Source organism: Anser brachyrhynchus, assembly GCF_964034855.1.
Source record: "Anser brachyrhynchus genome assembly, chromosome: 1".
Taxonomy (NCBI): Eukaryota; Metazoa; Chordata; class Aves; order Anseriformes; family Anatidae; genus Anser; species Anser brachyrhynchus.
In genome coordinates, this window is record NC_137694.1 from 85,463,426 (window position 1) to 85,603,338 (window position 139,913).

Consider the following 139,913-nt stretch of genomic DNA (forward strand, 5'->3'; position numbering starts at 1 on the left):
GCTATGGTTACTGATCTCAGGGAAGTACACAGATCGAATCTGAGTTTTTCAAAAGCATAAGATTTTTCCATAAGACTACATGGTAGCCTCTAAATCCTCTTACTGAGCTATTGTGCTTCAGCTCAATGGATAGTTTAAAGGCTTTACAAACTACCTTTTCTTTTCAATAATTTATTTTCCTTGCTGTCATTTCAGTTTTGCCAAATGAAGGTCAGCACACATTGCAGGGACCACTAAAAAGCACTAGATTAAGATGTTTGTATTGGTTAAACAAGTGAAAGAAGACTCTCTGAAATGGTCTGTTCTGAGAATACTTAATCAAGCAGAACAGATGTTTATTATATAATTAGGGAACGCTTTGCCATCAGTATGAACAAATCATGAAATCAAATTGCTCCATAATACTTTCCATTATTTCACAGACACTTGCTGTGAAGAATTGCGGGTAAGCAAAAAAGCCAGATACTCTGTTATTCTCCAGCCCAAGGCGCTATTTGATTACCCAGCAGGGAAAACCACACTGCCTGTTAGCATAAAGCCAGAAGAGCTAGTGCCTGCTTTGGCTGCCAGTCTAGTACAGCAGACTTGCGGAGAAGTGAGGGACGTAAGAGGTGTGGCGCAGCCCTGCTACATCACGCCCACCTCTTAGGAATACAAGGTGAGAAGGTAACTCACCACAAAACCAGGGCAGAGCTTTTTGAGCAGGTTTGAGCTGATGAATTCTGTTCTAGTATCACCAATGAATTCCAGATAAATTTTGACACGGATATTCATACAGAGGCATGATATCCTACTTAGACATCAAGAAGGCTTCATCCACACACAGTTTTGACAGTCAGACCTGTCCCTTGGGCATCTCTAAGCAGGAAAGCCTTATCTATGTCAGTAAGCAGAATGTTGCTAGGGCAGGGACCTCTACCCCAGCAAGTAACTGTCTATGTTATTAAGTTATTGGTATCTGGTGGCCCAAGGCAGCAAAGATTCTCCCCAGCAGAGCTCAAGCATGGTTCAGATGTTAGCACAGAGCAGTGGCTGCTCTTTCTAGGCAGCTCAGAAGTGGTCCCTCTGTTTGAAGAAGACAGCATTTATCTTTTTGGACGTAACAGCAGTTGTGCCACTCTGTGTTTTATCACTAGTTTTGATACATACATTTCTGCTTCCCAAATTCTGAAATAGGTATTCCAGCTCGGAAAATCTTTAGAGAGAAAAGACACTGCAATACGAAAAATTTAAGGCAGAGAGAAGACAGTTGATCTCCAGTTGATCTCTGGTTTGTAGCTACCAATGGTAATTTGGAGCTGGAATAGCTTTGTACATGACAAAGTCCATACTGTTTATGTCTGTGATTCTTTTTCTGTATTCTTGCTAAACCTCACAGATATGACGCGATAACGTGACTGGTCTGTTCCTCTTTTTCCTTATTTTAATACTCAGCAGAGTTCGCTTACACATGACAACAGCTACAATCAAAGCACTGCAATAGTGAACAAACAACTAAAAATCTATGCAAATAATGCTTTACATTTAATTAGGTTAACCCCAGCAAACTAATATCTTCAGTATTATTCAGCATTTACAATATGTAATATCCAAATAAAGATTCTCAGCATGTTAGCTTCTGCCAAAAATTCCTAATACAAGGTCAAATCATATGGTGACTATAAACTGTCACAATCAGTGACTGATCAACGTATCAGTAAAATCAGTATTATATTCATTTTCAGTTCACCATATGGTTATTGTTTTCCTGCAACACAATACTACCTTCACTCAATGTGAATCACAGTCCAACAGCCATACAGTCACAAACCCCGGCATGGAGAAGGAATCAAAAATAAAGGGTAAGAAACCTAATATAACTCTAGCTTTGGTGTAGTCAGACTTCTGGTATTTGAAAATATTTATTCTTCTACTTGGCACTAAAGTGAATTTCTCTGATATCCTTTTACACTCCCATGAAATTAAACTCCCCCCCCCCCCCCTCCAAATCTAGTCTCTGTGTAACCTACAGCAGCATACACATCTTTCAGATATTATTTATTTCTTTTACTTCGTCTTTTGTTTATACTCAGGCTGGTCCAGTTTATATCTCTGGGAGAAATGGAGAGACTCCCCTAGGTACTACAGCATAGTCTGTCCATAAAGAAAGGGAAGAAAAAATACTTTTATTGCAGGTGGCAGAACAAATGTTGAGAACTAAGGCTGAGAAGGGAATGACCAGGGCTGTTAATTTTTGGGGGGAATCTAAGGCAGATATATGCTGCTTTGACAAACACTGGCGCTGTGGAAAAGGAACTGATACTGAATAGCCGAGAAAGGGATTTAGAGAATTGCATCACAGTTCTGTGACAGCCCTGCCCTAAGAGGCGGGTCAAGAAGAAATGTTAATCAACGAAGAGCTCCTTCACTTGCAAGTTCTGAGGTCCACAACCGAACCTCCTGGTGGCCGTCAGAAGTGCCATTTTTTGCTCAGCTTCCTTGAGGGAGCTCTGAGGAGAGAGGTTGTAAAAACAACAAACAAAACCATTTGTAGCAGTAACTGTAAACCACTTTCTACCTACTTTGCCTTCCATTCAGTGAGCCTCTCCACAAGGAGGCTCCTCTAGCTCTGTGCTCAACTCCTATACTGCAGACCTTCCCTGTTTCCTAGCCCTCCCACTATATAAAATTATTTTGAAAACAGATCAATCTTGACTGTACTCAGTGTATTCAGTTAAATGCCAGATGGTAAGGCAGGGTATCTGGCCTTATAAATAAATCATTTCCATTGGATCTCTGAGATTATGGCTACAGTCCCTTTCTGCAATTGCTGCCTTTTGAAATTGGGATGCAGAATGGAAGTCAATAAGGTCACATTCATCACATAGCATTTGGCACGCAGCTGTATGATGTTAGGTTTCTCTCAACAGCTACTTCGACCAAGACAAGTATTATCAAACAAAATGTTTTGAAACATTTTTCCCTGCCCCCAACCCTATCACATAAAAGCTTCTGTTTGAAATAGTTCCTGACAAATGTAAACCAACAAAGAGACAATATCACTGCATCCCAAACATAATGAAATTTGATACAGTTACAAGTTTTGGAAGATTCACATTTAATCCAGCCGTATTAATATTCATTATTTGCAATGGTTGAGACTTGCTATTGGGCCAATTATGACTTTTTTTTTTTTTACCAATACCACTGGAAGCTGATCATATCTTTTGCCATAAAGGATCATCAATCAAGTTTTAGTCTGAGTCTAGGTGCTCATGAAATCAAAGTTGGGACATGCCAGCCATAAGCACACAGAAAGGAGCAGTCCAGCTGCTCTTCCCAGAGTGGTACATGCTGACAAGGCAGTAAATGTAAATACTGTTGTGTTAATGTAAAAAAAGACATGGTTTTAAAGTGAGAAGCTGAACCAGAATGTTTGAGTTTCAAGAGAAATACCTCATTGCTCTTCCTCTAAAATCCTGTCACCTTGGTCACAGCTGTCAACAAACTTAGCAACAGCATTTCTTTGCCTGGGAGATACGCATCTGTCCCAGAGCTCTGCCACACAACCTCTACTATCTTTGCATTCCTTTTGATAACAAACCTTCCAAAAAACCTCACAATTCAATAGCCAAAGCTGAAGGCAGCCTAATAGTCACCAAGACTGCACAGCAGTCAAGTATCAGCACGCTGGGTTCTGCCCTCCAGACCAGGGACACTCTCTGTGAAGCCAGAGGTCTGCAGGTACATAAGAAGGAAGCAGGGAAGTCTGCAACCACTGAATGCCCCGTGATGCCACTAACTACATGAATGCAGTTCTAATGCTGAGGAAGAAAACATCCTGATTCTGAAGTGAACAGTCACTGCCATTTCCTGAGCTGAAATAAACAAATGGTTTTACAGACTCTTTTCAAGTTAACATCTTCCCATTGAAATATTTTATTTGAGGACTATATCTCACCATTCTTAACTGCAAGGTGGCGAACAAGCATCTCCAGAGGACTGCTACCGCCACTGTGATGGATGACATGGACCAAAAAGCAAAAAGACAGAAAGCCTGCAGACTTTTTCAAGATAAAACAGACACAAAGTCGTATGCCCCACGGATAGGTGGCATACAACTGGTCAACTCAGGAACAGAATTCAGGTCACCTGAACCCCTGGTGCTGAACAAAGCTTCTGCCTTCAGCTTTTAATTGCCTTTCTGAAAATGTGCAATAATAAATTGTATTTTAGAAAAACAAAGCAGCCTCCTGGACTGGGAAAAAACAACAACAAAAAAGCCATGCCCCATTTACTTTTGAAGAAAAAGGGCAGTGAGGATTTTTGGTTTCATCTGAGTTGATATTACAACAAGCATAAAAGCTCAGCAGTAATTGCACAGTTTTTTGTATTCTCTGTGTGCACTGTGCATGGATTCTTTTTTATTTTATTTCATATATAATTTATAACCTGCTGCACAGAATCTACTGAGTTAATGCATATGTTTAACACAAATAAAAGAGGAAGTTTTAGTTAAAAGGAAAGCTATTTCCCCCTCAGTTGAATAGGTGCTATCCAGTGCATGGCTGGTCACTTTTTCCAGCAAGCTAGCATTTACTTTCCTACCATAAATCTCATCCACAAGGGGGGGGAAACAGAGTATACCATTATACATTATATATATACATATCCTTTCTTTTCTTTATTTTGTGATTGAAAATCTACCCTATTGGGACTCTGAAGATATATTAGAAGTAGAATTCATTTTTTTTCACTGTACTGCTAGCATCTCTTGTAATAAATAAATACGTTACCACAAACTGAAAAAGAATTAAAATTAAAGACTTATGCATAGGTCACCTTTCCCAGTACATGCTGGATTTGATTGCCGTTACAGCTTTTCATAAAGCCACTCCTGCAGCTGGTGGCTGGCGCAATGACTTGCAGCAAAGAAATTAATTTAGGGACATATTCTTTCAAGTCATTTATACAACCTACAGGGAGGTACCACAGCACCTTTGAGTTACTAACAGATTTTCCTTCACCCGCCTGCGGGTGGCTGAGCTCCTGCCACGTAGCTGCCAGATGGCTGAGGATCAGCAGACCGCCGATCTTGCCCATGGAGACACAGGAGCTAGGAAGCTGCCGTGTGGGCCCCCAAACACTGCCCCTTTGCATACAAATTGGGGACTTTTCACACTACAGAGTGTGAAACAGCCAGACTAGACTTTGTGGGTAACTTGACAGGTTGCAACACGTAGGTGACCTTCAGGTTTGGTTCCAGCTGGGGCATATTTAAGGCCCCAGCAAGGGAAGTCCAAGAGCTAGACTGCGAGAAAAAACATTGGGATTTGATCAGAGAACACTGCAATAAGAAAGCATATGCATAGATAATGATAATATCTTATCTAAGAGGCATTCTTCCGTGCAAGAATAAACATGCTAAGAAGTTTAAGACACTAGAATATCGTGAGTTTTCCATATATGGGATTGGTCAAATCATTTTTCCGAGGTTTCACAGGAAGAAGGTAGCAAAATTAACAACGTAGGCCAAGTTGCTCTACTCTCCTGGCAAGAAAGCCATCTTTTCTTTCCTAAGTGGCAGCTGATTTACTCACAGAGTAGCATTTTATGGGTAAGTCCTTTTGAAGTCCAAGTGAGTACAGACATTAGACTCTGGCTCTTAAATAGCCTCTATAATACATTTAGTCCACAGCGCGTCTCATCTTGCAAGATACCATCACAACATTATTATTACAGTGTTTCACATAATTCCCTTTTTTGTACGCATTATCCCTGTGGGAAACCTTATTTTGCCAGCCCACTGATAGCAGCCAGAAGTCTTTAACAAAGCTCCATTTTCAAAAATGTCAGTGATAATGAAAAAATAAAATGAGGAGTGACCACAGTCATTCCTTTGGGGTTATTACACACATTATTCCATTTTTTCCAGCTCCAATTCCTTGTCTAGGAGAGAAAGGACATGTAACATCCACCACGGATTTACTCATCTCTGCTATGTCATCATTACTTTGACAACAACACGTTATCACTATCATTCTGAGCCATAGGATAGCACAACACTAAACAGCTTAAGGACTTGGGAGAAAATAAAGTCAGGGTGTAAGCTTTGCTAAGGAGAAAAAACAGGAGAAGTGACAACTTACTGATTCTGAAATTTCTTGGCTTGGGACAAAACTGTCATTAAAAGAACAAAAATTGCTAGACCACATCTTAATGTGACTCCAGCAATACCCTGCTTTTTATTATCTGAAATTCCAGCCAGCCTTAGATTACACACTATATAGTATCAAAGCTGGCAGCAAACAGGAAAGGATGAGCCTTTAACATGCAAGGACCATTCCCACAACCTGACACCAGAACACCAAACAAAAGCATTACAGTGACCTTGTCCAATGCTTCCATTCAAGTGATTCTTGCATTATGTCTCCTTTTACAGGTGGGAAGGGGATACGTGGATTCATATGCAGAAACTGAAGTGTATCACACCTTTGAATCCAGTCTATTCATCTATACTTTTCTGTGCTGTATTTCTGTAGAGGTATTTCTAAGGGTTGTTTTCCTTGTTTCAGGTTTTGCCCCCAGACTCTGGTGCAATCTCCAGCAGACACAGGCCTATAAACCTTGCCTCAAACAGGAGCACATCCTCAGCTGGGGAAGTGGCATCGAGGGGCTGCGGTGTGTGAATGTGACCATGGCAGTCTGGATCCTGTGGCCTGTGTTACTCCTGCTGGGAAGAGACACCCCACTAGACCTCAGAGAGGTTGGGAAACAGAAAGGAAACATTTCCTGAGGACTCAGAGAGCACTGCATAGACTTCACTGGCACTCATAATTACCTTACCATAATTCCCAGACTGAGCAGAAACCTTAAGAAGAGTATCTGCTGCCAGGACGCAGTGAGCAGGGAGAAAAAAATTGTATTAATAAACCTGTTTATTTCTGTTCCTCTCACCTTCCATTCTCTCTTTGGAAAGTTCTGCCTTTATAATTTTAGTTTAGTTTATTAACTCAGTAACATTTTAGTTTATTATTGACTCAGTATTTTCCCTGTCTCAGGGACCCATTACCTACCTTCAGATGGATTCCTTTAAATGGTAGACAGAAACAGTACCAACACTGACAAGAAGGAAAAAAAAAAAAAAAAGTCCTAGTAAGTGTAACGGTGTAGTTCAGGATTGCCTCAATGGCAAACTATTGTAAAATGTTACTTCATGGGTCCAAAATTCAGACCAAATACGCATCGCAGTCCTGGCCTCACACTTCGTTTACACTAAGGGACATGCTGAAACACACTAAAAACTCTTCATACCTACCCTTCCACTGGAAAATTGGGCTTGAGGGAGGATCAGGGAACACTGGGATGAGACCTTAGGCACCAGGAGGTGCCCAAGATACACAATAGATCCAGGTGCACTCACAATCCTGGGAGTCCCAGTTTAACTCTATCTAAAGTTAATGCTGTTACAGACAACCATCATCTTATCAGAGAGCACAGATTATCACGTCTGCAGAGAGGCAGTGAGTATAAAATTTCTTCCTAGCGCTATTATCAAAGCATCCAAAATCTTTGTAGATCTATAAGAATGTAAAAATTTCACACTATCGAGGTGAGGATGTGTATACTTTATTTAAAAGAATAATAATAAAAACCACAAGCAACAACAAAAACAGCGATCTTTGGTTCCACAGGAACTTACCAGCATCCATTACCACATATCTCAACTGGGTAAGCTCTATCTACTGGACTATGTAAGCATGAATTCAACAGAAAACAAAAACAAAAACCAGCTTAGTGCTTAGATAATAAAATGCTTTTCATGTCTGTATTTTTCGTGTGAAAATACAAGCATCTGAAAATATAAACAGCTGTACACAAAAAAAACACACAAAGAGCCTGTTGGATGTAGTTTAAGAAACACATTGCTCTCAATGAATAACACAGAGATTGGGCCCAGGGGGAACAAGGACATAAGAAAATGTTTGTTACTCTGACTCCCTGGTACCTGCCTTGGCTAGCTGGAGTTGCATTATAACTTCTTTCATCAGCAGAAGTAGTTATACGGAGATTTGGTTAAAAAATAAGTCTTTCTGCTTCATGAAAATTTTGTCCTGATGTGAAATTCTCAAATATCACAATATTGCAAATTTTAGATGTTGGAGTCTAAACAATATTTTGATTAATGTATTCTGAAATATTTATTATGAGTTTAAATTGTTCATACTAAGAATAAGGTTATTAAACAAAAAAAACACATTGTTCTGTGAAAATTAAAGACTTTTATAAATAAAATATTGAAACAGACTAATTTATTGAAAACATTCAAGCTGTTTTTAGTTCCATTGCTTTTCTGACATTCATTGAAAGCATTTCCCAATCTGTCTTCTACAAAGGTTCTCATTTGGTATTTTTTCCTGGTTGTTACTACTGCAGATCTGTGTGGGTAGCTGCAGGAAACTGCCCAACTTTACACCATAAAAACAGGGGGAGACTGCTTTTATTCAGGGAAGAATAATTAGCTGGACATATAACATGCAGGACTTGGTTACCCTCTACCACCACTGGTATGGTATTAACGTAGACAGACAGTACTATATTGATATACTCGGTGTGCAAAAACTTCTGGTAACTGACAGTAACTAGCACTCACACAGTGCTTGCCTACTCCCTCAGATATTCCATCTCAGGCTAAAAAAAAACAAAACCACCACCTATTTCTCAATCTGTCTGCCTCTGTCATACAGCCCCATGCCACCACTGCTACCACTGCTTCTGTTGCCCTTTCCCCAACTGACTGCAAGCGAGGCTGGGAGCACCCTAGACTAGGGCACATTTCTCATGGCAAAGTGACATCCCCTTACATGCCCTGAATAGCTGCTTCCTGCGGCTCTGCTGATCCTTTTCTAGACAGGCATCCAATTCTTAGTAGAGCATCACAAAACCCCGTATCTTCATGAATTTTTACCTTTTCAGAAGAGGTGCACCAGTACAAATTAATCTCCAAACCTCTTATTTCAACAACAGTATGAATGGAAGAAATTTGAAGGAGAAAAAAAAAAAAAACTTTAGCAGAAAAGCATTTCCATGGTTATATGCCAAATAAGCGATATATAAATTGGAAAGAAGAGCGTTCAAGCCTCTGGAAATGTCAGAAATACAACTAAAATAGAACACAAATTAGAGAAGCTACAAAGTTGAAGAATATACAGTATTTACATACTTCACAAAGAGAACAGTAATCGCCATTCTGTGACAAAGAATAGAGCAAATAATGTGAGCTATAAGGGCTTAAAACATAAAAGGAAAATACCTTGAAATCACCTGTGTTCTCTTTCCTCCTTTATCATATAAAAAATTATGTTGCCTTTTCTGTCCCCCTCCCATCTGAAGAGTTATTTTTAAATAAGATTAGTAAATTGAATTAGCATATTCATTCTATAAAAAAAAAGAGCTAGAGAAATCCCACTTTCTCAGGTTTGTCTCTTCAATTGCAATGTAGAATAGAATTGCTGAAACTACCAAGCTTCCCACTACTTTTAATCACATTACCAACAACACTACTACTGCCCTGAAACCTCAAATCACCAAGTTTTTTTCATTCGATTTTTGTGCTTTGGAAGTTCTGGGAAGCATCAAAGCCTTCAGAGTAAATAATTATCAGACATACTTCATTTTCTTGTTTTTAACTTCCTGAAAGAAAATTCTAGAATCCTCTTGCAGATTTTCCTTTCAAATACTATTCACAAGGCAACCTAAATCCAGCAGAAAATCTCCACCAAACAACCCTTTAAATGTCAAACAACAGTTTTAATGTTGTATGACTAAAACATTTTAGTTTTCCTAATGTCAATGTTCTTCCATGGAAGAGATTTAGATTCAGCTATCTGATATCTACCTTGGATACTCAGAAAACTCTCTCGAGTAAGCAAGAGAGGTTGTCAGTAGATCAGGTAATCAAGGGAAGAATCTAATAGAAATCACACAGATCAGTTCCCAGTGCTTGGTTTCTGCCTAATATGACAGAAGGAAGAAGAACCACTTGAGTGAAGAGCTAGGAAAGATTACTTGGCCAAGATTGAAATGGTGCCCTTCAAACTGTGTGTGCTCTATGTGGTAGCAGGGTGAAAAACCCTTAGGTATGTTTTGTTTTTTTTTTTTTTTTTCCCCTATAGAAGTTTAGATTAATTCACAGTACTCATTGAACTCATTGAAGTGGAAGGTAATAAAGACCAGCCATATGAACAAGTAAGACAAAGACACTTGAAAAACAATGGATACACTTTGTATAACAACTATCTGGTACCACATTTGAATGAATCAAGTACCTTTTGACATCTCTTCACTGTATACAAATAAAGATAAAATATATGTAAAATACAGAGGACATATTACGTGGATCTGAGTCTAAGAAAAAAAGGTTTACATAGATAAGTCACACAATAATAACTTGAACTTTGGAATGTATCTTGTAGAAGCACACTTACAAAAAAAAGGAAAAAAAGAAAAAAGAAATTAAATTATTTCACCTGTTTGTTGTAGTAAGGGACACATTCTCTCCCACTATAACCAAGAAAAATTCTGAAGTCAGTTCTTCCGAAGTGACCAAAAGTCTATCTTGTTAGGCATTGGAATAGGCTGCCCAGGGAAGTGGTTGAATCACCATCCCTGGATGTCTTTAAAAGACGTTTAGATGTAGAGCTTAGTGATATGGTTTAGTGGAGGGCTTGTTAGTGTTAGGTCAGAGGTTGGACTAGGTGATCTTGGAGGTTCCTTCCAACCTAGATGATTCTGTGACTAACAGACACCATTGCATCACTGAAGTGCTTTCTGTATGACCACAGAATCACTCCAAATGAATCATCAGCAGGTTTCCCAGACATGGTAAATACTGGAAAGTAGCACCCTTTCTGTTTGACCTGAAATAAGGACATTCTGCAAATGGAAAATGTCAGGTTGGGTTTGAGTACCAAGGGTGCAATGCTACTTCCATTAAAGTTGACTTTGCTGTTGTATGCCAGTCAGGCAGTACTGTGTGAATTTACGGGATATACAGAAATGCTTTGTGTTTGATATTCATCACAACTCCTGTTATGATATTGCCTTCCACTGCTGATATGCTTTATACTGCATTACCAAACACAGTATCTAGAATGTTTTCTTTTCTTTCCTTCTTTTCCTCCTCACTTTTTGGGTCTCAGGTATGCTTGTACTGACACGTACCCCACAGTCACAAGACATAACAGCTTGAATTGTCCTTCTTGTAAAGCTATAAACACACAGCAGCTAGTTTTTGGCACTTAACTTTATTCATTTTTTAAGAATAACAGTTTATGAGAGAATTAGGCAGACATTTTTCTGTGTGCATTGTTACAAAGCTCTGTGCAGTCTGATAATTCTTTCTTCTCTCCACTGTATCTGCTTAGTACTAGGTTTTGTCCTCAAGTTTCCTGTGATACAATGCAGAAGGCGCATAAACAATGATACTAAATTCTACTACTTGCCCAGATAGCAACTGCTTAACTATCTACTCTTTGGGTCAGTTTTACTCCTGTTATGTGGTCTTAGGAATAATAGGGAGACAAGGTATGAGTTACCAGCAGAGCAGCAACAATTGAACAACTCAAAAAGAGAAACATGGTTCTAAAAAGACTCATAACACACTTGAAATCAAACTTTATCCTGAGTTGCCAAAGACACAGCTTCCAGTGTGCCCACAGAAGAACTTTTGGGGAGAGCCTCAGTGCTGGGCTGGATATAACCTCCTTAATCTGATGGGTAACCACTTTTGCTTCTGTATTTACATTAAACACAATATCTTATAATTCTGTATTTCATGTAAATACATTATGTACTCTCTACATTGGTAGGGACTTTTAATTAGACACTTGGCATATACTGTAAATATATACAGAAAGTATATACACATTCTTATTACCTTCTAGGACACAATGACTACTTTTTAACCACTTACAGTATTCCCACTGTTTCCACACTGGAATTATTCCTATCCACAATTATTTAAAGAAATGACACAAAAAGTTCTCTGAAGTAAAAAGCACTGTTTCTCTTACACTTAAAAACTGGAAAAATACATTAAATGCGTTTTTCAAGTGTAATGCAATTATGATTGCAAAGTCTCCTTAAAATCAACGTAATTCGTGACTTTATCATCAGGTGCAAGTCAATAAACCGAACATTTGGCAACTGCACCAGGCAATACGGAGGACACTAGTAAGAGCGAAGGCAGTATTAGAAACGCTAGGGCCAAAGGAAGCTTATTACACTGCACAAGTTTTGAGGTTACTGCAGCACCTATGTAGTTGGAGTTTTTGTCACCAGCCCAGAGCAAAGCATAAATACTCTGTCTGCTTAACATAAATGAGATATAGGACAACCACAGCAACTTATTTTGACCTCATGTGTCAGCCTAAACTCCCTTTTTACTGGAAATTTGGACATTCCTTGTGGCTTGTCTGGGAAAATAAAATCTTCAACTGTCTTTTTGTATTATGTACACATTATTAGGTTTGCCCATACTCATGTGTGAGCTGAAAATTTAATTTGCTTAGCATCACAAGGTTAAATGTCCATTGTTTTCTTGGGAATGCACAAGCCCTCCTGGAAAGCATAAATTGCCTCTGTTCTGCAATACAACCAGTTGATGGACTGACAACAAACCAAGCATGAACCTTAGCCTCCGAGGCAGTTAGTAACTAGCGCAGTACAATGAAGAACAGCTTGTTAAACCATTGCTCAGCTGTAACTGGGAATGTTTACCTTCTGCCAGTGCTGAAAGTGACTTACATTTCATCTCACGCTGAGATGCACTAGGGTTACTGATCAGCAGTTATATCAGTGAGGTACTAGGAAGCTGCTTCTTCACAGCCTTTCATCTGCTAGCTGCTGCCTACTAGCCAAGATGTGGTTATTGGCCTTGTGAAAGCCCCTTGAGAGTGTGAGATTTTACAGATTAGTTTCGGTAAACCTCAGTGAAGTTTAACTTTCCACTGGAATGGAGAGCAGAGCACCCATCCACTCACAAAGTCTCATCTGACAGACTGATATAATCAAACGCTTAAGATATCAAGTAGTATCTCAAGAAGAGTAAGTTCTTTTATAGATACACTAACTGAAGAGCGCTTTATGCTAGAGGAAAGGCTTAGGAGCAGACCTGCCACGGGCTCTGTGGACATGCACACCGCTCACCTCACACCAACACTCAGGCAACCGACTGCTATTCCTGCATGCCCCCAGTCTTTGGACGCTCCCAGCACACGATGTTTCACTTGTTGCCATTCTGCCAGTAATTGGTCTCTGCTCACCACAGCCTTACTAAGAGTACTCTTCAGCTTGAATACGTATCATAAACTTCAGAAAAACAGATGAGCATGGAGAAAATGTGTGCAAATACACAACCAAATAACTGAGACAGGAGTTCTCCGTTCTGACATAAGGGAGCATTGAGGTCACAGAGAGCAGTAACAGCTACCTTCCCTAGCTGTAGTTCTTCACATAAACTGAGCAATATGTCTTCTGTGGTAGCTTATTTGTTGCCTCTGCAGAACAATGTCCGCTGGTCAATTCACAGGGCAGAACGGCGAATTCCTTACCGAACTCACCAGTCCCGTGAGAGTTGCACAGCTGAGGTGCCTGAGAACAAGACCAAGCCCTGTAGCAGGGAACCTTTTCAGCCCTCCCACAATTTTCTCTGCTTGGGCAAGTTCCAGGTCTGCGCCATCTGCCTTGCATTTCTTCCACAAGGCTGCCAATGACTATGAAGCATGAGGAGGAGACAGACAAACAAAGAGAACATCCCCCCCACCACCAAATCCTCTGCAGCATGAACCCTGTCAGTCACAGACATTTTTTTATTACCTTTCGGAGAGGCTACCTGGCCTAATTCAAACCAAGTTACCTCACCCGCAGATACCCTGACAGCAGTCAATGCAGCCTCTTAGGTCTGGTGTTTTAATACCTGCCTATCTCTAGCTAATAATGCTTGTTGGCAAGTTTTAATTTCATTAGAGATATCACTGTAGTTCATGCTAAATGAACACCACCAAAAAGTAGCAAGAGAGTGCAAGAAGTCATTAAATTATTACTCCCAAAGTCTCATGATGATTATTGTTAATAGGGCAATCAAATCCTGCTGTATTGTTCCCTAACTACATGCCTGCTTAGTGGGTGGCATACATTTCCATTAAATAAAGACTTATGGTTAGAAGAAGAATGTAATCAACATTAATGACCTGAAGAGTAATTGAAAATACAGTCTCAGTCACCACCCCACCCAGCTATTAAAAAGGACAATCATTAAAAAAACTTCTAAACTAATTCCATTTTGTCTCTCTGCATGTTTGTAGAATATCATTCACATTTTCCTGGCACTGTTATCTCTTCTTCCATTCAAATTAATTTAATGTAATTATAATAAAATACATTGTACATGAAAATAAAATTTTGGCATTGACTACTTCCGATAACAAGTACTGCAAGGAAGAACATTATACTTGCAACATACATTCATTACAAGTCACCGTTTGTGCTAACTCAGTCACTTTGGGTGAAACATTTAACCACGGTGTACAACAATTAACACCCCACATACACCAGTTTTTACCAATTCTGTAAATTAGGCAAAAAATGTAGTTTATGTTTAAACAAAAAAAATCTGAGGCAAACAACCACAGTTGCTTCTCTCAAACTCACAAATTACAACATTCTCTTCTGCAATTACACATTTTTTCTTCTTTTTGCTGCTTATTTTACAAGAACTCAGTATAAGTGAGTTGTTTTTATGCAATCATAACCCCCCCCCCACGCAAAACAAAACAGAAAAAAGCTGAACACAATCGAGGGGTCATTTTAATTTCCCCACGAGACAAACGACTAGAGCCTCATGTGTTTCCTCAGTAGTCTATCAGCGGTTTGAAAGATCAACAATTCTGAAATACTTCAAGACTGGGGACCGACACAGCAAGGATTTAAAATACCCAGTAATTTCTCCACATAATGACATCTGAGAAATAGTGTCAATCCACTAATCAACTACTCCTTCTGCATTTCTTTTTCACTATGGGAAAACATTGTTTTTTTAGGGAAGAGCTTCAACACAGTTGCCTTCTTCCCCTGACTCTTATCTGTAAGCAGGCAGATGTTCCTGAATTAATGTGAGTCATTGACCATTTATTCTTTAGTACCGAATGAAATACATTTTGTAGCATTAAGTAAAAGTATTAGCTGAAACGTATAAAACAGTTTAATGATTTTTGTGAAACTGGAAAAGAAAAAGATTTCTATAACTACGCATTTTTCAAATTGGCTTTGTTTTAATGTAGATGGCATTAGTATCAATTCTTCAAAACTTTTCTCTTTTACGTAACTCTACTCGCACTTCAAGGGAGTATTGAAGATAAGAATGAAACATACATAATACAAGCAAAACTCATTCACTCGATTTAAGAAATAAATATACTGATATACCCAACAATCTTAATGATGATCCAGAACAACTTGAACTCAAAACATTAACCTTGCATTAAAAGGATCTAGTCTCATTCCAAAAATCAATGTAATTTTTGTTTTTTTTCCAGTGGTTAAGGATTAAGAATTAAGTGAAGCACTAGTTGAAGATAAATATCTGTGAAGGAAAGGACACCAGGAAAATACTATTTTATTCTGAACTTAACAGGTATGCTCCACTTTTGGAAGAATGTGATTTTTTTTTTTCTTTAACCTTCCTTTATTTAAAATACGCAAATTTAGAAGTGGTATTCGTGCACTGAAAAATGTGAAAATTGCTCTTAGTTATACAGTATATCTGTCCTGTATAAAATATATTGGTATGTTATTCCACTGATTTTTTAAAAGAGGAAACGATTGCCAAAGCCCCTGAAAGATGCTGATGGCACAATACAGCCTACATTCAAGATTACAAAAAGCATAAACACAGTGATGGTAAGGTAAATTTGTAAAAGTTACATGTTGAATAAAAATCCCTTTTGCTATCTGCCTGCACTCAAGAATGGCACTGCTGTGAAATATTCCCATGTCATTCAGAAATCTGGCATCGTATCCAAGCCTTCATCAGCCTTTCTCTGCAGTTGTACTTTTCTGCTGTTCTTTGTGGCTAATGGGACTGAGTATTTGCTCTTTTTTATTATAATCCAGGCAATTCTGTGCAGTAGATTCATTGTTTAGGCTCCTGTCCAGGGCTAGGCTATTTACAGCAAAAAAACAAGAGTTCCCACACAGATCCCCTGCTGTGATTCCTAAAGGAAACTGTCACAGGATAAGTGATGAATGTATCAGTATCTCTTCTTTGCGACATAAGTGAGTGTTACCAATGGAATTTGCTTTCCAGCATCTGGAAGCACAAGGAACAGGTTATTGTATGTGTGTATCTAAAGAAGGGCAACACAAGCCACATCAAAGCAAGCAGAGATATGGATTTATAGCATCTACTCGACTTCAAAGGAGTCATCCATACGTGCACTTGTATATATACAACAGCAACAATTGCGTTTATGAAAGTGGAAAAGAGAGGTCAGTCAAACAACTACCATGGCCTAACTAATGCTGAGTCAGTTCAGACACCGGCTTACCTTACAGTAAGACGTGTGCATAGCTCTGGTCTCAAAATGTCTCTCTATCCGTTACATCCACTGTCTGGGCATCACAGCACCAGGACTGGGCTGGAAGCTGGTGTTGGCTGCTCGCTTCACACCAGGAGAAGTGCCATCCTGCCCACATAGAGCCCAATGCTGCTGTGTACCACGCTAACACCAAGCTGGCAAAACCACGCAAATTGAGATCCAACACCTGCCCCACGCGCCGTGACATGCAACAAAAAGGTTGTCTTAGCTCCTGTGAAGGGATAGATTGAGCCTTGAGTACAATTAGCAGGTTTCCTCTAGAACTCACTGAAGTCCTATGAGCACGGAATCCAACAAAGACATTTTAATAGCATGCTTTGAAGTGTGAGTGCACTTCACAGGCCTGTTTTATTTGATCATACACTTGCTTTTATGGTTCAGATCAAGCATATACAGCAGGCTTAATATTTGCCATGCTGTCTCTGGGGAGCCCATCACATAAGCACATAACAGAATTTTTCAGTCTTCAGTCATCACCAGCAGAACTTGCAATTGCTAGAGATGGTAAGAATATATCACTGAAAACCTGAGATTTTTTCAAAAAAGTAAATTATTTCTGAACACTTACTGCTTTTCAAAAGTACTCAGTGGAAATATGACAAGAAGATATATATACCTATAGCTTGCTTATTTTTCTCTAAAAACAATCCCCAGTACCTGCACCTTTCATTTTTCTCACCCCAACTTCTGACTGGTCAGCTCTGCCATACACAGCTTGGATCCCTGCACCCCACCCTGGTTAAAAATCTTTTGTTTTAAAAGCTCCCATTTGAAATAAAATATTTGAAAACATTACTGTCATTATTAAACAATGAAAAGTGACACATCATTTCCCCCTGTGCTTGTCAGGGAATGATGAAGTTGAACGGATACTTGTAGGAACTTAATGAAAGCTTAAATTAGCGCTTCTTTGCTGCTGTTACTAATATGATCTGACCTGCTGTACCAAAGGCCCATACATAAAGATATATTATAGCTATATAACATATAAATATTTCTGAGATAGCCAAGGGTACTCAGATTCTGTGGTAAGCCATTTTTCCTCCACTAATATTACGTACTGAATAAAAATAATACAAAGGAAAGTCTCTGACAAATTTTCTTTCCAAACGTCTAATTGGATTTCAGACATAGTAATCATAATTATGTACTTATATTAACAGAAGAAATGCATACACAACCCTTAACTGCCACATATTCTATTTTACTATATCCTCAGTACATGCTCATCAAAAATATCCATTTCTTTCCCTTCTCACTTACCATTATAGTTCATCTTATTATTTCTCTTTTAATTCTCTTGCATGTGTCAATTTATGAGACCAATCATGAGTGCTGACAGTATGTAAATTAGATTCAGGAGAATATAAGGAGAGATTTCTCATTTCTCTGTGAGATTTAACAGGGATAAGGAAGAGAGTGAAAAGATCCTTCTGGGTATCTGCAGAACTAAGATAACTTTTATTATGGTTAAAACAGTTTAACCTCTTAATACCAGATGTGTTTTATTGCTCACACAGCTGTTCTAACAGATTGTTTTCCTGAACCAAAGAGGAAAGTAGGTAAGATCCAGATATTTTAAGTGAAATTCCATTTTAATTATTTCTTAATTAAGAGGACATTTTTCAATTAAACAAAATTACACTGTAAAAAAATGGGATCAACTGGCTAAAGAGATCAAAACACAGCACTAAAATGGCTTTTAGAAGGATATGCCAATAAATAGAGTGCACTGAAAGAGTTGTAAAGAGGACAAGACAGAAGACACTTTTTCTCAGGTAGAAAAGTAGTCATTTTGGTTTACTGCTGTTCTGATATTAACTCTAAATGGCAGTTCTGCTCTCAGCCAAGTAATGTACTTTCACCAAGTTAGAGCACGCTACCCGTTATCCAACTCTTTCATCACAATTTTGCTTTGCAAGACGACAACACAAAGAAGGAACAAACAGAAAACACATAAAACCTTCATCTATAATTCCAGATCAACCATATCAGTTTTTGTGAGCTTATTGAATTTTTACCTGTGTTTTTTTTTTTTTTATAATTTTATCATTAAAACTATGTGAAAGTTTGTGAAAATAGCACAAGAATGTTGATTATTGTTTTTTATTTAGTCAAGTGAGAAATACTTGAATTTTGCAAGGAAGTCTATGGTTCTGACTGATTTTCACACGCAGAAAAGTTATGCAAAGTTCATTAGAACCTTACACTGGAAAGCAAACTTCTCTGAACCAAAGCTCTTAATTACTCCTGCATCTCTGGGAAAACGAACAGTGAAGTGAAATCACCCAGCATTTGGGAAAGTGATCGAAGTGCCATTGATCTCAATGAGATTTAGCATTGTCTCAGTCCAACTTACGGAAATCTATTGAGGAAATCAGTTGCTTCTGAGGACTTAATATCCTGACTATATATATATATGTACTTACCTCAAATTAGCTCTAGTCTTGTCCTGTTGACTGAATGCCTGCCAGTGGCCAGTGAATGCTCTTGGAGTGCACCTTCCAATTTATTTTCACCTGACAAATGTGGTCTGCCTACTCCAAGACCACAACATGGGGAAATGATTTTGAGAGATTCACTGCTAACACACATTTCTGATCTGAACCAACGTGCCAATGAAGATATTTTCTGCGTATCCCAGTTGGTACTTAAAAAAGAACGTTAACTATGCTTTGTTGATCCTACTCATAAAATGTACTGGCTTACATTCCAGGCTGTATACGGATGCAAATATGGGCCATGGATATTTGCCCACAATCAAACATACACAAAAAAACAACACACACACAAAACTGAAAGATTCGGCAGAAAAGACAGCTGGTCCCATGAGAAAGGAGACTCAAATTACTGAGTATGTTGAAATAATCAAAATTAAGTCATGGAGTTAAATAAGAGGCTTGTGCCTCTGAGGGGAGCAGGAGAGGTTAGCTGTTAATTGTGAAAAGGGAAAACCATGTGGCAGTTGATTTTGAAAATGAAGTTCAGTGGATTTTACTGTACAGGGACTGGTTCATTGCTAGTTACCCCCTGTGGACAGAACCATGGGATTCAATTCATGAGACTTCTCACCAAGTGTTCCTGTAGCTACAGTCACCATACTGTGAAATCCAATGTAGAAAATGCAACTATTCTGATTAAAAATGCAAAGACTGGTCCAGAAAGTTAATTATTTTGCCACTGTATTCTTGCAATTAAATTAAGGACACATATTGTTTAACGTGCAGTAAGGACTTGGAAAGGGAATTAGTGCAGTATAGTGAATAAATAGAATTGTGAAATGATTTCTACAGCTCTAACAGCAAAGCCTCAGTGGAAAGACAGGATTGCAGAGCCCCTTCCATAACAAAAAAGCATTTCAAAACCTGGCTCTAATCCTGCATTGTGGGTGGTGTCCAGTACAGTGATATTCTGCTCAGTGGAAAGCAGAAGGGAAAAAATCTATTTTTCTGCAGCTTTAATTCTTCCTCCTCCATCCCTTCTTTTCAAAGTGCATTAAAAGTGTTAGCTACAACTTTACACAGATTATTGTAGGCAAGTCATTTCAAACCTGTCATGCCTGGACAACAAGTCCACAGGGCCCCTTTTTGCTCGCAGACATCAGGCTGCCAGCGATGGGGGACAGTGGTATGGGCGTGCAACCTACTCACTGCAGCGGGCAAGCGCAAAGGAATGGAGAATAAGGCGTGGGAGAGGCCTAAAACACTGCCAGAGTTACTGGGACAACACCAGTTAAACACACTGCTCCACCAGGTACTCACTCCAAGGGAAGGCTTTTAGTTCTTTATTGCACTGCGCAAACCAACACCACTCAAACACATATTCCTGTCTCAAGTGTAGGAGAAATGTATTCCATATCCTACAGTGTATTCTCCCGTCATTCTTCATTGTTGGCAGCAAAAAAAACAAAAGCAAATCCCCCACGTGTTTTAATTCTAATGTCTCACTTTTTACTGTTTTTAGATTGCTTGCATGCACTTACTGTCCTTATGTACAGGGGCTCAGAGACTTAAAAATGCTACATGTGAAAATCATCTAAGAACATTTTTTTTAGACTATAACTCTTCCTAGGTCTTTGAAAGGCCCTTCAATCCAAGCCTCAGGGAATGTATTTAAGGATAAGTGGATACCAAAGAGTGGAAAGAAGTGTACACTGGGGTTTGCACGAGGTCTTGAGCATACTATGTGAAATTAACCACGTTACAGTATCACAGATTTCTAGGTTGGAAGAGACCTCAAGATCATTGAGTCCAACCTCCGACCTAACACTAAGTACTCCACTAAACCATATCGCTAAGCTCTACATCTAAACGTCTTTTAAAGACCTCCAGGGATGGTGACTCCACCACCTCCCTGGGCAGCCCGTTCCAATGCTTAATAACCCTTTCGGTAAAGAAGTACTTCCTAACATCCAACCTAAAACTCCCCTGTCACAACTTTACCCCATTCCCCCTCCTCCTGTCACCAGGCACGTAGGAGAACAGACCAACCCCCACCTCTCTACAGTCTCCTTTAAGGTAACTGTAGAGAGCGATAAGGTTGCCCCTGAGCCTCCTCTTCTCCAGGCTGAACAAGCCCAGCTCCCTCAGCCGCTCCTCGTAAGACTTGTTCTCCAGACCCCTCACCAGCTTGGTCGCCCTTCTCTGGACTCGCTCGAGCACGTCCATGTCCTTCCTGTAGCGAGGGGCCCAAAACTGAACACAGTACTCAAGGTGCGGCCTCACCAGAGCCGAGTACAGGGGCACAATCACTTCCCTAGACCTGCTGGCCACACTGCTTCTTATACAGGCCAGGATGCTGATGGCCTTCTTGGCCACCTGGGCACACTGCTGGCTCATATTCAGCCGACTATCCACCAATACTCCCAGGTCCTTCTCGGCCAGGCAGCTTTCCAGCCACTCATCTCACAGCCTGTAGCTCTGCTTGGGGTTGTTGCGCCCCAGGTGCAGGACCCGGCACTTGGCCTTGTTGAACTTCATACAGTTGACCTCAGACCATCGGTCCAGCCTATCCAGATCCTCCTGCAGAGCCTTCCTGCCCTCGAGCAGATCGACACACGCACTTAGCTTGGTGTCATCTGCAAACTTACTGAGGGTGCACTGGACGCCCTCATCCAGATCATCAATAAAGATATTAAAGAGGGCCGGCCCCAGTACCGAGCCCTGGGGGACACCACTAGTGACCGGCCTCCAACCAGATTTGACTCCATTCACCACAACTCTCTGGGCCCGGCCATCCAGCCAGTTTCTAACCCAGCGAAGCGTACGCCAGTCCAAGCCCCGAGCAGCCAGTTTCTTGAGGAGAATGTTGTGGGGAACTGTGTCAAAAGCCTTACTGAGGTCAAGGTAAACCACATCCACAGCCTTTCCCTCATCCACCAAGCGCGTCACTTGGTCATAGAAGGAGATCAGGTTCGTCAGGCAGGACCTGCCTTTCATAAACCCATGCTGACTGGGCCTGATCGCCTGCTTGCCCTGCAAGTGCCGCGTGATGACCCTCAAGATAATCTGCTCCATGAGCTTTCCTGGCACTGAGGTCAAACTGACAGGCCTATAGTTCCCCGGGTCTGCCCTGCAGCCCTTCTTATAGATGGGCGTCACATTGGCTAGCCGCCAGTCAACTGGGACCTCCCCCGATAGCCAGGACAGCCGATAAATGATGGAAAACGTTATACAACTACACATTTTGCTGATTCGATCTACACACTCAAGGCGAGAAATATTTATGTATTTACATACCATAGATGCCAACATTGGTGTCTCAGTGAGCATTCAAGGTGCAGGTACCCGGGCGTCTGGGGGCCGTTGCATGCAGCGATGCGGGGGCTGCCCTGTGCCAGCCCCAGCTGGCCCCAATGGCCCCACCGCAGGGCACAGCCAGGCCCCGCAGCCAAGATGGCGGCGCCTCACCTCAGGGGCAGCCTGGAGAAGGGAGGGCAAACACCACACAGCAGGGGGCGGTGATGGGAATGGTGCAAGGAGCAGCCCTGAGGACGCCCAAGGAGAGGAGGAGGAGGGTGAGGAAGTAGGTGCTCCGGGTGCCAGGGCAAAGATTGTCCTGCAGCCCCTGGAGTGGCCACGGCTGAGGAGGGGGAAAGAGCGAGAGGAAGGAGCGGAGGGGAGGAGCCACCGTCCCCGGTCTGGGCTGAAGGGGTTCTCAGCAGCCATCTCTGAGGAGACAGCAGCTCTACCTGCCCCTTTTCCGAGGGTTTTGATGTGCTTACCCAGCGAAGGCAGAGGCTGGACAGGGCCTCTGAGCCTGATGTGGAGCCGTGCAAAAACTAGCACATCATGTACACAACAATTAGGAAACCAAATAAAAGCTAGACGTACATGCATTTGAACTCATCACAAAACACAACCAGCAAACAAACAAGGTTCCTAAAATACATGCCAAAAGTCCGTTCCAAAAGCAGAGGTAACTAGTTGGCAGAACGCATTATATGTTGCATCACATTATCAGTGTGTTATGAAGTCTAAAAATTGCAGTTAATTAATATGGCATTCAAAAAAAAAAAAAGGCTTCCTGGTTTTAAATAAAGTTCACACGTGAAAGACGTACATTAATTTTAAATATAGGCAAACCATTTATGGCAGTGATAACAGCTTTAAAAGGCCAGTATGGACTAAATTGCTTTTCAGTGAGAAGAAGTTGTACAGTGAACTGGAAAATCCATGAGCTTTTAACACAACTTTTTACCATTTGATTTGAGAAAATTTCATCTATTTATGGCACCCGGGGCCTCTACGTGATGGAGCAGAATGCAGCTGCTTCAGCTTTTCCTGCTACTGTTATCAGAGCACTGACACAAGGAATTTTGACCTTTTATCCTTCTTCCAGGTAGGGTAAATAGCATGCCTAAATAATGCGTTCATTTCAGGAGGAATAGTACATCATTACTCATGTGGATATATATTTTGCAGAACCTGGTGAATAAGATAGCACCATGAAAATGCCGTTATGCTGCCTTGTTTCTCTGCCAGAATTAGTGCTTCTTGATGTGCCTGGGAATGTTTACAAAACCAAAGCGTCATATTCTAAAGGCTTGCAATAAATCAACGGACCATAATAGTTTTCAACCAGAACATTTAATTATTTAGGCATAGGCGATTCATTCAGTGGGTTTTAAATGATGTTCTAGTGGGTAGAGTGGGTAGAGAACAGATTACGATTGTGAGTGCAGTTAAACGATGCCAGTCTGTCATAAGTTCTTGTGTTACTGCAGACAAATCATTTAGGATTATATTTTCAAAAGTTCTTTGGCACCCAAAGATGCAGTTAAGCACACAGGAGAATTTTCTTCAACTATTGGAACAGTAACAATGAAGTCTCATGGATTTTAACAGATGCTGCAGAAAACACTATTGGCAACCTTTTTGTCAATAAAAGTTCAAGTATCTTAGAAAATAAAGCTCTTCCAACTATGAACATGTAGAAACTATTTTTTTCCAGTGATTTTGCAGCACAATCGCACAGCATAATGGTCAGTCAGTGTGTCAGAGCCCCACAATGAAGTTTTTGAGTGGTTTTACTTCAAAGTTAAAAAAACAAGCAAACAAAAAAAAACTATTTTCTCATCCAACCTACATTTTATTTTATATTGATTAATTACTAGGTCTCAAAAGCCTCCACATTCTATAAACAATATAATATTATACCTCAGAAACAATCTAGCAAAAAAAAAAATACAGTTATAGTAAAACAATACCCTCTAGCTCTTGTCTAATTTCATAATTATATAAAGTTGCAAAAGTCATCTGTCCTGTGGGGCCACCCATAGTGGTAGCAACTATTTCTACAGCTCGTGGCTTGACTGAATTCTCCCGAAACTGATAATTAATTTAGAAAAGAGGAAAGAAATAACAGATTTTGATTTTAGCAACTCCACACACTTTTAATAATCCTGATTTGAGCTCTAATCTTTAATGGGAACTGCTCAAGCTACCCCTCTCTTCCTGACTTTGCACATTTTTCACAGCAGCCCCAGCATTCAGACCAAGACTCTGTTTTGGTCTTCCCGTGGAGTGGAGGAATGGAAAAAAAGAGAGACAGACAGTGATCATTTGGTCATAACCATTTCACTTGGAAAGAGACTCAAGTTTCAGCAAATGAGGTATTTCCCAAAGCCTGATCCTTGCGTTCTCCGGAGCAGTCCACATGTTCTCTTCCTTCCTCTTGGGGTCTACAGAACATAGTCTACATGGGTACACTCTTTGCTCTTCACTCCCAGACCTATGACAGTAGCCACTATCTTTTTTCACAATCCTTTTGCCTTTTGGAGAGCTAAAAGTTAAACCACACTCCTTAGGATTTTGAACAAAATAATTGCTTTGTTCAGCAGCAGTTAGGGCCTGCCACCGCCCAGCTCCATACACAGTAGAACCACAAGAAGGACTTGGTGCATAGCTAATAAGATCTCTTTCTGTGTCTTCTTAAGTTTTCTTTACACTAATGGAAATTTGGCTACTTAATTTAAGAAAACTTTTTGAGGTTTTTGTCTTTCAGCAGGGACAAATTGTGAACTAGGATCTGATTACTGAAGTATAACTGCTATTTTTGACTGACAGAGGAACAGCTAAATTATCATTTTAGGAGTTTATCTCAGCTGCAGCATTATAAATTTGAAAATGTTATGGCTTTTCTTTTAGCTTAGTATGATAAAAATGTGAATATCTCCATGTATTAAATGTTATCTTCTACAGAGCATTATTGCTTAATATTTCATCATACTTCATAAATTAAAGCAGAAATGTTAAAGTTAACTTCTTTTTCCTGAAACAAAGCTACCAGTGGACTTTATTAATATACAGTTGCTGTACTCTGCTGGGACTATGTTTTCCTTTTATCAGAGTAATATGTTCTGCTTATGCTTTTGCAGCCACATAGATTTATACATTTTGCATTTTAAGATAATATATGGAACTTAATATTGTTATGCAAAATGTGTGCTTAAAGTAAAGTAACTCTTATTCCAGACTCCAAGAGTAAAATGCACTGAATTTGCATAACATTTAGCAAAGTTAAATTTAGGAGTATCTCTGCATAGCATAGGTGTATGTGGGGAAAAAAACCCACAAACATGCATCTCCAAGCCTCATTTTAAGTTTAAGTAGGTCACAAACCAGGAAATAAAATTATCCACCAAGTTATTCTGCACAGGTCTAATAGTAAGCTGTGCCCGGATATGCATGCTGCTAGAACAGAAGTCTTAAAGTGATTTGGCAGAAAATGCATGTAAAAAATGCGTGCTGCATAAAGAACATTAAAAAATGTTAGCGTCTCACATGGCAAGTGTTTTGCTTTCCATGCCTGCAAACAGATACCATGTTTGCTGGGCTACTTACAGAGACCCCAGCACACTCTGGGCACTGTACAGATTTTTTTGCTACATGGTAGATTTGCACTTGTAGCAAAGACTATGGTGAATGTACACAGAAAAAAAAAATAAGTAGCAAGCCCCAAAAACATAGAGTGAGTCTCTGTAAATACACTATGAGCTTTCTTCTTTTGTGCTCATCTTCCCTTATGTAGCTTTGCATAATTCTGTCCCTATTAAGTAGATGCACTTCTCTCTGCAAATTGTCTTGCTACGTTGCCAGCAGTGCCATCCAAGTTGAGGCCCATTCATCTGTTTCTATTATTTCTTTCCCATCACTTCTATAATTGTTATCTATGAAAGAACAGGCCAGACATAAACATCAGTGATAGTATCAGTACGGTTCTTGTGAATATCTTCGCAGAAGGAGTGAGAAGTGAAAAGATGATAGCTACTAACTTGTCTTTATCCTGGAGATGCCCAAAAATTTATCCCTAAATATCTTTCCCAATGTAAAAAATGAAATTCATTTTTTTCTTTATCTTCATTTTTAGAAATGTGTCAAACAAAATTGTTTAAATACATAAAAGTCCCCAATACTTACAGTAAAGAAAGATTTTCCCAATTGCTTGAAATACCTAAAGACATTTAATCTCTTGTCCAATCTCTTTAAGTCAGCCAATGACTTTGTAAATTAGTATAATCAGATACGCAGGCTACACTTTTGAAACAAGCTTCAGGCCAAAAAGAAAACATAAAAATTGAGAAGTAGAGAATACACTGGACACAAGTGAAATTCCTCTAAATTCAGCAAGTATTTCAAGCACTTCTGGGAGGGGATGGGGAAACAAGAAAGAGAACGAATTAAGTAACTTATAGATACAAGGAAGAGTAAGAAAACTGTGAATTACAAAAAAACGAAAGCTTCCATTAGTAAATGACTAGCAGTCATTTACTAATGCAGGTTTACAACCTAACACCCTCACCGATCAAGTTTTGTCAGGCTCAAAGCAACATGTGGATACTATTCAGCCACCATATCACCATCCAGGAGAATCTGTGCTTTGTTTCACTGAAACATAGTTTCCTTGCTTGTGGATGGAACATGTATGCCTTTAGCCACCTACACCGTTAGGAATTCTTTATGGCATCATACAATCAAACTGCCCTGGTGCAGGCTTTGCAGTGTTCATATTAAAGTAGGAAACCATATTGTATCTGTATTGGAATCCTGTGGGACTAAGGGGGATAACATATGATAGGTGCAATACTATGTTCAAATTTTTGATGTTATCCATCATCCTTTGTTTTCAGCTCACTTACAGCAGCAAAGGTACCAAGTACTGTGTTTTGTGAATAAGTATGTATGTTACTGTTTCAGTCTGACAAGGCAGGTTTTGTCAGTACCTTTCAGGACTGCAGATATGTGTGAATTAAGCTTTTTGTATCACTGTAACAAAGCCAATGTGTATACCTGTACATCAGAGTTCCAGTGAGCATTTATGAGCATCTTCAAATTAAAATTTTATAGATTTTTATTTACATATACCATACAGATAGTTAACCTGCAATGAAAAACACAGTGGTAGGAGTAAAGAATGTAATAAATTCAGGTGCCCTACTTCTACATTGCAGGTGGATTTCTTGGTGCTTTTGTTTGTATGTTTGTTTTTGTTGTTGTTGTTTTGTTTCCTGGAATGATAAAAAAAAAAAAAACCAGCATCAGTGCATTGTTAAACAAATGCACACAGCTGTACCTTCCTGATTGTCATTAACATCAACAAAGTTCGAAAATTTACCACAACATGTCCAGATAACACAATGAAACTGAGAACACATGCAAAATTGCATACCAAAATAAATTAAAAAGTAATTGATAGGCTACTTTGCCTGAATTTACAAATTCTTGTTCAGGTAATCAGGTCTTTGAGTTTGAGACATTGTCTTAACTGCAGTCTTTATCGTGATGGATCCTACTACCTCTTTTATTGTTTTTCTTTCTCATTAATCATGGCTGAATCTAGATGTAATCCTTTCTTGGTAGTCTCTGACATAATGGGTCAAATACGCAGTGTTAACTACATTCATCATTTGTTTCTTCAGAAATCACTTAGAAGTGCTAAAAGCATCTTAAAAAAAAATCGCTTTACTAAGGAAGCTAAAACAATCCACGGTTACAACCTTTTGCTGAGGATTTTACATAGCTTCAGTTACCTGTTACATATCATAGTCCTGTTTGATCTCTATTCAGGATCACAGGTTCTTTGAGTGACATAATCAGCCTATTTTCACTGATGTAAATGATACTGGTCTCTGATTTGAAGTCAGAGGAGTGTTTTTCAGATCTGCTGCAAATCTGAGCTATATCAAGTTTCTCACTGTTACACTGACTTCATAAAAACTTATTAAAACTATTCTGCCTATAACTTGTCTCAGGAGGATAAAAGTAGTTTCAAGTAAGCAAATATTATTGAAGAAATACCAAAACCTAACGTAATGTTTTGGGGTCTTCTTGGAGGATGTAAACATGTAAAAAGCCCTAAACCCATAGGTTTTCTGGATTGTTCTTTTCCCATTTGTGAAAATATCCTACAAAACAAAATAAAACACAGACATGCAAAGAAAGCCAGCTATGTTCTAGCTCACTATTCCCCTTTCCATAGACAGGTTCTGACAGAAAAGGGTTTATGCTGTTATGAGATCTTCATAATTACTTGACCACTCCGAGATGCACTGATAGTGATGGCTGGCTAATCTGTCCTCTCCTCCACTGACCTCTCCTCACAATAAGAATCAACGACAACCATCATGCCCTACTTTTTACTGTCACTCAGCTGCTTATTTCCAGCTCTAGCTGGCTGGATAAATGCCACTTGACCACAGGATAAACGCTCCCAGGAGAATTCAGGGTTACCGATAGAGCAGAAGGAGAACCTATTTTTACTGTTCCACCCACCCTTTTCTTCTACTGTTCAACTCATAGTAGCAGCTAGCATACAATAAAAAGTCAGATTTAGCTACTTTGGACTTGTGTCTTTCCAGCAGAAGCCTGGGCTGCTAGTTCATATTACAGTGAGCACTTCCACCAGTCCGTAATGCACTCAGCCAAGACTAGAGAAGAGTAAGGTACACTGCTCTGAACTTCAGCCGCTGTTGTTTCCTCCTTTACTGACAGTCCCAAGGCTTGCACAGGGGAAACAGAATGATTCTAAGGAGAAAGGTGTAAGGAGGAGCCACTTCTACAGAAAGTGCACACGGCATGCCAAACCTTGTCATCTCTTGGTCCAGCCAAGTAGTCATCATGCGTTGGTCCAGCAAGCCATAGGAACGAGTGTGCCACTGAACGCACTGCTCAGCAAAAATCCCTGGTCAGACTCAGACAGAGCGGGGAAACAACTGCCATTGCATCTCAGGAGCGATACTTCCTCTGGAAGAAAAACAAAAATCAAAATAAAACACAGACAAACAAAAAACTTTAGGTTTAAGACCTTGAAAATGTTTATTTCAGACAATGATATGAAAAACTTCGGGCAGTTTTTGTTTTGCCTGATCAGCTTCACCTCATTCTAATGAAAACGTGGAGCATTGCTGTGAGTTTAATTATAAGGAAAAGCTAGAAAATGAATGATTCAGTTTTAGAAACAGATTTTTTTTTTTACATCCAGCTACTATTTTCAAAATAAATAAATAAATAAAAATAAAAATTCACTAATCTTGTATGTAGTTCGTGATGCATATTCATGGTTGTAAAATACTCAACGATATTTGAGCCCCTAAGTACTCATTAGTGCTTATTAAGCCAGTCTGCTTTTGCAAAAGCCCAAAATGTAAACTTTCATTCCTTAACTTATTATTTTCAATTTACAGTGCCATTAGTTATGCAATTTGGCATGTCTTCATTTATTATTTGATAGGTTAGCACCTGCCTGTATTTGTTTTTTTTAAGCCAACATTAGCAAAGTGACGGAGAATAAACTCTATGGGAACTGTCATGGTCTACCAGCACAATGTAGAAGTAAAAACTATTTTTTATTTTTTTTTTTCAGTAAAATTAAATTTAGTCTGTTCAGTACAAAATATTGTTCTTTAAACATTTTTTTTTTCTTCTGAAGTTTTACTGCAATCTGTTTTTGTTTATTTAACTGGATTTTAGCCAAAGATTCTATTAGAGGATTTATTCTTCCTGTCTCAAATACAGATGTACCTTCTGAATTGTGACTATACCTCACCTTTCTGCATGGTTGCTGCTATGGAAAAGATTCTCAAGAGATGGCATAATACTAGTGCAGACTGCTCAGTTAGAGAAAAACAGTCCTATGTTATAACAAACTTGTAAAAATATTCCTCACAGATGAGCAGATTGCTTATGTAAGGACAGTCTGTATTATTAGCCTTGTAAGTACTTTGAAGCCTAGCTAATCTTAGCTAAAAAACAAAGATTTTGCAGTAGGTAAAATTACTAATGCAATGCATATCATAAAAGCTTGAATGACAGACAGAGGATGGATTATTTTCACAGTTTTGCCTATTTTTATCTAAATGAGTGAAGAAAAAGTAAAAAGAAAAGATTGATCAAGTCAGGGAAAAAAGGGAAAAAATGAAATTATATAACAATAAATAATTACTTTTAAACCTTGGCACACTGCAAAGGACACTTTATTATTTCAAAGCTAAACTTTCTTTGTTTGCAATGTATCATTTTAGGAATACTTTGCTACACAGAAATACAGAGAAAAAACAAAACTCACTTTTTTTCCCTCCCCTCTAATTTGATACTTAAATACAGTGGTACGAACTTAAAGGAACAACTTGAATTGTTAGACTTCAGGACACTTTGCTGGAATTTTGAACTCAATGCAGTGGTATAATTTGAGTCCAGTTTTGATAAGGTCTGTCAGGGGAAGAGTCAAGTGGGAGATGAAACTGGAAATGTAAAAACTTTCAAATAGCGAGCTTATTAACTAGGCTGTTTCTACTGTTCATTTCAGTAAATGTTACCGTTTAGGGATTTGCAACCACATCCTGTTATCTTCCATTTTAAAAAGGATGAAAGGAAAGTGTGGTCCCAGGCATGGACGACAGCACCTCAAAGGTGACCTCCATTTGTACCTACTGCAAGCACTCTCGTGCACTCCCTATGCCCAACACTCATTTGGTTTGAACTGCAGTGTTATGGTACCATATGCTAATATGGTAACTTTGTGTTGAAAACAGCATAATGGAAAAATGAACTTGCTAAATTCATGCTTGATTACTGCACAGTTTAGACTGTGATTGGGAGGCATTGCAATTTTAATTCTACTACACTACAGATGAGCATTAATAATATACTTATGTAATTGGATGTGTTCCCTTAATCAGAGCCAGGAAAATGGATAGTTCAGTAAATCAGTTTTGGTGTTAGATCTTTTAGAATTGAATATTTCTACATATTATTATAGAACTACCCTGACTTAAGAGGCATTAAAATACAAAACGAAAACACCAGCCACTTAAAATTTCACTCCCTAGGAACCAGATTCTGGCTCCAGATTCAGGTTCATTGGATTTTGAACAATCAATTCCTGTCCCATGAGTAAAACCATTAAAAAATAAATATCTCGACTGTATCCATTGCCCTGGGTAAAAGCTAAGGCAGTCACCGAGTCACTGGAACAGTTCCTGTGTTACTGCAACTCAGACCCCATGCACGAATAGGGCACCTCAATGACCTGGCAAACCCTAAGCTATTAGAGGGTGAATAGTCCAGAGTCCCAAAGTTACCCCGATTAAGCTGTTTGCTTGGATGCTTGCAGAGTGTGCCAGGAAGAATAAACAGAGGAACAAACTGCTTCTCTCCATCCACTGATACCCCGTGCAGTTGTCCAGACATGGTATGAGACAGTGTGTTCATGCAGCAGCTAGAATTAAGCTGTTATGAAGAGGTTTCCTGAGCCACACAGTAATGCTTGCTCTGTAACTTTTTTTTTCCCTGATGCTGAGTCCTTTTCTCAAATAGAATAAAATTGGGCTGCATCATGAAGCTTTTCCAGCTACTTTTGTGGTCCACAGCACAGTACTTTCCTAGTATGACACTGTATCTTTTTTTTTTTTTTTTAAACCAAGCATTATCTCCTTAAGCCTAGATAACTTAGGCAAAGCTTAATATCTATTTACAAATGCAGCTATAGGTAAAACTGATTCATTTTCAAAATAACTTTTAAATACACTTTTAATTTAAATGTGTATGAAATTTCTTGTGTGTGCCAGCTAGATTTCAACTGACCATTAAGAACATAATTATTGTGAATTACTCATAGCATACAAATGTGTGTTTTTAATAATCTTCTTTCACATTTCACTATAAATAAGTTTTTGAACAAAACAAAACACACACAAAAACAGTATTTAATGAGGACAGAGTATTTTTCTATTTAGCCTGCATTTTAATGTGTTCTGTATTTAAATATGCAAAAGATATATTCTTTCCTCCCCCCAAGTAACAACTGAAATAATGGCAAGACAAAAAAATGTAAGTTATATAACATTACCTTTGTCCTTCACAATGCCTATCCTGCTTTTCAGTCACACAGTTTTGACACCCAGTGAAAACGTTATTGTGCACTGAAGCACTTTGCAGTGGTTACACTTAAAATACACTTTAAAAGTGAACGCGCTTCACCTGGAGACTAGACTCGCTATCGATTCCCTCAGTGGCTTTCTAACCAAAGCTTGGAAATGAAGTAATTATCTACTGTGTGTGGAAATGAACTGCAAACCACCATGGTTCACCAGCTTCCCGAATTACTATAGCTCCCTATATCTCCAGCAACAGTACTTCCATCCAGCGTATTTTTTTTATTTCAGTGTTCATTTTAACAAGATTAAGGTTGGTTACCGTAACACCTATCTCAGGCGTTATTGATTGCGAATCCTACTTTCCTCCTCTGGAATTGAGGATTATTGTAGGCATTGCTGAGCTTGAAAGTGTCTCTGCCTTACCCCAAGCTGCAAGCATTCTTTGTGCCAACTGGAACGAAATAAAGCGCCCCATCTGCTCAGCAACGTGGCTTACTGCGAACACACTGTCCCCATGCTCGGATCCCTGCAATCACTACCCACTGGCAGCAGAGTTCAAGTCATGGTCTCTGCTTTGCAGCTGCAGGCTCTAATGGGAGCTGGGTGGGATTGCTCTGCTAAAAGGTAGCATATGTATATACTCGCTAAAGCCACAGTCTTAAAGGGAAAAACTTCAGGCATTCATGGTGGACCAACATTTTTTTTTTTTGAGGCTTTTCTGTTCTTTCTCCAATTTCTTTCCCAGCCTGACATCACTAATGCAGAATAGAGCAGCAGAGTTCAGACATTTATGTATGAGACAAATTTCTGTTAAATTTCTGCTCAGAGCTTTAAAATGATGGCTAGTGGAAGCTGCCTAGTGGAGTGCCCTGAAGTCTTCTGCTGATCTAAACATGCTGGGTTTTTCTTCTTAGAAACACCAGTTTTGATTTCTTAGGAACTCTGTTCATTTGCAACCATGATTCTGTTTTGTTTTGTTTTCCAATGGGGAAAAAGAATCCAAAAAAAACCTGCGAATCTTGTAATTTATACTAATGTCAGAAAAGAATGAGGTCCTCTGGATACAGGAATTAAAAGCTGTGCTCCCATATGAGCTATTCCTGATTAGCACTGAATGCAGCCTGATTATGAAGAATTTTTGCATTGCTGCTCCATACAAATTTGTAACTAGTGCTTTTTGGAGGCACCTTTCCTTTTCTCTTCTCTGAAGTACAAAATAATTGCATTGGCAAAATCCAACAAAAAAAAAAAAAAGCTAGTTAGATTTTCTTATAGCTATAGCTATGTAATAATACAAAAGTAACACAGGTTGTATTAGGTAGGTAAAACTAGCGTGATACACGTGCACATTAATAATAATAGAAATTATTTTCTTTTCTGTGAGACACTTTAATATTAAGGAAAAATGTGATGTGGCATTAAAATATTTATAGAAGAATATCATAGTCACTTGTCTTCTAAATACTCTTAAAATATTAACATTTTTGCTGCATTGGACTCCTAACAATGTGAAATGCCTAAGAACTTCTTAATTATTAGCATAAATCTATGGCTGGATTGGGATTTAGTCTTACTAGGTTAAAGCGTTATTATTGCTGAAATGTTAATAGTTTGAGTTAAGGAAAGACAGTCTCAGCTGCTTACATATGATTATATGGTTTGCATAAGTAAAATATGATAATTATGCTTAATTATAAAAAAAAAACTAGAAGCTTATTCCTCTGTTAAGTTAGGATCCAGACCAAAGTTTAATTAATTCACAGACTGTCTAGGACTTCTTCACAGACAATTTCTAAGACGCTTGTTGTAAGACTGCATGGAATCATGAAATAAGACAAAACGTTATCCTCTTTATTTTAATTTAAACTGTGAAGAAGTTCTTGAAAATATGACCAGATGGCCTTTTGAACCAGTGGACTGTCTTTAGGGGGAGCATTTGCCCCTTTTATCTGAAATGTAGGGCCTGCCGCTGGGTCATGGAGCCTCTTTTCCCACTGCTCCGTCTGCCCGTGGTGGGAGAAGAGCTCTTGTGCCTGACCAGCCCAGCGATGTGGCCTCACACCACCAGGGGGAGGGCCAGGTTTCCTCCGCTGTAGCCCCAGCTGTTTCTGGAAGGGTAATTGTTCTCTCTCTTTCCTAGGGGAGAAGCTTTTCACTTTTTTCAACTCAATTTTGCAGAACTATACTTGCCTAAGCAATTAATAACAGCAACAATAGGCAAAAAAAAAATAAAAATAAAAAATCAATGAAAATGAAAGAAAATGAAAATATTATTGTAGAGGAAACAGGATGTTGAACATAGTGTTCAGACAACATTCAAACACCTCTCATTTTAAAAGTGCAGTGCTATTTTCCCTTAAAGAGCTAGTGAGGCAAATCATCTTGTAAAAATCCTATAAAATTTAGTACCCCAAACAGGGAAAGACCCCGTTGAAAATCAGTGTATGTGCAATGCAAGAAAAAGGAAGGTGACTGTAAAGCATATCAGATTCAAAAGGGTTTAGTGAAAAAAAAAAAAAAGGAGCAAACTTCACAAAAGTTGAACCATGGTTACTTAAGGAAAATGTGTTGGCACCAGCGTATTCCCAAACCAGCTCAAATAATAACTGTTTTTGTGAGATAAAGTGAGAATACTAAAGAAGGAAATGTGTGCACACACACAAAATCCCACTCTGCGTCTCTAGGTAGCTCACAGTATTCCCCTAAGTTTCTGTTCCACATATGTCCCATGTAGATGTAGCCCTGATCCTTCACCTTTCTGCAGCAAAACAAATTCATTACTGTTTAGTATTGCTTTGAGCTGTTCAGCCACCTATTGAGTCGATTCCTGCTGTTCCAGCTATGCAAGAACAGATTGTCTTTAATCTGCAGTTTTCAGAGGCGCTGACTGGCCATAAACTGAATGGGTACAATGACCACTGATGTTGGTAGAAATCTTCCCTCTCTCAATTCTCAAGAAAAGCTGGACCACCAAAACAGCCAGAGCTGGCAAATTGATAATTAAAAAAAAATGCATGAAGAATGTACTAGAAATTTGACAAGGAATATTTTGAATAATTTATCTGATGAATACCATTTGACTGTCTACTGAGCTCTTCAGGTAATGAGGAAAGCTATTTCAGAGCCGTTACTGGAAACGTTCACAGATGTCATTGGCAAGTATAAGACACCCTGTTGTAGAGGATTGCATTTTCAAATTTAGGTCAGACTTCTAAATTCACAATTAGGCTCTTAAACCACAGCAGCCTTATTTTCAGATATCCTTAGCAGCATTAGTGTCCACTGAAACTCTAAGTTGTGACTAAGTGTGCAGTGTCTGCAAACTGAATGCAGGTTAGCTGATTTTCGCTTTGGCAGTCCCATTTAGCTTAGAAGTCCAAGCCATACAGGGCAATTCCTGTGTCCCCTGAATCATTTCTTCTCCTCCTCCTCCTCCTCCTCCTCCTCCTCCTCCTCCTCTTCCTCCTCCTCCTCCTTCTCCTTCTTCTTTTTTTTTTTTTCCTTCTATTTAGCTGTGTCTTCTTAATTTCCCTCTTTAAAAGCAATAAACCTTGTATGATTCTCCTAAACTACATTTTGCATCGACATCCAAACTGCTTTGCCATACAGACTGCCCAGTCCCTGGCACAACTTCTGGCATCATAAGCTTTCATGGATAGTGGGAGAGAAAGCTGGGCCGTGCCACCCAAGCCCTCCCCGCCACTCCCCACATCCCACCTTACAGAGCACACAGCCAGGCGCGCCGTGATCGCTCGCAGTGCCATGCAGCTATCTCGCACTTCCCAGTGTTCAGCAGAGGCCTCATCCCAAGCTCCTTCCAGCATGCCTTCACATCACAAGCAGCAATGAACTTACAGCATAAGTGACTACCTGCATCTCAGAACCGGCGTTGTGGACACAGGGTATGAACCATGTTTCAGCTTTCTGGTGCCTCTGGATCCAACAATGTAGGCACAGCTAGATACATCCAATTGTGCTCCTTTCATCAGTGTTAGTTTGTAAGCTTGCATATCCACATCCACACATCCTGCAGCAATGCCTGCATCTCCCACCGAGACGCTCTTCCTTGGCCATCGTAATCCAGCGGGGGGAGCAATAAAAGAGGAGGCAGCAGCGATGAGTTTAACGCGGCCCACATCTGATTCCTGAAACCGAAAGGCACAGCTGAAGGAAAATTTCTTCAGCCTTCCCACAGCTCAGCCAGATGTGAGAGATCCCTCTGAGGTGCAGAAATGTGTGACGGGACTGCTGAGGTGTGACAGTGACATGAGATGTGTCGCGTTTGCCACCTGGAGACCCTAGCAGGCTGAGCGGCATCTAATTAGCTCCCAGCTGGGAGCACCTTGCCAAACACCCCTACTGCCGGCTGGGAATTAACCTCCTTCAGACCAGGCCATTTTCTGGATCAGCAGATCCTCCTTCTAGGTTTATTACTTATGTTGGGCTGGCAAAGTTTCATATCTCCTGCAGAACGCAGTATAATCCCTGTACATACTTTTCACCCTCAGAAAACAGAAGTATTTCACAAGAGTACTTGCAAAGTACACCTGCTAAAAGTGATTCTTCACACATTTACCACAGGACAACAGTATTAGATACCTACAGGCTGAATGAGGAACAGAATTGTATGTTCTCTTTCTCAAACTCTGAGTAACTTTCAGGCTATAAAAAAGGGAAACCAAATTCAAACCCTGCTTGATTCATGTCGTATTTTAGTCTGATATTAATTACAAGCACAATGAGAAGATCAGGCAGCAACGAACTTGGCTATAGTGGTAAAAGCTGGGTTAAAATACATGTTTAGCGACCAAAGGTTATAAATTGTCTCATTTGTTCACTAAATGGATGTGGCCACTCAGCTGGTTGAATAATGAAAATAAAATTATACAAGCATTAATCCAATCCCCAGCAAGCCTTGCAGCTCAGCTCATCTGTTCCTTACCATGTGCGATTCCGTTATGTGGTTAGCACGTGCAATGCTGGGTACTGATGGCAGATGTTGCTAACAGTGCTTCGACTTAGATACTCATGGCTAAGATTGGCACAAGAATTTGTGGAAGTCAAGAATGATGCCAGAATCACAGGGCAGTAAGTCTAATGATGTGAATAACCGTCCTCAGGCAGTCATTTACAGCCCTTTTTTTTTTTTTTTTTTTTTTTCGGTTGGGGGGTTTCAACCTCAAATGCAATTGCTTCCTCCAAGCCTTTGCTAATATTTGCTGCAGGCTCACCACCTGGGTGTCTCAGCAACCCTCCACTAGGACTATGAAGCAAGCAGGGAAGCAGGAGGCTGCGAAATTTTAATTCTTAGGCTCAGTGCACTGTGGCAGTCCAGGCCCCTGGTGCTTCCAGCACTCCTGAGCTGGAGACAGCAGCTTCGGCAGCTCTGCTCCCTCACAAAGAAGGTTCCAAAAGCATTTGTTTTTTCCTGCCAAGAGAGAACCAAATGACCTTCAAAGGAGCCAGAGCCTCTCCAGAGTGGAATATCTATGTCCACCAGCAGTGATGAGCTGCTCTACTTCATCATGAATTAAGTACATTTTTTTTCAGCGCTTTGCAAAATGCCTTGCATTCACACAAAGTCTTACTGAGTTCAGTATAAAGATATCCAGAAACAGCTGGAGATTATATTCATATTCTATTTCATGCCTACTTTGACTTACCTCAACATATTTAGTATGCAAAGTCAATTACTCTGTAGTCTAAACCTTTGTTCAAATCTAGTATTCCATTAACTAAAGCTGACAATAATAAACAGCCATATTTGCACAGTGAAGGCAAGTGTTGATGTGAGTACTTCTGGGGGGCATGTGGGTCACATAGGAAACTTCCCCCGAGAGCTACAATGACAACATCAATTGAAATAAAAATAATAATAATAATAATAAACCAAAAAGCTTTTAAACTAAAATAGTAAATTCTGTTAGAAACACAAAGTATGTGTCTGCTTAATAGCAGGGAATAAGAGGACCCACTAAAGAGAATATATACTACTGTCATATACTACTGTCCAGGAAAGTTTATTTCTCAAGCTGCTATTGCAAATAATAGACATCAGCAGCTTGGAGAATGCTCAATAGTGTCCTTTATAGCCTTCAAGAAGAAGAAATGATGGAAGTCAAGCTTGAAGCCCAGCCTGGCAAACAAGGTTTGACTTACCTCATTGCATGACATTAATTAATTGAATCTCATGCCACTGAGAAACATCTAAAATATATGAGCTAAAGGGAAGAAAAAAGCCTACAGCTTTTATTGAAATTGTAATCTTCATGACTCTGTACACATTAGAAATTAGACTTTTAATGAAGCATTATACATAGGCAGGCTAGATATCAGCTGGGTGTAAATACCCTAAAGGACTTGAAAATTTCTTCCTTTCCCTCCCTAAAAAACAATAACTCTATGTTTGCTGGAAATGAAGGCCTTACCTCTCAATTCTTTCTCTCTGCTTGAAGCAGTGAGAGGCATCTGTGTAGTATTTCTGTATTTTCCTTCAGGAACTCAGACTCTACAAAGTAGAAATAACCACATTCTCTAGACCCAGCTCATTCCCTTCACCCTGTTATCCACTCTCACCCTGACACATCCTTTACATTGTGAGAGGTCCTAAAGAAGATATCTTCACAGTCAAAAATTCCATATGATCCAAGTCTGTTTCTCTGGAAGCAGTTTGTTACCCCATTAATGCCTATTTGCACAGGATACATGGTATAAAGGAGTGTTAATGTACTTCAGAATTTGTCTCCTTCAGTTTTTGTCTGTATGATAACTATTTTGTTCTTAAGACTTAATTAAATATACAAAGTTATTTCTCTTTGTAGCAAGTTTGAACTTTTTTTTTTACAGATTTTTTTCCTTGAGTTTTAAATGAGATACACAGATAACAAAACTCTACCAGAGTGCTAAGGGAGTTTGCTGGACAGCAACCAGTTTTCTGAGGATTTAGCTGAACAGCTCCTGAGAAGACAGATCGACTGTTCCTGAGACTTTAGTATTTCATGGCTCTGGGGAAAACCACCAGGTGGACTGCTTCTGAGCCAGTGACAGAGGGCTCCCAGAGTCCACATTTCCATTTTCTTTCACAGAGAATTAAAAAGATAGATTTTTTTATACCGAATGAAGAAAAGAAATCCAAACCATAAATGTTGAAATTATCTGCAAAATTAAATTACCTTTTTTTTTTTTCCCTACTTTCAGTTTTAGTCTGTTCCCTTTTCATTTATTATCTACATAGTGGAAATAAAAGTATTTTTTTCAAGAAAAATAAATAAATTCGTAAGGTACTTCATAGCTTTTTAACAGTCATTTTTATTTCTATCCTCAGAGAATGATTGTCAGGAAAAAAATATGGGAATAGAATAATAGGATTCTTTACAGATACTTCTGTATGCAAATAAACAGAGTAACACCAGCCATTTCTCTAAATGGATTCTGCCATCAGCATTCACCTGCAGATAGACACTCCCCTGGGATTTAGGTAATGCAATGTACAACATGGATGACTGGGTTTGTCGACAGTAGTCATTTCTCTCTGAAGCTTATCATCATGCAGTGCAGTATCTTGAAAGGCAGAAACCAAGGTGAGCAGAGAAGCTCCCTACAGATATATGGTGGGGAGTTTTTACACAGTAAATCACTAAGAGGGAGGTAAACAGAAGATATATGATTATTGGAAATTACATCCTAGGAAGTGACATCCTATCAATTTCTCGGTCAGGGTGTTACAGTAGTCTGGAGCCACATATTCCACCTCACATATGTTGTAGCTTGAATCTTTTGTGAGTTATTATGAGAAGAAGTGGAAATAGCAAGGTGCAAGCAGGAGTCTCCAAGCCTCCCCCTCCCATCTAACATTTGGAAATGCAGTGAGCCCTAACCATGGCATCGGAGAAGCAGAAGAAGGGCTCTGCAAATGCCACATGCCATCAGCATTGCAACTGAAAAGGGTGATCAGTTTAGAGTCAGGTGATGTGAGTTCTGCCCATTGCTTTCCCTAGACACATTGTGTGACTCTGCATAATAAACCTCTTTTCCTTCATTTTTCTTTTGGTAACATGGAGATATTAACCATTCTATTTCTTTTTTGAAAAGCAGAAGTGGGAGCACGAACTGCCTAGAAAGTACAGAAGTGCAAAGTAATACTGTTGATTATTTCCATAAGGGCATTACCTGGAACTTCTAAGTCCTATCATGCTGTATTATGAAGAAATATAAAGAAAATAAAATAGCTCTCACAAAGCTCTTATGAAACAAAATCCCTATGCAAAGGATGCAAAAGTACCACAAAGTAGTTGAGATATTGCAGCTTTCCAAACTCGCCAACCTTGGTGAATGCTGTTGGTGCACCCTGAGTACCATCAGGTGCCCTTCTCTTACTGCATGAAACCAGCTGAGTATCAGCAATACATGGCAGAAATCAGCCCATGAATTGAAAAGAACTGACTTGTAAATGTAGTAGAAGAGCAGAAAACAGAGATTTCTCTGGAAATTGAATTAACTTCTGTGAATTTAGAAGAATTTCTAGCCAGCCTACAGACTCTGATCATAGGGCAGTTTGGGTGGTAGATGATCACCTTGCTCTCGCGTTGCAAAAAAAAGAAAACAAAAATTAAAAAGAGGGATGAGTGAGAAAAAAATAGTACCTGCAAAATATGAGAGGAAAAAAATGTATTTTTATATCACCTTTACTTTACTAGTAGACCTTGTCCTGTCCTAAGAAATGATTGTGACTTGATGCTATTCAGTTCCATCATCTCTGCCAGATTCCCGTAATGTATGTAGCCACAAAGTATTAGTCTTCTAATCTCTTAAAAGTTCCAGTTTATTTCAAGACTTCTCTTCAGCAAAAAAAAACATGTTTTTCTTATGACTTCCCATATAATTTTGCATCTACTTCAAAGATATGAGCCTATATCATATGATATGAGTCACGCATTTAAGGCATGAATTGGGCTAAAAATACCTTAACTAAATACAATACAGTATCTAAAATTCTAGTAGGAATTTGTTCAGTAATAACGCTCCTTAATGACAGTACTCATCATCACTCACCAGCATCAGGTGCTTGAGTAGAGGTAAGCTTATACTGCTCAGTGAGTCTACTTTTAAGCTCTTTTCAGATATATCTGCAATAGCTGCTTACACTTGACTTCCTTCAGCTGGCTTCCAGTAGCAATCCAACATTACTCTAGAAGCAATACAAAACTTCCAGGTAAGCCCTGGATGCTACCACTGTTTGTCTTCTAACCTACCCTCTTCTGAAGTGGGTTTATAACCAAGCTGCCCATGCTGCAGTTTGGCTAAAAATAATTCAGTTATCAACATCATCCAGAAATTCTTAAACCTTTCTTTAAAATGCTGTTTGGGGATTTTTTACAATGGATCCCCTAAGAAAGGAGCAATTTCTATGTCTTTCTGGAGGGTTTTAGCTTACTGAGACTTTTCAAAGGGACACAAAATTAAGGACAGGCAAAACAGATGCCATCTGTCACAACTGATTTTGGCACATTGTGGTCTTATATTTTCTTTCTTTAAAAGATCACTCTTAATTAGCTGAGTTCAATGATCCAGTTTCCTGCTCAGCCCACCACAGAACAGATTCTGTACAGCTGATGATGTAGGTGGGAGGACAAGTTGAACCATCAGGACAGAAGAAATGACCAGAGAAAGAATGTAGGAAATACTTCAACCAATTTTTTGGTTAGTCAGGGAAGCAGGGAGAATGTTTCACTCAGAACAATAAAACTACTTGCTGGAAATCATTGGAGAAAACTTCCTAAGGCACGTATTTGACCCTCTCCTGACTTACATCACAGAGTGACCTGCAAGACGACAAGTGACCTGCAGGACAGCCTGCTCCACCAGGGGCCTCTCCACAGACCGCAGAGGAACTGCTGCTGCATACCTGGAGCACCTCCTGCCCTCCTGCTGCACTCCCCTTGGGGTCTGCAAGGCTGGTTCTCACTTCTCTCTCAACTGCTGTGTCTCAGCATTTTTTTCCCCTTTCTTAACTGCTCTCCCAGAGGCCCAACCAGTGTCGCTCCCTGTCTCGGCTCTGGCCAGCAGCAGGTCCCTTTTGGAGCCGGCCGGAGCAGGCTCTGGTCTGACGTGGGGCAGCTGCTGGGCTCTGCTCACAGAGGCCACCCCTGCAGCCCCCCTACTATCAAAACCTTGCCACGTAAACCTAATACACACACTTTTTAAATCTAATACACACACTAGTTAAGAGGCAAAACCTCAAGGCATCTTGATTTCAATTAGAAGTTGTAGGGATACGGCAAGTTTTGCCTTGTTAGACTGATTACTGTTACTGGACTACCTGGTGTTTTTATGGGGTCAATGTCAGGATTTGGTCTTTACCAACTTATTGGACCACTTTCATCATCCAGCTCTGATCTGAGAACAAACTCTGTGAAGTCAGTAGAACAGAGCTTCAGCTTTCCACAGATAAAAATCATTTATTGGAGCAGCGTCCTTAGCTTGCTGGACATATTTTAGATCGAAGATCTGTTGAGCTCATGTGGGCTATGCTGATAGAAAGGTGCTGTGCTCTGTAGCAGCTTTATCTTGATTGTCTGCTGCCATGTCAAAGCCCTCATGACATCACTGATACAGACCCTCTGTCACACTGAGTCACGGTGTTGTCATGGGCTTTGGAAGGTTCTGGCTCAACTCCTCTTGATCTCATTGAGCTCAGAGTGATGTCCTTATCATAAAGCATTAAGAAAAATGAAGTGTTGGCTGAATACCAAGCAAAGAGGACACCTCTACTTTGATAAATGCCTTTCCATTCAGAGGGTAAACAGTAGGGGCAATGCTCTTTGAATAGTGCATCTACAGAAAATAAGACAAGATGGCAGGAGGCTTTAGTGATACTTCAAGCATTTGCTGCCCTACTGCCAATAAAAATCAGCAGTAGAACTGCCTGGTTTTCAGATAGATTTTGAACATGGAGGATGATTATATGACTAATAACACTGAAATGGAGGTAATAATAGTGGATGTGAACCAAATAAAATAGAGTCTTGATTTTCTGGGTCAGGTCAGGCAGGCGAACTTGAAAGACTGAAAACAAAAGTTGATATTTTTGTCTGCCAATGTGACAATGGATGAAGTTACAAGAAAAGGTGGTTTTATTCACTCTTTAGAAGAAGCAAATAACTTCCTTTCATACAGCATTAAGAAGTCAGTGGTTAAACTGAATTCACCAAATGGGAAATGTGTCCCACTCACAGGCAGCATGATGTGCATTATTATGGCTTTTTCAGTTCTCCTGAATAGCAGCAGGTAGTTATTTTAATTCTCATTCCAGAATGTTCAGGGTTTTTCAAAATTTCCAATACATATAATAAGCATCCCAAAGAGGATTGCACTATTACTCTGGTTTCTCAGACATTATTCCAGACATCTCTTCCTTTGGCCATGTTTTGAGGTGAAATATCTACCATTACATCTGCTTGACTCTTGATACAAAATTTCATTTTCAAACATTGTGAAGCTGTTCTACTGCATTTCCTTATTTTCACTAGTTATTTCCCTTCTAGCTAATGGGGTGAAGAGATGCCAGGCTCACCTTATAAAAAGCTTCTGCTACTTATGCAGCTCTTCTGTGTTTTTAGTTGTGTTTTCTCCCTCCCTGCATCCGCATGTGGAGATCTGAAAAAAACAGAAGACTAGAGAAACCATAAGCCTCTAACTTATCCATTTCATAAGGCCCTGTATTATCTCAAAGGAGCAAGCATTAGTACTACAGCTTCTCAGTTCTGATTCCTTTTCCACATTCCTTAAATTTAGTACACCAGAAGTGATTGTGATACATGGGGAGAAAACAGATTTGACAACAGCCTTCAGAATAAATAGCTGTTTGTTTGTTGTTGTTGTTTTTTTCCCAGTGGAAAAAATCAAAATTTTGAGGTACATTTTCCAGTTTAAAATTTCTAAGCATCACTAACATCCCAGTTACTAACTTTCTTCCTTGCTAAGTTGCAAAGAAAAATGTATACTGGCATTTATCTATAGTCTGTCTGCAAGCTGGAGAAAATTCCCGTTTCAATCACTGGAAAAAACATATAAAATAAACAGAAGAAAAAGCATTGCACAGTCCAGAAATTTGACCTGTTTTTTTTTTCATCCAGATACACTGCTAACAGAAGGAAAAATACTTTCAAATACCTATATAACTTTCAAGACATTTTAAGTGTATGTGAAAGAACAGCACATAAAAAGTAGAAGCTTACCAAAATCTAAAATGAATTAGGATAGTATTAAATTATTATTCTATGATTCTTTCAACTTATCTCTAGTTCATGAATGAGGGAGGATTTGGTTTTCTCTCCCATGGCTTGGTTAGACTTCTCATGGCTGTAACTTTAGAAAAGAAAAAAATGTTTAGAGGACAGATAGCTGACAAAAAGAGAGATGTTGAATTACAGGAGCATCAAAACCAAAGTCAAAACCTTGAAAAGACCATTTGATCATCACTTCTTGCTAGTGCAGTTGATGCCAAACATAAAGTGTTTAAAATTACTGATTTGGCACTCCTTGCTTACAGCCTGATTCCAAGTCAAAAACGTTCATAAGGACAAACTCATCATCTTTATTTTCCAGTGTCTATATCAAACACTTCAATGAGGTCAATGGATTGATATGTCTCCTATTTGCAGGACCAAAGCTGTGAACAGGTTAGCACCCTAAGCTGAATAGGGTGATGTCAAAGAAAGAACATATATAAATAATTTTCTAAGCAGCCAGCACATCAAGCCTGCTTGGCTATTGCCACAGCAAAGGCTCTGTTACAGAAATATATACCTAGAGCACATCTAGCTTCCTGAATTTATGCCCAGGTACAGGCATGCATAAGGTTACCAAATTAATATTTTAAGCTTTCTGAGTTGATGCCAACTCTCACTCACCTGAAGAAAAGACTTATTTTCTGTTAACTTTGTTGTCCTGAGTAAGAAAGAAGAAAGGAAACATTGCTGAGTAGTTAAATAACTTCAAGTTCCTTAAGTCTTTAAAAGGCTTGATCATTCCAGTCCAACATGAATGAGGTAGCACTTATATCCCAGCGGTCTGACCACACTTTACAGAGTAGAACGGGAGAAATGAAGAAAGACTGTCTGTGCTGTTAAAAATAATAATAATATATTTATAAGTCTTCAGAGAAGGAAGGATATTCAGGTCATTAGCTCTGTAATCTGAATGCTTCATGTTGCTTTGCAGAAATAGAGTAAGAGATAATCAAATGGGAGTTCCACTAGCCAGCCATATCCTTGCTGCAGACACCTATAATATCCCTGCACCCAGCCCCTTCTTCCAGCACATACTGTGTTTATGGAAGAAAGAAGTAAGCATACCTCCCCCAGGAACTCTGAAGGATGTGCATGTAGGAGAGATGAAGTAGAAAATAGAACAAAAAATAACAGCTAATGTTGTCCTTGGGAGTCCTAACCACCACACCTATATTTATGACTCCCAGATCCTCAGACACTATCACAATGGAAAAGTGACCATACAGAGACAGGCTGGATGTGTAGAAGTCTTTCAAGATGCTCTAGTATATCCACACATCAACACCAACTAGGTAGTAGATTACTTCCAGCTCAGCAGAGTCTTGGGTCTCATCATATGACCACATCCTTTGCTTAAAAATAAGATGTAATCCTGCACCAAAGCCTGAGGCCTTTTCTCTGTGCATTCAGTAATCCCTCCTTGAATATTTAGGTGTCCCTCACAGGAATCAGTGTTATCTCAGGTAGGCTTGTCTCGAATTCAGATGTTTGTCATCAGGATCTCCTGGGTTCCCCCACAACTGAGGATTCTGTGCACCACCCCCTCCCTATTCTGCAACAAGGATGTGCATTTCCCTTTTGGGCAGCTACTGCTACCAGTCACTTCATGCTTCAGCAGTTGCTGTAAAACCAATATTTCCTCTACCAGATGACACCCCTGGCAGTGAGTCTAAGCCCAAAGGATCATTCTCAGCTGATGACAGAGGGACAGATCCAGAAGCCAAAATTCTTGAATCAGTTCCTTGCAGCTGCACTTCTAAACTTCTGTGCTACTGACTTTAATTGATCAGTGTTACCAAGAGAGGTAGGAGATAAAAACAATTTCCTATTAATCTATATAGGAACACACTATTTCTGGCCTTGCTTACTGAACTATCTGACCTTGATTGTCTCCAGGCAACATACCTTACCATTTTGTAGCTAAATAAACAACAGAAAACGTTTGAATAATTTTTGAGTGTTTTCATGAATAAAAGCAGTTATTTCAGTTACTATAATTCAGTTTTATATTTTATCACTAGTTATGGAAAATGTTATATATATATGAAAGCATCTACAAAACCCTGCTAGCATTGCATATTTGGCAGAACAGTTATTTGAACTCTCATCGTGGCCTCACCCCAGGCGGGGCGGTCCCACACTACCTGAACAAGAAGGGCAGAGCAAGTCCAGGGACAGAAGCCAGGCTCAGCCGTGAGTCCAGATCTCCAGGCAAATCCATAGTGATGAGGCAGATCAAACCAGGACGTCAGTCTGCTCAGTCAGTCGGGATCCGGATCAAAGGGGTCATCACGCAGCTGCAACGTAGCTCGGGCAGAGACCAGGGCCCAGACCCTCAGGTTAAACGCAGCTCCTGAGCGATGGGGCTGATGGCCACCAAGGTGTCTTAAGGCTGCTCTAGTGAAGCTGTCCCAAGCAGAGGCAGCAGACCGCTGTGAGAGGAGGTGCACTCATAGCCCTGATGGGAGGAAGGCAGTTCCTCATGTCAGTTAGCTACCTGCTCCTTAGCAGTCTTCTGGTGAGTGCTTTACTCAGGGCATAGCACTAGCAGGAGGACGTGGGGCAATGAAGTTGGCCAGAGAGCTGCATGGGCAAGAGGAGATGTGTCAGGAGGTGCTAAAGTCTTATTTTCTTTAGCCATAGGTACCAGTGTCCTCTGCATTTCCTCCTGGCCCTCGCTGCTAGTATTCGGGGTTGCAAACAGTGTCTGAATGGATCGTGCTGCCCTTTCCAGACAAGATGACTTTTTATTTTTTCTTTTTCTAACCTGAAAGCAGATGGACTTTCAGACGTGCTGAAATGTTCTGCATCTTCACTGCGTTCCTCCCACTGAGAGAGACTCCTGTGTGTGGATGAGGATGCGTAGGACAAATAGCCCCGCAGGAGGAAGGAGGGAGCCTGGCCAGAGGACAGGTCCAAGGGAGCAGGGGTATTATCACCTCAGGCAGGATCTCTCAGGACTACGACATTGAACGGCTGTGGCCTGCAAACAAATTCATGAAGTCTCACAGTAACAGGGCACTGCTGAAGTCAGTGTAATATTAACCAACCTCTGCAATTATTTCCTGGGAAATTAATGATGAGGTTTCAGTCGTCACTGCCTTCTATTTACAGCTTCTATTTGAGAAGGATTTGCTGCATTTACAGAGGTGGTGGCAAGATGATAAAGTCTAATAGGCTTTTTCCATCTCTCAGACTTCTTTGATCCTTAAGCACACACAAGATACAAACTTGAGTCAGATCCCTAAAGTATTTAGTGTCGTATTTCTTTTTCTTCCAAATGGACATAAGAGGCTGCTCAGAGAGCTATAAGGATTTAAATTGATTTTGTATTCTCCTTTCCCATGTCTCTTGGGGATGCAATGATAAACAAAGAAGGGACACTGCAAATTCTCGTGTTTGCAGTAGGGTAAATAATTAAAAACTGTTCAGTGTATAAGGGGAGTTCTCAAGGTTGCTGCTGATAACAATAGAAGCTGGTAATTAGTAGTATTACTTTGTTTTGTGACACAGCTGAATATGACTTACTTGTGGCTTTTTAAGTATTTAATATTCTTTCAGACATGTTAAAATGTTTTTGTTTTGGTTTTGTCTATGTTTTTTATATAGGAAGTTACAGAAGATACATCAAAGAAGCTTGGAAGGAAAAGAAGAGAAGCTGCAGTGATTAAGGAAGCAGCATATAGAGAGCAAACCAAAAATATAAAAACCTCAGAAGCCCACAATGGAGTAAGAGACAAGGGGAAAGAAAAAAAAATAAAAGAAGAAAAAAAAAAGAATGAATCCTGAGATAGGTAAGCTATATCAAAGCTCAGAAAAGCCACTGTGAGGATAAAAAGATGCTTGTATGAAAGGGTATACATAGCAAATAGCTGTTACCCTAGCTGTGTCATCTCATTGCCCAGGTTCCTTTCCTACACACCCCAGGTTACCGTGAGTAACCTTGTTACTGTAGCAGAACAAGTGATGTATAGGAAAAACAAACAAACAAACAAACAGCTAGAAATAGGAGCTAATGAGAACAATTACACTAACCATGAAGACTACGTGACCAGTTACATCTCCCACAAAAGGACTGGGACTGTGTGTCTAGGAACTGTCATACAGATATATAATTTGTCTAGTGAAGCCTTACTGTGGGAAGCCTGTCTGTACAATACATGGAAGCCCTAAAAATCTTTCCTCTTCTATATTCTTGGCAAAAGGTTAGTTTAGTCTACAATAAGTAGACGTTTAGTCTACAATATGAAGACCTTTTGGTTTAGAAGTTCTTCATGCAGGTAATGAAGCAAATAAGCAATGACATGGCACAATATGTGCCGTCAAGTTTCTCAGCTAAAAGCTTTGAAATTTAAAAATTTTTAAATTCCCCTTCTCTGGAAACCATAAGCTACAACTTTGTTAAAATTTCTTACATTTTGTATTCATATTCAAAACTGAAGTTTAATAACTAAGTCACTGTTTATTTCCCACAAAACTAGGTTTAGGCCTCTGTAAAAGTAATTTTCTTCCACTCGGCTTTATGTTTCTGGTGGATTTCACAGGAGATTTTTTGGAGAGACGACACAAGCGGTGATGTGCAACAATACAGATCTAACAAGTGGTAGTGGGTGGAAATATGCTTTCTGCTTTAGGGAACTTTGAAGTGATCACTGAAGTTGCATTGAATTTGGTTCACAGCATGTTAACCACAATGAAAGAGCACACTTGTACACAATACATTGCAAGGTCGAAGGAGCATATCTCCACCTCAGTCTGAGAGGCCAGGTTCAAAAAGCTGACATCCACCTTTCTCACCCTTTCTCATGGAGAGCAGTTGACCTAGAGCACTATCGAAAACTAGACTGTTACAAACCACTTATCAGAAAAAAAAAACTAGTGGGAATGAATAGGGACTCCTGAGACACTGGAGTATAAAAGCATCTTTACTTAATTGGGGAGGAAGTTGTTCTCTGGTTGTATTGCCACTGCCACCATATTTTTCTTCATATTAAGTCTGCTTCCATGTCTGAAATGTCATTCTGGGAACAGCTGCCAGATGTTGTTTGGATGGAGGTGACAGAAAGTGTTATAATGCTAGATGAGCCTGGCATATGTGCATCACCTATAATAAAGTTCTACCTGCAAGAGCTATGATAATTTACACAGAGTGATGAGCTTTAGCTGAAGAGGAGAAGCTATGGCCAGCACTGGATAAAATGGCATGAAATTCTGTATCCCACCGAGGGCTCACTGTGAGCATGTCTATAAGAGCAAATTTACAAGTAATGATATAAACATATGCTGAAAATATTAAGAAGCGATCACCTTGTGAAAATTTAATTGTGTTTGGTCCAGAACATAGAAACTATTTAACTCTGGTCATAAAACAAAGACTGAATGGATGCTTCATAGTCTTTCCAATGACATACATTTCAAAAGAGAATTTAGTTTGCCCTTTTTTTTTTTTTCACAACTGGTCATATCAATAATTTCATTTTTTTTTCTGCATTCCTTTCCCTGCCCTTCTTTTTTGTTTGTTTTCGCTTGTGTTCTTCCCTCTATTTTGCTTTTAAATTTGTTATATGAAAGGAAAACAGAAAATCATGCATTGGATATTTCAAAAAACAAAAATATTTGTTGGCACTATTAAAGATAGGAATCATCATTAGGCCCCTCAGTTTTACTGTTATCTGTACACCACTACGTATTTTACCACATACGTATAACTACATATAATAATACATGGCAAGTGTATGTTCACACACCTACACTTAGAGGTACACACACGCATACATTTGTAGTGAGAGCACATATCACATCATTGTGCACGATACCTGAGGTGTAAAGAGTCCCAGAAGACATTTAAATTACAAATACTCCTATTTTAAGTCCCCAGAGTAATTTCACTTTAAGTGAGATTAAGATCCAGTGTAAGTATTATGAATGGGACTATTATTCAAGTTACATGACAGTTCCCATTACAAAGCCCTGGTTTCGGTGGCTTATCATTTTGCTGAACTTTAATCTTTCAGGCTGATGCGTTCCCCACCGACAGGATGGGGCTGGAGGCTATATGGTTCAGAAGGATGGACCTGCTGCCAGAAATACCGCCTGCTTCCCAAAATAACACTTCACGGTACCTCTTCACAGCATGTTCTTGCTCCCTGCCACCGCCTTCAGCAGCTACTCCAGCAGCCCTAGGGCTCAGTCTCTCCTCGCCGCCAGGACATGAAAGAGCGAGAGTGGCGAGGAGGCTGGAAGGAGGGTTGTCCCCACTCCAGGTGACAACACTGCTGCCAGCCTCTTTGTTTGCTCCCTCCTCCCACTTTCCAGTCCCAGTGGGAGGCCAGAGGAGGAGCAGTCCTGAACTTCTTTGCTGCTCCTCTGTTAGTTAAGAGAACGCGCACATGCATCTATTCTGGCCAATTCCGAGCATGTCGCTAGTGAGAAATGCGATGCGATGTGATGCAACTCACGCTAAACCAATTTGTATTTCTCATTTTCTGGATGCCAGCTCTGGGACCTGAGGATCTCATTTGCAGAACTGCTGTGTATTCGCAGTGTCAGCTGCCATCAAGAGAGCCCGCACAGGTAACTAAATACTGACTGACCAAAAATAGCCTGAAAAGACAAGTCAATCGTGTCTCTGCGAGAAACCAAAACTGAGATACTTTTCACCAACACAACCCCACAGAACTAAATGATACAGGCTTTGCAAGGATTTCAGATGAACAACACAGCAAAATAAATGAAGGTAAAGGTAGTTCTGCCTGCAATTTACAGTAAATAAACATGGCCACATACAGAACAAATAAATGGGAAAAAAAAATACTAATCACTTGGTCCATAAAAGCATCATCCATTCCGTACGCTGCATGGGATAGGAACATACCAGACAAAAATACAGTGGGATCACATAATTAGAGGCTTCTGACTAACAGATATGTATGGGCAACATGAGTAATGTCTTTCTTAACTTCTCCATACTTGACCTGTATTATACCAGCCTTGGTATAACACAAATAACTTGTGTCTCTGTACTTTCCACATGGAAAATCAAGCAATTGAACCAATGCAGACCAAAACAACAATAATTCTGCATTGTACACAGGGGCAGGCAAAAGCAAGATATTTCTATCTGTGCTTGAGTTAATGAGAAATTATAGACCTGTCTTTTTCAACACTACACTGAACAAGAAATGCCTTTTTTTTTTTTTCTTCCACACCATACATCCCTAAATCAGCACTTAGATTACACTTTCAAAGTTTGCTGCTTGAAGTTAAACATGTTCATTCACAGGAAGCACAGAAACAAAATAAATAAGAGCTGCAGATCGTCAGTTCCTCAGTATTCCTGTTAATATCACAGTACTTTGGGACATGTAAAAGATATTGCAGGCTAAATGTTAACAGCTGCCAGGAGTCTGGGGTAACTGCTGGTGACACATATTCATAAAACGAGATTTCCTGAGAAACTTTACTCTTCAGCGAAACAGAGAGGAAGGTATTCCACATACATCTGCTTACTCAGCAGAGTAGTGGACAAGTTGCATGTTGTGAGCCTAATGCAACTTGTTCAATTACAAAAATCCGTAATGTCTGAGGAGTGAGCTTGGCATGATACGCTACTAATTTGAATGCAGATATACAGGCTTTAGAAACTAAGGCTGGCAGAAAATAGAATCCACAAAATGGGGAAAGACAAAAAGAATTAGAATATCCTACATTTTTTGAGTAATGTACATATGATTACTTTTTTTTTCACCCACTATGGTACCATCATATAAGAAAGTTCACATGTATGAAAATGTGATATTACTGACTCCTCACTAGTAATACAAAACTGTTTGAGTGTTGTTACCTACTTGCTGCTTTTCTGACACTCCTGCATGCAAGTGTAGAAGTTTCTTTCCCAGTTTATTACATTTTTCCCCCCACTCTTTTGAAATAACTAGGGAAGTAACCATTGACATTAGCTCATCTTTATTCTAAGCTACACAAATTTTTGCATGCATTAAACAAAGCAAAGAATAGTATCTTAAGCTCAAAATCTCTGGCAGGGATGTGCTACTAGCTGTGTTAGGGCAAGAGTCCCTAAATATGACACCAGTCCATGCCATCATCTGCACTCCCATATAACAAAATAGGATCATGAGCATCTACCCTACTTAAGTATCTCCCTTTCCCTCTCTCCTACCGTGGTTCTTAAGCAATTTAGGGCCAGCCATCCCTACCAATGTCTCCATGAAACGCTCAGCTTCTCAAACCAAGATCCTTTCCCCTCACTTAGCCCAGACACAGCCCAATGCCCCTGGACAAGGAGATTTTTGCTTGCTTCATCCCATTCTAGGTGCAGGTTTCAAACTGGCCGGGCTCCTGCTGTGCTCAGAGCAGTTCCCCTCTGCTGGGAAGGGGCAGCTCCCCAAATCTGCCTGAGAGCTGGGTCTTAGAGCAACTGGAAGCTTACCAGCAGGGTATCAGCAGTGATGACTGGCAATTCTTAGCTCCGAGGCAAATACAGGTCTCTTGCCTGGGTGTAGACGTCTGAAACTATTTAAGATAACACGTTTTGCCCCTAACAGGTGTCCATGGGACTGGCATACAGTAGACTAAAGAGGAAGGCAGGAGGCATCCCAGGGCATCTAAACTGGTATCAGAAGCCTGCATGTAGCTGACTAAATGGTGTACTCTTAACCAAGTTTCCAGCATTGACTAGAGACTTCTGTTCACCAATATTCGGATCTCCCATTTTGAGACACACTTGGATGACGGCTATCAGAGGACAAATTGCCAGAAATTTTTTTTGTCAGAAATAAATACCTGATGCTAAAATTCTGTAAAAGACACTGATTATTTATTTATCTGTCTATGTTCAGACAGCCTTAGGTATTGTTTGGAGCTAATATTGTACTTCATATGATCAGTTCTGAAATTAGTACAGTCACCTACATCTGGACTACATTCAACAACACACAAACACACACACATATATATGCATATATATGAATATATAATAGACATATATATATAAATACATATAAGTTTATATATAAATATGCACATAAAAATTATATATTTATATATATACATATATAAAGTAAAAAACAAACCGCCTCTCTCTATATATATACATACATAAATAAAATCAGCCATAAGGAAGAGCTTCAACAGTTCAGAGAAGAGGGAAAGCTTCTAAACTATTTTGGGCTAACCAGTAAATGAAACAGATAAATGTGTTAACTACTTCCCTAGATGGAGTCTCAGGGGATGTTGAGAGGAAACATATGCCAATAATTGTAAAGAGGGACTGCTGCTCACTTTCAATTGCAAAACATATCAGTAGTTGTTGTTGGTGGTTTTGTTTGTTTGTTTTGTTTTTAATACTGTTTCAAAAGTAATACTTTAAAAATATAAAATGCAAATAACTTAGCACTGCGATAATAATAACTATTGTAAATATAAATAGGCTATACCTTTGAGCATTGATATAAAATTTATTTTAGAAAGCTCAGAAACTGTAGTTTGGATAACTATCATTATTTCACAATTCATCAGCCACTGCTTGTAATTACATGTCAGTTTAAGAGTTAATTATCTGCTGATCCTCTTCTTTCCTCTACTCTCTGTCCTTCATACTTTCTATATTAAATTCCCTAATGAGAGCCTAAAATAAATATATTTTTTCCCTGTGGTAATTTCTAGGCAAAGTCTTGCTGTTCTAACTTTTAACTCTTGATTGCTGGGCATGGCTAATATTTAAAAAAAAAAAAAAAAAGAAAAGGACAATTCAATAAAAACGTGTTTTTAACCATTTAGTTTACTACAGATCTTATGAATGTGAAAATGTTTATAACCACATTTGTAAAAGAATTTCATAGCCAAAAGTCACACAACTCCCTGGTCTGATTAGTCATAACATTTTTGGCTTATTTTTTATGAATGTACTTCATAGGTTATCTTGTGGAGAAAAGTTAACTGTTATCTTTCTTCCTTTTTTTGTTTGTTGTCCATAATGTAAACAAAAGTTCCATCCAATTTTATCTAGTCATCTTCTTACCACAGGTACTGAAAGGTTTTTCCATTTTCATTGCATTGCATGTATTATATCCTTAAATAACACAGACATGAAATGTTTTCAGAAAATATGTAAAAGTTCTTTCAAGAGTCCTCAAATGCAATGATTTCATGGATGTTTACCTTACTTAGAAATATCACCCTGCATCTATTTCTTTCTATATTAAATAAGTTCCAATATGCCCCTTTTGGATGACAGGATATGTTCATTTTCTGTAGTTATTCTAGTAGCATCCAATATTGTTACACTGCTTCCTATGATTATGTCTGTTCTGCTTTATTAAATTTTGCATAACTGTTGGAAAATTACAAGCACATTTGAAAGTAAATTAGGAGTACAAAAAAAAGTCTTAAAAATGGGTAAACACTGCATCAGTTTCATCATTGAAACAGACTGCAATATCAGCTCAACCATTATGAGATTCTTCAGTGTGTCTATAGGATACTAACATTTTAAAAGCCTTAGGTATGTGAAAAGATTAGATCCTAAAGACACCATCTATGAGACAGAATGGATAGAAATAAGACTTTATTAATTTTACTCTTCATAGGACAAGACCTTTTTCTTGCTCAGTTGCACTAGGATTCAGGTTACTGGTTTAAAATTAGGTAAATCCAAGACAAATTCATTTGGTTGAAAGCTCCCTGAGCAGCAACTTTTGATCATCTATGCATCAGAAGCTCTTGTGATCAAATTTAGCTTCCACAACATTACTGCTATATATCAAACCACAAACACCTGAGATGTTTGTAGCTTACTATAAGAATGATGTAATATAGATCAGAACAAATAGGGATTTTTTTTGTAAAGGTTTCTGCATTCCTTTGAAAATCTGTACTTATTTTCTCCCTCTGTGTTCTCCAGTGTAGGTGGAGTTGGAAGTAAATATGCCTGTAATTTGCACCATATTCCAGGGTCCAGAATACAGTACAGAATTGAAGAACTCTGGCACATAACAGCAAAAGTTTTTACAAAACAAGTGCTTTGCACAATGATTCATGTCTAATTCTGCATACTTACAGTATCAAGCAGACCATGACTTTTGAGAATTTCTATTGTTCTTCCATACGTCATCCCATAAAACATTTTGTTAGATCTAAAATGCTGACTTAGTTTTATTTGCTTTTGGGATCATGAGTCTAATGGTTAAACTTCAATTATTTAATTCAGCTTTTCTTAATCAGGGGAGCTAAAAAGCTTCTAACAGAAGATAGCCAATCTAACCATATTCCTCCAAAAGCTGAAGAAAAATGCCAATTTAAAGTGCCAGCTATCAGAAGATTGATAGTACCATAGCAATGGTCCCATGTAAACCACTGCAAGAAACATCACATCTGTAGTGTGATTAAATACCATGAGCTCATCAGCTATATGAGTAATTATAAGAATCTCTCAGCATCCATATCGATTTTATCTAGATCTCATCTTTCCAGATGCTGTTCATGAACAGTCTATCTGAAGACTGAAGATATCATTACCTGTTATTTTGCTAAAATGAAGCTCTTACATACTGTGCGTCTGTCAACAGACCTTGTCTCTGGGTTACCTGGGGTTTGAGTGTGGTCTGGAACAAAATGCTCACTGTTTCCAACAATCTCTATGTAATTGGCTAGCTCCCCTCTAAGACTATAGCTCTGGCTTCTACTGAAATATTTATAAGGTAGCACAATAGAAGTGGAATGCAGTCTATACTCTCCTTGAACTTCAAAGATTTTATTTTTGTCTCGTTATTATTATAAACAGTTAGGCTTCTGGAGTACCAATTAGGTATGTGTCTGCTCTAGAATATATTGTGCCATGAAAATGAATCCACAGGGAATTCATTTTTTATTAATGAAACTAACTGGATAAACTTTTTTTTTTTTTCTTCCTCTTAGTAAGTCCCTTGACCAAAAATTGAATTCTTTAATAAGATACATTTTTCTCTTTCAACTTTAATCACTGGTCTTCAGTGTTATTTCTACACTTACATTGGGCTTGTCCTCAAACCACACATGAATTGAAAAGTCATCCACATTCTTCCCTTTTCTACAAACCTTTCAAAGTCTTGCTTTTTATTTGTTTGTGCAACAATTTACTAGAGTTTGAATTCCAAATACACCATTATCCTGTTATGTTACCATGGAGAAATTTGTTCATACCTCTACACCCATTTTCCTGCCAATTCTTGCTGCTTAGGCAGTAGACTCTTTGTGTCAAAGGGCAGTGTGTTACGGACCATAGATTGTACACAAGACAATATCAAACCCAAGTAGAGATCAGAGATCACTATTCTCACAAAAATGAGTGCTGGAAACTGCAAAAGACTGCATATGAAATGCAGTATTGCTCTTCATTCCAAGTGCATTTACTGAGCTAAACTATGTGCCTGCGCATTTTCAGCTATGGTTTAGGAACCAATTTTGATCTAGTTTCATTCACTGCCTGGCACTCCATCAAGAATTTCTATATTTGGGTCCACTTTAAAGGCATAATAGGAAATCTGATTCTTTAAAAGAGCTATTTCCAAGACAGTAGTAAAGAAGATGGTTGGCAAAGGCCCATTAGTGACAGAAGTATTTAACATTCTCCTTTCCTTTGGTCTTTTAAGGGAATGGGAAATTCCCTGAAATCAATCTCAGATTTAACATGCACCTTGTAAGAGATCAGTCAGCTCAAGCATGTTTTTCAAAGGTTCCCTCTGATGCAGGTTCCAAGTGGTGGACTTGTACATTCCTTGACTAGGCCATGCCACTTTTTGCTGCAGCAGACACAGTCCTAAGGTTAGAGTTTCGGTCTTCTGCTGCTTTTTGCATATACAGTTAACAAGAAGCAAGCAGTAAAAAGGAGAAAATAAAGAACAAGATGAATTTGAATAGCCATCTGTAGTAGGCTAAAATAATAAAAATAAATCCATGAAACTGCATGTTAAAACATTTCCTGGGAAAAATCTCAAACCAAGTTAGAATATAGCAAAGTGCAGATTTTTCATTTCAGTGCAAAACAGAGGAAAGATGAAGAACTTAAGAAAACACATAACAAAACGTATATGATGATAACAGCAATAGCAATGACATAAGAAAAGAAATTAGGAAAGTAGTTGGAAGAAGAGTGGGATTTGTTTTATTTTTTCTGAAAAATTATAGTTTTTATTCAACTCATAGCATTCTGGAATTATTTTATCTCAGATTCATACTATTTGAACAATGTAGGTCAATTTTTAAGGAAAAAAATGCCATTTTGAATCAAAAAGTCAAAGTTTCATTTTACAAATGTCAAAATGAAATGGTTTGGCATTTCTGAAATGGAACATTTCATTTTTGAAAGGTCAAAATGATATGTTTTGACATTTTTTAAATTCTTCCCCTCTTTGTTCTTACCAGAACTATTAACCAAATTCAACCTTGATTAGTTTCATGCTCCTCGAAGCTCAGATTTCTATCAGAAATGTTAGGCATAAAATAAATTTCATCCAGCACTTCTACAACAAAGAAAACAATATGATCTCTAAAGCTATGTGTAACTGCTTCTGCGATGATACTCTCTTCTCCCTCCTGCTCAGACTTGGCCTCCAGCATCCAAGTATCTACCCACACACTTTCACAGCTGTGAGGCTTGGCTTTTCCCTACTGCATGCCTTAAATTAGAAACAGTAACACAGTCAAAGACAGAATGTCTCAATTAAATCAGAAGCTGGACAGAGAATTAACTGCCCTAATGGACGGCTCTCAACATTTTTATAGTGCATGTACATTGCCCAGGTGTTACAATTACAGTCACTATAAAAATGCTTATAGATGAATAAATGCACCCTCTGAATCTAATGCAGAGTAATCTGCCCATTGCCCTTAGCAATAATATATCAGCACTTCTCTTCTATGTCTCATGGGCAGCCCAAGCTAAACGTGGTATTGTTAGTTTAGTATCTTATGAATAAATAAATCATATTAACCGCTGCAACCAGGACTGAGGTCAAAACAGAGAATAAGAATAACTAAGAGAAGTTATAATGTCTGCTTGCTGGCTTGCTAGAAGGTATGTGTAACAGATTTATAGAACGCCTCAGCACCACTCTGCCAGAGCAGCAAGGGGCAGGCAGAGGACAAGAGCAGTGCTTTTGTGGTGAGTGTGAATGAACGGCACTGGAATTATAACCACATCCTACAGAAAGATCTGTCCATGTGATCAGTGATTCTTCCATGAGTGTTCCCAGAAAGAATGAGAAGGAATTATTCCTTTCACATGCGCTAAGGACAAATCCAAGGAAAACAGGAAGAAGAGAAGTAAAGGGAAGCTGTGACTATTATTTTTCAACCAGACTGTGTAAACCACCTGAGGAATGGTGCAATTTATATCTTTCTATCTGGGCTCTGTCTGAATGAATATTTTTCCTCAAGGCACTTCCTGAAATTCCTCTCTTACAAGTAGGTGCTCACCATCCCAAACAGCCTGAGTAGAAAATCAACAACATAAGAGTTCTAGGCATCCCCAGGAGGTTTTTTTTTTTTTTAACCTTTTTTTTTTATTTATTTTTTAATGAAGATTTAAGAGCTTTTGGCAGAAAGCTTTATCCAGAACACCTCAGCAAATAAACAGGCTGCAAACAAAAGGCCCAACCCAAATATATTTCATAATTCCACTCTTACTGGATCTTCTTGAATGTATCTGTACAGAAATTTTCTCTTTTGGTGCAACCCCTGCCTGGCCTATCCTTCCACTCCTGATAATAGTATCCAGCTCCTCTCCACATACTCAGAAAAACCCACAGCGTTTGTGTCCTCTTCGTACCCTCAAAACTGGCTGCTTATCGGTGTGTGCTGGAGTTAGCTCTCCTGCACACTCTCTCCAGGACCCACTGATGACTTTGAAGCTCTTAAGATGGGGTATGCAATTTGTTGTGCATAATGTTATCTGCTGGCAAAATCAAATAGCATGTTATTAAAATTTGAAGGGCTTTATCTATTTTTCATAAGCATTTTAATAGGGACTGAATTCACTTCTGCCTCCCATGTGCTCCATAGCCAAACTGATATCAAACTGGACGTTGTATACCTAGACTTGTATTATGGCATTTATCTCAGAGCTGGTACAAAGTAGAAAAAAGCGCCTAGCTCTAGTGCAACAGCTAGGCTTCAGGAGTTACTAAAGGACTGCTGTCTGAAGGGATTTTATTTTTCTTTCAGATTTTTGGTTTGGTTTGGTTTTGGTACTGTAATGCTGGATTTTGAACCATAACTGCGCTTGTTCTTGCTATTCATACAGCCACTTTCAAGTTTTTCCATTTCTCCATTTTCTGTTTGAGAACATCACTCTTAATGGAAATGTGAATAAACAAGCTCCAGCATTAACGTTGATGGGCCATGAAAACTGTGATGATGTCCAAAGTCCTCCTCCCCAGCATCATATTATGTTCATATATACAAATACATTCATAATGTATTGTAAAATCATCTAAAGTTGGTGATTTGCAAAATCGCAATAGACCTTTACCTACCAAAATACTCCTTAGACATTCTCCTGGCAAAACCAAAACACTTTAGACTTGGTAGTTCAGTCAATTTTATATATAAAGAGATAATTTGTATTCTCAAAATTTATATATGTATGGTATATATATTAGAATTTTTTAAAAATGTTATTTTTTTTCCATTCAAATAAAAGTTTTCAAACAGTTATTCTCGCTACTAGTATATGAAGCTGGATCTTAGTAAACAAAGCATATCTTAATAGATCTTTTTAATTCTTTTAGAAAAGGTGACTCTCTTTGTACTTCTAGATAAAACGGTTCCAGGGACAGATCTGAAATCCAAGGACAAGCAATCTGTAGCAATCCATACCTTATATTCACAAAGAACAGAGACTGCATCTTTAGGTACCTATTGGCCATATCTCTACTGTATATAATTTGGCTTTGGAACTACAGTTGGTGATGTGCCGATAATGCAACAATTATTTTGGTTTGGTTTCCATTCAAGTCTGAAATAACATGAGGCATGCTGGACTCAACAGCATAGTATTTTTATGACATGAAGATGTACGCAGAGATGTTCCTGAGGGCCAGGATCTATGTGTACTCCTAGAGGACTATGTGGAAGGAAGGGAGACAAACCTGGTGTGGTCTCACTAGTACTGTTTTGGGGAGCAATCCTTGTGAACAGTTCCCAGAAGTACACCTGGGCTTTCTTTTACAGTGGCTTATTGGGGCACTCAAAAAAAGAGGCAGGGAGCTGGCTGACCATGATAATGAAAATCAGTGGTGATGACAATCAAAGAGGTGAACTTCCTCAACAGCCTTCTTTTTATTTAGCAGTGTAGCTGTACCTGTAGACATCAGCCCTGTTGTGTGCGCAACATATACATTTCACATAAGTTAGACTGCACTAATTTCATGTACCACCAAAATGAAAGGATACTGAGGAAAAAAAGGATACTGGGGAAAAAAAGGAAAAGGAAAAAAAGAAGAAAAATAGCAATCAAAATGATGACATAGTAAGGCAAAAAGTTTCCTCTCAGAACTAGAGCCATCATTGCTTTCCCTAAGATAAGTATATGCTCTTACCTTATGCTGAGGATTTAGGAGTAACATATTTGGTTTAGTGGCTCATTGTAGTCATTTTTGGCAACAACTTGTGCTCCTTCCACCACCATTTCTTTCCCTTCAAAGGACTCAGGTTCACTTTTTTTTTCCCCCCTGACAACTTTAAGTAAAGATCTACTATATATTATGTAAATGAATGACAAAAAACTACATATGTCTTTTTCTTTGGATAGTACCTTTCACGCTACAATATTTACTGTAAACTCTAAACAAAAATGAAACAATCAAAAAAACGTTTTAAGAAAAGCATAAACCATTCACAGTTGCAATGTTTCCACTTCAGACTGCCAACTTAACCTAAATTTATTTGTATTAACTAGGTCCTTATGCATAAAAAAAAAAAAAACAACAACCAAACAACCAACCAAACAAAAGAACTAGTTTCCTATTTCAGCCAGATACATAAAAGAACAGAACAGGAACAAATTTGAAGTAACTGACCTTACATAAAGGAATAGAAGTCTTTGTCCATTTCTCTCATGAAAAAGAAGGCACAATATGCATGCATGGTACATTTACTGAATGCAGGCTGCAAGGACCCTGCAGGAGCAAGCCACTGCAACCTCACAGGAGTGAGGCAGCGCAGTCACAGGGCTGCCAGGAGATTCATATGGGAATCCCACCATGCAAGACAGAGCAGCCAGGATGGGTCCTCCCATTCCTCAGGACAGTGTCAGGATTTGCAGTGCACACGTCACTGTCCTCCAGCTTTGCCAACACTGCCACAGAACAGAAGCCCTGGACCACATAACATTTTCTTCTGTCAAATGTTTTTTTTCCGTTCATTGGTCCTGTCTTTCCAGGTCTGGTAGAGCTTTTTTTTGCCTGTGCCTGGACCCTCCTTGTACTGACAAAGAGCAGGCAAGAAAAGCCTGTGCTTGCTTCTCCCTTTATGTTTGAGGCCGCCCTGCTATTTCATCAGAATTCATACAAAATTATATGTCTATAAAGCATCTTCACACAGTTGAGTTATGTGAAGACGATAAACTTTCTTTATTTATGAAAAAATCAAAGTTGACTTCAGTGGAAACTGTGTAATAACAAAACAAGCACAGCTTCCTCCTACTCAATGGGTGGATAGGAAGGATTACACCACCAAACAGAAGATAACAGTAGAAAATGGACGTGAAAGAAATAGTAAAGAATACTACAGCCCTGTTTCAGTTGAAATTTAAGAATGTGCATAAGTTTTCTGTTTGATAAAAACATTAAATAACACCAAAAATTAAATATTTTGTTTTCCTGAAATGTAAAGTATTCAAACCTCATGCTGAAGATAGTCTCCGCTTTTTGTTAAGTATCTAAAATGAAGGTTTCACCCAGAACTTATAGGACCACTTTTTATATGTGGAACAAGAGAAGTATGCCCATGCTGACACTTGCATTAGCTACATAAGCTAATTAGTCTGAGATTCATTACCAGACATAATTCTGAGTTATAACAGCACATCATAAGCTCTTCAATTCCTCAACTAACTTGAGCAGATCAGCACAGGTAAGAAAATGGGTATTATGATGTTCACATCAAGAAGTCTTGAATTGCTAATGAAATAAAAAACAAACCCTAACTGAGAAAATCATAACTGAATTTCAGCTTTGTAGTGATGGAAGTGTGCCAGTTATACAAACATTTAACTTATTTGGAAGCCAAAATCATTTAAAGATATAAAAATTTATAGATATTATGTGCCATAGAAACAACTAAAATATTAGTATGAGTATTTAAGCTTACCAAAGGAAAAAAAAAAGTAGAAAATACAGAGAAATAAGCACTTGCATCTCTTAAAATTAGTATCATCCAATAGCAACTTTTACAGGATGAAAAAGATAAGGTATTAATGGCATGATAATGTCAATCAGTGACAGAAAGTAAATGTAAGTCACAGAGGAGCTTCATTAGAAGATAGGTCTTCATATTCTTGCTCCTACTCACCTGCTGGAAATAAAAAATTCAACAGGCCACATGAAGGGGTTCTGCATTTGGCACCCCTGGATAGGACTGTACCAGTAACTAGTGATGGGCTCAAATTAGTCAGGAGACACTGGTGAAATGGAGTCTAAGTCATTATAAGATAGCAACAAGGTCGAATTTTTATAAGGAGACAAAAAGATTTTTTTATTTTTTTATCTAGCAGTTAGAAATCCCAATTTGCTATCTAAGGGTAAAATTAATAGCCTGAAACATCTTGGGAAAATTTCTATCAAGAATAATAAATGTATGGAAAGGATATATATCTGTCCGTATACCCGCTGAATGTATAGTTGCTCTAAATAAATAATGTTTAGGTTTAATATTATGATTTTAATTCATTGATAATACATTTTTTAAAACACTGTTTACCTACATGGGTGTATTTATCAGATATGCACACATACATATGCACAAAGCATGCATTTTCATTGCATACAATATGAAATAAGAACTAGCGTGGGAAGCTCAGTGCTGGCTTTGTTGCACGCTGAGCACTTCAGTGCAGATGTGTGTAGGACAAATTCCACTGGAGAGAGTCTTTTATCATTAGCTGATCCCTGGGTCTCCTGGAGATTGTACTTCATTGACCGGTAGTGTCTTGCCTTGTTCCACTGAGAAGCACAATCTGGTGGTTTCTTCTCTCTTTTTTTTTTTTTTTTTCCTCTCTCCAGACAGAAGTCAACTGTGTAAGTTAATAACTGGTTTTAAAGGCCTCAAAGGACATGTGTGTGTGAAAAGTTGATCATGGAGGAGCAGGAAGAAAAGAACGAATCAGCACTGCAAAGAATAGCTTTCTGAAGTTGTGCCCAATAGGTCTGCATACTTGGAGTAAAATTTTGGTCCCACTGATGTCAAGTATAATTTTGTCACTGATTTTACTCCTGTGTAATTAAAAGGATTGTAAGGGGGAAGAAAAATAAAATTAAAAAAAAAGTAAAATAAAGCAAAGTATTTTTAAAAACAAGATAAACAGGTGAAGAGAAAAAAGAAAAAAAAAAGGAAAACTCAGTCAGCTAAAGTCACAGAAAGTGAGGAAGGGCACATCATGGGGTTAACATTACAAACTGTTTAGCAATTCAGAAGAACACATGTAGATTCTGCTTAAATAATTCAGTCTCAGCATCACCTCCTCTTCAAGTTAGCTAATTCTTTTTCAACAGGAAAAAAAAGTTACAAACTGAAATGTCTGGCCTGTTCTTGCTCATATACCGTACTTGATTTTCACAACTCATTTATAAAGGAAAATTAAGGCTAACATCTGGGAGGACAAGAACATTCTTTAGATTTTTTTCCTATATGATTTCATCTTCCTTTCTGCAGCTCTCCTTAAGAGGCTATTTGCTTTGTTTGTTTTAAGATTTACTAAAAGCTAGTTTGCAACTTGAATTATGCAAGAGGCCCATTGAAGACAAGACCACAGTTTCTTCTCTCCCTGGACACACTTGGATCATAACATGAAGGAATAAACCACCCTAAATGTCACCTTCTTCCCAGATCATTCATGGAGGGGAGGTAAGGAACACCAAAGGATCTGTCTCCTTCTTGAGCACTGCAGCTTCCACAGTGGTCTGTTTTGTGGATGTTAGAATATGAAACATCTGAAGCACGCTGCCAGGGAGAAATACAAAGGCTGCTGTGCTCCAGGGAAGATGTGTCAAATGCCATCACCCAGATAAGCTCCCAAAAGGCTGCAATTTAGGCGCAGGCATGGCACGGGGTCTGCAGCAGGACTGACAGGCATAAGAGTCCATTTTCCTTTAGCCCTTGAGGGAGGAATGCTTCCCAGCTTGTGCCACCTCTGAACATCTTACACCTAGATTAGGAGGAAACGGGTGTCCTTGAACACTACCACACCATATTGCTACAGATTAAGCAGCTCTGTGTGAATGAGGGCTGTATTCAGCATCAGAATGCTGCAGTGCTGGTTTTCCTGCTATGGAGAAGCTTCTTAAAGGCAATTTTTATCTGTTTATTTTTGTATCAGATAGTAAAATTAATTAGCTTTATTAAAGAGCAAGCAATCTGATACTCAAGAAAACACAGCAGAGTAGCAGGATTCCAAAAATATGCCTGCCACCTGGTGTTGCCTGTTACATGTGCTTCCTTACAAAACATAGCTGCAGCTGTAAATGTAATTTGTTTCTATAGGCAGAACTGATGCAACACTTTTCTCTGTTTATCTAAAGTATTTGTAGTTCTTGACTCATTAATTAACACATTGATTGGAATATCTGTAAATGGAGCTAAAACTTGGTTTATTTGAACCTTTTTGATGTGAGATAGCTTTCCTCATTTGCTACCTATTCAGATGTCTACCATGCTTCCACAAGAAGCGATTTTATTATCTGCTTTCTAGAGAAGAACCTCCTGTGTGCTTTCACATTGGCTGAATACCATAGACCAAGTCTAGGTTTAGAATGGATAAAACCTCAACATTAAACAACTGGTTTTGACAAAGAGCACCACAAATGTGGTCGTTTGCCCAGACAAACAGTCTAGCAATGGAACGAGAAGACTATTTCTGGACTATTATGCAGATATTGGATGTGTCACTGGATCAGTGATTAAAAATGTATAGCATACTGTATATGACCACTCCTCTCCTTTTATATGATTTCCTGTCAATCACAACCACAAAGAAACAGCTCTAATATTCAGACCAGTTCACTCTTAGGTCATGTTTAACATGTGTGCTTTGAATGTTTCAACTCATTAATAGTTCATATTCAGTTAACTATATCATAAATTTTCCTCAAACAAACTTCTCAGGATGCTCATTTTTCCCGTTTTAGACATGACAGACAACAATAGATGTACCCTGGTTACATTAAAATGTGCATACCTGTTATTCACCATTGCAGAACACGTCCCAGAATCCAAGCATAGCTGTATCTTTCAAATTTTTAGTTTTATATATATATAAAATCCACTAAGAATGGTCAGGAAAGAAGGAGTAGGTGTTAAAGTAAGGACCTCAGGCTCATTGAGGCAAATGTAGCTCTATCACATCGTACTCCAGCCCATTCACACTATTTGCTTATTCATTATTATTCCAATGGTGAGGAAAACATGAAGGTAAGATAGTTCAGCAAATTGCAGCCCTGTATATCCACATAGGGAAGCTACAGCTAATGAGCAACAGCTGAAGGCCTTCCACTGAAAAAAAAAATAATAATAAAAAAGGACTTCTGTGTCAGAAAGGTAAGGTGAGCTGGTAGCATTACCAAACCACAAGCTCATGCTAATTCAGTCCTTCACCTCTCTGATGCCGATACCCTTGAGCTGACTTTGATGTGGCCTCTGCCTAGGCCGCGAGAGAGAGAAATATGCTTTGGACTATGACTCAAAAAAAAATAGTATACATTAGGACAGGACTCAAATGTCATTGCAAAAGTGTTTGTTGTACACTGCACACCTTTTTTAATATGAAATTATGCTAGAAAAATATCCCTTTACCTCATTTAGGCAGAAACATGTAACAGGTAACAAAACCTTTGATTGTAATATGACTAGTTAGATACAGTCAAACATGTTCTGAAACAAACTAGACTATGATCCCAAAACAATAATAGTAGTTTTGAACTTCAAATTAGTCCATATTTGCCTGAAACAAGAACTCTATTAGTTGGATATTAACGTTGAAATATATTGTTATACAACTCATAGCACTACTCCAGTCTTTTACCTCTTTTCTCCATCTGTCTTATCACTCTTTTTGAAAGTTACTTATATATCAGGGATGTGTTCTACTCAGTCACCTTGGCAACAACAGTTATTTCCTTATGGAACATATTGTATTTTCATATTTTGTATAATAACAATGCTTAGCTGTTATTATCTGAAAGCAGCAAGAGAAGTGGAGCTTTTGTGCCAGAATGTTTCAGGTCATTATCAAAACTGGATGATAACTCTCAAAGACTAGTACCCCTCTTTTTTTTTTTTTTTAAGTTTATTCTTATTTATTATTTTCTTTAGAAAGATCTTAAAACTATTTAAATATAAACGTGGAATCAAATCCAAAACAGGAAATAAATGCCTAGCACCAGACTTAAATGGCATTTAGGTGCTGAAATCCAAAACTGTAATCTCACATCCCACTCATTCCTCCTCAGCTAGAAGTTATTAAAGGCTACAAAGTGCTTAATTTCTTAAGTTTGAAGTCAGTCCCGGTATGCAATATTTTTTTTTAATGCTGAGCCAGATCAGAAGCCAGCTGCTTGTGTGTGCAGCTCTCACCAGCTGGCCGGGCTGCCTGCCCCCGTTCAGCCACCAACGCAGCTGCCCTCGTGGCCTCCCAGTCCTCGCTCAGGCCAGCGTGCTGCCTTCATGCTCACCCCCTGCCGAGCACCCTTCCCTCCTGCCTGACACTTTCCGGAGGAGAGAGCTCGGCTCTCTGTAATTGCTGGGTGCACGAAAGGGCAGATGAGCAGTGACAGCGGACCAGGAGCGAAGCTGGAATACAGCCCAACGTCTGGCTGTGCAGTAGCTGTGGTAGCTTCTGGAGCGACCGTCTTCCAGCTGCTCGTTGCCACCTTACCCTTCAGCTATTAGTAACTGCTCTGCAGTGGAGACCTGTGAGCTGGCTGCGGGGGCACTCACAGTTCACTGCACAGTCAGAGAGGTCATTTTAAATTACTCCTGATGTTATGGTTTCCCAAAACCCTGTCTGCCAAGGCTTTCCTGCTGAGCAGGTTGCCTTCTGGCTGCGTGTGTAGCACCAGGGCTATGCGGGATCCCACTCTGAGATTCCTGCCAGGATGCATGCAGTATGCATGCAGCAGGATTTGGGAACTCCAGAAATGAACTGCCTGAAGTTAGCTACCGCAGTGCTCAGTATCACCAGTATCACCATGTTTAAAATCACTGAGTATTTATCCAACTTTGAGATGGAAAAATAACATTTTAAGAGTGCCCAGGAACATGTCACCATTGCTGAGACAAAAAAAAAAAAAAAAGAAAAAAAAAAAAAGAGAGAGAGATTTTACCTAAAATTTAAGTAAAGATTAAGATTTACTTAAAAGATGGGGAATCTAATATGGAAAAAAAAGTTTAAAACATTATCTAGGCAGACCACAGAGCTAAGGACTCTCGCTGTTAAGTGGAAAAGAAAAGAAGCAAGAGACTTGTAGACACCTAGGCCCTTAGTTCTTTGCCTCATTGAAGAGGAGATTTTGCCATTAGCAAAAGAATTAGGCTCCTATCTTCTGTGACAAGATTTACAGCTATTTTACCAGTTATACCGGTGACCGGCTCCTGTTCTTCAGACTGATTTTGAAGGAGGTCAGGGAGTCCCACCTCCTGCTTGACATCCTGAGAGGGCTGCATCTAATAAGACTGTAACAGGCATGCAACGGTAGAGAAGATAGAAAGAAAGAAAAACACGAACATCAAAATAAAGGGAAAAAATGAGAAAAAGGGAAAGACTGTTAAAGCTTCCTATTCCCCTAATGCCCATCCTTTCTCTCATGTGTTTTATCAAATAATTTTATTGTATGAAGAATTAATAATTGATTAAATAAATATTTTAACAAAAATAACTCCTGTGTTTGAAACAAGTAAACAAACTAATGCTAAATGCACTTAAAATAGAGTTAACACTCAATGTAACAAGATCATAGAGATTATAAAGCTGCTTCATTTTATTCATATTAAAAAACTGCCACATATAATTTGGTAATTTTAGCTGTCTTTGATCATCAGAGGATGAAGATTTATCTATCATAAAGGCTAATTACTGTTATCGTCTTCCATAGACAGTGGTCTCTATAGGCCTTCCTTGTACTTTTTGATGGAAAGAAGAGGGCCAGCCTTTGATGATTTCAGACCTGTTTCATCAAAGAGCCAGTGGGGCACTACCCTTAATGTATTCACTTCTGAAGAGATGGTAGGAGCACCGCCATCTGCTTTGCACCACAAAAATCCACCAAGAAAGCTTTGTTATGATGAAGACATCTTATCCTTCATGGGAGATATGGACACAGACTTGCGAGCATTTCAGAAAAAAATAATAGAAAGGAGTAAGAAAGGGAAGTTATGAATATTGCAATTACCCTGTCTTATCAGAACCTGTCTCTCACTGACTTTATGACCTCTGTGCAAGTAATTAGCATGCTCTGTGACTCTGCCATTAGCAACATTCTCAGCTTGGGAGCCTAATGCTATTAGCATGCTGCTTAAAGGAGAAAAAAAAAAGGGGCGGGGGGGGAAGGAAAAAATATGGAAAGTATAGAGCATTTAACTGCAAAAATAAAACAAGCAGTTTCTCTCATTAAATATAGACAGAATTCAGGACATCATTGATTGATTTTAAACCTTGCAGATGAAAAGAAATGAGTGAACAAACAAGCTGAACTAAGCTGTTATAAACAAAACATTCAAATGCTCTGAAAAAAAAAAGTAGTTTCTCAAACCTAAATTACCTCTAATTCCTAAAGAAATTAAGTAACTCATTTCATCTTGTTTGGGTTATTTAATTATCTGATAGAAATAAAAAAGCAGGGAGCAAGGCTGAATCAAAGAAAAGAAAGATTGGCTTTTTGTCTCACAGTGAGACATACAGCTAAGTTGTTAACAATACAATGCTATAAGCCATATGTTTCATGTGGTTTTCTTTTAAGCTTGAAATTAGAATGTGCTAATTAGAGTGTGGGCCACATATAAAAATACAGCACTCCATTGCAATTGTGCCTCTATGAGGACTACATTGTTGATGAGTAGAAGACTGGTGCTATAATTATCTCACAATCCAAGGAGTAATTCACCTTAGTAATTTTTGAATATGTCAAGAGCCTGGTTCACAAATCACTTAATTGCTTTTTATGCACTCTTTGTGCTGCAATTTACTGTATATGAGAAAAGTGACTTGTGTACCAATATCATATAATTTGCCTCATATTCTCCAACCTTCCAAATCATAGCATGGTAACTAACAACACATGATTTCAGCTTCATTTCCCAGGACTCTAAAGACCTAAGGAGATATGAAGTAGACAATGTTTCCAGCTGGGAGTAAATAGCATGTTTACAAAAAGGGACCCACAAAAAACTTCTCAGAAAGCCAGTAGGTAAAATAATCTTGTCACTTTGAAGATTATTCCCCCAAACCACATTTTACTTCATTCATTATCAGAGTAGAACCTGTGTTTACCCTTCAGAAAAAAAAAAAATTGCAGGGAAGCTGAGATGTGAATTGAACAAGGAAGAGAAAATTCAATAAATACAAAATACTTTCTAATGTGCTTCTTTGCTCGCTCCCTGAAACAACAAGATTATGCTCATTATAGCATATGTATCACCGTCTCTTCTAGTCAGACAGATGCCATCACATGAGACATACTGGCCAACCAATCTGACTGGGAACTTCACACCAGAATATTGATGAAAAAATGAGGTTTGTGTGAAAGAGGGTAACTTTTAGGAAAAAAAAAAAAAAAAGGCAATTTTTAAGAATTGGCATTGTTCCAAATTGAGTAGATCAAAGATATTTTTTTCTTTGTGAATCCTAAGGTAAATGTTTCCTAGTTCTGCTTGATATGTAACATGCTACCAAAGATGCTTTGGTGCTTTGTGGGCATTGATGCAAAGAGAACAAAACTGTTAGCAAATACCACATCCACGGCAGAGGTTTGCAGTCACTTTGCACTGATAACACTGTAATCTGCAGGCTAATATAAAATCCAGCCTTTGACCCATGTCATTTCTCTCACCTTTTTCATTTTTTTCATAACATCAAATAGATCTTGTCTTCATTAAGAAAATTTACTTTGAACAGAACTTCCTCAAATATAATTTCTAATGCAGAAATTAGAATTTTCTTCTAGACTATATTTAGCTTCATATTCATACACTTGTCTTCTTTTTCACAGCTGTTCCCCACACTGCAAAAAAATCCTAGCACTGTATCTTTCTCTCCCTTCAAATTCTGTATTTGTTTTGGTGCCTACAATTAGACCAAAAAATAAAAAATCTTGTCCATCTGTTTATTCGTCAATCTACATGGACTAATAGAACATATTTTGTAGGTGTCCTCTATTAATATTTTAACAACTTAATACTGTCAGTGATGGAATGGTCCACTAAAATGTAAATAGAGCACAAATCTATATTTGATACAAAATCTATTCCAATCAATTTATTTTTGGAGAAAGCCTTAGTTTGCAAAAGCTTTCTTGCTACAGACACTAACTACCTGGGCTTAAATGGAACACGTACCAGTTTCAAGAAGATTCATCTCCAATTGTGAGCTGAAGAAGTTCATGCCATGCCAATTGATGAACTGGCTGAATGGTAGGGCTCAAAGAGTCATGGTTAATGTAGCTACATCTGGCTGGCAACCTGTCACTCCCCAGGGCTCAATTCTATGGCCAGTCTTCTTCAACATTTTTATTAACGATCTGGATGCAGGAGTTGAATGCATCCTTGGGAAGTTTGCTAATGATATTACACTGGGAGAGGTGCTGTTGACTCCCTGGAGGGACAAGAGGCCTTGCAGAGCAATCTAGATACAGTGGTGTGGTGGTTTTACTCGGGTGGGCGGCCAAGCTCCACCACAACCGCTCTCTCACTCCCCCTCCTGAAAGAGGAACGGGGAGAAAATACCATGAGAAGGGCTCAAGGGTTGAGATAAGGATGAGGAGATCGCACAGTAATTATTGTGACGGGCAAAACAGACTCAGCATAGGGAGACAGTAAGATTTATTGCCTATTACTAGCAAGCTAGAGAAGCGAGAAAGAAAAGAAAGAAACCAAAAGCACCTCCCCCCCCCATCCACCTTCTTCCACCTCCTCCCCCAGAGCAGCGCAGGGGAACGAGGAAATGGAGGTTATGGTCAGTTCAGTCTATAGCGCTTCTTCGCCACCGCTCCTTCTCGGTCACCCTCGTCCCCTGTGCTGTGGGGTCCCTCCCACAGGATGCAGTCCTTGCCGAACTGATCTGGCGTGGGCTGCCCACAGGCAGCAGCTTGAACTGCTCCAGATATGGGTCCGTACCACAGGTCCATCCCTCAGGAGCAAACTGCTCCAACCTGGATTCCCCACAGGCAGCAGCTCCTGCCAGGTCACCTGCTCCTGCGTGGTCTCCTCTCCACGGACTACAGGTCCGGCCCGGAATCTGCTCCGGCGGGGGTCTTCCACAGGCCGCAGTCTCTGTCGATGCAGGTCCACCTGCTCCACCGTGGTCTCCTCCACGGGCTGCAGCATGGAACCCCATGGGCTGCAGGGGGACAGCCTGTTTCACCATGGTCCTCACCACAGGCCGCAGGGGACTTCTGTTCCGGCACCTGGAGCACCTCTCCCCCTCCTTCTTCACTGACCTTGGCACCTGCAAGGCTGTTCCTACTCCTCTCACTCTCCCAGCTGCTGTGTGGCACAGTGTTTTTTTTTCCCTGTCTTAAATATGCTCTCACAGAGGCGCAAACATCACTTATTGGCTCAGCTCTGGTCAGCAGTGGGGCCCTTACCTAACATGGGGCAGCTTCTAGATTCTTCTCACAGAAGCCACCCCTATGGCCCCCTGCTACCAAAACCTTGCCACGTAAACCCACTACATGTGGACAATCACCAATGGCATGAAGTTCAACAAGAGTAAATTTATTTACCACGAGGGTGGTCAAACACTCAAACAGGCTTTCTAGAGAGGTGGTTCATGTGCCATGCCTGTCAGTGTTCAAGAGGCATTTGGATAATGCCCTCAACTATATGCTTTAACTTTTGCTTAATCCTGAAGTGGTCAAGCAGTTGTACTCAATTTTATTTTTATTTTTAGGTCCAATGTTATTTTTCCCAACAATTCTACAGATATGTAGGCATCCCCAACCTAGGAAAACAACACTAACAAATACACTAAGATTCAAGATGGGCATATAATCCTTATTGGCATCCATAGGCCTTTGATGTCCTCTTGTTGCTAATGCTCAGTAGGGTAGGGTTAGCACCATGTTAATATGCCCTCAACAGTTATTTGCTATATGGGGCCTTCACTACATGGGAACTTCATATTTTGGAAGTTTTTTCAGTCCCATTAAACAGATACAGTATATTGAATCCTCACTGTAAGCTTGCTATTCAAACTTCATCTGATCAATGCAGTCCATTAACCATAATTTGTAAGTCAACTAGCAAGCATATATATTTCACCTGTACATAATAGCAAGTCTATCTTTTTAACACATTACAGGATATCTTCTAGTTATTTTTTCTGCTCATTTCTTCATACCCAGTCTCATCCTTGCCCATATATCTAACTACTGTTTTTGTTGCTTAACGATACACCTTCCTTCCAAATAAGAACAAACAATAGGCTGCTGTCTGGTGATACTTAAATATCCTTGTTTGTGGGACTCCTGTAAATTTTTGACTAATTTTTCTTTAATTGTACCGTTTTGCAGATAAAATGGATTTAATTTCCATTTAGCTTCAGAGAACTTTCTTTTTTTTTTTTTTAAATCAATTTCTTCTGATGTAGCTGATTTCCTGTTACTAGAAGTCCGTCCAGACTTCCTTGATCATGTCTGTCTCCTATTTACCTTACAAATCAAGCTTATATTTTCTTAAAGAAAAATGCAAATATAATCAGCCGCACATATATTCTTTCAACTTTTTTGGGGGGAACACCAACACATGAATTCAATGAGATTTGATTATATTCTTTAAGATTACACACTTATATACAGTCCTGCTTCTGGCTGTACATTTCTTCCAACACTTCTTTAATTCATTCTATGTTAAATTACTCATCATATATCTATGCTTTATTTTCATAGCTTTGCTTTTCTTACTGGGCAAAATTTTATTCTTTCTAGTCCTTGTTTCCCTTCAGTGAGGTAGGATTTAAATGCTTTTTGCCCATCTGTGGATTTTGAATAATATATTTGTACATGTTGCAAGAAGTGATGTGTCCGTACGCATCAAATAGCAATAGAGAAAATGGGGGGTACTGTGGAGAAGGAAGCCACTAAAAAGACAATGACTGAATAAGGGGTCTCCTTTTGTTTAAGGAGACAAGGTGACATCAGCTAGATAGCTGATAGATAGACCTGTCTACAAGAAGGATAATCCTTAGATCACTTAATAGTGCAGAAAATATAGTTAGCATTTTCTTCTGCAGAACATCACAAAGACAACTGGCTTTGACAGCTACAGTTCAGGTATGACTCAATACCTGCCAAGATTAGCAGCTACAAGTATGCTCCATATCTGTAGTATAAGCCTACAAGGTCTTTTTGGTTGTGCCTTAAAAATAATTCATTTTCTCACTTTATATCCATTATATCCTATAAGCAGTGTTCCTATACTGACATTACTTTCATATATACTTTTCATCCACTCAGAAGAATGATCACTCCTTCCTTAGTAGTGTTTCCTGTAAACTTGCTGGACTATCACATGTTAGAACAAGCACAGATTTTGTATTTTGCTACTGGATAACATACATCATTACATAATATACATCAGTCACCATTACCCTTCTTGATTTGAACAGTCAAATAATAAAACTTGTCTTCTCTGGAGGAGGAGAACTGATAGAATTCAGAATTTCTTTAATTCAGTGTCATTGAAGAAAAAAAATGCATTTAAGGGCCTGATTCCATTAATGAATATGTTTCAGACTGCAAGAAGTGTTTTATCTGCTCACAGTTCTGAATATCTTTTCACTAACTTTCTTTTTATTTTTCTTTATTTTATTTTTTTTATTATTACTATTTTTCCCCCCAGGTCTGCAATCTGACAGTACTTTGCTTTAGCTGTTTGCTTGGTTTTCTGGGTTTGCTTACTCAAAAGCAGAAAAAAAGAAAAAGAAAAAAAAAAGGAAATCACTCCCTCTCTTCTACACTCACTCAGATGCAACTCTTAATCAAATGAATTCCAATTTACGCACACATTGTTGAAGTATGATCCTATGAAACACTTTGGGCTGTATCCCTCAGCCACACTTGTCCACCATGTCATCAGTCCCTGGTAGTTACTGTAACAGACCAAACAGATCAGTTGCCAGGTCTCTGCAGTTGTGACCCTGATTCAGAAGGTGGACATTAAATAGAACAACTTGAATGAGATGATACACTTACAAAGCTCCTACTTCATCTCTGAGTACCATATTATGACTAGCAGTTCTGTGCCTCATCATCTTAGCAGAGTATAGGAAGCAGTGCAATGAAACATTAAGCAACGCTATTCAGTATCATCACCATACAAGGGCCAAAACAATGTTATTTCAACACAGTTCTGTAGATCAGTGTGCAGTGTGAAGTGCTAACCTTTTGTACATGCAGCTTAATATTTTCAACTCCTGCATGTTTTTTTTTTTTTTTTTTTTTTGTGAGAACTCTAAGAAAGGAGAATTTTGTCACTGTGTTTATTACTGATCTTTTTTTTTTTTTTCCCCTCAAAAAAATTTCACTGTTTATTTAGTGCTGGTTAGCACATAACCTTATTATTTGAAATGCTAATTGTTAAGACAAAGTTTACTGAGGCTGCTGAATAATGAGATATCATTATCTTCAGGTCTTTCTTTGAATGAGCCACAACTGCACAGTCATTTACAAACATAATTTTGTAATAGGGTTCCTGACACTATTCTTGATGCATGTAAATGAATTAGGTTAGATTCTCTGCTTTGGTGGAATCCATCTTTTGCTCTGACTGTGAGTTGTCTCATGTAACCTTATTAGAAGGTGTGAACAACAAATTTGGCTTAAGCTTACTTTACAGCACTTATGGCACTAGAAGGAAAAGGAAGACAGTATTCTATCCTTCCATTGCAGAGTTGATGGATGACGTTGGCCTTCTTATCTGAACATTCACATTTCCTCAGGAACTTCCAAGGACCACGCAGGCTGACTATAACAAAGGATTTTGTCAGAATGATAAAAATTATATAAGTATCTCTATTTTGCTTCCTAGATATTTCCTGCCATTCTCAAACAGTAAAGATCATGTCAATAGCTCTATGCCGCAATCAAAATTCCACTGTGTTTCCAGGAATGTGGTGTCTATTAAGTTGTACAGTAGACAGCTGAGAAGAGCTCCTGTCAATATTTTGCAGGCAATTGTCAGCTGAGGGAAATCTTTATAATTACAATGTTCCAATGCTCACTTTTTTCTTTTTTCCTTTTTTTTTTTTTTTTGTTTAAGCCATTTTGCTTGTAAAAGTGGAAAAATTTGAATTCTGTATGTTGTACTTTGCAGATAGACACTTTAAGGTAGTAAGGCTATATTGTCCCATTATTGCTTCACATCTGTCTAGGAAAGTATTTAAGTTACTCTGCTAGCAGGGTATTATTCAATTCCCTCTCTCTCCCCTTTCTCTTTTGCAAATAGAAGATATAAAAATGTTATTTCTAATAAGGTGCAATTCTACAGGGGTCAGGGCATTTCACATCACAAGATTTGTATGTGAAGTCAGCTAAGGCTACACTATGCTAATAGCTAAAGCTATCCATCAATGAGGGATATTTCTTTCCTAAGCAACTCATTTCCTTTAACTACATGCATTACTACCAGCCTTGTACAGAAGATAATCATAAATACTTTACAGAAAAATTGGTTTTGCAAGCCCAAATGTACTTGTAATTCAATAGTTCATCCCCATAAGAATTATACATGAATTCAAAGTGGATTAGAACTTGGTTTGGTATCAACTCCACACAAAAAATCTGCTTCTGACCTACAGATCATGAGCCAGTCTTTTTTTTTTTTTTAAGCTACTATTTTTAGTTGTGAAATTATTTAAATGAGCACATGATGAAGACTGTGAAAATATATATAAACACCAAATTTTATTTTTTTTATGCCTTAACCTGTTTGTATGCCAGAAACACTTATTTTGGTCCAATACACCCAAAATGTTTTTGAACAATGTATCAGTCACAAATAGCAACATCTTTCAATGCAGTGCTTATTTCTCCGTGAACAGAGCAATAGGAACTTCAGGTTGGTTGTCATAGCTGCTGCTCCCTGTAATAAAGTAGCTGTAACTGCTGAGAAAATGCTAAGCTTCTTTCTGAAACTCCAGTAGCATGGCAACCCTCAACATTGTTTTGAGCAACTCTAATAGAAAGATTCCTTGCGTATACCTAGGAGAGTGGCAGGCATGAGACAGTGATGCAAAATGCAACAATAATGATCAGGGAAACAAGAATGAAAATCACTGAAAAGAAAAAGCCAACTGGAAAGATCTATTAAGAGGGCTGGATCTTGTGATTCTCCTGGGTTCAGAGTAACTAGTCTCATCTGTTCCTTCTTTGAGCATAACATCTAAATGAGTGTGGAATAAAACACTTTTTATAAAAGAAACGCGATTATAACATAACTTTTTAATAACTTTCTTAGTGGAACGATTTGGATCTCAGTTCTCAAATTCATATGGTTTCTTACAACTATTTCATCTCTCTCTACGTGAAGCCTGGGACTGCTTCTTCATCCAAAGATATGCATCCTAGTGACCTCGGTCCTGGCATCTTAACAGGCAGACACACAGTTACTGATTTTGTGTGTACCACCAGCACAACCCAACCACAAAAGAGAGCGGCCTTAGCAGGTCTTCATCCACATTTGTTTCAGATCAAAAAAAACGGTGTTTTGAATGCAACTGAATGCAAGTTTAATTCTGGTAAAGTGTGCTGCAAAGCTGCAGGAGCAACTCAGGCAGTGCTAAAGCCCTCAAAGCTCCACAGCTCCCCTACTTTTAGGAGGTACCTGGCAGCTATCCCCAGAACAAGTCTTGCAGGTGCTGGAACTACTGGGTAGGTAGGTAGATCAAAGTGCTCAGTACATGAGGTACTACTACTCAGTGGCGTACATGATATTCTGTGTTCAAACTCCTGCTACACCTGATTTGTAACAAGGACTTGAATCTTCCCATAAAAAAGCCCTGATGATTAGCTTGCTTTGGAATGACTGAGTCTCACTTGTTGAAACAAAACATGTAAGTAAGCTGAAATTAACAGTGGTGTTAAGGTACATAATACCTATCAGTACTATCAATTTTAGTTAAATAGCCCCTACTCTGTCTCATCTTATAGATTTGTCTACAATTAATGAACTACACTTTTATGTTTCCTTACACACTTTTGAATGTTTGCTATGTCAAGATCAACTTTGTTTAAATGATCTCTGACCAATATTTGTCCAATCTTAAAATCTTCTAATAAAGTAGATTCAATTACCTCCTGAGGTAACATAATGCAATACTTCCAGCTTTCTTATGTTTAATCTAAATTTCCATTGTTGCCTGTTACTTCCCCATATTCACTAGCAACAACAAGAAGAGTTTATTCTTTCATTTTTGTAATCTTTTGCAGAAATTGCAAGCTGAGACTAGAGACTGCAGTAAACCCTCCAGCTTCTTAAAATAACCCCAGTTCTTCCACTCTTTGCTAATAGGTCATGTTTTCTAAATGCCTGATCGTTTCCGTTGCTGATCACTCAGAGGAAAGAATAATTGGCATAGAAAACACAAGGGTAGCCAAGAAGTTATAAACAGAATGGCACTAATAGCAGGCATGCACTGAAAGATACAAGTCAATTGTTAAGCTAATTAAAAGTAATGGTATAGAAGCAGACAGAAAGTGTGTACTGGCTCAGTGTTAACTGGTTATGTCACAGACATAATGGAAATCAAGTTTATATTACTTCAAGTGGTCTAAATATCAATGAAATTACCTTTAGATGCATCCAAAGTAAAGTTTGTTATAGAAATTAACTGTAGAGATTTGATTTTCTCCTCATGAATGTGTGGTTACCCATACATAGCCTACAAAGAGGTCTGAAGAAAAGCAAAATTAACAGAGAGCAACAAAGAAGAACTTGTCTTTAAGATGATGGGCATACAATATAGTGTGAGAATAACAGACTTTTCCAGTAATTATTCTCTTGATGATTACTTATGAAAAAGAAAACACTGAAAAATCAAACCATGCAGTTTATGTGAAAAATTGAATTACTACTACAGAAAAACATATTCTAGGATTATCCTGTATTGCTTCATCACAAATCAAATACTTTCTCAAAAACAATCACTAAAAATTTACTGTATATATTAAAACACAATGGCTCTACCTTTTTAGAATGAAAACCTAAACCAGAATTAAATACCAGGGATTTGTTTTTCAAGTTCCTTGCAGAAATGCTAGAAATTTGTAATTGTTTTGTGTAATTACTCTGAAATGGTAAAATCTTCCTAGAATACAATAAAGTATCAGAACTTTCCATATTATCCAGGAAACACATATCATGGAGGTACAATATAAAAAGTTCACCATGGAGGCTGTTTTATTTTATTTCTATTTCAAAAAGTTAAAAACCTGCTATGTCACCAGCACACCTAGTATATGGAGACCAACAACAAACGCTTGAAATGCTAAAATGAACTAGGTAGTTTTAGCAGAATGTAATAAATCAAATAGCAGGATAATATATCAAATGGGTTAGTCCTTCGTGCCATTACACATTTGGACTTTAAACACATAACAAGAGGAGTAGCCAGCCAGTCCCTGAGGTAGCTTCCTGTTTGGTATACAAAATGGCTGCATAGGTACATTTGTTTTTACAGTCATTCATATCAAATATACTTACTATTCTGACAGGAATTTACTATTCAAATCCTTTTGAAAAAACACATGTTGGCAATGATCTTAACCAGTTGCCATGAAATGCCATATTTCTTTTCAACAGAGAAAATATTAGCCATCCCCACTGCCAGTTATCAGCATTCAAAATATTGACAACAACGCTGCTGTGAGTTAGAAGTAAAAATACAAGGTGATACACAAGATAAGAAGAACGGTAACAGCAATACACTCACAGTGCTGAACAACTGAGTGGTTTGTGGTGTGGCATGGGCACTGAGTGACACTGTAGTCTTGCATTCAACAAAAAAGAAAAAAAAAAAAGAAAACAGATTTGGTTTTCCAGGTGACCCCCCACACCGTCCCAGATCTCTTAGCTCGGACACAGGTAGCAGAGAGGCAGAGTTGGACACTAACACCTGGAAAACCCAGAACAAGCACCAAAGCAAAATGGCTGACAGAAAGCTGCACCACCATCCTCTGACTCTACACATCAAGTCCTACATCAGGTCTCATCAGACAGTTGCACTTAAGTCCGAGTAGACAAATTTTAACTCTATGCAAGCATCAAAAGCACTAAGCAGCATTAGCTAACAAAGAGAAATAACTATCAGTACTTTTAGAAACAAGCTTCCACTGTCCAGGCCCTGAGTGTGGGGGAGTTTCTCAGAGCAAATCCACCCATAGCTGCAAAAATTGTCAATAGGTCTCTATTTTTGCAGAGCTCTGACACCCACATAGCTTAAAAAGCTAAGTTAATACACTTACAAAAAAGAAAAAAATATTTTTTAAAATTATTTTTTAAACAGCAAGACTAAACAGACTTTCAGCTACCTATCTCTTGCAGTAGTTACTCCACCAGTTTGAGATCTGCTTCTAAAATTTGTGAATATGATTCTGTCATGTCTGGGGTCATTCTTACCAAAACTTGAAATAGTTAGATCTCATTAGATTTTTTTAAAAAAGCTTATTTTCTCTTTAAGAGGAATGTGTAGGCTTTCATTTTAATATACCAACACGCTAAGAACGATAGCTATTTCAGAGAGCAGATAAATATTTCAAAATTCTGGTTAATGTCATTTGAAAAAATAATGAGTTTTTTAATTCCTTTCAAAAATATGTCTCCTGAATTCGGCTGGTGCTAAGACAGCCTGAACGATGATTTCCTTGAGAACTATGGACACTTTGATCCCAGGCAACTGAGTACAGCATGTCTGAAAGCTGGGACTCCTGAGGCCTTCTGCTTCCTGTCAGCCCATCAGGATGCCAGCTGGCAGCAAGGCAGAATGCTTTTGCATGATACCCAGTTTCCTTGTGGAAATTTACCCAAAGTAACACATTCCTGTAGAATCTGGGGGCCGACAGTTCCTGACTATTTGAGCAGTGGGGTTTGGGGACTGCTTGTCAAATGAAGGAGAAATTCTAATAGCTTCTGAGATGCTGATTGCCACTTTATTAAAAAGGGCCTGTAATGTGCCTGCTTGTAGAGGATTAGTTCCTTCCAGGAATGCTTTCTGACCCTACTGTCTGCGGAGGCTAGGTTTCATACTGCATCCTTCGCAGTCACTGGAGCCTGCTTGAACAGTCACAGTGCATCAGAAGTCACACACTCATGATACATTCAGAGAGACCTAGCCTTAGAGGGACATGCTGAGAATGGAAATGAACATGTGGGAAACTTAAACTGCTTTTTGCCTGAGACAGCAGTGCTTGGGTATCCCAATAATTTCATTCTAACTATGAGCAAAACAATTTCTGAAATTTCGAGTTCCACTTCAGGCAGCTTTGCTATAGAGAATGGCTTTCACTCATACTTTGTGCAAGAGACACATCCCCTAGCATTATTTCTCTCACAAATTAGCAAACTGAAGTATGTAGCCATATCTAAATTTGATTCTTTATCATCTAACTGCACCACTCAGGGTAAACAACAGTCTACTAATCAGAAAAATACCTACCCTGTTAGTTCTGCTAAACGGCAATATACCACAAAAACAGCACTGTTGGGGTTGAAGTACTGTCCCCATTCAATCAGCTGGAGTTTTAATATCAAGTTAAAAAGGGTCAGAATTTTGCTTTACATATACTGAGCCATATTTCTTTCTGTACCAGTATACTTTGCAATATTTCTTGTGTTAAAGAAGTTTTCTTGAAACAAACGAACAGATAAAAACCCAGTAAATTTACCTGACTGTTAGGTATGTGGATTATAATGCACCAAATTATGTGTGCTTCTACACAAACGCACACAGTATGAGGAATAAAATGGATGAGCTACAAGTCTTAGCCCAGTCCCACAGCTACGACATCATCGGCATAAGCAAAACCTGGTGGGATGAGTCCTGTGGCTGGTGTATTGCAATAGATGGTTACAGGCTCTTCAGGAGGGACAGGCAGGGTAGGCGAGGTGGCGGGGTAGCAATGTATGTGAAGCATGGGCTGGACTGTGTGGAACTTCAAGTTGGTGATGGCAAAGTTGAGAGCCTCTGGGTAAGGATTAAGGGACGAACAAATAAAGGGGATGTCGTTGTGGGAGTCTATTACAGACCACCTGGCCAGGACAACAACGCTGATGAATTATTCTTTGCAGAATTAAGAGATGCCTCAAGATCAACTCCCCTTGTCCTAATGGGGGATTTCAACTTGCCAGACACCAACTGGGATCACCACACGGCTGACACGAGCAAGTCCAGGAGGTTCATAAAGAACCTAGATGATAACTTCTTGGTGCAGGTGCTAAGAAAGCCAACTAGGAAAGGTGCCCTCCTAGATCTGTTGCTGGAGAACAGAGAGGGTCTTGTGGGAGACGTGGCAATTGGCAGCCGTCTTGGTCATAGTGACCATGAAGTGGTTGAGTTTAGAATTTATGGTGACAGAAGGAAAACTGTCACCAAAACTTCAGCCCTGGATATGGGGAAAGCAGACTTCAGGCGGCTCAGGGAACTAATCAGCAAGGTCCCCTGCGAAACTGCTTTTGAAGGCATTGGCGTCCACCAGTGCTGGTCAATCTTTAAGCACTGCCTCCTAAAAGCACAAATCAGACGATTCCAAAATATTGGAAGTCAGGCAAGCGGGACAGAAGGCCGGCCTGGCTGACCAGGGATCTTCTACTGGAGCTTAGGCGAAAAAAAATGTATGGCTGCTGGAAGGAGGGTCAGGCAATGAGGAAGGAATACAGGGATGCTGTTTGTGTTTGTAAGGAGAAAATTCATGTGGCCAAAGCCCAACTAGAGTTGAAGCTGGCCATGTCTGTGGGAGACAATAAAAAAGGTTTTTTTAGATATGTGAACAGGAAAAGGAGAACCAAAGAAAACATAGGTCCGCTACTAGATGGGGAGGGTCTCCTCACAGACAATGACATAGGCAAAGCAGAGATGTTTAACACCTTCTTCGCCTCTGTCTTCAACACTGATGATGGGCTTCGGGACCGAGGGCACCCTGAGCTGGAGGACCATGACGGTGGGAAGGACAAACTCCCAACCAACCCTGAACGTGTGCGGGATTTGCTGCTCCACCTGGATCCATACAATTCCATGGGTCTGGACGGAATTCATCCCAGGGTGCTCAAAGAGCTGGCTGACGTCATCGCAGGACCTCTCTCAATTATTTTTCAATGATCTTGGGAATCTGGAGAGGTCCCAGTAGACCGGAAGCTGGCAAATGTTGTGCCAATTTTCAAGAAGGGTAAGAAAGAAGACCCTAGCAATTACAGGCCTGTCAGTCTCATGTCAGTGCCTGGTAAAATTATGGAGAGGATGATCCTTGAAGTTATTGAAGCGCACCTGGGGGACAATGCAGTCACTGGTCCCAGCCAACATGGGTTCATGAGGGATAGATCCTGCCTAACAAATTTGATTTCCTTTTATGATAAGATCACCCATCTAGTCGATCAAGGGAAACCAGCTGATGTAATCTTTTTGGACTTCAGCAAAGCTTTTGACATGGTTTCCCATAGGATCCTACTGGACAAAATGTCCAGCATACAGCTAAACAAAAACATCATGCGATGGGTGAGCAATTGGCTGACGGGCAGGGCTCAAAGGATTGTGGTAAATGGGGCCACATCTGGCTGGCGGATGGTCACTAGTGGGGTCCCTCAAGGCTCCATTTTAGGGCCAGTCTTCTTCAATGTTTTTATAAATGATTTGGATGTAGGACTAGAAGGTGTTTTGAGCAAATTTGCCGATGACACCAAACTTGGAGGAGTTGTGGACTTGGATGAGGGTGGAAAGGCCTTGCAGAGAGATCTGGACAGATTGGAGAGCTGGGCGATCACCAACCACATGAAGTTGAACAAAAGCAAGTGCCGGGTCCTGCACCTGGGACGGGGCAACCCTGGCTATACGTACAGACTGGGCAACGAGACGCTGGAGAGCAGCCCCGCAGAGAGGGATCTGGGGGTTGTGGTTGACAGCAAGTTGAATATGAGCCAGCAGTGTGCCCTGGCAGCCAGGAGGGCCAACCGTACCCTGGGATGCATCAAGCACGGAATTGCTAGTCGGTCGAGGGAAGGGATTGTCCCGCTCTACTCTGCGCTGGTGCGGCCTCACCTCGAGTACTGTGTGCAGTTCTGGGCACAACAGTACAAAAGGGACATTAAACTGTTGGAGAGTGTCCAGAGGTGGGCGACGAAGATGGTGAAGGGCCTAGAGGGGAAGACATATGAGAAGCGGCTGAGGTCACTGGGCCTGTTCAGCCTGAAGAAGAGGAGGCTGAGGGGGGACCTCATCACAGTCTACAACTTCCTCGCGAAGGGGAGTAGAGAGGCAGGTGACCTATTCTTCGTTATCACCAGTGACAGGACCCACGGGAACGGTGTTAAGCTGAGGCAGGGGAAGTTTAGGCTAGACATCAGGAAGAGGTTCTTCACCGAAAGGGTGGTTGCACACTGGAATAGGCTCCCCAGGGACGTAGTCACTGCACCAAGCCTGCCTGAATTTAAGAAGTGATTGGACTGTGCGCTTAGTCGCACGGTCTAAACTTTTGGGCAGACCTGTGTGGTGCCAGGAGTTGGACTTGATGATCCTTATGGGTCCCTTCCAGCTGGGGATATTCTATGATTCTATGATAAATTCTATATGAAAGAGAACTCCACTAAATGCAAAATACCAATTCAAGTCGCACATCACATATGTAGCTAGCTGAACATAGCTTATTTGAGTATGCAGTGATGCCGGGATAAAATAAATACACTTATGCATAAAATGCATTTGAATCTCACACTGAATCTTAAGCATATTTAATTTGAATATGTAATTAATCATGAAGCGTTGAAATATTTCTAGTCTTGCTGTCTCTAATTTGTAACAATCAATAGCATTGCAACTTGACAAAAGTATTTGTACCCCAGATCATCGAATTCAAAGGTATTTTCCACACTAACAACATTTATGCCATGTTATAAACATACAGAAGCATAAAGCTAAATAGCAAGTACAGCTCTGTAATAGAATAGTACATATATGAAGGGGATTGATTTAACTTCTGCATGGCACATTTCTCAACTTTAAAAACTCTTATACATATTAATGTAGGTCTTTTTTTTCCTTTTTGCATTGAATTGTAAAGTAGTTTATAATGAGAAAATGACTCAGTTATCCCCACTTGTGCTACATTATCTGGTGTGGGATGGAGAAGGAGTTGATAATGAATATATATATATATATATATGTAACGTGGAGGATTTGACGTGGGATTTAGATAGAGCATAGGCCTAGCGTTGATCACCTGCCTAAGGCTGAATTTCATCCATAGCACAGATGACAGTATTAAGTATGTGAAAGCAGCAATTCCTTTGAATAATTGATGGATTCTTTGAGTTATTTTTTTATTGAATGTATTTATTGGTGGGTAAGAAGAACCTACATTTTTCTTCCCTCACTACAGATGACTTCAGACAGGTGCTTTGGAAAGATGCCTTAATCTCTACAGATAAAAACTATGATGTTAGCCAGCTGCAAGAGGACAGGCTTTCCTGGGAAACTTTCTTTTTCACACAGACACACACAAACTCCAAGAAGAGCAATCAAACTTAAGGATATCCACTAAAATAATTTGTTTAGCTACAAAGAATTATTTAAAAGATAAAAATGAAGCAAAGATAAAATATTTACTGTGAACATTTTAAAATACACTAAAACAATTAAGTGTTTCATACACAATGTTTTATTTTAGTTATAATGAAATATCATATTTTTGGAGTTCAGAGTTCTTTGCTTCCTCCCTCCCTCAAGAAAAAACACTTTGTTTTTCCCTGAACGATTTTCCTTTCACAGTAAATGGGGAGATAAAATTACTTCCTGATTGATCCAAAACATTTTTCCTACTTTTTGTTGTTGAAATATTACAGGAACAAACACAAAAATGAGTTTTTCCTCACAGTTTCATTTCTTAATGCTTTGTTATTCCAACCTGATAACGTAATTTTCTGTTGATGCAAAATATTCTGCTTTTGTGGCATCACCTCTCTAGTGAAGTATGAGCTTGATTTTCACGCGATGGGACTGGCTACAGGTCTTACAGAAGCAGCTCCCCATAATTTCTATGCCTGGTTTTCTCTATGGTTTCTTGTACTGTGCATTTGCAGTCAATCTAGTTTGTTAATAAGCTTCACCAACATCAACACTGGAAACTCACCAAGACATTAGTTAAACATATAGAAGAAATGACCAGTTATGTTTAGTGGCTTGAAATGGGCTTTTTATGTTTACTGGTTTTTTCTTTTCAAAGCTAAAGCCTCCAGAAACAAACAAAACATCTGCCTTCTCTGGCTTTTGCCACTTACTCTGCAACTCTTTCATCAGTCATACCTTACATGTGGAGAGACTCTCAGCAACTGCAGCCAACAGGAAAGGCTGTTGCTCTTCTGAGTTGACTCTTCAAAGTACCTGGAAAAGATGAAGAAAGAATGGGAGAGATCTGTCACCCACATATTTCCACAATAAAACTAAACAACATGGTGGAGATTACAAGAAACATAGGTAATGTCATCCAGAAAGACCACTCTGCAGTTTTCTGAGCAGAGAGAGAATCAAAACAGACTCTTGTTCAAAGCTTTGCTGCTTAGATGGATCACGTTGGAAATCTTTCAAAAGGGAAACTTCAACCTTATTCAAGTAATTTCCATGAATGTACAAAAACTTGTTTTGCATTCACAGATTTTACCTAAATTCGGGGTGGGATTAGACTCCATAAAAGCAATTTCTTGTGAAGCAGAGACATAAAGTGGCAAATAACAGCTCAAGTAAGAGTTATTTTCTTGTGGAAAACATAGAATACCTGTTCTTGCATACACAAATAAATGACATGAGCGTTTGAAAAGCTTACTAAAAATAGGTACTGTATTGACAACAATTATTTTCATGTAATACAAACACTTTTTTTTTTTTTTAATTTAATCTCAGTGTTGCTCTTTTAAAGTGATCCAGTTTTAAGTGTTTACTGTATATTTTCCACTTTCTTTGAATTCTCTCACTTGTATTATCTGGCCCGTATCAAAGGAATTAATCTAAATCAAGAAGTCAGCAGTTAGTTTGACAAGTGTCAGTTTTATTTCCATTTTCTTCTCTCTTATCCCACTTTCAATGCATCTTTAAACATATAAACAAATCCTTTATTCTTAACACACAATAGCTTGAATTTTTATTACTGCTGGGTATTTTCCTTCAAAACTCTTCAAAATCACTATTCTTGGAGTGATTTTTTTTTAAATACAATTTTAATCAGCATTTAATGGATAATATATATTTTGAGATTTACGTTACACAATTAAGCATATTCAGTTTTATGAAGTTTCAAAATAGCTACTTTCTATTCACACAAAACATATTTACACTACATTACACCAGATGAAATAAATCTGAAAAATGGGGCATTGTTATGAAGAGATATATATCACTGTATGCCAATTCAGTATACATATGAGGCTACTTCCAAAGTAAATTTTTGTGAATTGTCATTGCATTGGCAGATACCTCCTAAGACCAAAGTTTGTATTTTTGCCCAAGATTTTTGCCCCTGTACTGAAGTCTACGGAGTTATGGGCTAAGAAATGACTGCAGGATCATTATTGCCAGCCTGTTGATAGACATTTTACTGTGCAAGTTTTTTTGTTTACGTGAAGACTAACATAACATTAAAGAATTACAGACACATCACAGTCTACCCTTCAGGTTTGTTTCAATTTATTTCCCTTATTTAACTAAGTATGCCCTGTGTGACCATCTGTGCATTCCATGGAAATGCTTAGTGACTGAGTGATATAATATAACTAAGGAGGCCGCTGTTATTTAGGAAAAAGTTAAGTAAATTCAGTTGGGGAAAGTTTTCTTAAGGTGTAGGGTGATGGGAGGTGCATGACTGAAAAAACTGCTTGTGATCTTATACTGGAGATAGAAGAAGAATTTCTCATCACAGTCATAATAACATGGCAAATTGATTTGCTAATTCTCGATTTTCAAAGGTGTATTTTGGTCTTGGAAATACTATTCACTAGAACGTGATTCTGTCACCTTCTCATTTTCTTTTTTCTTTCCACATGAATGATTGGTTTAAAGATCCCCTACCGGTTTGGTCTTCTGCTTGGTGAGGACTTCTTAAGTCCTTATCATGAGGCTGCAGGTGATATGACATACGGTCATGCCATATACGCGAGTATTTTGACCAGTATTTTGTCCACAAATGAAGCACCACTGACACATTTTGTTGTGTATTAGAATTCCAAGATATAATAGGTTAGCTTTTCTAGGCAAAGCAATCTGTCCCTAAGAAGTTTTCCCTTCCATTAAATTACTTATTTCAGGGAAAGAAGAAAAGGGTTTTCTATGGGGTTATTTTTCTGTGCTCGTCTTCCAAAAGCAAGACTTAAATGAAAAGCAAAGTCAATATTGGATTAGTTTGATGTTTGCTTAAGCAGAATCTCCAATGTTCAAAAAAAGCTGAGTAATTTAGGAACTCAAATCCCGTCACTTTCCAGTGGGATTTAAATTTTTTAAGAGCAGGAAGATGCTTTGGAGATTATGACTGTGCAGAAAAAATGATGGGACTATTTTCAAAAGAAGAAAATAATTAGCCTTGTTTTATAAAAGTTCATTCTATGGGAAAAAGCTTAATGACTTTAGCTCTTCCTTTATCTTTCTGCTACTAAAGAAAACAGATTTCTCTCCTTCCTGAGAGCACACACTTCTGTTCTGAGGCAGGATCACTGAACAAAAGGTCTATTATTTAACCTTTTCATGCCAACTTGTAAACACATCAGTGAAAGAGAACTACATTCCACAAAAGTCGTTGTCTATGGGCACAACCTGTGGATATGTAGGGAAGATATTTTCCATCTTCTTGGTATACTATACTCCTCTGCTAAGATTGCAGTAGTAAATCAGTAGTTTTTTTTTTTTTTTTAAGCAAAGTGAAATTAAAGTGAAATAACTTTGCCTTTATATATGGAAGGACATAGGAAACAACATGAAATCTAGATAGCAGAATGCCCAAGAACACTTGCTGATTTCTTCTAATCTGGATATAAAAATCCCTCATAAAAATCCCTTATCGGTTTTAGACTGGGATGTTAGAAACAGAAGTAATTGTCTCAATGCTGACAAGTTGCCTTTCTTGTTTACCTTGCTGTACTTTCGGGGGAAAGGGTGATAAGCAGATTCTATCTTGCTCTTTTCAGACTACCCTAGAAAGAGGCTTGGATTAAGACCCTTGGAGAGAAAACCTATTAGAAATTCACTGTATGGTTTACTTTAGATAATGCAGGAGTTTGGAATGTTCCTCTCATTTCTTCCTGAATCTTTCATAACCAGGAAATAACATAATACCAACTCAATCAAAAGTTTAAAAATACATGTCATAATGAAAAATGTGAGTCTTGGCATTAGGGCTCATCAGAAATATGTATTTATTTAAACCTGACAAGATCTTTTTATGAGAAATGGAGAACAATTTCCCTCTATGTTTAAGCAGAGTATATTTTTAGGATGAAAAGTATGGCAAAAATGCTAAAATGCTTCCTCTTCAAATTTTAATTTGGATTTATCATCTGGTTGGAGACAGAGTAGACTCAAATAATAAAATATTATTCAGACTGGCCTGGCTGAAAAATGTGACCTATGTTAAAACTTGTTTGCAGTAATTTCCATGCTAACATTTGCTGCTGCATGTCATATCATTCTTTAAAGTTAGATATCAGCCACCATAGTTTGATTATCACCCAAATTTCACAACGACCTAAGTCATTGACTGCCCTTGTGTCTATTCTCAATCAGCAGCCAATAATCAGCAGCAGACCTACATTCATTAATCCCAGTTATGGTGTTATATTAAGTAAATCTGTTAATTTACAGTTGATCTAAAATTTCAGGTTTGGGGAATGAAAAGGCTTCATGCATCAATTTATACATTTTTCTTCTCAAATGGAGGTAAAGCTTTCACTTCTTACCTCTGCCCATTGGATAAAGTCAAACGACATATTTCCCGTCACCAGCTGGAGGGCACAGAATAGAATCTAACAAAAATATCTGCATCTCCTGAGAGCTGAAAGGAAATAGAAGAATCTTTTTAGGAAGTTAATCTAGATTGAAGTCCCAAGACAGCCTGGAAATAAATTGATTATGAAATTAAGAATGATAGATGAGACTTGCTAGTGTGACCTGAGCTGTAAGGTAAGTAATTGAACTTAGTCTCTGACGGTATGGAGGAGGTAAACATGACCACACCGTATAGTTGACGTGGTGAGGACAGGCCTTTTGGAGCTGAGGATACTTTCCTTTCATTCTTGAAAACTTTGTATCTGTTTCTTGCCCTCAATCTGGCCTTTGCCTTACACTGGTTCTAATTAAGGTTGATCTCCAGACAGCTGATTCCCATCCATACGTTTGACAATTATATTATTAGTATTGTTGTTGTTGTTTTTACAACACACTGAGGGGCCGGGCTGTTTCTGGGGGCACTGAGCATGCCACTGCAACCCATGATCCCTGGGGTGAAAATTGCTGTTGTGGCCCAGGGCACTTTTCTACCCTCCCTCGTCCATGAGTTTCCTGGCTGCCCTCACAGCTGATGGTGGGCTGACAGAAGCTGCCGCTGTGAAGAAGGGCAGGAGAAGCCTCAGCAAGGATCTCCACTCTCTGCCTGGGGGCTGCTCTGCTCCTGAGGCTCTCACACATGGCTCTACCTGAGCTTTGGATGCGGCCCTGCCCCTGCCTGGCCCTGGGCCCTGCCAACCCAGTCCTATTTGGGGGCTGCCTTTCCAGCCAGGCCCAGGGCCTGTGGCAGCACCTGGCGATGTTGGCTGTGGCTGATCCTGCTCATTGTGCCTGGCCTGGCCCAGCTCGCCTCGCTGGGGTTGCAGGGCAGGCTGGTCAGAGAGGGAGACCCCACACCACCCAGCCCATTGCCAGGTCTCCTAATGCTGGTACTTCACCTCAGGGCCCTCTGCTCACCAGCTCTTTGGCAGCACAGGGGCACAGCATGGTGAGCTGGGCCCTGGGCAGGTGCTGCAGCAAGCCCAGCTCCATGGCTAAAGGCAGCTGCTGGGAGAGCCGCGCTTCAGGCACCATGGCAAGCACTATTTGTAGAGAGAGTGGTCCACAAACAGTTCTAGTGCAGGCAGAAGATTCCTGTGCAGGTGTTCCTGAAATATACCTCCCAATATACCTGATTTTAGCTCCCCCCTCCCTTCTGTCCCATCTGGCCTGGACAAGTTATGGTGGGTATGGTCTGTTCTCTCCCTCAGAGACCAACCACGCTACAATACATGCTTCCTACCAGCCAGCCCTACTGTCTGCTTAGTCATGGCTGGGCTGACACCAATGTGAAGGCCTCAGTTGAGATGGGGGTGCCCCATCAGCCACGCCAGCCCAAGCCACCACAGTGTTTGTCTTCCCTCTGCCTCTCTTTAGGTGATAAAGGTTGTCATCTTCCTGGAGGCAGATGCCTAACAACAGTCCTGCACTGAGAAGTTGTTCCCCAGGGTTACATGGCTCAGGTCCTCAGAGAAAAGCTATGAGAAGCTATAGAGACTGTGCATGACCTACAGGGGTGGTGGAGGTCCCCAGTCCACAGAGGCAGTGTGACAGGTGTCTGTCAGGGGGAGGACAGATCCCACAGTAGGCAGAAATGTGATCTCATATGCTCATGATTCAGCCAGAAATCAAAAGTCCTTCTGCCTTCTTTCATCTATCTACTATACAGCCTACATAGATTCCTATTCAAATATCATTAAAGCTCAAATATTGAATTATTCAGTGTAAGCAGCTTTGTGAAACACAAACTTCATGGCTGATTACATATTGACTACCCCTGACTTATGGAAAGAATTTAACTCCATGTGTTCATATACCAAACCACACATGAAACTGAGTTTCATATACCACATTGTAAAAACAGTGTTAAAATGTTTTTCCTCCACTTTCCACACATAGTAAAGTGAGAAAATAAACAAATGCTTAGTACTATATAGCAAAGTTTTCAGTAATATTGGGGGAAAAAAAAAAAACACACACAAAAACATTTAGAAGCATTTCTGTGACAGCACTGAAAATTATGTAGTGACTATCTGGTGGGAAAAAAATAACCAAAGAGTATAAATGGTGCCTTTAGGGGAGTAAAATGTGTCCTTTCTTACAAGGAAAAGCACTAGAGTTTTCTGAATTTCCAAACAATGTAGTCATACACATACACAGAAAAAGTCCTTCCCTAATAAAAATCCATGATATGGTATAAGAAAAAAAGACAAACATCATTTTTCAAAGCTTCTACAAAAATATATGTCTAAAAATATTCAAATCAACTGTAACAACTCCTATATTAATACAGCATGCAAAACGAAAGGCTTGCATACTTGGGCATGCTACAGCTGTGTTTTTAACTTGACTAGAATGGATGAAATATTTATGTGGGGCAGCCAATATTTTTTTATTCTTTTACATTGAGTTCAGAGAATATTTATATGAACCAGACCTTAACAGAGTTACAGAGTTGTAAGCTGAACATATGCATCCACAACACTTCATCTAGGTTATACAGACAGTCTTCTATGAACCTACATAGCAGCAGCAAACCTTTGTTTTATTTCACTTGGATTTCTACTGCCACCCAAAAATTGTCAGGCAGTATCTGTTAGGTCCCAGATGTTATACGTGAAAGCAGGTAATACTCCATTTTATTATGCAGGCCTATCCTATAGTTATTTTTTATTTCTACAGCTGTTTCTTAGTAGGTTGAAATACCACAGGTGTAAGTCTTTCTTGAAGCAGTAACAGAATGATTAAAGTATTTCCCCTCAGGTGAATTCACTATTATAAAGCAATACCTTGTTCCAGAGCATGATCTGGACTTAGGTCTGTTATTTTAATGAATAGATCTTTCTCATAAATTATAATGAAACATGTACACACATTTTCTCATAATATATGACAAATACGTGTATTAAAATGTGGCTCTAATGACCAACAGTAAGCAAGAAATATCCTCTTTCATACAGGTAGGCATTTTCTTTATATGAATATTAGTATCCTGTCTCTCCAGTGCTGCTTATAAATGGTGTTCTAAGTAGATGTTATTTTATTGGGAAATAACTTGTCTGCTGAGTAAGAGAAAGAATTACCAGTATTCACTGTCCTGCAGTTAAGAAGTGTTAGCATTACTCTAACAACATTAATCCTTCTTTTGTTATCTAACTGGAAAAAATGACAATGACACAAGAAGAACATGGCTTGTAACTCTTACTGTAACTTTGAAATGGTGCCAACTCTAAAAGGGTGCCATTCAAAGTGAAGAAGTTTGAATGCTTCTCAGAATCTTCTCCCCAAGTCCTCTGACACAAAAATCAGTCTTAGAGCTTCACATCAGAACCTGTTGGCTACCCAAAAACCTGAGTCCCATTGTGCAAGACATAGACCATGTGGTATGAGGCTACATGTGTCAGTTTACAAAACAGTTTATATCACAGGGTGTTAAAAAACACAGCTCAGCAGGCACTTTTAGACCAACACCATTGGAATGAACATTAGTCATTCCAACACCATGGAATGAACAGGACTCTACTACGGACAGACAACAGACAGACAGAGATTTGTCAACTTAGTTTACATCATCCAGAAAAATAAGATACCAGCCCTTTTGGTAAAAACTGCCATTGACTCTGCTTATTTTTGCCTATGAGAAACCTTTGTGAATAATTCACATTTTATCTTGGAAATCTCACAGTCATGTACCATGCAAGGCATGGCTTTCTTAATCTTTGGATCAGTCTGTGATGGAGTAAAGCTATATCCTTTTCTCCTTCTAGATTTTATATATATTATTCCATATATATTTATTAGTTCAGATTGATTAATTTGCTGTCTGATCAAAGTGTTAAAACTGATCTATCCCATAGTAATACAGATGCTGCTCTTGTGCAAGGAAAGTGGCTATGGCTAAGACTGTTTGCTTTGTATCTTGCTTGCAACATAATCTTTCAACATTTTAGGTTAGGTTTTAACATTTTAGGAGGCTCTGTGGACACATTAAAAAGGACCCTGAGGAAAACAGACAGAAGGTGTCAGTGACTGGAATAATACATTATTTGCTATTTCTGCCATGAAACAACAGCAACAACAACAAACACCACAACAAAACAACCTGCGGAATTTCTCGTTCTTTATCTGTATATAGCATTTCCATGGAAGAAATGACAGTCTTGGCCTAATCATGAATGGGATCAGTCCTAAGATATATAGAACCTAAAACTTTGCTGGCTAGTGAGAATGAGAATGGCAAAGAACTTAGAACTGTTATTCAGAAACTCCATATCTTCTTGAACCCAGGTAGAATTTCACTGAAGTCAACTGTGAACTTAAGAGTTAGAAAAATGTAACAGTGATACACAAATTAAAAAAAAAAAACTTGTCTTGATGCATTCCAGGTAAAGTTGAAGGCATAGGAATGAGTTTAAAATTTTCTGAGAAATAACCTATTTAAAGGGAAGAAATATTATGAGAACACTGCTTAGAATTAACAAATTGATTTGCAAATCAACCTGTTTACTTTAACAAAGTTATATTTTTCCAGTGTCCTAAGTGGTGAGGGATGACATGGATTGTAGTTCCCTGTCCTACATGAAGACATAGCACTTTTCTTAGAGTTAAGAACTTACATCAGACATACGGATGTGGAAGTATAAGTATTAAAATTTCAATTAAAAAAAATTAAATACATACATACACTTAACACAATCAAATTGTGGCAATTTCAGACTCAGCAAAGTAAAGGGAAGCTTTGCTGTTGATTATAATGGGACAATAATTTCTTGACATGTTTTCTACAGTAATTTATATCAAATTTTATTTGAAAAGCTCTCTGCTTTTGCAGGACATAGTGCTTTCCACTAACTGGACTTCACAGAATTAACCAGAAGGTTGTCAGGAGCCATTTCATACAGGTAAACACTGTCCCTTTATGTGGATGAAGCTTCTTCTTGATGTATGACTTTTTCAAGGTTGGAGTGGATGACTCTTCACTTTGGTGAATATAGAAATTAACCTGGACAATTGCAGAGATTTTTCAGACCTATTCACCTGTGCATTTTATAATCACTGTTTATTTTCTGAGTTAATGTTTTCATACATTAGAGCAAATACAGAAGGTTAAATTTAATACTACTGTTGGATAGATCTTGATAAAGTAATATGCTCTTAAGAACCAATCCTAAAAAAAATAAATGTTTTAAAGTCAGAAAGGATAAAGATTTTTTCTAGTATACTCATCTCACAAAGCAGCTGAATGCTGAGAGAATTAATTTTAGTTCTTTCAATGAATTTGGCCATTTTGAGGATTTATTTTTAATATTATTTTGATAGTGTATGTTTGTTGTTGTTTTTAATTGACTATTTCTCTGTATTGCTGGCTGGTACAAGAAGTTATTACCAAGAAACAGTACCACTATAAAGAAGTTATAAAACTTAATATGTTAACAAGATTGATTAGTAGCTCTAGAATAACTGATGTATATTTTAACATAAAGAGGTTTTGATCTAGGTGCTAAGTGTAATGTAGTGAAATGAAATTGATAGTAGACATTGACAAATATGCCCAGTTATCCGATAGGTCAGAGTATGAAATTTCTGATATCTAAGATCATTCTCTGAGTTAAAAAGAAGTGATGATACTGCATCAGTAATGCAAAATCGTATTCAAGAATGAAGAAATCTCTGTATACATTTTTCTTGTCAGTTTCTTTTTGTTTGGATATTATACATTTTTATAAAGTACTTTCCGTACTTTCTGTACTGTTTATACTTAAAAGCCTTTAAAACCTGAAGTTCAGATTTCAACAACATTCCTCATTGCAATATCTTAATAGACTCCACTTGGTCACACAAATAAGCAACATGGATTCAAGACTTGAGTGCAATATACACAGAATTCCTTTTACTCACTAAGTAATTGGGGATGCACTTACGCTGATATACATGGCAGTACTTAAGGGGTGAAGTACAATAGATATGTTCTAGAACTCCATTAAAATTCCCCACTGTAGTACTAACTTGATCGGACCTTTTTTTTATGAGTTTGCTCATGGTAGCAGCATCCCTTGTATCAGTTTGCTGTATTTTGAACTAATGAACTATTGACATGTTTGCCATTGCTTTAAGAGAAAGGAAAAAGACCTCTATTTAACTAAAACAAAACAAAACAAAACCACAACACAAAGCTAACAAATGAAATGGGATCATATTTTCAAACGAGTTTCATACAATCTTCTTGAACCAACCCATTTGTTTGTCATATCTGAAAGGTGTATACATTAACTTTAAATGCTGGGACAAGAAGAAACATAAAAATAAGGGAAGTGAGTAGAAAGGGAACGTGGGAAGCAACAATGAGATACAGAAAATGACAACCAGATGTAAATGGTTGCTATAATGAGAGAAACAAAGCTTTTTTATATGTTACTACGTGTTCGTTTCGTCAGCTCTAGTATGGGAAAAGAGCACAGGCTAGGCAATATAAAAGGAAAAAAAAACTATTTCCCATACATCTAGTTAAAAACATGCATAAGTCTCAACACTGAAAGAAATCCAAATTATCCTGAGGCTCATCATCTCCATTAGAAATTACAAATTATCGAAGATTACTTTTAAATCATATTTAGACAAATTCCTACTAATTTAAAAATTCATGTAAACCCACATTGATTATGAGAAAATATAGGATTCCTTCTACCATATAAAAAGTTTTGTTTCAGAGACAATAAATTTATGATGTCAAATTATACATGCATTTTAAGTTTAAATAGCTTAGCTTCTCACTCATATTTTTTTTTAATTTGAATATCAGAGGGATAATGAATAAAATAACTTAGAAATTATGAAAAATATCCATGGAGAATTCAGGTTCTTCCACATTTTTCTGTCAGGATGAATTTTAAACACTATGCTCTTGTCAATCCAGGATGTTTAACTGAATAAGAAGACAAACAAGCTCAATTATCTCATCAAAATATGTTACCATTTAGACTTTAGGAGAACTATTTAGTAGCAAGCATATTTAAGCAACAAGGTTGTAGATTATTAATTCAGTAGGAGGGTCAATTATCTTAATAAGGACTGGAGGTGACATAGCGGTTTGTGATTTTAATCTGCAATAGGTTATTGTGAAATTGCCTGAGGGGGAACATAATCAATTTGGAGCATCTAAGCAACATTTACTTTGTACTAAAACTGACAAACAACCGCAGGAAATTCACCAGTGCTGTCAAACAGAACACTAACACACAGAACAATAAAGGTGTTATTCTTCAGAGGTGGGTGAAAGAATGACACTAGGTATAAGATATCTACAGAAGTTTTTGCATGTATTATCATAAACTATCCTATTCTGCATTCAGTTCCTCGAAGAGAAGAAATTGAATTTGCCACCTCCCAACCCACAAATAAATGCCCAAAGTTTTATGGAAAGATGGAAAAATAATGCTTCCCAAATTTAGAACTCAATATAAGAAATCAGCCTGTGCATTCAGAGCAGATATGACAATATACTATAAAAGTATTCAGCCATATTATTTATTAAACTCCTATGCTGAATGTCTCCAAGTCCTTATTCTTACAGATAAATTATTTATTACTGAGCACCACTTAAGGAAGCTGCTGAGGGGTCACTTCTCTGAATTTCTTATGTCTGACAGAAAGAAATTCACATCATTAAAATGCAAGAAAGTATGCACAGCACAAAGCTACCTCTTTTCTCATTTGGTGTAGATGGATAATTGACAAAAGTATCTTGATTGTATTTGAATGCTCTGACTTTTCAAACAGGGAGGGAAATATATTTTAATATCTTGGGCCTACCTAGATAGAATTAATATTATAACTTGACCTTTATGTCTACATTGTTCAAATATATTCTAAATTATTCTGAATATTGACTTACAGAAACCTAAGATCTCAGATTGTGTAATTAGCTTGGTTTATAGCCATTAAACCATACTGGAGTTTCTTGCCATTAAATGTGCTGGTGAAGAAAGGCATGTCATGAATCTAGTAAGAGGGGAAAAAAAGGATTTTTTCATGTTATTCTTTGATTTTCATCATGAAAAACAGATAGATTGGCTTTTTTGCCCTTTTCAGCAGAGAATCAATAAGTTGAGCAAAGTTGTGAACATTGGCAGAATGACTAATATCAGTGTATCTCCTGTGGTGACCCAATCCAGCCTCATTCCCTAAAATGCATCTCTGTGGTTATTTTATAGCTATTAGTACAGCATGTCTTTAATGAGAAATATTTCATAAACTCTGACTATGTTCACAGAGAGATGGCACATTGTTTATCCCAATAATGAAACAATTAGAACGCTTAGCAGGTATAAGAAGGATATGCTCTAAATATCTTCCAAATCTATCATTCTCTGTTGGATTCCTGCAGACTTTCCAATCTGCAGTGCACAATTACAAAAATCTTTTTATTTGGTTTATTTTCTCTAAAATCAAGTGTTTAATTTCTTGATCTAGGAAGTAATGCCACAGTACCATACTCTTTAGAACAATGAAATAAAATGGAGATAAAGGACTACTGTGTCACTCTGACTATCAGACAGTAGGAGAGAAGTGAAAAACAAAGTTCTAGTGTTTGAAGAAGCCTATTTCTGTAATAAATTGAAACTAATTTCAAGAATTAGGGAATGGATTCAAGCCAGGAGAACATTAGCATAATAAGCTTAAATGAAAGACCACTCAGGTAGGACTAATGAGATGGGAGTCTTCAAAGAAAAGAAAAGAAATAAAAACAAATACAATTGCATCATTGCCACTGAAATAAATAAAATGTTAGCTTGAAATAATTGAGCAATAAATGTAATTGATCGAATGATTACAAGAACTTATAGAACACTATAAAAATGATGGACATGGGATTGAGAATGAAAGTGGTAACAGTGTTGCTAGGATAACACCAGTCATCAATAGAGCACCTTAAGCTTTTATAACATTCATCAACAAATCTGTACCTACATTAGCACATCGTTGCTGTTTCTGTGTGAGTTGGGTAATTTTTGTCTCTAGAACTCCTGTCTAGATAGCCCTGTCCATCATAGGAGAACACATACACTGCCTTTTCCCTCCAGGCACCTGTGCAGAGAGGATGTTAGAAAGATATAAGAATTAGAATAAGCATGTCTGCACATTGAGTGCATTAAATGGAATCTTTTAACTCCTTTCTTCTCCCCTTCCTTCCCCGTTTGTACAAAGAAACACAGAATCAAAACATATCGGATACATAAATATATTGTGTGTACAGACCACATAGGTATGCCAAAAATCATGTGTTGGAGTACAAAGTTAGATTACAGTGTAGACATTCCTTAAGAAGATCTGTAAGTATGAATCATTAGAGCATAAAACAGTAGATAAGTAGCATAAAGCACTAAGGAGAAATAGAAATGAAGGAAATGGTACTTGAAAAATCTAATTGAAAAATGAAACTTTATGGACACAAAGATGTAGAACAAATGGGAATCATGTGAGTACCCAATACATGAGAACAGTAGCTGTAATTTGAGGACAAGTGAACAGAAAGACTGCATTATGCAAAGCATCCTGTAAGGATTTTGAAGCAGAGAAGCTAAAAGTGAAGCTGAGCATACTCTTTTCAAAAAATCATCTCAACAGTGTAAAAACAGATGTGAATTTACAGTGCATATAAAATACTGAATCATAAACCAAACAGCTTTTTGTTATAAAAACTGTAGAATCTAAAATCCGATGTCTCACTTGTACCACAACAGATAAAGGAAATAAAATCAATGGGAATGTGGCAAGGTACACAAAATTAGCAATCATTGTCATTGTAGGCTGGAAAGAAGAGAAAAGAATGAAGGTCCTGTTTTGAGTATACAGGGAAGAAAAAATTGGGAACTACTTTTGTAAAGAAAGAACTGAGAATAAACTTGCAAGTCAGACCTTATTGAATGTTATAATACAATTGGGTTCAGGATTTTCAGATTCTTTTTCTCTCTTTTAAGTCTGAGCAATTTATCTTCTACTTTGTGACCTTTCACTATCTCCTTCCTCTTTTCTTTTTGAACAGGCTTCCAGATGGTCTCCCATCCAAGAAACTCCTTTATTACTCAAAGTAGGTAGGGCCCTATTTTTACTGAAATACTTTGGACTAGGTTCTTGTGTTTTCTGCAGTTGTAAGAAATGAAGTGAAGCTTAATTAAGGCCCATATCATAAATACTTAAGCAGTTTATATTCGTCATCCAATCGTTCTTTAACAACATACAATTAAAACAACCTAACAACGATTCTAGTATGGAGAAAATACTGAGACTAAACAAAGCTAGTCTATTTTATTTTATAGAGGATCCATTTTGACAGTTTATAGTTTGAAGCTAATTGTGTAATTTTCATTGGGTTAAGATTTATACAATGTTGAAGAGAGGCTGCCAATTAAAATCATTTCTGACTGAAAACAGTTTACCTGCGATTTCTGCAAAGAGCAAGTGAAACTACACTAACTATAAGAAATTAAACAAGAATTCTTATCTGTTTTTCAGTTTGTTTGACATTTTTGCATTTGGTAGCACACTGTGTATTGACAAAGTAACTGTTTCCAATATACACTCAGTTTGTTAGTCAATTCATGTGTTGCTGGCGTTGCTCTTCCACACAGCAGTAGAGAAGCAAAATTTGAAAACCCCCAGAAATATGTGACAGCAAGCCCATTAAAATTGGCAGTTATGAAGGAGGTCTAGTATATGAAATAACTGATATTGTAGGCAAATAGATTTCAGTCTTGTTTTATATTGTTTTGTTTCATCTTTGCTTTTCCTTACAAAGTACTTTTAAAAGATTTCCATCCAGAGCTTCAGATAATATTAAATATAAACCTGTTTGTCTGTTTTCCAAATAAAAGCAGAATTTTACTTAAAAATGCTAAATTATGAAAGTTATGGAAACAGATTCAACAATCTTGTGATAACAGGCAAACAGTGTTTCCAGCAGCCTACTCTCATCATACCAGATGAGTGGAGAATGGAGGAGAAAGCTCAGTGGTGCCAATGAGACAGTTCTAAGAACTATTGGGCTTCCAAGCTCTTTTTCTCTGGAATGACGTTGTCCCAGAGCCTAAGCTTTCAAGGTATCTCTAAGCACTGTTCTCTGAAGAACAGTTCCATACTGTGGACTGTCCTAGGATTAGAGATCTCAAGGTTTCTTGTCACAAGACCTGAAAACTTGGAGCTGAAAGCTCATGGGAATCCCAGCTGCAGTAAGGGCTCTGTAGAATTGTTAAAGTAACTTTCAGCCTTCCTGAGGAAGAACAGCCACCGGGGCTGCAGGGATGATAGATTGTCCTTGGGTCCCTTTAAAATTTTGTTCTTTCAGCTCCATAATGACTAGAGAAGTATCAGGAAACTAAAACATGGAAATCCTGAGAAACTTCAAAGCTCTCTCTATTTCACTATTTATTTTTTTTCCAAAATATATAATGATTGTGAATACATTTGTTTATACTTGCTTTCTCCTGGGTATTACTTTTATATAAAAAGACAGTTTTAAAAGCAAAAGGAATTTTCTAAGGAATAGATAATCTGACCTTTTTTCCATATAAAGTTAGGATAATTTCCCTCTTCATAGTATAATATATATGTTAAGAAATCTATGCTAGGGAACAGATGGTAAACAAATCAAAAAGCAGAAAACAGAGCACTACAAAAATATATATTTTTCATCTTTTTGATTGTGGCAGACTGCAGATGTAAATGTTCTGACCATGGAGAGTCTTTCACATGAGGTTAGCTTTTCTGAGTTGTCCCATTGACAGCTGTGAAACTGGCACATATACAGCTATGGGGATAGAATCATGGAATAGTCTGAAAAGTACCTCGAAGAGTGTAGTCTGGCACCTTGCCTCAGACAAGGTCAATTTTATCTTTGTCATTCCTGGTTGATGTTTATCTAACCTATTAATGAAGGTGTCCCATGATGGCAGATACAGTTTTCCCTCAACAATTTATTCTGTTGCTTTCAATATCTTTATCATCACAATGTTCTTCATAATATCTAATCTAAGTTCTTTCTTGCTGCAATCTAGTCTAATTAACTTATTTTTTTATTTTTTTTTAATTCACCATGGACATAGTGAACAAGTTATTTTTTTCCTTTTTGCAAAAGATTTTTGTATACTAGAAGGTTTGCAAGTATGTGTAAAGGACAGGGAACAAAGCTAAATTTCTTTAGCAGTCATCAGCTGGAGCTGGTAGAATAAACTAGATTTAGACAAAAAATTGAAAACTTAGCAAAACAGTAGCTATAGGAAAAATATAGGAAGAAATGCTGACATATTTGTGGTGCTAAGGGACATGATTATTAATGGGATTTGGTAGGTCAGCTTGATGGTTGGACTTGATGGTCTTGGAGGTCCTTTCCAACCTAGATGATTTTATGATTCTATGATTCTGTAAGAGAGGATCCTTGACTAAGAACTTACTGCTCTGCAAGTTGCTACGCAAGAAGAATGGGGGAAAAAGGGTTTTTTTTTGTTTTGTTTTTTGTTTTTTTTTTTTTTTTGGACACTGATCTTTTTATTGAAACCAAAAGCTTGGGCCCCAGAACATTTAGTAAAATCCATTTTTCTTTCAGAAGTTATGTTCAACAGATCATTTTTGACCAGCCATATTAAAAATATTCAGAAGAGAATCCACCAGTCCTTGAAAATTTTTTAGAACTTCCTCCAGCAACATAACAATGAACTTTAATTTTAGATGGGAATTTCACCACATATTTTAAGTAGCTGCCCAAACACTTACTAAAACTTTAGCAATTTGAGCTAGCTTTGAAACTGCCTTGGAAAATTCAGTTTGTGCCTCTGCTTACAGATGTCTGCTTAGCTGCTTTTTTCATGTAGGGAACCAAAGCCTTATGTGCTAGGTGGTCTACATTGATGTATATTTCATGCAGGGATACACTGAAAGCACGTGTGTCTGAACAGAGAAAAACTTGACTTAAGAAAATCCAACCCAAAAGTGCAGGTAGGGATTCAAATAAGATTAAAAAGGGGGGGGGGGGGGGGCAAAATCAGAACTAAACAAAGCAAAACAATGCAAATGAACAACCAACCAACCAACAAAAACAACAGAAAAAACTCAGATGAACATTTTGTCCCTTTCTTAATACATTCTGCTCACTTGTTGTGGTTTTATATGAAACTATCATAAAATAAAAAAAATGCAATCTCAAAATTGTTAATAAAGATAAAAGTATACAGTTTTGCTAAATTCTACATATAGAGCTTGTGCTAAACATATTCTTAAGAATCATAATGTTTGTAAGTCTTAAAATAACAGTGAATTGAAAATATGAAATGTATGTGCCTTGTATAATAAAAATTAAAGCAGCTTAATCCATAGCTATTTTAGGTACTTGTTTTATATATCTAAAGTGTCAAGCTGTCTTGGATCCAGTGCCTGCAGAATTTCATCTAGAGGGTATTCAGAACATCTAGGTTAGTATGGCATAAATGTACTCAGTAGTTTTCGTTATCCCTGTGCTGTAACATCTCTAATGAGCTAGAGGTGCTTGCTTTCTACCATACTTGCCGACCCTGTACATTCTTTATAACATCTACTGTGATTAGCACAACACAAGCAGAAGATGCACACATCAGGTTGACAGCAGTGTGTAGGAGTGTCCCTCATGCCTTACTTACTATTGTTTTGTAATTTAAACAGGCTGATTCTCAAACTAGAGAAATTCAAGGACTGCTTTATTGCAAATTAACTTTCATTAACTACAAAGACCTGTAACAGAGCTCTTACCAGACATTGTCCTTTTTGCTACAGAAAGAAGGAGAGAAGCCAGTTTGGGTTTACATCACTAAAAAAAGCCAGCAAACCCAAATCCCCAGAGTCTAATGCTACTATAGTCAGGTTAACCATCTCAGGGACACCTTAAGCATGCATTACGTCAGAACTGAGTTTGTTGGCCAAAGGGATTTGGAGAATGGCTGCCAAGAAAAACAGAGGTAGTGTTTTTATTGTCAGTATTAACCTTTGAACATTTTAAACCACAAACGTTCTCTTGAATCATCATATGGAATATCTGTATTTTTAATGACTGCCACTATTGATAGGTAGGTTTATAAGCACTGAACAAGCTTCTTTTACAAGTGTGAGTTCTTCTTAACACTCTTTATAAACATTAGAGAACAGTTTTAAATGTCATATTTGATATGTGTTTTATTTGAAATGGAAATAAGCAGCCCACACAGGCTTAATAATTTATATAGTGTTTGGTTTGATACATTAGGGCACACTGTTTAGATGTCAAAATATCCTCTTTGGAACTGAAAAGTCCAGCAAGTCTTAAAAATCAGCTATTCCAATAGTCATTCTAAGGCAAATTGCTTTTTCTCCTGGACATTGCTTGCTATGGGACAATTCCAAATTTTACCTTGTGGCTGGACTGCCTAGATTATTTTTGGTGCAGTCCTTGCACAAGTCTAAAATAAAGGATGTGGAAAAGTGAATTTTCTCCTCCAGTCACTGCATTATTTCCTAATGAAAGACTGCGGCATTTTTTATTAATACTGAATATTGCTTTAAATAGCTAAATGAATACAATAGGTCTCCAACTTACCTTCCCAAAGCACACACATAGTTTGCTAGATAGATAACAACAGCTGAATTCAGTCCTAATCGGATTCCACTGTCAAATGACAAAACCTGTAGAAAGGAGGAGAATTACTCTAATTGCTTCTAGTAATTAGAAAGGAACACAAGTAGCTAGGAGAAAATTGCTAGGGAGGGAAACAATTTAACAAAGAGAAGAAAGTGTGTCAGAAAGCAGTCAGAAAAGAGCAGAAACAAAACAGCACGAAAGCAACGGGGCATGCTGTCTTCCCAGACGCTGTAGTCAGAAGGTTGAGCTGGGTGCATCTCTCCCACGTGAGGGTGCAATGGAAGCTTTCCAGACAGCACAAAGGTGACTTTGTAGTCTGTGGGAGATGTATCACAGCATACTTGGTTGCAGCACTCACAGCAGAACCTGCTGTAAGCTTCGCCGTAGTTCAGCAGAAGGGTCAGTCTGGAGGAACCTTTTGCCCTGCTATTCTATCCTGAGAACAAGGGTTTAGTGCTAAACACTATGAGCAGCAGAAGCAGGTCCAGATGCCAGGGGAATTCAAATGATCCTGGGGAAAGCTAAAAACCATGGTCTATAAATTGCAGCACAAAGGTTATAAAAAATAATTCAGATCGTTCTTTCTTTAATCCCAAACCCAGTCATCAAGTAATAAAGTACAGCAACTGTTTCCTAAAAACAAATTCTGCCATTTGTTTTTGTTTTGCCTTTTTTTTTTTTTTTTGACATCATTACCTACTTAGTGGATAAAAGGAATTCGATATATATGTATGTATGGAGTCTAGAAAAGTGCTTGACTGATACCTCACAGAATTGTACTGCAAATTATTTCCCAATGACTTGCAGAAGATCATTGTCACGTGGCTTGAGAGCTGACTGTAAAATAAAGGCTTAAAGTATTAAATTTGGAGTGTGTGTGTATGGGGCGGGGGGGGTGGAATATTTAACAGCATTCTGTGGAGATTCATTCAGTTTAATGTCTTTATTAGTAATGTGGATGTGGGAGTAAAAATATGTTAATGAAATATGCAGGTGAGAATAAATTAGAACTTGAGGTGAACACCAGAGAGCATAAAGGAATAACACAAAGGGGACCAAGTGAGATTAAGGAATCAGTCAGAAAATTAAAAAATGAGATTCAAATAGGAAAAATACAAACTAATATGTTTGAGGAAAATAATATAAAATACAGATATTCAAATAGTCTGAGAAGCTGGGATGAAGTATAATGCTGGAAGAAGACCTCGGAGTAATAGTTTATTGAAAATTGAGTAAAAGCTTACAGCACAGCATGGGCCAGATCATTTTAGTTCTGTTCTAGAATTCCTTCAGACAATGAAGAAGCTATAGCAGCTCTGGCACTGCAACCAACAGTTTCATTGGAATCAGCCACATTGGAACTGTTTAAAGAAAAGAAAAAGGTTGTCAGTGCTCAGTTCCCATAACTGTAAAGATAGTGACAAATGAGTGTATGATTTGTCTTGGAAATGACATAACTATAACCATTATGAAAAATAATAATAATAAACCAACACTACATATTAGGTTGATCCAAGGACCCCGACCTGAGAAACGGAAAGGAGAAGATCCACCACAAGCAAGCCATGGTTTAATTGATTTGTGTAGTCAGACTGTTTTGTATCTTTGGTCCTTTGGATGAAGAAGTGATCGTGTGATTTTAGATTATACTGTGATTATACCACAGTGGTTGTATCACTGTTATTGTGTAATGTGGTTTTAAATTATATTGAATACTATAGAGTATTTGATTTAGATCTCATCTGAGCCTGTTCCCTGACGTGCCACAGATTTGGGACTCTACATGTATTTCTTTGAAGACCATAAAGAAGAGCTGCTTCTGGAAATTTATTGAAAGGTGTCAGAATGTGTGACTAAGACAATGTTGTGCAGGACATGCTAGGAAAGCTGCCTTTCTTGCTTGAAAAAATGCATAGAAGTCAAAATATCTCATCTCTTGAAAAGCTAGCAAACATTTGGGTCAGTGAGGTATTTGAACAGTAGTTGCTTTATTTAGCAAGTTCCACTTCTGCTCCCCCTCTTAAATTGGTGTCAATTCCTATCATCCTTCCTGCACCTATATTAATAATTCTGAATCAGAAGCAGATATTTTCTCAGGTATGATCATTAGCACTTGTTAGAGGCCTCGTTGAGATTATTAAATGAATCTTTCACTTACTCACCTTCTGGTTATTTTTCAATTTGTTTGAAGATGGCTGCAATTAAATCTCTTCCTAGGAAGAGGAATTCCCCTAACAAGGTGCAGTTTGCAGCTAGGCACTCCCAGCTTGCTCCCCATGATCCCAGAGTGGCTGCATCGTGCCAGCTGTGGAGAGGGGAGCTGCCAAACTCCTGCTGTGCTCTTGTCCCAGGGCTTGCCAGCTTCATTTGCCTCCATGAACTCTTCTGTTTCTTTCCACATTCCTACAGATCTTCTGGATGCTGTCTAAGAGTTGCCCATGTATAAACATCTTTAGTTTGGTTGCTCACTGAAAGCATGACTATGAGATAAAGGGGAAAGAAGTGCTTTATGTATGGCCAGCTTTACCAATCCTTTCATCCTCTGCAATCAAAGGGCATTGGGAAAACTGTTCTGAAGCCAACTAGTTCAGGCTTATGGCATGATTCTAGCAAGGTGACAGACAAAATCATGGTAGGCTAGTTGAGAAACTATTAAATTGATGGAGATGCATCACTGACAACTGCATCACTTCTTTTTTACCACCTTTTGTTTCCATTTGACACAAATAATTTTTCAATTGTAAAATTTCAATTGTAAAATTTCAATTGTAAAATTTCAATTGTAAAATTCAATTGTAAAAGTAAGACTATATAGTAGTTTTGGACAACATAGGAAATGTTGATAGCAGGGTCTGGCTTTTGACATAGCAGGGTTTTAAGAAAAAAATTTGCATGGCTTTTGACTTATAGTTTGTAACATGAAGGAGTTTAGATGCAGGTGATTTACTTAGTATATTTGGAAGCTTGAAAACAGATTGTTACTTTGCATAATCAAGTTATTGATATCCAGTAATGAGTTACTCTATGTGAATCACAGGCAAACATTTCTAAAATAAACCTGTAAACATGCTGAATTGTTATTGCATGGTTTATTGGCACAAATGGCTTTGATTTCCTCTTAAACTCTCTGTCTTCATCTCACAAATGCAACAAATAAATCATGTAATCAGTAACGTGATCATCCTAGGCAGATGTCTTGATACTACCTCAGTAAGGTCAGCTGGGAGTCAAGGCTGTAAGTAGAAACTTACTGTACACTGGTCCTGTGGCTAATATTAAAGTGATTGAAGCTATAAAACACTGCTTAAATGATAAATGGTTATTCTACCTTGAGCTACCTAGGTTGTATACTACATTTTCTGAGAACTAGTGTTTGTCTTGTTGCTCAGCTCTTGTTTGTCTCTATTAATAAAATTCTCAGAGTGCACACGCACTGTAGGCAGTATGGAAAATTTGCCTAAATCCACCCATTCTATAATTAACACTCAAATTTTTCATTACTTTTCCCAAGATTATCAGCTCTTATTACCATGGTAAATTCTGAATGTTCTAAAGTAGTTCTATGCTTCCATACATTTTCCAAAACAGAAAATTGAAAAAAAAAAAATAAAAATCAAGAATGGGGTGCTAGTATTCACCAAACCTAACCAAACAAGCCCAAACAACGACAACAAAAACAAACAAACAAAACTCTGCCTTAAATTTCCAAACATAGAACTAGTTTTTCTGTGTTGCATACATTAGATAGAATTGAGGCATATAAAGAAAAAATAAGTATATGCTTAGGCCCAGCACTGAACCATGTGATACTAAAATCATAAGGCTTTTTTTTTTTTTTTTGGGGGGGGGGGGGTGGTTATGAAATATCAAAATGATTGAACTAATTTCTACCAGCCTGATATCTTATTTTATCTTTAATTGTTATTATTATTTTTATGATGTCATTCCTTTCCTACTACTCATCTGCATTGTTCCAAAGATATTGAAAATATCTCTTCTCCCAAATACATTTTTCACAAACTCGACTCAGAAGATATAGATTTTGGGGAAGATAATTCAAACTATTGGTCCAGAATAATTAAAATATCAGAATCACAATAAGTTATGCACAGTAAATTTTGATTAAATGTATATTTCATCCCATCATTTTAGCTCTTCTCTAGAGCCTGAAATAAGACAGCGGATAAGATCTTTTTACATATCTTGTAGAAGAATATTTGGTTTTGCTGGATCATCTAAATATCTTTTAAATAAAAATGACAATATTTTGACTCACAAAATTACCATTGACTTATGTATTAACATTTACGAACACAAATATCTTTTTTTTTTTTTTTCCACTTAGATACCTATACATTTTTAACACTTTAATCAAAACTAGCCATTTCTTCCTGATCGGTGTAATACACAATTCTTTCTTTGTATGTAGATAATTTTTCAACTTGTATTTTAGAAATGGATATTTTTTCAGTATCATCACTATGGTAACATATTTCAGATTCATCAACGCACAAATAATAGATATTGGGTAAAACACTCATTGATTGATCAAAATTCCCCAAATGGAACATCAGTTGCTTTCCATATTTTTCATTAAAAAAAAAAATGCATTGGTATTATTTAGATAGGCCTTACTATTCACATTTTATATTTTTTAAGTGGCCTGCCACCTAGATATTTGTGTTTCTAATGTTGTTCATTTCTTTCGTGATTGGCACTGCTACCATACAAGATGATGATGATGAAACAGTCTAAGGATAAAACATGTTTGGAAGACACTTGTCATATATTATTAAATGAATGGGAAATGATCAGTTAAAGCAGAAGATGATTAGGAAGGAAGGCACATTTTACTTGCAAATAGAGTACAAGTTGGCAACTGTGTTATGTTACTACTTTGTGAACATTTGCAGGATGATTCCATGAACCAAAACACTTCTGCTATAAGGAGTGCTGGGAGATTATTTCTGTGACTATGAAACAGAAGTACTGCTCTAACAAGGGAGATACTATAAATTTGCCAGAAATATTGTTAAATTAGTGGACATAAGCTTCTTAGTTGCTAGGTATCTTGTGATGTAAATAAATTTAAAGGAAATAATAGCAATGTCAGAGCAGTGTGTAATGAAGACTTAGTGGAAATTCACATTAAAAGTTTATGCTCCTTTGTTAAATATTTGATGTCATAAATTGTCTGATGACTTCAAATCAATGCAATAAAGATATGAAAATGTATAGTAACAATAAACCGGAAAATATATTGACATATTTAATAGTCCATGTCAAATAGATTATAGCTTTTTTTTTTTTTTTAAGTCACCAAGTATGTTTGACGTTGATGGAGGCTGCAAAACACAGTCTTCTAATTATTAAAAATTATGAAATTATGTTTATAGCCTTTTAGCTTACAAAGGATTTAAAAAAAAGAAAAGATGCTTTAACTGATGTGATTCTGTCTTCCCAAGTTCTTCAGACTGGACAGAATAGTACATTAGGCTGTGAATTCTCCCTTTACTCTAACGAGATTATAGACCCAGACTTGATGAAAACAGTAACCTGTTGTACTTCTCCCAAACAACCAAAATTACAAGAGAAATTGAATGACAAGAGGATTCACTGTAAGACTGACATTCCCTCTTCTACCCAGTACCAAACCACAAGAATTATGTTATTCAGCAATGCTAGGGGATTTTCTTTCCCTCAGTCCTGTGTTAGCACATCTACCATACATCCTGTTAGTGATCTAACATTTTGCCATCTAAAGTTTAGATGACATAGTTTATTTAAGTCAGGTACTGATTATACCAAAATCTAAAATACAGACTAACTTTGACTACACTAAGGAGAACAATTTTTCATTTATGAACACTGTTAGTCATAACACTTTCTTTTTATGCTGCGATATTTTTCATGGTATCTCTTCATCAAATTAATTTGTCATAACATTTATTTTTTGATGAATATCAAGACACATGATGGGTTGTGCAACATATTTCTTACAGGATAAGTCACCTTCTGGAAGATAACAAAGAAAGCATTCCATATGAGAGGGACTGCTAAGTATTTTTACTTGAGCTGAGTTATTCTCCCTATCTATAAAATATATGATACCAGTATTGCACAAACACTATGTTATTGTCCCAGGCTACTTCCCATAAACCCTTTCCTTTTTCACTACTCCACTCACTATTCAAATGTCACATAAAAAGCATTAGTGTCATAGGCATTGTTACTGCTATTCCTCTGTCAAAGGCAACAGTTTGGCAAGATAGAAATCGTGCTGCTTTTCAGTCAGCTCCCCTACATCTCTACTAGAACACTGAATTTTCTGTTACATACAAATTTACCAATGTAAATTGTTTGAGATGAAAATGTTACACATGAGAGATAATTGAAAAAATAAATTTCAAGGGGTGGTGTTTTATTTTTATTGTTATTGTTGTTTGAAGAGCAGGGAAAGACCCGATCTATAGTAGTATGTAAAAATTTCTTTGAAACCATCTAGTGTCCTCAATCTTTGGATTAGAGAAGCTAACTCATGTTAGCCAAATGCAGAAGAGATATCATTGTATGCGTTCATGAAGATGGACAGACAGAGGGAAGAAAACCAAAGGGTTTTGCCAGAATGAAATCCTAGAAGGTGGTAGTTTTATTTCATTGTACCAAAATAAGTTCAGTTTAGACTTTAACACAGCAAATACATTCAAAGTCCTAATCAATGAAGATATTTCTTCCTTACACTTTATGTTCAAAATAAGAAGCATAACTAAGGCTGATGTGATCTGATATTATATTCCCAATATTTATATTCCAATATATATATATATCCAATAATTATATTCCCAATATAATATCAGTTTTCCTCCTTCAATATGGTTTTCCTCCTTCAAGAGGATTTTTTTTTTCCAATAGCTGCTTGTCATTTGCCATGGCTTAATATTTTTGAATTGTGAAAAAATAAATACATGAAAGAAATGTAAAAAATAAAAATACAGAAGCAGAATTTGATGTTAATAGTAAGACTGATTTTGGAAGATGTTTACTATATGAATTTTCATCATATAGTGATATTTTAGTGTTTTTGATTGTTCCATAGAGGAAGTAAAGAAAATGCAAATATTACCTGTAGTTCTTGATTTCAATATTGAACCTCAGGTTACATAGAATTAATATTGATAAGAGTATTTTCTCAACACACAGATCAGAGGGAGAATATTCAATCATTTCAGATGAAACCCACCTTGATAGGGCAGATTAAGTATGAGGTAGTCTCGCATCTCCAGTACAATCATCTCTCCTAAGAATTATTTCTGGATATGCAATGTTATTTCTTTATCAACATTATTTTGTTCATTGTTTCTAAAGAAATTGGCACAGCTTTTCAGAAGGCAGAATATTCACCTAGTTTCTAAGCTTGGGACCAATGTTTATTTTTGCTGTCTCAATTTGATTTGATGATACTGGGGAGCTGTCACCATCTGCTTCCATCTTATGACATTGGTCTCACCATGTGAGAAATAATGGATGTGACCAGAATGTGCTGGTTGGTGAAACAAAAATCACATGTACACGCTGCTTTGATCTTAATGAAAAAGGAACAGATTATATGATATTATAAAGAGCACTAACAAATCCTCACAAACATTTTCCTTTATTAAAAACTGAGACTAATAAAAGTATTTTTCAAAGAAGAAAGATATTTCTGACAAAAACATTTTTAGAACTTAGAGCAGAAATTTGGGGTTGCCAGAAAGCAGTCTTTCTGACCTCTAAGGTAATTTTGGCGGTATATTTTTTATGACAAGTTTGGTGTGGTTTGTTTGTTTATTTATTCAGTTCACAACAATATTTTATTGAGTAAGGAGAAAATGTGTTTGAAAACCTGCTATGATCCATAGATGTTTTTATATAAGATAGAATTCTGAAGACCAAGTTTTAAAAGCAACTTATACTGATACACTGAATACTAGGACTAAAAAGATCTAAAAATTATTAAATCCAGTTTTGCAACAGAAGATTAAACTCCTAAACTGTTTTCTGTTTTTCACTTCCCAGACTCCTGGAGCCATATTAGTGAATATGGGCCCTCAAAGCTGTTGCTTGAAAATGGTAAGGTAGAATCTCCTTTTCCATTTTTGCAGTCTGGCTTGCTTTGGCTACTACTAGGCGGGGATTGCATCTGGCCATTGCAATGGCATAAAGAGGAACATACGCTCTCCAGTTTCTATATCAGAAAGAGAAGGGTGTTTCTGCATTCTTCTGCCTTTTCACTCATCATCTGATGCAGTGAATGAAGATAGAAAGTAGCTGAAATGGCTGCTGCATCATCTGGGCACAGTGCTCTGAGCCAGACCTCTGAGGTGGCACTCACAGCGATCATCTGAGCTACAGGTCATCTACATGGGACAGCTTAGGGAAATCTTCTGCTTGGGACCCCTGCAAAGTAACAGCTGCCTTTTTTGTTTTTTTGTGAACCCATTATGAGTCTTCCTCAATTTAATGAGTTTGTCTGATTTTAATATTTTTTTTTTAAATATAATTTGTTAGTCTCTAAGGAAAAAGAGGGGTCTCAAATCTTGTCATTTAATTATTGATGGTGGGAAAGACGTAGTCTTTCCAGATTTTTACTAGAGCTAAAATCTAAGGCATTTTAACAGGTTTGGTGAATGTAGAAAAAAATGCAAAATTTTGAAGAATAATTACGTAACTCATCTCTGTTTTGCATTGTTCTTTGAATGCTATTGAAAGCAAAAATAGGGAAGAATCAGCTATTCACTTGCCACCACCTTTCCTTCTCTCCCTGGTCAAGGATTTATCATTTCCTTAGATATGCCAGAAAATAGACTGGATAACAGACATCTGGTTTAATTTGGATGAAGTTTGTTAATTTATACCCTCTGTGGTATATTCAGGAAAACTCATGGAACTCTATTCAGGAAAACTTTCCTCCATCTTTTCTATCTATCGGAAGGTGGAAAATAGTCCAGCTTCTTCCTTAGCTGCTATTCCCTTCCTATTTAAGGAAACAAAATACTTTTACAGAAGGAAATATCTCTGCTCATTGTACAAATAATTAGGAGATTAATCTGATGCTAAACTTGGTCGTGTTGTCTTCTGAGCCAGTTTCAAATTCTAGTTCATCAGTCTGGGAGAAGTACAAATGTACGTCCTACAGTGTTCACTATATTTTTCCTGTAGGTAAAATTAAAGGAAATCTGTGATCCGGTTTGGCATTGGGGTGTGTGGGGAAGAAATCCCACATAATCCTTTTGTCCTTTCCTTCAGAGAAATAATGCTCATGAATTCAAAAACCCACATATAAATCTTCCAGAATGTTCTTGTCCATTATCTTTGTCTGCAACTGCTTTCTTGCATTCTCAAGGCCAATACTATGTTTTCTCTTGTTTTTAAAAAATATATTTTTTGTTTTAAACAGAGTGCCTCATTATAATGAAATTAATCAGTCTAACATTTTTCTCCCCTCCATAAATTTTCTCTTCTTGTTTGGAATAGAATGTTTTGCTGGCAGATCTCTACTTCTAATTTGTTGCCATCTTTTTCTTTCTTTACATTAATACTCCGTTTATAACGGTTAACCATAACTCAGTCTAGCCAAAGGTTGAGGCCTGAAAAAATTGTTGTCCATCTCCTATTTCTAAAAGTACAAATCACAATGAATAATGTAACTTCAGCTCCAACGTGGAAGTATTATTTCAAAGTGAATGGCAATAATGATCTTTAAATTACATGGCCCAATTTTCTTCTGACTTTTATGTTTTCCTGTAAATCAGGAGTACATTTCTCAGGGCTATAAAGTTGCACTGACCTTTAATTAAGCAGGTAACCACAGAATCAGCTTGTTTTTAATACTTGCAGACAGAATAAAGACAGATTCACCATGATTATAATTTAGCTCACCTTGATAGCTGGGGGAAGACAAGGCAGGAGACCAGACAGGTTTTGAGGCAATTCCGTGAGCTTCCAAGGGTTAACCACAATACTCACTTCCTTGACCCCTTGAGCAGCAAGCAACTAACATTTCTTCACCGCATAAAAGCAGCATCCCAGCCTGCCCTCCTTCTCTGGGGAGGTGACCACCTCCAGCAGGGGCTAGGAGCTCTTGGTGATCAGAAGGCATGGGGTCTCTGACAGTGCCTTCCTCTTTTCTCAGGGGAAGCTGTTATCATACAGAGTTTGTGTAGGCATGCTGTTTTATTGCAAATGTTGGATTCATTGCATCTAAATTATCTCCATGATTCTCTTCCCCAACAATATAAATAAACATTAGTGGTTTTTTTCTGTTGTTGTTGTTTTTAGAAAGCCAAGTACTGAATTTAAGAAATACTGCTGTAGCCTTCAAGAATGTTAGGCTTTCAGTTTTGAGTCTGACATTATTTTTAACCTCTCATTTGCTGTCTCTTTGGATGGTTGGTTTTCCTCACGTACATTTTTATTTCTTAGGTATTATTCATATTATTCCAGCAGTCATGTGAATTGGTTACTCACTGTGGGTGGAATGTTCTGAGATTTTAGTAATAAACATCTCCAGAGATTTTGATGAAACTGGATTCTTAGTTGCTTGCAGAACCAGGTTCAAGTAAAATTTCTAGCTCTGAGGAAATTTCATTCATTAACTTGCTAAAAAAAAAAAAGGAAAAAAAGATTACTGTCATAAGAATGTAATGATACCAGTTTTCCTCTTAAATCTGAATTCCTTTCACACAAGTTACCCAATCCACCCAAAGGGTACTTGAGCTTGGTTTTTCCTTGTTAGCTTTTGTTTGTTTGTTTTTATCAGTGCTCCATCCTGAAACATCAAAGATCTGTTTTGTCATCAACATATGTTGTACCATAGCTGGACAGTGTCTAGATAAAATTAAAACAGACCAAAATCTCCTAGCATGATCTTTTGTTAACATCAATATATTGACATCAATAAAGGCTAAAAGATTATGACAGTTGTGCTTTCTGTGCCAGAGAAACTACAAGGAAGAAGACAAGCTGCAATATGTATTTGGGTCAGGGCTTGTGTCAATGGAAGCACGATGAACTTTCAAAAGAAACAGCAGGCAGTTTAGGTTAGGCTCAAAAGAAGTAAGGAACAAAAAGAGGTCTAGTTTTCTTGGCATTATGGCATGGGGACAAAAAGCCTCCAGTGATGTGCAAGGAAATTCCCACAGGGGATCTATCCTAGCTTCAAAGAAGGACATTTCAAAATGTAATAGTTTTATAAAGAATTTAAAAGGAATTTATAACTACAAACTTGAAACCAAACTTCTTTGAGATTACATGTCAACAGATATTTACAGTATGTTGTGGTCAAGTTCATAGACGGTAGTAAAAATTCAGATTGGTGATATGAAGGTATCATCTAACAATATACTTAGATTTTTTTTTCCTAAAACATTTTGTAGTGTTTAAACTGTATTTAATCAGAGAGGACATTTCCTGTGATATTTAAAGAAATTGAAGGCAATGGCAAGTTAAAAGAACCTCAGCTTGAGTTGGCAAAAAGCAATTTAGATATTTTTGTAGTGCTGATGTATTGCCAAGGTCACAAGCAAGACTGATTTATAAAGGAAATATGAGTTAGAAAGGCTATTTAAGGGAGCCATAAATACTTTCCTTTGATGTGCTTAGATGGATTTATTTCTTCCATCAGCTGCACGGAAAAATTATGATTTACCAGTAATCTTCTAGCACAATTCAGTGATAGAGTATTTGATAACTTTTATTGAAAAGAAATAATTCCCCCCATATTCTGCGTATTGAACTGATATTCAGAGTAGAATTCAGAATTAAGAAAGACATCCTGGAAATCTGCAATGGCCTCATCTGCTGAGGAGCTCTTAACATAACAGAATCATAATCAGAAAGAGTTAAAGAAAACTTTTGCACTGCTGGGTGCTAATGGGCATGTCCCCTAAGCCCCAGAGAAACAAGGCTGAAACATATCTTAATAGAAAGATAAACCACTACACCCAGTAGGGTTTTCCACCAACAGCACTCTTCCAAGCACAGTTTCTCAGGATTACCTCTTCACCGTTGAGAAGGGTGTTTCACTTACTGAGTCTAGCCAAATACTAGCTGTAAAATAGCCTGACAGTTTGTGCTCTTTTCCAAGGATTCAACCAGAATGTTCATTTAAGGCAGAAAATTCTCAGCATTTGTCTCAGAAACCTTGGTATGAAAAGATTTCTGGAGTGGGTTCGCCCCTCTCATTTCCTTAGCAGTTTGCTTGAAGATGAAATTCCGCTTCCAGTGTTGTGCAGCTGAAATCAATGGCAGACGGGTTGCATGGCTGATCTCAACAGAGAAAGGAAACAAAGCAACAAAGCCCACAACAGCAGCTTGAATGGTTGACTCTGTTTCAAGTATGATATACTCATTTTTCAAAGCTTCTCCCAAACCTGGGGCAGGGGATGAGGTGGTGTGAAGTGCCAAGTGGCGTGCTAAGAGGGTCTGGCTCAGAAAAACACATGATCATCTGAAAACAGCCACCTCTTCTCCTTCCCAGGTTTTCCAAAATGCCCTAGAGGTAGAAAGGTCAGCCTTAAGGGAAATTGCCTAGAAGGCGACAAGAAAGAGAAAGGCACAACTCTGTCAAAGTGTTTAAAAAGTTATTCACCCCTGTGGACTTCAGAAATAAGGTAACCAATGATGAATTACATGCACACAACTACAGGGAAAGAGAGAAGTCAGACAAATGAACAAGGCAGGAATTGTGATCTGTCCATAGCAAGTAGTTTTCACATGAATAATGCAAAACTAAGCTTTCTGAGGTGGAGGTAGGTTAGTAATAAAGTTCAGTTTTATAAGTTTCCTGAGGGGAAAAGAAAAAACTTAATTCTTATGTCCATTAAAAAAAAAAAAAAAGTGCTTTCAAGCAAGCAAGCTAATCAGCACATTGTTCACAAGCTCAGTTACAGGAGGTTTGGACTTGGACTTTCTACGTTTAACCCCAAACCTTTGTTTTTAGCTTTTCTTAAAATCACTACATACTTGGCTCTAACCCCAAGTAATTTAGTACCTGTTTAGCATAACTGTAGTGTTATCTGGAGGTTTACTTGAAATCACAATATCAGCATCAGAGGAAACTCAGTAGGGAATAGTCTATTGCTTCTCTAAAATTCAAAGAAGTTCAGTGGTAGAAAGCAAAAACAAAACTCTACAGGGTGATAAAGTTTAGTGTTTTTTCATTATGCACACTCATTATGGATACACGAGACTGTCACTGTAAGATTATTCTAAAGCACTTATTAACCAGTATTCAAAATAAGAGGATTAAATTCATATTCCTGTTTTGCACGTTGCAAGAAAGTATTATTCTACATAAGCCACCAATGAGACAGTTATTCATTGACTAATTGCTAACCACAGTCACTATTCTGCCCAGTTTTCATTTTTTAAGTCTTACATCTTGTGACATACGGACACTAAAACTCTCCAAGAAACCCTGTCTCCATGAGCTCAGGGTGAAAAATAGATTAAAAAAAAGAAGACGGTTCTGTTGTTGGCTCCATAAAGGCTACATTTTCCAAAGCTGCTCCTCCTCCCTTGTTTGTTCAGGAACACAAATCAAGCACAACTAAGCTTGTGAAGTGCAAAGAATTTTGAAGTATACCAATTGTAAAGAAAACTCACGCTTCAGACTGTTTGTATGAGTTTTCATTTCTAGCTAAGAGCATCGCATACACTAACTAACACAGCTTTTAGAAAAATGCAAGGCACTACCCAAGAGAACACAAAGGACCGAAAAACCTGTGCTAGAAGAAAAACAAATCAGTTAATAGGAGTATTTTGCATCAAATCGTGTGTTATTCTAAAGAAAAAAAAATACTGTAAAGAGAGAGCTTCCTGCCAAAATGACTGTGACATATTTCTGTATTAGGGAGTATTCTTTCTTAGAAGAAAATGTTTTTAAGGGAAAATAGGGGGAAAAAAAGCAAGAGCAATGACAATAAAGAACTAGAATTAACCTTCTACTTTTTTTTTCTTTCCTATAACTTCTCTCCAAGTGTTGCATTTTTTCAGTACCCAGGTTCCCAGTCCCATGTATTCTTTTACTGTCACTGATCTCTCTTTTCCTCACAGACATTAATCTCCAATCCATAGACAGCGTTTTCACCCCTGAAAACCACTTACACATAGTACAGAAATTCCTGCAATACCTTTGGATTCTTGGGATGGACAACAATGGGTATTCAATACGCAGTACTGGAGGTGACCTTGATACAGCAGGAAAGAAGAAACAGAAAATTCAAAACTTTTCTACCAAAGGAGGAAAAATTGAAGTCACCAGTCTGCTTGAGACTTGTGATCTTTCGGCAAAAGCAAAAAATAAGATTAAAATTCACCTAGCATACACATGAAGTCAATTTCCTCTCTATAAAATTGTTTTTCTATTTCTTCAGGATTTGCAGAATTATTCCAAGGCCATAGATCTCGGGGAGGTGGAAGTAGACAGGTAATTTTAATTCCTATGTAAGTAAATATAAAAAGGGAAAAGTAAATAAACTCTTTGTTTCCTTAAAGAAAGTAAAATTAGCAGGACACCAGTAGATCCAGAAAAATGAAAGAATGAAACAATCATCTGAAAGCCAATAAGTAAGGTTTAAAATGCAAGAGTCTTATGTATCAGGCACTGATACTATGACAAGTCTGCTTGCCATTATTTTTAGTTAATGGGAATGAGTTTTCTGCTCTTAGTAATGGCCCTTTCTGAGACCATCCTATTCAATTTTATAAACTGCAGATATTTCTCAGGGCTCTGCCTGTGCAATACTGAAGGAGCATGCTAAAGGGCACCACAGAAAATTCCCAGGGTCATTTAAAAAAATCCCTCAAGCAGATTAAAAAAAAAAAGTAATATTTACCAGAACTACAGGCATTTTGTTTAGTGTCAGAATCATATCATTCTGAGCTTTTCTTAGCATAGACTTGAACAAATTAGATAGCAAGATGCAGTAGTAACACACTTCTGATATAACAAATTGCTCTTTATTTAAAGTTACTTTTAAAATATGAATAAGATTTTAAAGCCTGTCAAAGATGGCATGAAAAGATAAAAATAAAGAAGTGTCAGGAACAAAAATGTTCTTTTTTCCTTCCTCTGAATTAATTTGCATGTCAGTCAAAAAATCTGTCAATGCATATGCAATATAAGCAGCATGACTTACACTACTAAAAGCGTAGGAAAAAGGAACAAGAAGAACCAAAGAAGAGGAAAACGACAGCTGTGACGAGCAAGAATTCTTCCCAAACTATAGTACGTATTCAACTGTAACAATACACTCAAAGATGGTGAAGAAACGATGACAGAACTGTCAATTACAGCTGAGCAGAGTGTAAAAAGAGCTACAAAATCTGCAGAGCAGAACCAACACCAGGTGGTTGGTCGGGCTTCTCTGGCCAGCCACCCCACTGGCCAGAGCCCAAGCCCTGCAAAGTAGCAAGGTCCTACCTCCTCCTGGCAGCCCACACAATCTGTTGGTACTCCTAGGATATCAAGATGGTGCAAACAGCTCTCAGGAGATACAGGGCTAAAATAAATACAGGCCTGATGGGAAGCTGTAGTCACAAAAGGTGTTGGCTGAGATGTAAATTGGATTATTGATTGCTGTTCAAATCTATATGAAGTCTAGGAAAGGAATGAGTTGGGACCCTAATTTGAGGTCTTGTTCACCCAGCTGAAGAAGATGTAGGGATTAAGCATGCTTAGAGGTTTTTGCAGCTTCTGTGGAGGTGTCTTTCAAGTAAATTTTTAATTTAAAACTTTTCTTCATTAAAAAATCATTTTGTTTTTCAGCATTCAATGTGAAGAGCACTGGGAGGTAAACAAGCTCTGTGCACAAATGCCATTAATAAAGCTAAAGATGCCTTTTAAACAAATCCAGCAAGTTTCTCTATTCAGAATCTGAAGCAAGACTAACTTCAGGTTTTGCATGTATGAAAGGACCCTGTGGAACAGAATCAGCTTCCCTTCAGTTCCTGTTAGGTTCATCTTGAACGTGACCAGCAATGCTGCACAGTACATAAGTTGAGACAGAATTCAGCTTTGTCATTGTCTTAAGAAAAAGCAGCAGCAAGGAAAAAAAAAAAAGCCACAAAACCCCTTAACATCACTTTTGTCTCAAGAATAAGCAGCTGCAACTGAATGCATGCAGACAGAAGATCTGCTGAATAATGAGTTCCCATTTCTTATGTGTATTCACATATTGAGAAGAATTGTACTCCAACTATGGATTTCAAGGTTCCAGTCCAGGCAGTCAGTATTGCCAGCACACTGGGCTGGCATTTTAAGTTATAGGTAACACTGTGAAAAGTGGAACAAGTTAAGTGTTGTTTTTCTCAAGCATTAAGATTTCATCATTCTGAGTCTGTTGCTCAGAGAAAGGCAGCCAAGCCTTTCTTCCACAGCCTAGCAAAGGACTGTGTTATCAGTCAAAATCTGTCTACAGAAATAATGTTTCCTTAGGTATCCTTCTTAATTCATTTTTTCATAACAACTCAGCCTTTATACGGGAGATCTGATTTAAGTTTTCTGCCTTGATGGAGGCATCCCCCCGTTTCCAACCTGCAAATGCCTTACCCTGTCTGCCATTCTAGGTTTTGTAGAAAAGACAGATTCTCTTGCTGTCATTTTTCCAGAATGGATAGAGTGCACTTGGGGTCAGAAAGCTATGGGTAAGGATATCAAGAAGTTCTCCAAGGTTTAATTCTCTGCTCCAGTGCCTTTTGAAGATTTTGTACTAAGTAACCTATGAATAAAATACAAATACTATTACTGGATCTCAGGGGAACTAGAAAGCGCCACCATTCCAGATGAATTCATGAATATTTACTTTTTTCTTCCTTCTCTTAGTGTGCTAATTTTGTCAACAAAAACAAAAATTTAAACTTAGTACATGGCTGTCAAAGCAGAATATTGAATGCAAGACAAGGAAGCTCATTCCATTAACATTGGAGTTACTGCTCTAACTGATCTGTTGTTATATTAAAAAGGTAAAGGAAATGCAACTACTGTCTCTTTTTTCAACGCTAGATGGTTTTTTTGCAGTTCTGCTCTATGAGCAAAGAGGAGCTTAAAGTGCATGTTCTCGTGGGATTTAGGCATTAGTAGCTCAGCGTGAAGTTACTCAGCTTTCAGTGGATTCAGACCTCTGTGCCAAGCAGAAGTGGACTACTTTGCAGTGTCTAATACAGAGGCATCCACACATTTTACATGCTCTAGGGCCAGAAGGAAGTGACTGCTGAGGACCCCTTCTTTGGCCTTCAACATTTCACAGGCCAGTAGAATAGTGGTGGTGTAGCAACAGCGTAGCAAAGCTCCATATGCAACTCTCTGGAAGTGAAAGCAATTTTATTTCAAAAGAAAATTGTTTTTACTCACAGTCTCTCTCACAGCAGTGGGCGTATGTCTGAATGGTCCTAGCAGCTAGGCTTCAAAGGAAGGATGGTGGCTATTGAGTTTTTTTCCTTGATTGTTCTGAGGTTTGTGACTGGGTGCTTGCTTTGGATGTCTTTTTTGCTCTCTCAGAGTTGACAGTGAAAAAGTAGGAAAATTCTAATCTTTCTAATTTCCCCACTGTCTACATAAGTATAGACATGAGGCTTGGCAAAGGAGCACAACTGGGTATCAAAATGCTGCTACAAATGGTAGTGCAAATATAGCATGAGACTGTACTACTGGTGTGGATGGCAGTAGGTGCAATGCCCCAAGCAGAATCACTGTAATCGAAAATAAATAAATAAATAAAATACTTGGAGTGCATAAAACATTGAAATCATTTCTTGGATATTTCCCTTTCTGTCTCCTAATATTCATCATGCATGTCTTCTTAGGATCTCTCACAGCCCACTTAAAAACTCACTAAAAATTTATTTTCAACCCTTTCAGCTCTCACGTTTTGTTTTTTTTCTGGAACATCATTTTTTCTCTATGAAGTGGTGTTTTGCCAAATTGAAGTGTTCAGAAAAATGTGCTGATTTCAAAAGGAAAAAAAAAAAACATTTCAATCATGCTGAATTTTTTCCTCATTTTTAGAAAGTAGCTTGTTGATTTATTACTATAAAGTTTTATAAATTTATGAAAAACAAAGATCTTTTTTTTAAAAAAGGAGTAAAGAGCTTAAAAGTGAGATGAAATTTTAAAATCTTTGTTGTTGTTGTTGTTGTTGTTTATTTCAAGGTACTATCACATTTTTGTCTTCAGGAAATTTCCAATAAAATTGAAAAACTGATCTCCTTCTCAGCTCTACTTATTCACTGTTGTGTTACCAATTTTGATCCAAACTGATAGGTAGGTATATTAGGCTGGGCTTTGCGAATTTATATGTTAAGTAAGGACATATAGATGTGGTCTTCTGGTGTCTTGTTAAGGAGCTTATATACAAAATTTGGATTCCTATGGAACCAATAAAGCAACAGCTACCCAGGTAAGTAACTATGATGCAATTAATTTAATTAATTTATTTATTTTTTTTCAGAAAGACAAAGGAATTACTTGTGTGAATAAGTACATCAGTGCAACATCATGACCTTTGTTAGGAATTTGAATGCACACCAGTCAAAATTTAAGAATTATGATTACTGCTATAACAGTAAGTCAAACATATGTCACATATAAATGTATTTTAATTGTAAAGCAGAGTGAATTGTGGATGGTTTTCCTAGATGGCATAATCTCAACATAAAAAATAAATTCACCAAAGCTTTTTGTGTCTCTTCTTCGCCTGCTTTATGGGCCAAATCTGTAAAGCTATGGAAATTTCTGTCAATTTCAAACATATCAGAATTTTCTCACTGTAAACACATACATATTAAACTTTTACTTGCATAGCCCCCATTTGCATGCCACAGAACAAGAACATTTCATGTTCTCCCTTGATATTTCTTCAAAAAACAAACCATATGAATGCACAAAATAAAAATAGTTTCTAGTGATCACTCCACACTAAGACCTGAATTATATGAAGTTATTTCATGCAAAGCTTAAGCTGCTGTAACTGAAGAACCTGAACTTTGAGATCTATGTATATAGAAACCACTCAGATTTATCAAAGTTAATTACATTAATGCATACCTTGCAAGGAAGCAAAATCTATACATGTACATTGCTGAAAAAAAAATAATCATAGAGCATTCTTTTTTTATAAGTTAGATTAGATATTTAATGAGTTAAATCTAGTCCCAAATACACACAAATATCATCAGATTTAAGCAAGATATGTTGAAATCAGTAGCAATATTCGGCATACAGTCAGTTTATGCAGGTAGTTAGGTATGAGAACCTTGCCTTTTGGGGATTAAAGCTGCAACTCAGAGAGCAAAAAAGTATGAACTGCCTCTTTATTTTATCTTTATTTTTAATTTTATTCTAGGTTATATAAAAAAATCAGTTTGAAACCCATGATATTTTGTTAAAGAATAAAACAGCACAAAGATCAAACATGTTTTGTTTACATGCTTGTACTATGCTGCCTGAAGATGAATGTGGTTATATCAGCTTGCAGTGTACACGTCATGACAAGATACTGTGATTTCAGTACTGATCTTTAAAGAAAACGTCAGTGAGTCTGTGTCAAAAGTCCAAGTCAGTCAACTAAGATTTCTAAGAGTTCTAATTTTACACTTTTTTCCTGAACAGATGTTTGTCACCTACATAAAACACCTGGAAATCTGTCATTTTACTTCCTCTAACCACTTTAATGAAGTTCCTAAGGACACTTCATTTGAATAACTGAGAAGTTATTACAATAATGCTTCAATTTATTTGGCAGATTTCCCTCCAAAATTCCCTCCAAAAGGATAACTCTTTTAAGTCATATATTACTTTTATGAGACTTCCAAGTAAGCAGACAATTGGAATTATCACAGGCTCACAATGGAAACAGAAAACTGCATTAAATAAAAATGGAATTTCAGACATAGATTCTATATCTCAAAGTATCACATATCACCGCAGATGATTTAGTACAACAAAACACATTCACAATTTAGGTGAACGAGAACAGAGAGCTGCTACTTTGAATAAACCACAGGTTGAGGGGAAACAAGAGTGAAGGATGGGATCATACAAAATAAATATGAACATAAGCACTCATGCACAGAGGAAAAAAGCTCAGATCTGAAGGTCTCTGAAATATCCACTTATATCTAAATTTCTCTGCTTTGTAATTATGGAAGGCTCACTTTTCATTGCTGGGAATCAACATTGCAATTCCATACGAACTGAAGTACATCATCAAACTCCTTTTTTCAAGTAGGAAAAAGTTTCTGGAATCAGGTGCTAATCTGATCTTAGATCAACTGACTTTGTTTCTTACACTTAGGTAAACAGTAAAAATGGAAAAATCAAATATAGAACAATTTTCTGCTTTCCAGTTCCCACCCCTAGAAGTTGGCATACTGTTAGTTTGGATGAAGAAATACAGTTGCAAAACCAGTTATGAGTCACCATAAGGACCCTAGAAGATATTAATCACCACAGTTAAGATGCAGTACATTTATCAAGAATCATAGATTCATAGACTATCCTGAGTAGGAAGGGACCCATAAGGATCCTCAAGTCCAACTCCTGGCTCCACACAGGACCACCCAAAAATCAGAGCATGTGTCTGCGAGCGTTGTTCAAACACTTCTTGAACTCTGTCAGGCTCGGTGCCATGATCACTGCCCTGGGGAGTCTGTTCCAGTGCCCGACCACCCTCTTGGTGAAGAGCCTTTTCCTAACACCCAGCCTGACCCTCCCCTGTCCCAGCTCCATGCCGTTCCCTCGGGTCCTGTCGCCGTCCCCAGAGAGCAGAGCTCAGCGCCTGCCCCTCCACTCCCCTCATGAGGTAGCTGCAGGCTGCCATGAGGCCTCCCCTCAGCCTGCTCTGCTGTGGGCTGAACAAACCAAGGGACTTCACCTGCTCCTCATAAGCTTTCCACCTGCTCCTCATAAGCTTTCCCCTCTAGACCCTCCACCGTTTTCACGGCCCTCCTTTGGACACTCTCTCCAGTAGGTCTGTATCCTCCTTATATTGTGGCACCCAAAACTGCGTGCAGCACTCGAGGTGAGGCCGCAGCAGCACAGAATGCAGCGGGACAATCACTTGCCCGGACTGGCTGTGCTGGGCTTCATGCAGCCCAGGGTGCGCTTGGCTCTTCTGGCTGCCAGGGCACGCTGCTGACTTTTATTCAACTTGCTGTCGACCCAGATCCCTCTCCACGGGGCTGCTCTCCAACCTCTCATCCCCCACTCTGTACGTATATTCAGGATTACCTCTTCCCAGGTGCAGAATCTGGCACTTGCTTTTGTTAAACTTCACACAGCTGATGATTGCCCAGCCCTCTAGTCTGTCAAAATCTTTCTGCAAGGCCTCTCTATCCTCGAGGAGGTCAACAGCTCCTCCTAATTTAGAATCATCTACAAACTTACTTAGTGTGAATTCAAGTCCTGTACCCAGATCATTTTGGAAAACATTGAAGAGAACTGGCCCTAAAATGGAGCTCTGGGTGACTGGCCACCAGCATGGTGTAACCCTACTTACCATAACCCTTTGAGCCTGACCTTCATCCAATTGCTCACTCATCTACTATGTACTTGTCTAGCTGTATGCTGGACCTTTTGTCTGTCCGGATGGATACTGTGAGAAGCAATATCAAAAGCTATGCTGAAATCCAAAAATGACATTAACTGGCTTCTCTTCATGAACTAAATGGGTAACCTTGTCATAAAATGAAATTAAGCTGGTTAAACAGGACTTTCCCCTCATAAACCCATGTTGGCTATGACCGATGACTACTATAACAACTCTCAAGTGTTTTTCAGTAGCTCTCAGAATAATCTCCATCATTTCACTTGGCACTGAAGTGAGACTGACAGGCCTGTAATTAACAGGTCTTGGGCAGTCTACTCCAGGTGGCCTTGTCTGAGCAGGGTGAGTGGACCAAGTGACCTCCAGAGGTCCCTTCCAACCTCAGCCAGTTCTGTGTTTTGGAAAACACTTTCCAATTCTGTGGCAGCAGTGCGCTCAGCACCCTGTGCCCATGTTCCCCCACAAAGTGCTTCGCAGACACGGTCAGAGCATTTGTTCACACAAGCAATTTATTGACATCAGTGCATAGGCTGAAGCTCCTGGAGGGAATGGACGCTTTACAAGAGTGTGGGTGGTCACTGCCTGAAAGAGGTTGACCAGTCCAGCTGTTTGGGAGGCTGGAGACGACAGCATCCATCTCCTCGGGCACCCTCTCATTGCCTAAGAGGAAGTGGTCGAGGTGTTTCTTTCCCAGGCAGCAGCAGAGGCACCACAGGAGGTCATCCAGGCGCAGGGGGCAATCTTTCCTTTGCCAGGCTTGCGAGGGCTGTGGCTGTCAGGTGGTGAATCACAGCCGTCTTCAGGGCATGGGGGGAAAAGCCTTTGCTCACCAGCATACGGGCGCAGGTCTGCAGATGTTTGAGGTGGAAGCTGTGGGGTTGGGCATGTCTGGCCTGTGCCCGACAGAATGCGTCTCTGCCACAGCGCAGCTCTTTGGCGGTGCTGTGCTGCTGGTGAAGCTGGCTGTGGCTACTCCAGGCTCAGGAAGGTGTCCGAGTTGTCTAGCTGCACCCCAAGCGTGACCTCAATGGAGAGGGTGCTCTCGGAGGCGTTGGCCAGCTTGAGCTTGCAGGAGCAGCAGGAAGGCAGCACTGTCAGGCGGCAGTGGCGCGACTGCGGCAGAAGCTCCCAGGCTGCTTTCACCGAGGCCTGGAACCAGCGGGTGGTTTCCTCCACATCCAGGTAGGAGCCAGTGCAGAGGGTGCGCAGCAGGCTGGGTTCCTGTCTTCTCCTCAGATCGTCCTCGGGGTGGTGGAGGAAGCACAGCATGTCACCCACCAGCCGCTCCCTCGCGCAGGTGCACTCCAGCTCCATGCGCAGGCCAGGGTTCCTCGCTGGCGTCTCCCCTGTGACGCCCAGCTCCGGGTGGAAGGCATGCCTGGGGAGAGGCCTCAGGGGCATGAGCAGGTGATAGAGGACGCTGTCCTGCCGGGCACTCCAGCCTTCGTAGAGGCAGCCCACGCCGCTGGCCGGCTGCAGCTGTGGCTTGAAGAGAGATTTCCTGGAGAGTCTTTGGCAGGCACCAAGAAGCTCCTCCACCAGCTCCTCCATCACCTTGTACTTGTCAGCCATGTACAGCACCGGCCATTGGGTGTGATTGGCCCAAACCCTGCCCAGATCCCAGGTGGCATCGGTGTCTCTGTCGTCTTCTACACCATCCTTATCCTTCTTCTTCCTTGTGGAGCTGCCCTGCTTGCTGCTGCTGCCTGGCCCACGGCTCCTTTTCCTGAGCCACCGGCAGAGCCCGAAGAGCAGGACAAGGAGGTCAGTAAAGGTCCAGAGCTGCCACTGCTGCAAGGCAGTGAAGAGCAGGGCTCCCAGGGCCACCCCGCTCTGCTCCTGGCTCCTCTCCTCCATGTCATGCAGCAGCCGAGCCATGCCTTCAATCAGCTGCTCCGCATGCTGCTGCATTCTCTCATTTACATCTGCATCCATGTGATCTTCCGCCAACCACGGCTTCTGGGATATTCTATTCTGTTATGATTTTACTGAAACATTTTTAAGGGTTTTACCACTGCTGTTCCTTCCTTTCTAAATTCTGAGTGTGCTCCTGGCTCCCAAATTCACATACTATTCCTCAAAGACTGCATTTTCAAGCTTACTGGCACAAGCCATATTTTAAAGCTTCTTAATAAGAAATTAATTTCTCTGCTCTCTCTACTATTCCATATTGAAGGGCATCATTATGTTACAGTTTCACATGCAGTGGTCTTTAAAAAAATAATCACAATGATATGCTAGATCAGTCTGGCATCTCTGAAAGATGTTGCCTGGTGTCAGTAGAGGAGGAACCATAAGCAGCTGAAGGGCTTGTTCCGGCACAGACATTGAGATGCAGTTCATGAAGGATGGAGTTTAGCTGTTGAAGAGAAACTGTTGGAGCAAGTAAAATGATGATGTGGCATCAGAGCTGAAGCAGCTGCAGATGGGATAATCCAAGAAGACAATACATATGCTGAGGCAGGAGCAGTTGTCAATAGGGACAGCTTGTCTGGTTATTTGGATGCCAATTCTATAGCATGTATTTGCTTGTGTACTGCGTCAATGAAGACAGTCACTTGACAGTCAGGCAGCTTATTTGGGAAGTTCAGTGTTACCTGTCTTAATAATTTGTTAGGAGAAAGAGATAAAATTCTGCAGGCAATGTGAACTGAAGAAAAACAAAACCAAACAAACCAACCAACTAAACAAACAAAAAAAATGCACAAGAAACAATGTCAAACTAACCATATTTTCAAATTTCTTTTGAAATTTGGGTTGCCAAACACAGGTCTTGTTAAATAAATCCAGACAACTAGATATGACTCCCTCTCCCCTCACAATGGTATGTCCATAAGCTATCACATTTTTCAGATTCCTATCGAAAGAAAAAAAAAAAGACAAATAACATCTGTAAAAAAGCTGATGAACTATAGACATCCTTCAGAACTGATAGAAAAAAAACAAGCTAAGTATGATTGTGAGGGAAGGAACAAAGGGAAGCTTATTGCTGTTTATCAGTGAGTGAGTTACTTTTCTATGTCAGTAGACAGTTTAGAAGTCTGAATAGAAAAGAACCCTGTTTAATACTTGCATCACCTTTACCTCTCTCTGTGGCCTTTCTTTCTCACCCCCCTACTCTCCCTACTCTCCCAAGATTTATTTTCACAGTAGCCCCCTTTTTTTTTTTTGGCTTTTCTTTTAAAATTTTTCTTTTTTGGATCCTGGGTCCTCTTTTTCTGTCTAATCTAAGTTACCTCATGTAAGCTTAATATTCACCATGAATCTGCTCTTTGCCTTTTGGAAATAATTGTACTGCCATATACTTGTAAAGTGCAGATTTTTCTTAATACTATTCTGTCATGAATGGGTTTGTTGACCCTGTTTTCCTGCACAGTAGGAATGAAGGATTTGCTTTCCAGAGCAATGTGAAGAGCAAGCACCTTTATGGATATCTGCATTTTTTGCCCTACATATGTTGCGGTTTTTGTTCTCTGTCTGTGGAAACAGTATATAGCAATATCACTCACCTCATTTTACAAATCTTGTCATTGTGGATCTGAAGGCTAGAACTGCTGCCACAGAAAAATTTATGAGTTCCAAAAATTAAACCTCTATGTTAAAACATATACAGCAAGAAGATGGGGGAGATGATACAATTCCTCATTTTTACAGTTGTACAAAAGTCGGTAAGAACTCCAGTCAAGGACTGAATGGCAAAAGGTGAGGAGCAATAACAGGCAACCAGAGCAAAGAAAGCAATAGAGAGAAAAAAAAAATATTGCAAAAAAGGTATTTGGCTACTAGCTTCCTCATGAGCACTCACAAAGACCAACTACGCTCCAATCTGGAAAATTCTTTCTTGGAGCATCTGAGGGTACTGTTTAGGAAGAACGAGAATGTTTCATAATGTTCATTTGTGGACTTAGATTAAAAATCACAGAATCACAGAATCGTCTAGGTTGGAAGAGACCTCCAAGATCACCCAGTGCAACCTCTGACCTAATACTAACAAGTCCTCCATGAAACCATATCACTAAGGGCTACATCTAAACATCTTTTAAAGACCTCCAGGGATGGTGACTCAACCACTTCCCTGGGCGGCCCATTCCAATGCCTAACAACCCTTTCAGTAAAGAAGTTCTTCCTAACATCCAACCTAAACCTCCCCTGGCGCAACTTTAGCCCATTCCCCCTTGTCCTGTCACCAGGCACGTGGGAGAATAGACCAACCCCTACCTCGCTACAGCCTCCTTTAAGGTACCTATAGAGAGCGACAAGGTCACCCCTGAGCCTCCTCTTCTCCAGGCTGAACAATCCCAGCTCCCTCAGCTGCTCCTCGTAAGACTTGTTCTCCAGACCCCTCACCAGCCTTGTTGCCCTTCTCTGGACTCTCTCGAGCACCTCCATGTCCTTCTTGTAGTGAGGGGCCCAAAACTGAACACAGTACTCAAGGTGCAGCCTCACCAGAGCCGAGTACAGGGGGACAATCACTTCCCTAGGCCTACTGGCCACACTGCTTCTAATATAAGCCAGGATGCTGTTGGCCTTCTTGGCCACCTGAGCACACTGCTGGCTTATATTCAGCCGACTATCAACCAGTACTCCCAGGTCCTTCTCTGCCAGGCAGCTTTCCAACCACTCATCTCCCAGCCTGTAGCTCTGCTTGGGGTTCTTGCGCCCCAGGTGCAGGACCCGGCACTTGGCCTTGTTGAACTTCATACAGTTGACCTCAGCCCATCGGTCCAGCCTATCCAGATCCTCCTGCAGAGCCTTCCTACCCACGAGCAGATCGACACACGCACCTAACTTGGTGTCATCTGCAAACTTACTGAGGGTGCACTCAATCCCCTCATCCAGATCATCGATAAAGATGTTGAAGAGGACTGGCCCCAGTACTGAGCCCTGGGGGACTCCACTAGTGACCGGCCTCCAGCTGGATTTGAGTCCATTCACCACAACTCTTTAGGCCCGGCTATCAAGCCAGTTTTTAACCCAACGAAGCGTACGCCAGTCCAAGCCCCGAGCAGCCATTTTTTTGAGGAGAATGCTGTGGGAAACGGTGTCAAAAGCCTTACTGAAGTCAAGCTAGACCACATCCACAGCCTTTCCCTCATCCACTAAGCGTGTCACTTTGTCGTAGAAGGAGATCAGGTTTGTCAAGCAGGACCTGCCCTTCATAAACCCATGCTGACTGGGCCTGATTGCCTGGTTGTCCTGTAAGTGCCGCGTGATGGCACTCAAGATAATCTGCTCCATGAGCTTCCCTGGCACTGAGGTCAAACTAACAGGCCTATAGTTCCCCGGGTCTACCCTCCGACCCTTCTTGTAGATGGGCGTCACGTTTGCTAGCCGCCAGTCGACTGGGACCTCCCCTGATAGCCAGGACTGCCGATAAATGATGGAAAGCGGTTTGGCCAGCTCCTCCGCCAGTTCGCTCAGTACCCTCGGGTGGATCCCATCCAGCCCCATCGACTTGCATACATCCAAGTGCTGTAGCAGGTTGCCAACCATTTCCTCGTGGATAGTGAGGGCCACATCCTGCTCCCCATCCCCTTCCACCAGCTCAGGGTACTGGGTATCCAGAGAACAACTGGTTTTGCCGCTAAAGACTGAGGCAAAGAAGGTATTAAGCACCTCAGCTTTTTCCTCATCCCTTGTAACTAAGTTTCCCCCCATATCCAGTAAAGGATGGAGATTCTCCTTAGTCCTCCTTTTGGTGTTGATGTATTTGTAAAAACATTTTTTGTTATCTTTAACGGCAGTAGCCAGATTGAGCTCCAGATGAGCTTTGGCCCTTCTAATTTTGTCCCTGCACAGCCTCACAACAGCCTTATAGTCCTCGTGAGTGGCCCGCCCTCTTTTCCAAAGATTATAAACCCTCTTTTTTCTCCTAAGCTCGAACCACAACTCTCTGTTCAGTCAGGCCAGTCTTCTTCCGCGCCAGCTCGTCTTTGGGCACGTGGGGACAGACCGCTCCTGAGCCATTAAGATTTCCTTCTTGAAGAGTGCCCAGCCTTCCTGGACTCCTCTGCACTTCAGAACCACCTCCCAAGGGACTCTGCCAACCAGTGTCCTGAACAGCTCAAAGTCAGCCCTCCGGAAGTCCAATACAGCAGTTTTACTGGTCCCCTTCCTGGCTTCGCCAAGAATAGAGAATTCTACCATTTCATGGTCACTCTGCCCAAGACAGCTCACGACCACCACATCTCCCACCAGTCTGTCACTGTTTGTGAACAGAAGGTCTACTGGGGCACCTCCGCTGGTAGGCTCTCTAACCAGCTGCGTCAGGAAGCTATCTTCCACACTCTCCAGAAACCTCCTAGACTGTTTTCTCTAGGCTGTGTTGTGCTTCCAGGATATGTCTGGGAAGTTGAAGTCCCCCACGAGAACAAGCGCTGACGATTTTGCAACTTCTGCCAGCTGCCTGTAGAACTCCTCATCTGTCTCCTCATCCTGGTTTGGCGGTCTATAACAGACCCCCCCCAGGATGCTTGCCTTGTTGGCCTTCCCACTGATCCTAACCCACACAGACTCAACCTTATCATTCCCAGCCTCAAGTTCCACAACATCAAAACACTCTCTAATGTAGAGAGCCACACCACCACCCCTTCTGTGCTGCCTGTCCCTTCTGAAGAGCCTATAGCCAGACATTGCAGCACTCCAGTCATGAGAGTGGTCCCACCACGTTTCCGTGATGGCAACCAAGTCATAGCCTTCCCGCTGCACGATGGCTTCCAGCTCCTCTTGTTTGTTACCCATGCTGCGTGCATTAGTGTAGATGCACTTCAGTCGGGCCATTGCCTTCTCCCCTGGCCTTGCCATTGTTCCCCCTGACACAGCTCCAACAAGCCTTATTTCAGCCCCGTCCCCCTTCTTACCTAGTTTAAAGCCCTCTCAACGAGCCCTGCCAGCTCCTGGGCTAGGATCCGTTTTCCCCTTAGAGATAGGGACCCGTCTGCGGCCATCAGGCCGGGTACCGAGTAAAGCGCCCCATGGTCAAAAAAAACAAAATTTCTGTGTTGGCACCAGCCTCTGAGCTACGTGTTAATCAGGTGAGCTTTCCGTGTCCTCTCGGTACCCCTCCCTGCTGTTGTAGGGATGGACGAAAACACCACCTGTACTCCTGCTCCATCCACTAACCGTCCCAGTCCCCTAAAGTCCCGTTTGATAGCCTTCAGGCTACTCTCATCAATATTATCACTGCCAGCCTGGACTATCAAAAGTGGATAGTAGTCAGAGGGGCGAACCAGGTTGGGAAGCTTTCTGGCAGCATCCCTGACCCTGGCCCCAGGGAGGCAGCAGACTTCCCTATGGGTAGGGTCAGGTCAACAAATAGGGCCCTCTGACCCCCGGAGAAGGGAGTCGCCTACAACAATTACCCTTCTGTCTTTCTTGGTGGAGGCAGTCTTGAGGCGTGGAGTCGACCTCCTCGCCCTAGGTATCCTCCTGGGTAGACTTTCTACCTCACCTTCACCCACCGGTCTCTCAAACTCTAGGGCCTCAAACCTGTTGTGTACGCGCACCTGGGAAGGTGGGGCTGGTGGGGGGGGGGGGGGGGGGCGTCTCCTGCGAGGTCGAGCAGGGACCTGTCTCCATTCCTCCTTAACTCCTAGGTCCCCTCCCTCTGCCCAACAGGGCAGGGTGTCCACCCCCGTTTGGGGTGTCTCACCCTGGTACCTCTCCTTCAGGCCCTGCAGGGAGTTGCTCCACCAGTCTATCTCCCGCTCACACTCCCTGATAGACCTCAACCTCTCCACCTCCTCCCTGAGCTCTGACACCGGGCGGACCAGGTCATCCACCTGCTCGCACCTCACACACACAGTCTCTCTGCCTCCCTCAGATGGCAGCAACAGGCTCAGACACTCCCTGCATCCAGAGACCTGAACTGCCGCATTTTTGATCAGGCAGTCAGTCTGGGTGGTTACAGACTTTCTAGAGAGAGCAGTCTGCCTGGTGTAGACCATTGCAGCCCAGCTAGCGGTCGACAGCCGTTAGAGGAGTTAGGTAACAATCCTCTGGTTGCTCAAAAAACACACAAGAGGACTTTCACCTAGCTTTTCCTGAAGTGACCATGCATGTATTATTAACTGAAATGGAGTATAAAATATAGAACATTAGTCCAAAGCAAGTTTCTTTAAAGAACTTCTCCACAAATGCCAATTAGGAGGTATAATGATAGCTGAGTGACAACCTTTGCTATGGCATTCAGCAACAGGAACAAAATTCAGTAACCTGTGGTACCTCCAGCATGGCAATATTGCAGTTATTCAGTTACATATTTTGTTTTTCTAGTACAAGCTGTTTCTCTGTAACTAGTCAAAGAGCAAACAAATATCTGCACACTCTATGTCACTCATTTAATTTGTTATGAATGTAGAATACCTCATCAGGAATGTGAATACATAAGTAATGAAAACATTAACTGTCATTGAGGGATTTCAAATACACAGCTTGTAGAAATGTTTCATCTGATTGTTTAGAGGCAAATGTGAACAAGGTAAAGATGCTGCAAAAGTTGTGAAAAAAGTAAACTAGTGAGTGTGAGAAGCAAAAAAAGGAAATATTGACAAGACCTATAAACAGATAACAAAGAACAAAGACATTTATGATTTCATTTGTGTAGGTGGTTAGAGTTATACCGAGGCATTCTTTTATTGTAGAATGAAGAACTAGGATTAGTAGGACCATGCACTGGCAGTAAATAGCAGTAATTCAAAGAATAAAATAAATTTGTCATTCTGTAGGTGCACTATTAAATGTTACTGCATCTACTCCGCTTTACATTACCTCTAAAAAACATGCAGGGAGGAACTATGATAGCTGAGACACTAAAAAAAAGACCCCAAATTTCCAGTTGGCATACAAGACTAGGAACCTAACAGCCATTGTAGGGAAAATAGCATTTAATATTGTGGTCAAGTAAGTCACTCCCCTCCACAATTAAGACAATATTCCTGGTCTCTTTACACAACTACTGGCAAGAACTAAAAGTAAACAAATGAGGTTGTGATTTAAAACAATGACTTGTCTCCATCTGGGAAGAATTTAGAAAGCAAAACAATAGACAAGTTATTTAACTTTTTTTTTCTTTTTTCTTTTTTCCCCATACCAATAATCCTGTTGCATTTGATCATTAAATGTTTTCATGTAAAACTACAGAGTTGGTGGTAGCAGTTTCACTTGGCTTTGGAATAAGGTTTTCTGACAGCTCAGGATCAGAACTACACACAGAATTGAGAATTACAGCATTTGCATGAGAAAGAGTTCGAAGTTCAACCTCCAAATGATCCTACAGCAGTTTCAAAGGGTCTGAAGAAGAGGAATACCACACAGGAGTAATTATCTGTACCCTTTAGAGCTACCTGTCACATAGCTAAGTACTTAAATAAGTTCTAAGTCCTCAGATAGTTGACTTGTATAGTAGAGGGAAATATATGACATCTCAGTGACATATTTAACAAAAATTAATTAAGATCCCATTTCACAGCTGTAACAACTGCAACCTTTGACATTACTTCTTTGCTAATATCTTCAGGGAAGGAACTAGTTAATCAGGAGGAAAAGTCGTCTACATCTAAACTTGCAGATGAAACTTTTAAATGCTAAAATATTTCAGGACTTGGTTCATTTATCACATTAAGGGACTTTTTTTTTTTTTTTTCCTTTTAATTTACAGCTTAAATGCTAAACTGGAATCTATTGCTTAGTCCAGAAAAACTCTAATTTGCTCAGATTATGTAATTTATTCATTTGCCTTTCCTAGGACAACTTTATCAATTAGGACACACCTACTAATATTATAATGTTTGGGAATTATGGCAAGCTACCTTTTTGAGAGAAGTGAATTATTAGTCCAATACATAATTGCAAGTACCCATTTCTCAAATCAGATTGCAAGCACAAGGTAACAGCATTGTCTTCATTTTTATTCCTGTACCCACTTGTACTCTTGCTCTTTCTAAGTCACTGGTTCACTGAAAGGTTAAGTACTCCATGAAAACTGAAACAGATACAGTAGGAAGAAACAACAGCATCACTGTCCCAGGTCAGCTTATAGATACTTTGGGAGATGTAAATTGAGCTTACTTCAGTCAGGGAAAGAAATCAAGACCTACTTCTCAAGCCCTGTGCTGGCCCTTCAAAGCACAGCCTGGTAAAACAACTGGCATAAGTCCAGATTTTGGGAAGTGGGAAAGGAGAAACAGGGATGCTTTGCTACCTTCCCAACAGCTGTGGTCTATGCAGTGTGGTGTGCCTATACAACCACTCCACTTGGACCATGGCTACTGAGCCTTTTCTTTGAAATAAAAAGACGTGACCTCTGGCTTCATTTCTGAATGAGATGCCTTAGACAACTTTTTCCAGGAAAAAGTTTTAGGGCAGAAAAGGATTTCCTCTCTCTCACTACTCCATAAGAAGTCTTTGATAATCTTGCAAATTGTAGGATGGTTATTTAAAATAATCTCTTTATAGGGAATTTTTAGTTATTTTAGGGGTCTGTTAATCCCAGAGTTATAAATTTTGCTAGAGAATAAGTAGCTTCAAACCCAGCTCCTGTGTCTAAATTATATTTTGGCTTTGAGTTTAAGTTTACATCACCTTACCTCTACAAATGATAGGCTGCACAGAGGTGATCAGGCACAGGCTTTGGCTGAGTTTGGGACTACAGCAGGGGATGAAGACAAGCTCTTCTCAGCTCCCAGGGCACATGTCAAAGAGCATGTCTTCTTGTAGTCCAGACACTTTGAGTGCATGCACTCTCAGCCCAAGTGTGATGCTATATATCAGTCTGTACTTTATAGGGACATGTGGCTGATGCCAGCAGACAAGTTGTTACATGCTCTTTCTTCAAGAAATCTGAAGTGCCAACATGCTCAACAGGAAAAGTAGGAGGCTTGAATTCAAACAATTCTGAAAATCCTTTGGGTTTACAGTATCCAAGCACTGGCTACTGAAGCTAGGCAATGCTGTTACATCATCACAGAGTGCATATGGCTTAGCAAATGCACAGGTGGTTAGATGCCAGGATATCTCAATTCCCCTGTGGTCTTGTGCCCAATGGAGTAACTTTCAGTAAACAACCAAGATGAGTAAGAGCCTTGTTGGGGAAATACATAGAATGTTCATGTGAGACAAAGCCAACTTTCTTCATCATAGAGGAGTGAGAGGCCATAATTCTTAACATTACCCTAACTTAACATTACCTTCTGCTGAGCAGGTTTTGGTACAATGCTATGAGAAATGTTGCGATATACTTGACCCAAAGTGTCATGTTCAGAAGGTGAAGGATCCAGCAATGGGGGTAGGGAGGGGGGCAGGGAAGGACAAGGAAAGAACGGAACGGGACAACGGCAACGGAAAGGACACGGAACAGGACCATCCCCTTCCCCTTCCCTCCTTTTCCCCGTCTTACTCCGTCCCCTTCCCCTTCCCCTTCCCCTTCCCCGTTCCCCTTCCCCCTTCCCCTTCCCTTCCCCTTCCCCTTCCCCTTCCCCTTCCCCTTCCCCTTCCCCTTCCCTCCCCTTCCCTCCCCTTCCCCTTCCCCTTCCCCTTCCCTTCCCTTCCCCTTCCCCTTCCCTTCCCCTTCCCTCTCCTCTCCCTCCCTCCTCTCCTCTCCTCTCCTCTCCTCTCTCTCTCCTCTCCTCTCCTCTCCTCTCCTTCCTCTCCTCTCCTCTCCTCTCCTCTCCTCTCCTCTCCTCTCCTCTCCTCTCCTCTCCTCTCCTCTCCTCTCCTCTCCTCTCCTCTCCTCTCCTCTCCTCTCCTCTCCTCTCCTCCCTCTCCTCTCCTCTCCTCTCCTCTCCTCTCCTCTCCTCTCCTCTCCTCTCCTCTCCTCTCCTCTCCTCTCCTCTCCTCTCCTCTCCTCTCCTCTCCTCTCCTCTCCTCTCCTCTCCTCTCCTCTCCTCTCCTCTCCTCTCCTCTCCTCTTCCCTTTCCTTTCCCTTTCCCTTTCCCTTTCCTTTCCCTTTCCCTTTCCCTTTCCCTTTCCCTTTCCCTTTCCCTTTCCCTTTCCCTTCCCTTTCCCTTTCCCTTTCCCTTTTCCTTTCCCTTTCCCTTTCCCTTTCCTTCCCTTTCCCTTTCCCTTTTTCCTTTTCCTTTTCCTTTTCCTTTTCCTTTTCCTTCCTTTTCCTTTTCCTTTTTTTTCTTTTTTTTCTTTTTTTCCTTGACGTGATACAATTTTTCTTCCTTGGTCATGGAAAGAAGTAAATACAGATAATTCAAAGTAAAAAGATAAACTTTTTGAAGATCCTCCCGTGGCTTTAGCATACAAAGCTGAACAAATTATGACATGATATTTGTATTTCAAATATCCTGAAACACAATAATGAGCTGTTTGCAAGCCCAAAACATAGCTATGATGATCCAAAAGCTGCTATGCTGACTTAGTCAAAATTAGATAATTCAGCCTCACCAGACTACCTAGAAAAAGTTGGTTATAACTTTGATCTCAGGTTAGAGATCAATTATCCTATTTAAAAAATAACATGTAAAAATCTTTGGATTATATCAGAACAATAAAATATTATATTTTTCTCTCATCTTTTGTTACTGCCCTTTAAATCATTTATTTCTTTGGTCCAGTGGGTCTCTTCTTTTTGAATTATTCCACTATTTTCTTAAAGTATCCCAGACATTTGTGACTGACCCTGTAGTAGAGAACAGTAAGTCCTTGACTAGAATTTAAAATCAAACTAATCTTTTAGGTGGAGTTCTCTTTAATGTTCTACTTGAATTTTCCATTTAATCTCATTCTTGCTCTTAGATTTCATTTGAATTTGAATTTCATAATGATAAACTGGGAGAGTCTATCCATTTCTACATGTAGTACTTTTACCATCTGTTAGAGCTATGCTGTAAAAAGTTTTCCTTAGATGAAACTGAAAACATATTTGAATCACATTTTGAAGCATAAAACCTGAACTGAAAATAACAATTCTTTGATGATAAAATATAGTTTTAATGTAGAAAGAAGGTGTAGAAGGTGAAGAAGAAGAAAGCAAAGAACGTGAAGAAGAAGAAGAAGAAGAAGAAGAAGAAGAACAAGAAGAACAAGAGATGAAAAAAGAGAAAGAGAAAGAGAGAGAGAGAGAGAAAGCAGAAAAAGAAAAAGAAAAGAAAAAACAAGAAAGAAAGAAAGAAGAAAGAAAGAAAAGAAAGAAAGAAAGTAAGAAAGAAAGAAAGGAAGGAAGGAAGGAAGGAAGGAAGGAAGGAAGGAAG

At 38.9% G+C, this 139,913-nt stretch overlaps 1 protein-coding gene and 2 long non-coding RNA genes across 7 annotated transcripts; all 3 read right to left on the reverse strand.

Moving 5' to 3' along the window:
* Positions 1–27,470: 27,470 nt before the first annotated feature.
* On the reverse strand, positions 27,471–107,153 carry LOC308187547. 3 transcript variants are annotated; one of them, XR_013944771.1, is made up of 9 exons: positions 106,378–107,153; positions 105,092–105,177; positions 90,414–90,508; positions 86,782–86,859; positions 46,946–47,384; positions 45,423–45,634; positions 44,084–44,166; positions 36,382–36,656; positions 27,471–29,380 (listed from the first exon to the last, which is right to left on the reverse strand). It is a non-coding gene; the product is annotated as an uncharacterized lncRNA (long non-coding RNA). The 3 variants fall into 3 exon arrangements; XR_013944770.1 differs by lacking the exon at positions 36,382–36,656; XR_013944772.1 differs by lacking the exons at positions 36,382–36,656; positions 44,084–44,166; positions 45,423–45,634; ... (3 more) ...; positions 105,092–105,177; positions 106,378–107,153 and adding an exon at positions 32,484–32,922.
* Positions 107,154–112,127: 4,974 nt separating this feature from the next.
* On the reverse strand, positions 112,128–121,633 carry LOC308187542. Of its 3 annotated transcripts, XR_013944767.1 has the most exons (5): positions 120,597–121,633; positions 119,491–119,613; positions 119,305–119,361; positions 117,201–117,405; positions 112,128–115,767 (listed from the first exon to the last, which is right to left on the reverse strand). It is a non-coding gene; the product is annotated as an uncharacterized lncRNA (long non-coding RNA). The 3 variants fall into 3 exon arrangements; XR_013944768.1 differs by lacking the exon at positions 117,201–117,405 and having other exon boundaries at positions 112,129–115,767; positions 120,597–121,587; XR_013944769.1 differs by lacking the exon at positions 112,128–115,767 and having other exon boundaries at positions 115,779–117,405; positions 120,597–121,587.
* A 5,629-nt stretch (positions 121,634–127,262) lies between these two features.
* LOC308187034 (inositol 1,4,5-trisphosphate receptor-interacting protein-like 1) lies at positions 127,263–128,959 on the reverse strand. Its single transcript, XM_080575325.1, has one exon. It carries the CDS (start codon positions 128,650–128,652, stop codon positions 127,687–127,689), a length of 966 nt encoding a protein of 321 aa, XP_080431451.1. The 5' UTR covers positions 128,653–128,959; the 3' UTR covers positions 127,263–127,686.
* Between the last annotated feature and the right edge of the window lie 10,954 nt (positions 128,960–139,913).

Excerpts from the sequence above, each read along its gene's own strand:
- LOC308187034 (XM_080575325.1), bottom strand. The coding sequence starts at position 128,652 with ATGGATGCAGATGTAAATGAGAGAATGCAGCAGCATGCGGAGCAGCTG.